General features: G+C 36.2%; 4 protein-coding genes and 6 non-coding genes across 11 annotated transcripts; 4 read left to right on the top strand and 6 right to left on the bottom strand.

Moving 5' to 3' along the window:
- Positions 1 to 29016: 29016 nt before the first annotated feature.
- On the bottom strand, positions 29017 to 29119 carry LOC149015557 (U6 spliceosomal RNA). Its single transcript, XR_016173818.1, has one exon. It is a non-coding gene; the product is annotated as a U6 spliceosomal RNA (small nuclear RNA).
- Positions 29120 to 34483: 5364 nt separating this feature from the next.
- Positions 34484 to 34586, bottom strand: LOC149015556 (U6 spliceosomal RNA). The gene has a single exon (XR_016173833.1). It is a non-coding gene; the product is annotated as a U6 spliceosomal RNA (small nuclear RNA).
- Positions 34587 to 40037: 5451 nt separating this feature from the next.
- LOC149015555 (U6 spliceosomal RNA) lies at positions 40038 to 40140 on the bottom strand. The gene has a single exon (XR_016173808.1). It is a non-coding gene; the product is annotated as a U6 spliceosomal RNA (small nuclear RNA).
- A 3991-nt stretch (positions 40141 to 44131) lies between these two features.
- LOC149015554 (U6 spliceosomal RNA) lies at positions 44132 to 44234 on the bottom strand. The gene has a single exon (XR_016173806.1). It is a non-coding gene; the product is annotated as a U6 spliceosomal RNA (small nuclear RNA).
- Positions 44235 to 57500: 13266 nt separating this feature from the next.
- On the bottom strand, positions 57501 to 57603 carry LOC149015553 (U6 spliceosomal RNA). Its single transcript, XR_016173838.1, has one exon. It is a non-coding gene; the product is annotated as a U6 spliceosomal RNA (small nuclear RNA).
- A 7979-nt stretch (positions 57604 to 65582) lies between these two features.
- LOC149015552 (U6 spliceosomal RNA) lies at positions 65583 to 65683 on the bottom strand. Its single transcript, XR_016173835.1, has one exon. It is a non-coding gene; the product is annotated as a U6 spliceosomal RNA (small nuclear RNA).
- An 8383-nt stretch (positions 65684 to 74066) lies between these two features.
- LOC149015551 (putative serine/threonine-protein kinase PBL21) lies at positions 74067 to 83967 on the top strand. The gene is made up of 5 exons (XM_089156899.1): positions 74067 to 74562; positions 74698 to 74882; positions 75092 to 75281; positions 81033 to 81424; positions 82797 to 83967. The coding sequence occupies exons 1-5, from the start codon at positions 74469 to 74471 to the stop codon at positions 83094 to 83096; spliced, it is 1161 nt and encodes a 386-aa protein (XP_089013025.1). The 5' UTR covers positions 74067 to 74468; the 3' UTR covers positions 83097 to 83967.
- Positions 83968 to 90927: 6960 nt separating this feature from the next.
- On the top strand, positions 90928 to 95627 carry LOC149015550 (putative serine/threonine-protein kinase PIX13). The gene is made up of 6 exons (XM_089156898.1): positions 90928 to 91280; positions 91557 to 91888; positions 93284 to 93419; positions 93551 to 93693; positions 93806 to 93929; positions 94290 to 95627. The coding sequence occupies exons 1-6, from the start codon at positions 91202 to 91204 to the stop codon at positions 94796 to 94798; spliced, it is 1323 nt and encodes a 440-aa protein (XP_089013024.1). The 5' UTR covers positions 90928 to 91201; the 3' UTR covers positions 94799 to 95627.
- Positions 95628 to 102336: 6709 nt separating this feature from the next.
- Positions 102337 to 123131, top strand: LOC149015549 (putative galacturonosyltransferase 3). Its single transcript, XM_089154817.1, has 9 exons — positions 102337 to 102636; positions 109297 to 109349; positions 109509 to 109569; positions 120014 to 120085; positions 120160 to 120297; positions 120433 to 120558; positions 120642 to 120979; positions 121068 to 122010; positions 122677 to 123131. Exons 1-9 carry the CDS (start codon positions 102571 to 102573, stop codon positions 122950 to 122952), a joined length of 2073 nt encoding a protein of 690 aa, XP_089010943.1. The 5' UTR covers positions 102337 to 102570; the 3' UTR covers positions 122953 to 123131.
- Positions 123132 to 123226: 95 nt separating this feature from the next.
- On the top strand, positions 123227 to 127542 carry LOC149015548 (Tetratricopeptide repeat (TPR)-like superfamily protein). 2 transcript variants are annotated; one of them, XM_089154816.1, is made up of 3 exons: positions 123227 to 126441; positions 126756 to 127252; positions 127440 to 127542. In XM_089154816.1, the coding sequence occupies exon 1, from the start codon at positions 123985 to 123987 to the stop codon at positions 126217 to 126219; it is 2235 nt and encodes a 744-aa protein (XP_089010942.1). In that variant the 5' UTR covers positions 123227 to 123984; the 3' UTR covers positions 126220 to 126441; positions 126756 to 127252; positions 127440 to 127542. The 2 variants fall into 2 exon arrangements, with proteins under 2 accessions (XP_089010942.1, XP_089010941.1); XM_089154815.1 differs by having other exon boundaries at positions 126756 to 127542.
- Positions 127543 to 144179: the final 16637 nt, after the last annotated feature.

Raw genomic sequence — 144179 nt, 5'->3', positions numbered from 1 at the left:
TAGCAAATATATCAAACACCTCCCCTCTGTTAACTTTCTCAGTTAAATTTAACTTTTACCGTTAAATATTTTTCTAAAACCTCAAACTACCCTTAACTAAAAATATTTTTTATTTTAAACCTAAATTACAGTAATCACCCTATCAGTTAAAATACTAAATTACCCTTAATTAAAATTATTATTAAAAACCAAAACATCATAGTTAAAACCCAATTATCATTAATTATTAAAAGTCCAACATACATTTTTTTTAAAAAGAAATTATCAAACAATTAAAAAAACCCAAAATAGTAGTACGTGTTTGATTTTATCAACGTACCTATTTTTTTTTTAATTGCATTTTTAATTTTACTTGATAGTAGTATGTGTTTTTTTAATTGTTTGATAAAATTTAAAAAAAAAAAAAGTATGTTGGGCATTTAATAATTAAAGATAATTCGGATTTTAACTATGGTGTTTAGGTTTTTAATAATTATTTTAATTGAGGGTAATTTAGTATTTTTACTGTTAGGATGATTACGATAATTTAAGGTTTAAAATAAAAAATATTTTTAACCAAGGGTAGTTTGGGATTTTAGAAAAATATTTAACGGTAAAAGTTAAATTTAACGGAAAAGTTAACAGAGGGGAGGTATTTGATATATTTGCTAGGTAAGAGAGGAGGTAAGTGATATTATCCAACTAAGAAGGAGTGTAAGTGCTATTTGTCTAGCTAAGAGGGGAGGTAAGTGATATTTACCCAAGAAAAATTCATGAAAGAATAAAATGACAAAAATATCTTTATATTAGAGCATTTAAAATGATTTTCACCATCTTCTTCCCATCCCACACCGGAAAATAGTAACCGCCCCTAAAAATCGTCCACTGCCGGCAACAATCAGATCCCTTCCCCGTCGGCTAGCACAGCCCGTCCCTACTTCTCTTATTGCGTGTTGAGTCGATTGATTCTTGGGAAATGATCTCAAGGATTAAATACTTGGGTACCATGCTATTTCTGCATAATTTTGAGAAAGCCGTTAAGTGGTTTTTAACGATCAGTCGAACTAATCAGCTTGAAGTCCAGTAGCAACATTGAAGGAAATTGAGTGTGATACAAGCACATCTACACATAACCATGTAGGTTAAGAAATTTGTTTCTAATTTTCCCTTTTCAATCAAATGGGACTCTCGAGAAATATTAGTGAAAGCTTTCTCTTACTCCATGGCTTTGCCACTCTGATTTTCTTCTCATCAATCTCCAATCTCCTGGACTCCAAATTGGTCTGACAGATGTGTCAGGAACACCCAGCTGGGTTGTCAAAATAGAGAAGGGTTTGTGTTTCCTTCTGTTTCGGAAATGAACCCTCACAACTTCTTTTTCCCCTTGCTTGCGCCCTTTGTTTCCTTCTCTCTCTTCCTTTTTAGATTCTGCTAATTTCTACTTGGAGTCGCCTGGTTGGAAAATAGGGTAAGATCGATGAGCTGGTGATGGATTAAGCTGGAAGGGTGTGGTAGCCGTTGCGGTACCGCCCTATCAAATCTCATTACTCTTCTTCACTATTACCCTTACTTCTTATTCACCCATATTTAGTTCTCCACCAACCGGGTGTTGGGAGCTTTTATGGGAATCCTTTTTGGTCTACTCTTCTTAATGGAACTCTCACACAACTATCCTCTCCTTAACCTTCAAAGCCTTTGTGTCCTGATGGCGGAAGTTCTGGGCACTTTGAACATCTGAAAATGCACTCTTCTCCTTCCTTTCTCTCTAGTCGGTCGTGTTGACAATAAAAACCGACTGCTGTTTCTGAAATCTTACTCGTGGCTGTTGCTGCCTATTGTTCTTATTTCTATATCCCTCTCTTTTCTCTTTTTTCACTGCTCTCCTTCTGCGGGTTCTCTATGGGTCGTCCTGGTTCCTCTTGCTCATAGCATGGTCTCTCTCAGCGTGTTTCATCCTCTGGCATCATGGGCAGTGCTCTGATGAAGGGAAGTTTACGTGGCATCACTGATGATGCAAGGAGGGGCGGACCCAGGATGAAATATTGGGGGGGGCCGAAGAACGAAAGCCAGATAACCTTCCCGTTAGGGAAACATTAATGCTTTTTTGTTACACATTATGTGGGCCCGTATAAGATTCATTTGAGGTCCCACCTCTAAATTATTTTATTATATTAAAGAATAGACCCACATATATTTTATGGGACCCACACATATTTGAAAAAAAAAGGTAAATTATTGATAATGATACTTTTTTTTGGACAAAATATAGGTAAAATTAAAGCAATAATATAGAAAAAATATATATACATGACTTGAACCCTAAAAAATTAAATGCAAGCCAATATGTTCTTTGGTAGGAGATGTAAACTAAATTTTTTTTAGGTAAGAGATGCAAACCAATGGCAATTAGTTACCTACTAACTATAGATATTTTATTCACAATTCAAAATCAAATAATAAAAATTGCAGAAGAAATAAAGAAACAAAGAATATAAAATCAAATAAAAAGAATAAAAAAAAAAGAGAAAAAGATAAACGATAAATAAATTGAGAAAGAGAAAGAGTACCTAATTGTGGAGTAGATTTTTTTTTTCAAATTTTCTTAAGCCACTCTTATAGAAAGCTAACAGAATAAATAGAAAGAAAGAAAAGGAAGAGAATAAATAAGAAGAAAAGAGGAGAGATGAGAGATGATATACAAGAGAATAAATAGGGATTGAAGAGTTACTTTCTAATTATGAATGACATTTTGATTTTTGAATGCGTAATAAGATGTTTTTTCAAAAATTTCCTTTAACTAGGTTTATAGAAACAGAAGAGAATAAATAGGAAGAAAAGATAAGAGAGAATAGTGGGGAGAATAAATAGGGATTTGAGGAATTAGTTTTTAATTAAGAATGACATATGTGCCCATTATTTTCAATATTGGGGGGCCAAATAACGACATTTCACATATAAGAAGAGAAAAAAGTGAAAAAAATAAGGGATTTAAGGGAATTTATATAAAAAATTTTAAAATCCGGGGGGGGCCATGGCCCCCCTTGGCCCCTACATAGGTCCGCCCCTGGATGCAAGGAAGGAAATCTCTGTAGCATTTTGGAGGTTCTCTAGACACGGAGTGACAACTAGTTTTATTTGGAAAGGTGTTGGGTTTCAAACCATTAACCGTCGTGGAGATGGTAGAAAGGTTGGCTCGACTCTGGAAAATGGTGGTGCTTCGTATATCTTTTGTTACTGCGGTTCACTACTTGCGGCAGAGTTTATTTCTGAAGAACATCGAACCGAACTCTGTCGTACGCACTCTGGTGGTCTGATGCCTATCTTGTGCATCTTGCTTTCTCCCCCTTTTCTGAAAGGTTCATCCAAGGAGATCTAACGCCTCCCCTCGCACTATGGTTTAAAATACACAAAATCCGTGAAGACTGTTACAAGGAGAATCTGGTGTCGGAAGCTGCATTGGTGTTTGGCAAAGTCGTTGAAGTACAACTCAATCTGAAAAGCTTTGGGTCTTTCCCATGACGTTGCGTGTCAAAGTGATGTTCGATATTAATAGTCCAGTGGAGCTGCAGGCGGTGATTTGCAACCCCAAAGTAGAAAAATTCCATGCCAATTGTATGTTTGAGCTTTAAATGCTCTGTACTCGGTGTGGAAGTGTCACTCATGGGGATGTTCCCCTCACGGGATTTTCCGTCAATGCCAAGACAAGACCAATACTTTCTGGCTCTTCGAAAATCCTTTCCACCAAGACCTTAGAGAAGCTGCTGGAGCTTAAAACCATAATGTTGTCAAACCTCAAAAATAAGGTTCGTAAGTTCCCAGTTGGTGATGTTGTGGCAGAGGAAGCTGCTCCAGTGGCCATGGAGTGTGTTGTTACTAGAGGTGATACCACACAAGTTGCTGAAAAAGGAAAAAGAAAATGATGTGCACTCCGAAGACTTCAACCTCCAGTCCTTGTTTACCGAAGAATCAAAAGCTGAGGCAACATACATACTAAAAGGGAAGGCTGTTCTAGAAAACAGAACTACACAAACTTGTGAACCCAAGTTGTGTGGTGCTTTTGTGGATAAAGAGATTGTAGAAGGGGCGCAGGCCGTCAGTATCTTCCATGTTTAGTGCTGCCATGAAATAGCCAAGGAAGGCTGTCATGTCAAGGGAAGCTCCGGGGATCCAGAGGATGAACCGTCAGAGACATGCGAGAACTGGAGGCCATAAATGGACACCGAACCTGCAAGAGGAAGCGTTCCCAGAGTAACGCAGTTCTGAACCTTGATCCAATGGAATCTTTCCAATCCTTTGTCAACACCCTTCTCTCTAACTCACTCAACCCTGATTCCCTGTTGAACTCCATAAAGGATGATTTTCTAATGAGAATTTATGATAGGGCAAATCAAAACGTGATGCACCCCTTCCGTGAAGTTTCCAGCACCGGCTCTGGATCAAACCCTGTTGGACAACCAGGTGACCCCTGTCTCATATTTCTTGTGAGTTCTTGATATTTTTGCTACATTTATTTTTCTGTGTTTCTCTCGTCTTTTCACTATATCCGCGAGGTTGTTAAGTCCATGTTTTAAGATCTTTGTCTTACAGTTCTCTAACCAATTTTAGTTCACTGTGTGTACCCTTCCAGGTCGTTACTGGTTGCATTCATGCGTTCTACTCTTGAATTTTTTAAATTAGTAGTTGGTTGTATCACTTTTTTGCTCTCTCTCTGCCTGCTGCTCTTGTGTGTTGGCCTTGGTCTCCTTTTGTGTGTTTGAGGAGAGAAAACAAGTCTAAAATGTTGTTCTTTAGTTGGAATGTCCGTGGCATTAATGGGAAGTTTACGCTTTTGAGATTGGAAAAACTCTATAGGAAACTCAAGCCTGATTTTCTCTTTTGTGTGAACCTAAGCGTAAAAACTTTGGAATCATTCACAAACGTTTCTCGAGTGCACTTAAAGGTTACGAACCAGTACATGAAGTACCCAGCATGGGAACTAGGGGATACCAAGGTGGCTACTGGATTCTTTCAACCTGTTGCCAATCAACCCAAATTTTATTTTCTTCTAATCATTTTACTGGCTTACTTATTGAATCTGCAAGTACTCAATTTGTGATTATCTTCATTTATGCACCCCCGCAATACCCTTCTAGAAAACAAGTATGGATTGATCTTCCAGTCACCTTTCAACAATTACAATACCTTTCATCATGTGTGGGGATATTAATGAGCTGATCTCGCCGGTTGATAAATGCGGGGGCACATTCAAACCTTCACCAGCCCTTCCTTTCTTATGCAATCTCATTTCTGATTTTCAACTCTCTGAAATTTCGGGTGATGGTCCTACATATACTTGGTCAAACCACAAACAACCCCCTCATCTCACAAAAGAAGTTTTAGACAAAGCATTTGCTTGCCCAAACTTCCTATCTTCCTTTCCTAATCTAAAACTTTCAAAACTACCCGCAATTGGATCGGACCATTCACCCATACTCATTAACACTAATGGTGGTTTTGTCTCAGGAAGAAAACTCTTTCATTATCAACTAGCATGGCAGGGGCACCCTGATTTCTCCTCAGATGTTGGTAAGGTTTGGAGTGAGATGGAAGAGGGTTTCCTTTCTTCCAAACTCGCCTCTCTTTCTAATTTCCTTAAAGGATGGAATGTTTCTAAGTTTGGTTCTGTGCATAACATTTGTGATAGAATGGAGATGGAACTATTTGCTATTAAAAACAGTCCTGACCCTGATTGGAGTTTGTATCATCAAAAGAGAGACTGGTTGAAGTGGGTATATGAGGCCCAAGAATCATTTTGGTTCCAAAAGTCTCGACTTCAATATGTTTCAGATGGAGACAAAAATACCCGCTTTTATCATAATGCTTCGAAATTCCATCTGAAGAAGAGAAAATTTAAATTTATTCTTCATGATAATCAGTACATCAATGACCCTACAGGTATTGCTAACTGTTTTGCTGTGTTTATGCAGGATCGGTATACATCTAGTAACCCTGTTATCCCCCCTCTTATTGATTCGCTTTTCTCTCCAATTAATGCGATTGTGAATAACTTTTCTTTAACTTGTTGCCCTAGCTTGGAGGAGATTCATTCTTTTGTGTTCTCTATTGGGGCTTTTAAGTCCCCAGGCTTTGATGGGTTCCAAGCTTGTTTTTTTCAACATTTCTGGGATTTAGTTCAAACTGATGTTGTACTTGCTTGTTGAGAATTTTTTTAATAATTGTTGGTTACCCCCTGGGATAAATCACACCTTGCTATGCTTTATCCCTAAAAGGGAGAATGCAAGCCGGGTATCGGACTTTAGACCCATTAGCTTATGTAATGTCTCTTACAAAATTATTGCTAAATTAATTGCTATGAGACTAAAACCTTTTCTCCATGAAATTATTTCCCCTTTGCAAAGTGCGTTTGTGCCTGGAAGGCAGATAACTGATAATATTATGATAGCCCAGGAAGTTTTTCATTTTATGAAAAAAACTCGGGCTAAACATGGTTTTGTGGCTTTGAAACTTGATATGTCAAAGGCATATGATAGAGTGGAGTGGAAGGTTCTACTCAAAGTGCTTAAATGCCTTGGGTTTGATTCTAAGTTTTGTGACATGATTGAATGCCTTATTTCATCTGCCTCTTTCTCTGTTAAGCTTAATGGTTCCCCCTACTCTCGGTTCTCTGCCTCTAGAGGATTAAGACAAGGATGCCCATTGAGTCCTTATCGTTTTCTTCTCATCATGGAAATTTTGTCTAGACTTCTTGGAGCTTTTAAGTCTGAACATGCCTTTCAAGGAATCAAAATTGCTAGATCTGCACCTGAGATTACACACCTGTTCTTTGCTGATGATACTTTTCTTTTATGTCGTGCTACTTTGAATGATGTGTGTGTTATCAAGTCTGTGTTGGATATATTTGGCGAAATCACTGGACAGGAGATTAATTTTGATAAGAGTGAAGCCTTCTTTAGCCAAAACACCAACCCTTCAACAAAGCAACAAATCTTGAACCTATTAGGCATTAAGGAGATGAGTAGTTCTTCTACTTATCTGGGTAGCCACCTGTTTCCTGGAAAGGCTAAATCTCTCTGTCTCTCACCCATCCTAAACAAAGTCAAGACCAAACTAGCTGGTTGGAAAGCCCACTCTCTTTCATTTGCAAGGAGAACTATATTGATTCAATCTGTGTTACAAGCTGTGCCTCTTTATCACATGCAATATGTTTTGTTTCCCAAACAAATCTGCAAAACTTTGGATTCGACATGTCAGAAGTTCTGGCTAGGAAAATCAGGCCAAGGTAAGTCTCTCACTCTCATTTCCTGGGATAGATGTTGTACACCTAAATATATGGGAGGTTTAGGGCTGAAAAATATGGAGACTATGAATAAAGCCCTTTTGCTTAAACAATGTTGGAGGCTCCTTACTGAAACAAATTCGATATGGGTCAAATGTTTTAAAGCCAAGTACTTCAACAATACCACCCTTTTTGATCCCAAGGTACAAGCAAAAGCTGGTTCCACTACCTGGAATAGCCTGAGATCTGTTTTACCTTTTCTAAAGAAATTGGTCTTTAGGGAGGTGGGAAGTGGGAATGAGACTTCCTTCTGGTTTGACCCATGGATTAAGGAACCACATGAGAATTCGGTTGGGGAGTTCAATATACATTTTGCTCCGAGAGGGGTAACTGTTGCTGAGATTATTAGGACTAGAAGGCAATTGGCTTCTGAAATTTCTCTAACTTTTTGTCCTAGAATTTCTACAGCTATTCATAATTTACATCTTTCATTGGATATGAATACTTGGAAATTGAATTTCTCTGATGCCCCAAAACTGACAACTAAGTTGGCTTATCAGCAGCTTACAGTTGCCAATAGAGGATCATTATTCCCTGATAAATGCTGGTGGTTATTTCTTTGGAAATTAAATATCCATCCTAAATTTAAACTCTTTTTTTGGCGCCTTCTAAATGCAGGAATTCCGGAATTCCAGTCAATGAGATTCTCGCCAAATGGAGCACAAATTTGGATAATTGTGGGCTTTGTGGTACAAGTAGTGAATCAAGTTGGCACCTCTTCTTCAATTGTGAATGGACAAGACGGGTTTGGGCAACAGGACCATTAGGCTTGAGAACAGAAAGGCTACCCTTCACTAATATTTTTGACTTCTGTTTGGATTTATTTTATAATTCACACATTGAAAAACCTGTGCTAAGATGGATGTTTGCTATCATAGCTATCACTTGTTTCAGTATATGGCATGTTCGAAATGAAATGAAATTCAGGAATGAACTACCACAGGCCATGAAAGTGTTAAAATTTATTAGTAACTGGTGTTGTGACCTCCATCTAGCACCACCGGGACCACTTGATAGGTTAAATCCCGACAATACACCAGTCTATGATCAAATTGATCATACACCGGACTTTACAACAATTCCTCTCCCTACTCTTACAATGCTTTTTTGTGCAGGTGATGTAAACCACAGGACAAAAAAAACAGGATGTTGTTGGGGAATCACTGTCAACAACCAAGTTGTACATTGCTGGAGTGGTGTGTTTGATGGGGACAATTTCAATTTGGCTATTGTTAAGGGGCTGAGAGAAGGAATGGAGAAAGCAAGACAATACAACATACAAGTTGAATCTATTTGGACTAATTGGGACCAAATCAATGACTTCATACCACGTCCTCAAAAGCCATGGCCAGTGGAGTTAGTTCAAGATCTATTGATACTAGGATCATCCCTAAAAGGGATATCGATCATCAAAATAAAGCCAATCTATTTGCTGGAGATGGCACAAGAACTTGCCCATGAAGCCATAGATAGACAAAGTGATAGGATCTGGATTGAAAGATCTATGAATAACTTTACTGCATTGTAATCTTTGCTTTCTTTGTATCAACAAAAAAAAAAAAAAAAAAAAAAATAAAAAAATTATATATTTTCTTTCATTTCTATAAAAAAAAAACCATGCGCCCCCCCGACCGCGCTTTTTCCTTCCCCCTTCCTAATTAAATGAAATAAAAAAAAAAAACAACAACCACTTTAACTTTTTTTTGAATTTATTTTTCCTCTTCCTACCTGATTTGGGAAACAAAAGGAGATCTAATTCCCCCCCCCCCGCCCCCCCCCCCCCTTAGAAAGGGGCGTTGGCCCCCCCCCCCCCCCCCAAGGGGTTAAGCCCAGATCAAAGTAACATGAGATCGATTCGTAAATTTGGAGAAACATGAATTTACTTGAATGAGATCTTGAGAACCAGGGGAATAGAATAAATCGGAATTTAGTTCGATGGTGGAGACGAAACTTCTCCATTACTTGGAGACACGATAAGCTGCCACCAGATCCAGTAGTGTCACCAAGTTTGCCGGTGAAAACTTCCTCAAGAAGCACACTGGACCTGACATCCTCTCCATGACCGTTGGACCCTAACACCAACATGCAAGAGAGGGGTAGAGGTAGAAGATGGGTGCAGAGAATCCCTTCACCCACCTATACTTTTATAAGGGTTTTTTGATAATTTTACATGTTCATTTAGATTTTTTTTCCTCATATTTTAGTAAAGATACTTTTGGAATTAAAGAAAAACAAACAATGGACTAACAGTTTCACTAACAGAGTGGACTAGTGTATTTAATGAATTGGGATGTTTGTGTTTTTTAAACATAAAGTGGGGTGTCAGTGCTTTAAAGCCTCCATTTTGGGGTGTCATTGCAATTTGCTCTTTAAGTTAATAGGCATTTGGGTCATTTCACAAAAAAGGGCACTAATGTGACATTTCAATTTTTTTATGAATTTCATCTTTTAAATTTAGGATCTTTTGGTATCAATTACATTTTCAATTATGAGAATTTTTTCATTATTTTAAATTGTTCGGAATCTATTATCAGTTTTATTTTTATTTAAAATAATAGAAAAACCTCCAAAATCCATAATAGACTTTTTGTCTATTATGGATTATGGTGAGAATTTCATTCTCTTCATTTATGTGCAAGTTTACTTAAAATTTTGTAGTTAAGATGCAAGTAAGATGCTCAATACACATTCTTTTATAAAAACCATATTTTTTTTCCTTCTTTTCTCACTTGGTCACTATTATTTTCTAACAATTTTTTATTTTGACACCAAACCTGCTTTTTCATTCCATAATTTATTTTCGACAGAGTTCACCAAACTATTTTTCATTCTTGACCAATAATGAATTCTTGTATTTATCATACTACTATATAAAAGGAAAACCTCCAATACTTGTGGCACGTATTTTCTTAGACCAAAATACCCCTCCTAAACAGACATGAACCTTCTCAAAAAACCCGGAATCAAACGACTGCACCCCTTAAAAGCAAGTCAGTGTGAATGCCTTTTATTGCAAAAGTTGTATCGATTGCTATTCAGACACCTCCTCAAGCCTCAAATCTAAAATCTCGCAAACTAAAGAATTCTTATAAACTAATAAACTAGAACATCTAAAATCTCACGAAGTGATATCTCACATCACGAACACAACAACACAAAATCCTAAGCTGCAGCTGTAGGAAATGGCAGGAAATATACCCATTCAAAAAACTCAAGGAGCTAGCAACCCCTCGCAGGCCGGACACCCAAAGGCCCAGAATGGTCAAACTTCAATCCTACCCACCTGCTGCCTACAAATAGTCGCGTCCTTACGCAACCAACCTAAAGCCCAAACGGCACCCTAAATAGAGGAGTGAAATGGATTTGAACTGAGAGAAGTGGGGCCGAAGCAGAAACAAATCACCTTGTCGTTTCCTGTAAAATGGTGATGGAGGAGGCAATGATTTTCGGCAACGGCACCCTAAATAGAGAAGTGAAATGGATTTGAACAAAGAGAAGCGGGGCCGAAGCAGAAACAAATCACCTTGTTGTTTCCTGTAAAATGGTGGAGGAGGCAATGATTTTCTACGAAGATTAAGGAGGCGAATGATCCATCGTTGCAGAAAGAATGATAAATGAGCATCTAAAAACCCAGTTCTACATCGTTGCTTATAAACGGCGACGAGAAAACGATCCCTTATGCGAAGCTGCAGTGATCGAGCCCTGTTCTTCCACAATTCTCCTCGATCAACCCAGGTCCCCCAACATGATGTGTGACTTTTGGATGTACCTGGATGCTCGACAGAGTTGCATTGAGTTTTGATTTGTTCTTCTTCTCATTTGAAAAGAGATTACGTGTTAAGTTTCTCAATATGGATTGGAGCTTGTGCTGTTGAACTCTATTCTTGAGTTGTTGTGTTTATTTGTGAAGAGGTACTAGAGAACTGCTTTAAAACTCCTGCAGTTGCACTATTTTCAGTTCTCAATAAGAGGATTTATGGATGATTCTCTGAATCTTGGTCTGGAGGTAAAACTCTCCATAATTATCAATGTATTCACTCTTTAAAATAAATTAAACGAAAAATTGGGATTTTAAATACATCAATGGAGAAGGAGACCACATCACAGTAATGTAACATTACATTTAATACAACCATTGCAACATCACCTCAATCGTATAATTTACAAATTGCAACCCAAAAAATAAGGCAATAAACCACATGCATATGGACGTGTTATTTCCTAGTAATATTAAAAAATTCAAAACAACCCTTAATCATGCGGTTCCTTTTGACGGTTCGGTCCAGCGCAAACCAGCCGTTCAAGTTGGACGGTTTGACTCAAATTGAGATGGATATGTTTTATATCTGATTCAAATATTTATATATGATTTCAAAAACCAGTGGTTTAAAACGATTTTCAAAATCTATTGAAAAACACAAAACATAACCTAAAAGAGACTGAACCTCAATTTTGTGATTTCAATTTCGATAGAAGCTCTAATGCATCTTGGAGAAGAAGAAGAAGCAGCAAGTTAAACAAGAATCCAACTCGTTCCAGCATATTTCTTTGCTACACTTGATTTCGGTCGAAACTCGCATCTTGGAGAAGAAGAAGAAAGAGCAGCTTGAACAAGAATCCAAATCGTTCCAGCGTTTTTCGTGTTACACCTGATTTTGCTTAAGTCCTGCATGTTGGAGAAGAAGCAACAGCAGGTTGAAGAAGAAAATGCCCTAGTTTCTTTTAAATAGCATAATAGAGAATGAGAATTGATATAAAAAAGAGATTAGACGAAAATTTAACTACATCAAATTTTATTTGGTAGAGCCAAAAATGTGTTTGTGGATTTCCTAGTGTCAGGTTGTTCTAGGTTGAAGTTGTCAAAGGTTTGGTGGGATGTGATATCACCGTTTATTCTTAATTCAGCTATTTGTAATGCTCAGCTGTTTAAGGCTTTAATTCCAGTTTAGACCCAAAAATACCCCAAATTTTGAATTTGTAAGTTTTGCTTTTCAAAATGGTATTCACTGGGTATAGGCTCATTTGAGTAATACATATAAAGAATTGAGTAAAAATAATATAGAATCCATTAAAGCTATATTGTGCTATATTGTATGATCATTTAGTGATTAAAGATGTCAACCTAAAAACTAAGAGTGATTAAGGTATGCAAAAGGTCTTACCGTAACCAGTTGCCGAGCCTACCCAATCCAAGCAAATTAAATTATTAATGGATGGAGGAATGATTCTTGACAAACACAAATAAACTGCCCTCTTTAAAACTTGGTTCATAACATAGGAGGACTCTCATATTGCTTCCAATTTGTTGTTTCCAGACTCTGTTTCAAGGGTCTAATAGAAAAGAGTTGCAGAGGTTCTTTTTTAATGATGATTTTGGGAGAATTTCCTCTTGAAATATATGATGATTTAGCAAGTAAATTGTGATTCACATGAATATGAAGCGTAACTGTCTCAAATTGTAACATGCATAAAAGATGTCTTAAAAAAAAAAAAAAAAAAAACATGCTTAGGTTGTAAACTTTTAAATAGTATGAAGCAAAACAGTTTATTCTCACTTAAGTTGGTGTTTAATGCACATACTTATAATGGACAGTAGAGATTTAATCTAAATATTAAAATTAAAATCCAACCGTTCACTGCTTGAAACAATGCCACGTGAACACTATTCCCAAGCAAAATCCCATATGTTTTGATATGCGGTAAGTATTTGACTTTTATGAAAGGGATTTCAAATTGGATCAACTTATTCTTACGATTTTCAAAAAATAAATAAAAAATATAACCATATGTGGATCTCCTAAAATAGACTTATCTGACCATATCGTAAAATGTTTTTCCCCCTCTCTGTGTAGAAAATCTAAGTCGGTTCCTCATGTCAAGTATTTCATAAACATGTGTATTGAATCCACAAAAACAAAAAAAGCTTCAAAAGACACGTAGCACTACAAGAAAAGGGATTTTGACTATGCTTTTTCCTGTAAATGTCGCCATATATTTATTTTCATGGAAAATGAGTATATGGCAACACATTTAAAATGCAAAGCAAAAAAAAAGGTTTTGGGAGACGCTTGTGGTAATGTGTTGCAGAAAACAGGTATATTCATCGATAGTTTTGTAAAAACCATCGTGGAAAATAAGTATATGGCGACACCTATAGAAGATGTGGGGAAAAAATATATTTTTGGCAACGCTTGAGAGGGAGTGTCGTGGAAAATACTGAAATTGACGACAGTTTTCTAAAAACTGTGGAGAAATATTTTTTGGCGACAATTTCTGAAAACCCATGGAGAAATATAATTTCGACGACGCTTTCCAGGAAAGCGTCGCAAAAATTCCAATTATTTCCCCCGCATTTTTTCATTCTCCCATTTTTTGTGAAAATAGCCAACCCAAACTGCGCGGTCTCTCTCTCTCTCTCGTGGTCTGGCTCGCAAGTCTCTCTCTCTCGCTCACGTTATCTCTCAAACGTTTGTCTCATTAATGTTTATCTTGGTTTTACTTTGGGTTCGTGACATTTGAGGTTCCCATCTCTGTATCCTTCTAAAATTTGTTTATGGGAGAGACATGAAATGGGATTTGAGGTGGCATTTGGTCCATGGTGCTTATGGAATTGTGTTTGTGCCGCTTTGACATTCTTGTGATTACCCATTGCCTTCAATGTCAAGATAATCACAACAACTAGTGGTTTGGTACTCAATTGCAGAGTTTCTTGTGCCTTTGTGAGGGAGGAAACAATATAACTTATCGTTAATGTATTAAATGCCTCTGTGAGTTTTGGTTCTAATTATTCTGAGATTGAATGAAAGGTCATGTTTAGTGAAATTGTTCAAGTTCCTATTTGTTGAATGCTTGGGTTGAAGGTACTGGAGATGTTCTGCCATATCTCAAGATTCTTTCCTTTTAAATTAAACAATGTGAACGTGTGACAGTGATCCTGGAGATGTTGTTGCTTCTCATTGATCTTTCAAATGGAGGGTTTCAAAAGTTACCATGTTACAGGCCTCAGTGTCTCACCGTACAGCTTTAAGAAATCAATTCAATCTATCCAATGAGGGTATTCATCTGATTTATCTCTTCAAATTCAACGTGAATAGAAATCTGATGAACAAAACAATGTTACTCCCCACCCTTCCAGCTCCTACAAAGAAACAATATAGGGTAAATGTTGCTATTAGTGGATTTTTGGTCTATGTGATCATATGCCCTGAGATTCTGATTTCATCACTACCACATCTTATTTTAAGACTTAAAATCAAGTATTGAGAGATCACTTTGTTATTCAGTAATCTGGATTGGCTGATATTTGAAAACCATAGGATAAAAGACACGATTAAAACATATAAAAATATTAAATAATATTAATTAAGTTTTAAACATATTTACAACAATGTTGGGCAAGCTTGTAGGTGAAACATATAAAAGAACTGACATCGACTTCTTGGATGCCAAAAGCAATGCTTACTATGATGATGGTTCTACAGCCTCAACCACAGTTCTGGTCGGTAACCATCTATATATAGCAAATGTAGGAGACTCACGGGCAGTAATATCAAAAGGAGGCAAAGGTACTCTGCTAATTTTAGATTTTGGTTAACCTGATAGCTTGTTATGTCTTGGTAGTAGCTAATTTAATAAAGAAGCAATGTCCATGTTTTACTGGATATATTTTTTGATGGCTTTATTTTCTAGATAAGGATTCTCCTTCAATTGAAGATTCATTAACTAAGCAATTGTGATTTGATAACTACAATGGACTTGTAAAGTGTGAACTTCTTCTCTGTCAAGTTGGAGAAATTTGATGTAGATCACAAGTCACAAAAACAAGCCCTGGAGCAGCTTAATGTAGTTGGAGGATTCAACTTCTGTAAGAAGTAGCCTGGTCTAATTGTGTGGCAAGTTTTCATTAGCTTGGATAGGGTCAATGGAGCATCACTTAATGCAGCCCTAACCCAAAAAGCTAGAACATGAAGAAGAGAAGAGAGAGAGGTAGACTTTCAAGGGGGAAAAGTGCTACTGTTATGGTCCTAGTTCATGGTAGTGGATTGGGCATGGGCCTATTTTAAAACTTGTATGATGCCAATATTGTATCAGACATTATCAAACATACAAGTATCCTTGAAATTGTCTAAACTGAATTTTCTGAACAACTTACCCATCGTACCTACCATGTACAGTATTAATCACTTGCAAAACTAGTATGTGATATGATGCCAATACATAGAACCATGATGATGCAGATTCATCACTGAAACAAGTCTCTTTTCCTAGAAATAGCCTACGACCATATAAGTGTTGGGCATTTGGTTTTACCTTGTAATGAGCCTTTCTCGTGGGCATGAAGGGTGAGGACTTCAATGCAGAAACAAGAGGGAGCTTCCATTACCCAGAATAACAAAAATAAAGAGAGAGGTTTCAAACCAATTAGTTCAATTGTGGATAATAGGGGGAATCCAATGTTTGATAAAGATATAATGGTTTAAGGAAAAAGAAATTGTTCCAAAACAGTTTGAAATAATTTGAAGAATATAGCGAAGTTCATTAAACAAAAGACCTTGAAATTGACAACATCATCTTAGTGTAAAAAAAGAAAGTTATGTTTATAATTAAACCCCCCACTATCAATTGACACCGTTCGAATGTAATTTTTACACGTGGCAAAATTAGGAGTGTCGGCTGCTGGAAACAACAGCTGCCGCAAATAAAAATCCCTATAATGGTGATATTTTCTTCTTCTTTTTTTTAATCAGCAAAAAGTAGATCTATATTATATGAGGGATAAATATCATCTAGCATAGAGTTCATTCCAATACAACTTATAACATATTGCATTCATTTTGCTTCCGGTTCTTGATACATTGATAGCTAGGGGAACCTTATTTTTGGGCTTGAATAGAGACCCCTATTTACAATGTCCAAAAATTAGATCACAAAACCATATAGGATTGGTTATTCAGGTACAGGTAAAAGGTCAAAGAAGGTAATACAGTTATTTCGAACACAAATTTTGTTGTAGTCTGCCATACTATCAGCCTCTATGCCAAAAAGATTCCTTTTGAAACTTGCTAGTAGTTGTGATACTTCATTGCAACTGCTAGACTTGGAGATCATTATAGATCCCTCGAAAAGTACACAAAAAGACCAACTAGTCAATTTGGCATTTGGAAATCCGTGCAATTCCAGATAATTGATATGTTAGAGAAAGTCCACTCAATTGATGGATCCACATCCTCTGTAATTCCTTTCCCTGTAATTCCTTGCAATTCCCTCATAGGATTGTTCCATGTGGCATTTAAGTAATCCAAAGGTTACCCAACAAACTAGAATTTAAATAAAATTCAAATTTATGGATAGGTTTAAATAAAATTTAAATATAGTTTAAATTGGATAACCATTGGATTGCTTAAATGCCACATGGCACAATCCTATGAGGGAATTGCAGGGAATTACAGGAGGAATTACATAGGATGTGAGTCCCTCAATTGATACCATGGACTCTAAATGATAGGGGTATTCATGTAGAAGCCCATACCCAATCCAATGATCTAGATAATTTAACAAATAATTCAAATAAACATAAAATTCAAGAATCTTGTGCAAATAAATTGAAGATAATCAAAAAACAAATAACAACAAACCACCACAAGAATAAAAGATAAAGAAAACCAACATACAAGATTTTTAAGTGATTCACTAACCCAAAATGTTCGAGATTAGCTACACATACGGGAAATAATACACTATTCTAATTTTCAAAATGGTACAAATTTGAAAATAATACACTAGTACCTCCCAAATAGGTCACACCACCTCTCAAAACTCTTCAACCCAAGCTTAAACTCCAATGGAACAACAATGGAGGAGAAAACCCAAGAAAAAAAAACTCTTTTCTTGCAAAAACACAAGAACAAGAAGACCTAAAGACTCAATATTGTTTTTGTTCAAAACCCTTTTTGGAACTCACTTGAAACTCTCTTTTTCTCACCCCCCCCCCCCCATTTACCTTGCCCAAGCCCTCTAAATCATATCAAACATTTAACCCATGTTTAACATTTAGCACTAAGTGGGATCCACTAAGTTCAAATTTGAACCCAAAATAAAAAAAGTGATTTTCATAACTAACCCAACCATTCAAACCCACTCGTGAGAAAAAAAAAATGATCATATAATTGAAGTACAGAGATACTGAAATCCGCCATACACAAGATAGAATTTGGTCGTAGAAATGAGTCATGCATCATTTTATTTCACACTACCAGATATAGTAACAGGTTATAACTATAACTGAGAAAAACCATATTTTATCTTGTCTCGTAAAACCAAAATTGATCAAGGCATGAATGCAGAATTGTTTGACAGAGTTAAATTGATTGTAATTAATGTGCAAACCCAAAGGGCCAAGTTGCTAGTTACGTATTGACCAACAAGTTAAAAAAGACATGTCATTCATATTCGAAAGATGAGTGACAGAAAGAACACACGTTCTATCATATTCGGGTGGTAGAAAAAAAAAAGGAGGAAGAAGATGGGTGAAGTTATTCCCACTTTACCCACTTCTATGGGATTTTAATTTGCAGCAGCCGGAGCCTACATAGTCATTCAGATCAGAAAACGTGTATGAAAATGCATCTAATGGTTGAAAAATAAAATATGAAGATTTAAGTGTAAATGTGAATTTTTTTGTTTTTCCAAATTTACAAAACGACTCCACATAATGTTTCCAAATTTACTTAAGGACTCCCTGGCAGCCATTCTACCCAACTTCCAGCTTCCTTCACCTCTACTACTGCCCAACTCTTCCGCAATTCAGTCATGATTTGGTCTCGGCATTCCAGTGGGTTCAGGAAACAAGGCATATTTAAATTAGAAAAGAATAGAAACTCTTGTTTCTTGAGACTGGATGATTCCCTAAGAATCAAATGATACTTAAGGGTTTCGTTTCTTCAATGTAGCAGCTGAACAGAAAAACATGAGCTCGGCAGATCTTTAAATTTTGAAAAAGGGGGAATCAAACGCCTGTGATGTTAAGGTTCAAGTTAACCCACAAACAGATTTGGGAAAATAAATTAGAAAATTTGTTATTCTTATCCTAAAACTTGAAATGTTAGGGGAGATTCACAAGGCCACTAGGGTATAGAAAACGATCGCCAAGATATTAAAAGCAATCAAACGAAACTTACTATAATGCTTTGATCTAGGGTGAGAAATCATTGCGGTCATCTAGGTCTTACCTCCGAACTAAGGCTCTTTTTGGTATCAATTCTCATTCTCTATTATGCCTATTTAAAATAAATAAGTACAAGAATTCATTTTTGGTCAATAATGAAAAATGGTTTGGTGAATTTTATCGAAAATAAATTGTGAAATGAAAAATAAGTTTGGTGTCAAGATAAAAGATTGTTAAAAATGATAGTAAACAAGTGAGAAAAGAAGGAAAAAGTATGGTTGTTATAAAAGAATGTGTATTGACTATTTTACCCTCATCTTACTTATAGAACTTTAAGTAAACTTACACAAATGAAGATAATGAAATTCTCACCATAATCCATAATGGACAAAAAGTTCATTATGGATTTTGGAGGTTTTTCTATTATTTTAAATAAAACTAAAATTCAGAATAGATGTCAAACAATTTAAAATAATGAAAATTTCTCATAATTGACAATGATAATTGATACCAAAAAGAGCCTAAGATACGGAAAATTGTTGCAGAATCAGGGGTTTCGAAATAGGAATTTTGGGACTAAAGTTGAATCAGAGTTCCGTTTAGTAAATTCGTAAAATGTAAAATCCTTGAATATAAAATAAAAAAATTGTATTTACAAAGACAACCCGTCATTTTAATCCAGACCATTTACCAATACACGTGGTTAAAATCCACTTTTATGTGCAGGATTTTTATTTGCGGCAGCCGCTAACTGCTGCCGACGCTCCTGATGGAGCCACATAAGCACAAGACAATCCAACGGTTCTTAATCATAGGGAGGGGGTATAGTTGGTAATGTTAATTTTTAGTTTTTACTTTTTAAGGTTTAAAGTATACGAATTTACAAAAGGAGGTCCGTCCTATACCCGACTCCCTCTCTCATTCTTCTAACCTTCTTTTTCTTCGGGTAACGTTGTGAAGCTGATGGTTCTTCTGGGCGAATTTCGTTGATGTTGCCCCTGGGCGTGGATGGTTCGTTGATGGTTTGTGAGGATGGTTCGTTGATGGTTTGTGAGAGAAGACGATTTTTTTAAACGAGCAAGATAACGGTACAACAGCACATACGCAGTCCTCCGCCCAATTTAATGGTTTGATCAGCCATCTTTAAATTATGTGGAAGATGCAAACAGCCCCACGAACTCAATATTGAGTTTGAACTGTCACACTAGTGATTTAATGGAGTAGATCATAGTTGTTCATATTGTAAATTATGGCAAGTGTATGGTTTTCTGCTTCTAAAATCTATGGATTCCCAATACTAGGAGTTCCCCCGATTCCCAATACTAGGAATCGAGGGAGGACTCGAAGAAGAGACAATAGAAGATCCCTTAATTATTCAATTAAATTTCTTACTTTTAGTGGGTTAGATTTTTACATGACTGTCAAATGAAATTTAGAGATAGAAATGTGGAAACACTGAAAGTCATGAAGATGAGAAGTCGAAAAAGGAGAAGTGAACTATTCCATTCTTGCGACTGAAGATCAAATAGCAGGAAATTTCTTCCAACCCAGTTGCTAAAAATATCTTTTCTTTCCATCTTTTAAGTTAACTTTCAGGTATATTCGATGTTACCAAAGATAGTCACAACAAAGTTATTTCAAATTCCAAATGTTGAAAGTAATTATATCAGGTATACAATTCCGGAGTACTGCTTAACTTTCAGGTATATAACTCCGGAGGACTGCGTGTGTGTTGTTGTACCGTTATCTTGCTTGTTTAAAAAATCGTCTGCTTTCACGAACCATCCACGCTCAGAGGCACCATCAACGAAATTCGCCCCAAGGAACCATTAACGAACTTCACAACGTTACCGGAAGAAAAAGAACCCTGAGAAGAATGAAAGAGGGAGTTCGGGTATAGGAGGGAACTCATTTCGTAAATTCATATATTTTAAACCTTAAAAACTAAAAATTAACATTTACAACTATACCCCTGCTATATGGTTAAGAACCGTTTGATTGCCTTGTGCTTATGTAGCTCCATCAGGAGCGAGCAGTTGCTGCCGTAAATAAAAATCCTGATGTGTATGATTCAACTTTAAAAATATGATTTTGGAATAATTACTATTGCCCCCTGTACTTTGATTTTATTACTATTATATCTTCTGTACTTTTCAAAATTACTAATCCAACCTTTAACTTTGTCTACAATTACTATTGCCCCCATACCGTTAAGTTCTGTTAGTTTACTGATGATGTGGCATCTTTATATTTTCTCAAAAACCCCAAAATACCCTTTTACTTAACTCTTTGCTAATTTACCATTTTGTCAAGTTACAGTAGTACCCTTAATTAACTGTTATAATCCGTTTTATTCTATAAAAAAACCACCAAATAAAGAAAGAATGATTGAATAAAACTAAAATAGAAATCAAAGAAGAAGGAAAATCGAATTCAATTCAAATTGGAAACTGAATATCACCTAAAATATTTTCAAAATAAATGAAATTTAGTGAATGTGGGAAACCAAATCGAATTTGGATTTTGCCCATTTCTTTAATTTGAAATAAACGAAGCTTAGTGAAGGCGGGAAACCAAATCGGATTTGGATTTTGCCCATTTCTTTAATTCAAAATAAATAAAGTTTAGTGAAGGTGGGAAACCAAATCGGATTTGGATTTTGCCTATTTCATTAATTCAAAGTAAATGAAGTTTAAGGTAAAATTGACATTTAATCTTTTTTTTTTATAAATGAAATAGCATTGTTTTTTGATTTTTTAATTTTAATAAAGGACAAATTAGACATTACATATTCAAACTTGACGGCTACTTAACACCGTTATAAGGAAGGGGGGCAACATAATTTCCGTAAAGAATAGGATTTTATTAGTAATAAAATCAAACTACAGGGGGCAACAATAATTATCCCTAAGATTTAAGTTAATAAGCACTTGGGTCATTTCACAAAGAAACGGCATTACTATTATAATGATATTTCAAAATTTTTATGAATTTCATCCTTTAAATTTAGACGAACTTCTTAATTCAGCTATGTTTTAATTCCAGTTTCAGACCCAAAAAATGCTCCCAATTTTTTATGGGTAAGTTTTGCTTTTCGAAATTTAGGCTAACTCATTTGAGGGATACATATAACGAATTAAGTAAAAATAATATAGAATCCATTAAAGCTATATTATGTTATATTTTATGATCATTTAGTGATTAAAGATGTCTATTTAGAAACAAAAAGTGATTAAGGAATATAAAAGGTCTTACCGTAAACAGTTACCGAGCTTACCCAATCCAAACATATTTGTTGTTCCATTGGCCTAAAATGAAGGTGTTGTCATTGTTGGCAACTTAAGTGGGTTTTGATATGGTACGGCAACACACAAAAAGGTTCCGAGAGAAAGAATCCAATTCAAATAAAGAAAACTCAAGAATCCTGTTTTTGAGGGTCTCTGTCCAGTTTTGATCAACCTCTTCATCGGATGGTCATCCAGTGTCCGATTGAGCCAATTTTTGGAGGAGAGCTTCACGACTTCTTGAACTTCAAATCCAACGGTGGGATTGTTCATTGGAGATCTCTAAGTTAGTCCAATTTGTACATCAAAACACTCATTGTTTAAGTCAGATAGGAACTCTGTGTTTGATTAAAACTCTGAGTTTAATTAATCTATAAAAGGAGAGCAAACTCCAGCAGAAGAGGAAGGACGTTTTGAGGAGCTTGGGAAGAGAGTGGAGGTCAAACCAGAAGACGTTGGTTGGCTTTGGAGATCTGAAGCTTGGGAATAAAAGTTGCTGTTGAAGGAAGTCATTTGTTTTTGCTGAACAAGAAAGAAAGTGAAAGAGAAGGAAAAAGAAGCAGAAGAAGAAAAGAAGGGAACATGGTTGTAGTTACTTGCTTTCAAGAAAGATAAAGGGCTGTTGTTAGCCTGTCTGAAAGTGCAGCAGAAGCGTGGTGGGCCCATAACCCAAGAGAAACAAGTATTGTTACCATGTATCTCACAGAAGTTGAGGTAACTCGTATTCACAAGTTATTGTCTATTATTTTCTAGGTTATGTTTAATGATGAAGAATCTAGCTCATGAATGTAATTTGGGGAACTTGAATTATTGGTTTACATTGTGACCTAGCAAGTTGGAGCTTGTCTAGGGGGTTGGGGTTGGTGCCCTTGTCTGAATTGCATTTTAGACTATAACAGGGATTGGTGTTCCTGGACTGTTGTAGCAGTCAAAATATCTAAGAGTGTATTGAGTAATATACGAAACCCTAGGTTGGGTATTATTCCGTGGATGTAGGCAATTTGGCCGAACCACGTAAACTCTGGTGCATTGCGTTTTTTTTTTGTTTATTTTTCTTTGTTGCACATATTGGAGTGCCTTGATTGCAGAGTGGTGGTACACTGTCTGGTAGACCCAGCCACATTGTGGTGAATTTTTGAAGACACTAATTCACCCCCCTCTCAGTGTCAATCTGGGAATAACAATTGGTATCAGAGCTAGGTTCCCGTTAAGAGAAGTGTAACCACTTCGGGATTTGATCAGAGAGTTTGTAAGAATGGCCACAAGTGAAGGCAGCTCCAAAGACTTTGGGAAAATTCCTGTTTTTGATGGTACAGGATATGTTTTTTGGAAAAGAAGAATACAAATATACATTGGATCTCTAGGGTATGATGTATGGCAGTCTGTGATTAATGACTATGAGGAATCAGTAGCTCCGCTTATAGACAATGAGGCAAAAAGGGCTTATGCACACAATCTCAGGGCAGTAGATGCTATCATGTCTGGGCTGAATGAAGAAGTCATGGCTAAAGTAATGGACTGTGATACGAGCTAAAGAAGTCCAGGGACAAAGTTGATAAGCATTTATGAAGGGGACATCAAAGTTAAGAAAGCCAAACTGCAAATCTTCAGAGCACAATTTGAAAGTCTTAAGATGACTGAAGAAGAAGACATAGATAGCTACATGGTCAAAGTAAATGAGGTTGTAAACTCCATCAGAGGAGTTGGAGAAAAAATTGAAAATTCTGTGATATGTCAGAAGATTCTCCGATCTGTGCTTCCCAAATATGACTCCAAAGTCTCGGCCATTGAAGAAACCAAAGACTTGGATACAATCACTCTTGATGAAGTACATGGAACACTTAAAACCTATGAGATGAGAACTGAAAGGGCAAGTTCACAGAGAAGGAAGCAGCATTCAAAGCAATGAAGAAGCTAAGGGTCAAAGAAGAAAAAGAATCTGAAGACTTTGATGATGAACTTATAGCTTACTTAGCTAGAAAGTTTAAGAAAGGAACAGGTAAACACAAGGAAAAAGCACCTTTTAAGTGCTTCAGTTGTGGGTGGAATAAGACACTTTGCCTCTAAATGTCCTAAGAGAGGAAACATAGATGAAGAGGAAGATGAAGAGGACGAGAGAAATGATAGGAAGGGAAAGAAAAAATTCTTACCAAAGAAAAAGAAAAGCCATTTCAAAAGGAGAAGTCTTTTGACTAAGAATGAATGCTACTCCTCTGAAGAAGAATCAGATGAAGACAATGACTCAACTGATGAGGTTTTATTTATGGCTATTGAAGATGATGAATCACCTCAAACTAAAGAAAAGTCTGATGATAATGAAGACACTGAAGGTGAAATTGATTATGTTGGTGAGTTGTACTCTGCCTTGCTTGATTTCAAAAAGGAAAGGAAGAAAAATAGAGAAATGAAGAATCAACTTGAAAATTCTGAGACAACAATCAAGGAGTTGACTGTCACAATTAGTGAATTGGAACATGTTATAAATGACTCATCATCTTACCTCTCTCTCAAGTGTGAAGAACTTGAGAAAGAAGTTGGAAGGTTAAGATCAGAACTTGAAGGAGAACAAAAGAGGAGTTATATAGAAGCTACCACATCATCCACTCCAGTTACATCGAACTTTAAGGACAAGACAGTTGAGAATCAAGTGACAGGGACTACTCACTTTACTTCTACTTGGGGAAGAGATAAGGTACTAGATGAGATCTTGAGTGTTCAGAGGTCACCTCATATTAAAACTGGTCTTGGATACTCAAAGGGGGAATGTTCAAATGTAAATAAGACCAATGAAAATAGAAATACAACAAATCCAATGAGTCTTGATGAGGAGCACCAAAAGAATCCATATATGGGGAAGACCAAGCCAAAGATAAGTAAAGAAGGCAATACTGGAGCTTATCATAAAACATTTAATGGTCAAGGCTTTAATGGGTATTGTTATGGATGCAATAACTTTGGACATAAAGTGGCAAATTGTAGAAGACAAAACAAGGTTGTGGCATTCAACAACATAAACAGATTTGCTCCATTGGATAAGGTTAAAATAGAATGCTTCAGGTGTTTCAAGTTGGGACATATTGCTAGGTATTGTTGGACTGCTCTTCATTCACAGAAGGAGATAAACCTTCCCCAAAAGCTAGCTCAAAGACATACACAAACAATTCAAAGAAAATCGAGGGAACCTATTGATGTATCAGATAAAGCAGTTTGGGTTGAGAAAGGACAAAAAGGAAAAATGATAAATTCCTTGGTAGTTCAAACAGCTTTCAAGGCTCATAGTAGCTAGACACCTTGGATTCTTGATAGTGGGTGTTCCACACATATGACAGGTGACAAGAATAGGTTCTCAAGTCTTGATGTAGTGAAAGGTGATTCAGTGAGATTTGGCAACAATGATGGGGCCAAGATTGAAGGTAGAGGCTCAGTTAAGCTAGATGAAGGAAAGTTAAAATCCAATAATGTTCTATATGTGAGTGGGCTCAAACACAATCTTCTTAGTGTGAGCCAAATCTGTGATGGTGGATATGAAGTTCTTTTCACTAAAGAAGGTTGTGAAATCAAGAAGCCAAAAAATGGCAAAGTAGTGGCTTTAGGAACCAGAACAACCGGAAACTTATATGTCTTATCAAACACTAGTGAAGACAGGGGCATGGTGAGTCAAGAGGACGAAAACATTATATGGTTTGAAACAAGCTCCAAGAGCTTGGTATTCACGACTTGACACTTACTTGCTACAATTAGGTTTTAGGAAAGGAACCGTGGACAGCAACCTCTATGTCATGGCTGAAGATTGTAGTAAATTGGTAGTTGTTGTGTATGTGGATGACATCATCTTTGGAGGTCACTGTGATGAAGTCTGTCAAGGTTTTGCAAGGAAGATGAGTACAGAATTTGAAATGTCCATGCTTGGAGAGTTATCCTAATTCTTGGGTTTACAATTAAATCAAATGTCAAGTGGCATATTCATATCTCAAATAAAGTATGTTAAGGAAATGTTAAAGAAATTCATAATGGAAGATTGCAAACCAGTGGGAACTCCTATGGTGGTTGGATGCAAGTTGAGCTCAAGTGATGAGTCCCCCTCAGTTGATTAAACTCACTATAGATCTATGATTGGGAGTCTCTTATATCTAACAGCATCAAGACCAGACATTTTACAAGCAGTGTGTCTTGTGTCAAGGTTTCAAGCAAACCCAAAGGAGACTCATCAACAAGCAGTGAAAAGGATTTTCATGTACTTAAAAGGGTCTATGGAATATGGGTTATGGTATCCTAAGTCTAAAGACTTCACACTTGCAGCCTTCTCAGATGCAGATTGGGCCGGAAGCATTGATGACAGAAAGAACACTAGTGGAGGTGCATTCTACTTGGGGAGAAGTTTGGTTGCTTGGCATAGTAAGAAGCAAGATTCTATATTTGAGAGATTAAGAGTAAAGCTTGGGGTTGTGGCTCAAAGGGGAATAAGTGAGAAAATACATAGAACATCATCTCTCCATAGGATAGAAAGGTGCGGTGGGCACTCCTATGGAAGAGTCTATGTAGGGGGAGCTCTATGGTAGGGGAGCACAAAGCACCCTTTGTACTTGTTGTCAAAGGGGGAGAGAAAAAGAGAAAAGGAGGTTGAGTTGCCAACAATCCCAAAGGGGGAGATTGTTGTTCCATTGGCCTAAAATGAAGGTGTTGTCATTGTTGGCAACTTAAGTGGGTTTTGATATGGTACAGCAACACACAAAAAGGTTCCGAGAGAAAGAATCCAATTCAAATAAAGAAAACTCAAGAATCCTGTTTTTGAGGGTCTCTGTCCAGTTTTGATCAACCTCTTCATCGGATGGTCATCTGGTGTCCGATTGAGCCGATTTTTGGAGGAGAGCTTCACGACTTCTTGAACTTCAAATCCAACGGTGGGATTGTTCATTGGAGATCTCTAAGTTAGTCCGATTTGTACGTCAAAACACTCCTTGTTTAAGTCAGATAGGAACTCTGAGTTTGATTAAAACTCTGAGTTTAATTAATCTATAAAAGGAGAGCAAACTCCAGAAGAAGAGGAAGGACGTTTTGAGGAGCTTGGGAAGAGAGTGGAGGTCGAACCAGAAGACGTTGGTTGGCTTTGGAGATCTGAAGCTTGGGAGTAAAAGTTGCTGTTGAAGGAAGTCATTTGTTTTTGCTGAACAAGAAAGAAAGTGAAAGAGAAGGAAGAAGAAGCAGCAGAAGAAAAGAAGGGAACATGATTGTAGTTACTTGCTTTCAAGAAAGATAAAGGGTTGTTGTTAGCCTGTCTGAAAGTGCAGCAAAAGCGTGGTGGGCCCATAACCCAAGAGAAACAAGTATTGTTACCATGTATCTCACAGAAGTTGAGGTAACTCGTATTCACAAGTTATTGTCTATTATTTTCTAGGTTATGTTTAATGATGAAGAATCTAGCTCATGAATTTAATTTGGGGAACTTGAATTATTGGTTTACATTGTGACCTAGCAAGTTGGAGCTTTTCTAGGGGGTTGGGGTTGGTGCCCTTGTCTGAATTGCATTTTAGACTATAGCAGGGATTGGTGTTCCTGGACTGTTGTAGCAGTCAAAATATCTAAGAGTGTATTGAGTAATATACGAAACCCTAGGTAGGGTATTATTCCGCGGATGTAGGCAATTTGGCCGAGCCACGTAAACTCTGGTGCATTGAGTTTTTTTTTTGTTTATTTTTCTTTGTTGCACATATTGGAGTGCCTTGATTGCAGAGTGGTGGTACACTGTCTGGTAGACCCAGCCACATTGTGGTGAATTTTTGAAGACACCCCCCCCCCTCCCGTTGTGTGGATGGTATATTTTTTTTTTATTTATTAATGGGGGGGGGGGGTGTTTTGTGTAAAAAAAAGTCGTTCCTTCTTCTTTTTTGTTTAGGAGGGGGGGGGGGTGTTTTGGGGGTTTTGTTTTTTTTTTTTTGTTTTTTTTTTTTTTTTTTGGGGTTGGGGTGGCGGGGTTTGGGGGGTTTTCTTTTATTGTTGGTTTTGGGTTTCGGGGGTGGGTTTTTGGTTTGCGTTGGCGGGTTTGGGGGTCTTTTTTTGTTTGCCCTCGAAATATATGATGATTTAGCAAGTAAATTGTGATTCACATGACTATGAAGCGTAACTACCTCAAATTGCAACATTCATAAAGGATGTTAATATAAAACTCCTAAATAGTTTGAGATGCATTTGTCATTTATTCCCATTAGGAGTGTAAACGGATCGGATTCCGATCGGATAATGGTAATACCATATCCGCATTCTATTATATTTGGACGGATTTGGATAATATCCAATCAATATTCGGACGGATTCAGTCGGATTCGTATGATAATCAAATATTTATTTTCTTAAGTAGATTTTTCTAAATCATAATGTATAGAGATTGAATATAGGTTTTCGACTACCTATTGACATCTTTACCATTTTATTTGTGTGGCTAGGTTTGAATTTTAAAATTTAACAATTTTGGTAGTTATTTTAGTAGAAAGTCTAGAAAAATAATCACATATCTTAAGTAAAAAATTATAAAATCAAGAAAATAAATCCAAATAAGTAACTTAATCGAATAATTTTATCGGATGGATAATAATCGGTAAAAAATTAATAAGCTATATCCGCATCCTATTAGTAATCAAATGGGTTCGAATACCGCTAAAATGATGCGGATGAGAATTCAAGAACGAATTTCAATTATCCATTTATACCCTTAATTCCCTTATACGATATAATAGGTTGCAAAGGTTCCTTCTTAATGATGTTGTTGGGAGAAATTTCCCCTTAAAATATATGATGATTTAGCAATTGTAAATAGTGATTCACATGAATATGAAACTTAACTACCTCAAATTGTAAAGCATATCAATATTGTCCACCAAAAAAAAAAAAAAAAGATGTCAATATGAAACTACAATAATAATACTAATAGGTGGTGACACATTTATAATTTATTCACATATAATAAAATGAATCAGCTCTAAATTTACCTGATAAATGCCAATGCCAATTCAATAGAATGCAAATCAACAAACTTGAAAAGACTAGTAAAATTTGAACACGAATGTCAATGCAAGATTGGTTGAGTAGTAAGATCCAAACTTTTTAATAGAGAGGTCAAAAAAAAGGTCAAACAAAAATGAAAACTCAAAGACTCATTTGTAATTTATATGGATTCAAAAATAAATCAAAGCTTTGGATATTACTGAAAACGAGCAATGAAGAACCCTAGATGGGGGAATTCAGGCGAAAAATAAGAAAAAAATTTGGACCATTTCTCGATTTGTGCGTGTCATCCTTGCGCAGGGGCCATGCTAATCTTCTCTGTATCGTTCCAATTTTATCGGATGTCTCCGAAGAGACAATAATCATGTATAATGTTTTTTTTATAAAGTGCAGAATCACCTATTAGTTTAGCAATATGGGACTATCTATTAGGCCAGAGAAGTAAAATCCACTTTGGGATATGTAGTTATGGGCCGTATATTCTTTGTTGGTGAGATATGGGCCCCAGTTGGGCTTTTAAGTTTGAAACTTCATGCATATGAATGAGTTCTTTCTGGTTCAGAAATGTGTCTGCATCTTTTAGATTAATGAATACAAAGTCCCCCCCCCCCCCCCCCCCAAAAAAAAAAAAAAGGATTTAAAGAAAAATTAGAAGACAAATCACTATATTCTTAATTTTCAATCATAACTCTCACCAATAAAATGGTAACAATGTCTCGTGGTAGTCAAAAACTTATATTCAATTTCTAAATCTGCCTAAATATGTCTTAATAGGATATTTTCCATCGAATATAACGGGATACAAACATGATATTACTACTATCCAACCCGTCAACTCCCCTGATAATAACTCAAGTGATGAGGGACTCAAAAAGTCTCTTAAACAACCCATGATTTAGTTATTTTAACGTATGGGCACTATTTGGTAACAATCTTTATTGAGTGTTCTTTCATGGTACTCTCCTGAAATGGTGGCTGAGGCACAATTTTGGATGATGCCTATAAAATAAATGGCACATTTGAATTCCATTTTCATGAACACCTTTAAATGACAACAATGTCATTACCACTTATATGCTCATTAAAGGAAATAAATAGTTTTCCACTTGGGGAGGCGTTGAAAATTTCCAATAATTTCTTTTATGTGTCTTCTCCCTAGCGACTTTGCTTGGGTCCTGCGCATTTATTGCGCAGGACCATCAAGCCATGCACTTTGGGCGGTGGGATCGGAATTTCAGTCGAAATTTTGATCTCGACCGTCAAAATTCAATGGTCGAGATTGAAATCTCGACTGAAATTTTGGATCCTACGGCCGAAATTTCGGCTTTTTGATCCTGAGCATTATATGAGCAGGATCCAAGCTTTTTCGTCTCCCTAGTCAATTTCAAAACTTTTTTAAGGTTCATTCTTCTTGGCATTCTGGCAAAGTCTATGGTTTTAAAGTTGAAAGATGCTGACAAAATCTGGATTTTTGTGGGGATTATAACCATAATTAATTGAATTACCAAGAAAAAAAAACATAATTAATTATTTTGTGAACAATTGAATAGAAAAGATTTGGTGAATTCGAATCACCATCATCTTGAAACATGTTCCAAGTGCTATACCAATTTGAGCTAAAGACCCATCACGTAGAGTCTAGAACTTGTAAGTAACAATTATACCTTTTCATCGACCTTAAATTCATGACTTAGCCCAATCATGTGAATATAGAACTTAGCATTTTTTTTTTTCAATTGCAAAACTCATTATCACATTTCTTTGCAAGGGAGAAGAGAAATGGACTTCAACAACAACAACAACAACAACAATAAGCCTTTTCCCAACTAAATGGGGTCGGCTACATGGATTCTTGCCCTCCAATCGGTTCTGTTCAAGGCCATGCTAGATACAAGGCCTAAGCTATACATATCCTTTCTCACCACTTCTCCTAAGGTTATCTTAGGTCTACCCTTAGCTCTTCTAGTTCCTTCAATATGGATTATATCACTTCTCCAAACAGGAGCATTTATAGGTCTCCGTTGAACGTGGCCGTGCCACCTCAAACGACTTTCTCTAAGCTTATCACTTATGCGAGCAACTCCCAGACCAACTCTAATATGATCGTTTCTTATCTTATCCATCCTAGTTTTGCCACTCATCCATCTTAGCATTCTCATTTCTGCTACACTAAGTTTATCTATATGATTCTTTTTAACAACCCAACACTCTGCACCGTACATCATAGCTGGTCGGACAACGGTCCTATAAAATTTTCCTTTAAGCTTTAATGGAATACGCCGATCACATAAGACCCCGGATGCACCTCTCCACTTCATCCACCCTATTTTAATTCTTTGGGAAACCTCATCTTCTAAATCACCTCTTTTACTTATGATTGAACCTAGGTATCTAAAACAATCACTCTGAGGAATCTCTTTATCGTCAAGTATCACCACTTCATCATCTGCCCGATCATGACTAAAGTTACAAACTAGATATTCTGTCTTCAATCTACTAAGTTTAAAGCCTTTTGATTCCAAAGCTACTCTCCATGATTCTAATTTAGTATTAATCCCCACTTGGGTCTCATCAATCAACACAATATCATCCGCAAAAAGCATACACCAGGGGACCTCATCTTGAATGTCTTTGGTTAATTCATCCATTACCAGTGCAAATAGAAATGGACTTCAAAGCTGAAAACTGTCCGCCAAATTCAGCAAGATCAATAATAAAGAATCAAATTTGATAATTGTTACTAAGCAAACAAAGCCAGTGCTTGGTCGATGGTTTTTTGTTTTTGGCTTCCTAGTTAGTTGTATCCAGCTTGATCACAGTTCTAAGGTTCAACACTGAATTTGGAGAATTATGAGAAATGCTGAAGTGAACTAGAATCTAGGGTTTAATTGATTGATGTAAGCCATACGTTCACCCTCAAAATCCTCTTTAAAGCTACGTTTGTTTGCTGGAATAAAGGTGGAGTAGGAAAATTCTTGAAAAATTCAAATTTTTCCTACTTTTTCTTTAAATCCTAAAAGTGTACATAATTTGGTTGCTTGAGGTGGAAAAATTAGAGACAAACTACCTATTTAAGGAAATTTGTCTGGTGAGGTAGCAACCATACTTTTCCACCCCAAATCTTTCCAATATCCCACAAAATGTATGGAATTTTGTGAAAATTTGTAGAAAAGTAAAATGTAAGACCCACAATTAACATTTTTCCACAAAATTCCTTCATTTTATTTTCTTCTCCCTCACCACACTCCACATGGAGCCCACGTTTTTTTTTCCGGAAAAAAAATCCTCTGCTGTGCACAGCAGTGCAGCACCACGATTTAACACGTGGCTATTCTTAATAAACGGCTCAGATTAGAAGGTTGGATTTTAAGTAGAATTAACCCATTTTATGACCTGTTTTAACAAAAAAATAACACATTTCTAGACCCGGTTCTAAATATTGTTGTTAAGGATTTTTCACCTATCGTGTTCTCACCTTTTCTTTTCAACTCCATCTTCTTCCCTCTACACTGCTGTTCTTCCATTCATCTTCTTTCCCTCTTAGTGCCGCCTGTCTTTCACTATAATGTTTAACAAGCTTCCACAACCCCAATAATCGTTGTGATAAAACTGTGCTGCCTGTATTTTACTATATGCCTTTTTTAATAATCTGATCAAAAAGCTCTCCACCAGGACAAAGTTCCATAACCAAATGCACAAAGAGAATCTTCATAAGCCCCTTTGATTCTCACCACATTAGGGTGAGCGGTGCATTATTTTTATCTCTCGATATACATCTTCATAATCCTCTCTGCAAAAAAAGCTTTCTCTTGGGTATAGATTACCAGTAGGCTTCTCTATGCAAAGATATGTGGTTCCAAACTGCCTTGCCCTAACTTCTGACCAAGCTTGTAGAGTTCCTGAAGTTCTGGGTCTTATACGGAAGAACTGAAATGGGTTCTGAAGTTGAAGGCAATGAATGTTTCTTCATGGGTGGAGCCGTGGTGATGATGCTCTGAATCTGAAGAAAAATTTCAATGATATTTCAAATTTTGTATGAATTTCATCTTTTAAATTTAGACAAACTTCTTAATTCAGCTATTTGTAATGCCTCGCCGTATAAGGCTTCAATTCCAGTTTCAGACCCAAAAAAATGCTCCAAATTTTCCGTTTGTAATTTTGCTTTCCGAAATTTAGGCTAACTCATTTGAGGGATACATATAAAGAATTAAGTAAAAATAATATAGAATCCATTAAATCTATATTGTGCTATATTTTATGATCATTTAGTGATTAAAGATGTCTACGTAGAAACAAAAAGTGATTAAAGGATACAAAAGGTCTTATCTTAAATAGTTGCCGAGCTTACCCAATCCAAGCAAATTAAATAATTAATCCATGGAGGCATGATTTGTGACAAACACAAATAAACGGCCCTCTTCAAACTTGGTTCATAACATTGGAGGACTTCTTTGCAAGGTATTATTGCCTTCAATTTGGTGTTTCCGGTCTGTTTCAAGGTTCTGATAGCCAAGAGTTGGAGAGGTTCTTTTTTAACGATGATTTTGGGAGAACTTCCTCTTGAAATATATGATGATTTAGCAAGTAAATTGTGATTCACATGAATATGAAGCGTAACTGCCTCAAATTGCAACATGCATAAATGATGTCAATATAAAATTCCTAAATGGTTTGAGATGCATTTGTCATTTATTCCCATTAGGGTCGTACACGGATCGGATTCCGATCGGATCATGGTAATATCATATCTGCATCCTATTATATTTGGACGGATTCGGATAATATAAAATCAATGTTCGGACGGATTCAGTCGAATTCGTATGATAATCAAATATTTATTTTCTTAAGTAGATTCTTCTAAATGGTAATGTATAGAGATTAAATACAGGTTTTCAACTACCTATTTACATCTTTACCTTTTTATTTGTGTGGCTAGGTTTGAAATTTAAAAATTTAGCAATTTTGGTAGTTATTTTAGTAGAAAGTCTATAAAAATAATCACATCTCAAGTAAAATAATTTATAAAATCAAGAAAATAAATCCAAATAAGTAACTTAATTGGATAATTTTATTGGATAGATAATAATCGGTAAGAAATGAATAGACTATATCCGCATCCTATTAGTAATCAAATGGATTCGAATACCGCTAAAAGGATGCGGATGCGAATGCGAATTCAGGAACGAATTTCAGTTATCCATTATACCCTTAATTCCCATATACGATATAATAGGTTGCGAAGGTTCCTTCTTAATGATGTTGTTGGGAGAAATTTCCTCTTAAAATATATGATGATTTAGCAATTGTAAATAGTGATTCACATGAATATGAAACTTAACTACTTCAAATTGTAAAGGATATCAATATTTTCTACCAAAAAAAAAAAGGATGTCAATATGAAACTTTCAATAATAATACTAATAGGTAGAGATACATTTATAATTTATTCCCATACATGAATTTGAATCAGTTCTAAATTTACTTGATAAATGCCAATGCCAATATAATGGAAGGCAAATCAACAAACTTGAAATGACTAGTAAAATTCGAACACGAATGTCAATGCAAGATTGGTTGAGTGGTAAGATCCATACTTCTTAATAGAGAGGTCAAACAAAAATGAAAACTCAAGACTCATTTGCAATCTATATGAATTCAAAAATAAATCAAAGCTTTGGATATTACTGTGGGGGAATTCAGGCAAAAGGCAGAAAATAAGAAAAAAATTTGGACCATTTCTCGATTTGTGCGTGTCATCCTTGTGCAGGGGCCATGCTAATCTTCTCTGTATCGTTCCAATTTTATCGGATGTCTCCGAAGAGACAATAATCATATATAATGCTTGTTTTTATAAAGTGTAGAATCACCTATTAGTTTAGCAATGTGGGACTATCTATTAGGCCAGAGAAGTGATATCCACTTTGGGATATGTAGTTATGGGCCGTATATCCTCTGTTGGTGAGATATGGGCCCAGTTAGGCTTCTAAGTTTGAAACTTCGTGCAGACGAATGAGTTCTTTCTGGTTCAGAATTGTGTCTGCGTCTTTCGGATTACTAGTAGGATTTAAATATCCTAATACTTGTTTTAACCGATTGTTATCTTGGATTCATTTTCTTATTAAAAAACCTTTAAGGTATGAATATATCTTTTATACATTCCCTATGAAAATGAATACAAAGCCCCCCCCCCCCCCCACAAAAAAAAAATATATTCAAAAGAAAATTATAAGACAAATCACTATATTCTTAATTTTCAATCATAACTCTCACCAATAAAATGGTAACAATGTCTAGTGGTAGTCGAAAACTGCATTCAATGTGAACTAAATCCGAATCTCGCTGAATATGTCTCAATAGGATATTTTCATCAAATATAACAGATGGCGAACATGATATTACCACCATCCAATCCGTCAACTCTCCTAGTATAATAACTCAAGTGATAAGGGACTCAGAAAAGCTCGTTAACAACCCATGATTTAGGGGGGGGAAATCCTCTGCTGTGCACAACAGTGCACTTTTATACCAAATCATAGGCTAAGATTTAAAGCTTGATTTCAAATTTGAAAAGTTCAAAAACCCTTATAATTTCTTTGTTTTCCCAGCCTATGATTTGGTATAAAAGTGCATTGTTGTGCACAACACTGAATGTGCACAGCAGATGATGTTTTCCCATGATTTAGTTCCTTTTAACATATGGGCACTATTTGGTAACAATATTTATTGAGAGTTTTTTCCTAGTGCTCTCCGGAAATGGTTGCTGCATTTGAAAATTCCATTTTCTTGAACACCTTTAAATGAAAACAATGTCATTAACTATTTTGTGAATAATTTCATAGAAAAGATCTTTGTGAATTTGAACCACCATCACCTTGAAACACGTTTCAAGTGCCCTACCAATTTTTGCTAAAGACCCATCAAGTAGAGTCTAGAACTTATAAGTAACTGTTGTGGATGACCCAAAGAGAACCGCTGGACCAGGACGGTTCTGCTAGACCGAACCAGCGATTCCAAGGCCAAAACAAATAGTGCTCGCCAGCTGGAACGAGAGACTTCTCGGATAACGGCAAGCGGTGCAGGCATAATTCGATGACAAGCCCAACTGCCCATCGGCTTTTCAGTAAAGCCAGCGGCCTTTAGGGGATTCGGAATATCTCCTCACTGGCGTTGTCTCCCAGCATTAATTTTAGCAATAAATGCCTCGGGGCCCATGCAATGACAAGAGACAGCTTGGATGCTCCACATTCGCTCTAGGACTACCATGGGTACCGCAACACCACTTTTTATCTCCTTAACCAAGGAGCGATGTCACATCATACCAATCCTTGAGTTGACTCTCTGGATCCACAAGAGGTACTCACAGCTGCCCTGGGAACTGCGGCTGCCAGAAGGCAACGTCACCATGGCACATAAGCCATCTCCACCATCGAGCTCCTCCATGAGGAATCAACTACCCATCGCAGGCGAGGAAGGGTCACAGGTTCGTTATAAATAGTGGCGGCACTCCTAGGTAAAAACAAGCTCTCCAGCCATTACTCCTTCATAACAACCTGAAGAATATTCTCTCCAGGAATCCTTTGCATTTATTCTTTGAACATTGATTTTCAGCTTCTTCTTTTAAGGACTAACTTAATCATTGGAGGTCGTTTCCCATCCCAAGAGGTGGCCCACTCTCACCTTTGTTCTGATTCCAGGAGGCTAAGGAGAACCAGGTCCGAGGAGAACCTGAACCGTTCGAGGAAGCTGATCTTACCCCCACAAGGAACAATTAATCCTTTTCATTGACCTTAAATTCATGACTTAGCCAAAGTAGCATTCCCTTGACTAAAAATAAAATGCATTACGGAAAGACAACAAATTTAGTAGAATCCTTCTTCTTCTCCCTCAACAACATAGCAAGAATAAGAATCTTGGGCTATTTGGAATTGTTTTAATCTTCCGGCATTCCTGCACTATGACATAAAAACTGAACTTACTATAAATGAAAATTGCCAATATGATAGACTAAAAACTCTTATAAGATAGGAAAATTTCTTCCCTATCAGAAGAGCCAATGATCTAAATTTGATCGTTTATCTCACTCTTATCTCTCTCCACCAAGAGTCGGTCAACTTTTGTACATGCTTCAAAAGCAATCACTCTTAGCCTACTTTTAAAGATCTCCATTTCGTCATCTAGACCTGCAGACGCTAAGCGAGGTTGTTTCTTTCTCTCTCACCCACCAAGTTGCGCTACTTTTCCCCCACCAGTTAATCCCGTGATTCGTACCAAAATGTCTTGTCCTTGCAGCGACACCTAACCGAATCATCATTATAAGTTATCAAATACAGGTTAGTATAAGAAAATCTTAATGACAATTGAATAACTGCTCGCTCTCCTAAACCATTGTGGAGCTATTGAGTTTATTGTTTTACAATGACTTTGATAACAAAGAACCGAGATAAGGAAAACATACCTAAGACAAAAAGAAAAGGACACTCTTTACAGTAAATTGCAATTGCTACATGGATTGATACATAAAAGCACTTACGAATTCTAGTAATCCAGTTGATGTCCCTAACACAGCTAAATGTAAGAAAGCAAGAGCCCAAAAAACAATTAACATGTAAAACAAGCCACAAACAGAAAAAACCAGTAGACAGGATGGATCATAATATGAAACACATGTATTGCTGGCAATAGTTAATATATAAAAAACGTGCTGATCACTAAGCATAGCCTCAAATTAGTAGAGCACCTAGAATATGGAGTCTTGATTCCACATATCCTAAGAAAATGAGATTAAAATTCACCTAAATCCTTTAGGGCCTGTTTGTTTACATGAATCTAGAGATTTCAAATCTTTGGATTCACAAATGAGAAATTTATACCCGTTTGATTGTGTGAATCCCTGGATTCATGAAATCTAGGGATTTACTTTTTACATTAAAAACGTGAATCTATACATTATGGGTATGAGGTGAAATCCGGAGATTTCACACCTACTAAAGTGCTAAATATTTGAACCATAACTCCATAGATGTTTTTTAAGGATGAATCTATAGATTTCATTCCAAAGATTCAGACTAACCAAACAGTTAATTTTATGAACCATGACTCCATAAATTTGAAAACTCTAGATTTTTTAAATCTTCAGACTCAAATAACCAAACAGACCCTTAACAAGCTTAGCCCAATCATGTGAATATAGAACTTGGCAGTTTATTTATTTATTTATTTTTTCAATTGCAAAACCCATTGTCACATTTCTTTGCAAGGGAGAAGAGAAATGGACTTCAAAGGCTGAAAATTGTCCTTGCCAAATACAGCAAGATCAATAATAAGGAATCAAAGTTGGTAATTGTTCCTAAGCAAACAAAGCCAGTGCTTGGTCGATGGTTCTCTGTTTTTGGCTTCCTAGTTAGGTGTCTCTAGCTTGATCACAGTTCTAACTTGAAAGGTTCAGCACTAAATTTGGAGAATTATGAGAATTGTCGATGTAATCCAGAATCTAGGGTTTAATTGATTGATGTAAGCCATACGTCTCGGTTCACCCTCTGAATCCTCTTTAAGTGAATCAGCAGCAATATAGGGCTTGTATTAAGCTATGGTTGGGGAAATTAGGCTGGATAGCAAGTTTTAGGGTTGGGAATAGAGTAGGGTTAGGTTTGGCTAGGGTTAAGAGAGTCAAGTCTGAAACTTTGCTGTAACATTAATTTTAGAACTAATCTACCTATACTTATAATATAAATTATTATATCTCGTCAAAGCTCAGAAATTACCTGAAAATGAGCAACCAAGAACCCTAGACATGAATTTGGGTGACTGGTTATAGAGATGCAAATTCAAAGGAGACCAAATCAACAAACAAGAAAAGAATTTAGGCATTTGGGTCATTCACAAAGAAAGGGCACTACAGTGATTTTTCAAATTTTTTATGAATTTCATCCTTTAAATTTAGACGAACCTTTAACTACATCAAATTTTATTTCGTAGAGCGGAAAATGTGTATGGATTTCCTAGCGTCAGGTTGTTCTAAGTTGAAGTTGTCAAAGGTTCATTTATTCTTAATTCAGCTATTTGTAATGCACGGCTATTTAAGGCTTTAATTCCAGCTTCAGACCCCAAAAAAAATGTCCCCAATTTTGGATTTGTAAGTTTTGCTTTTCAAAATGGTATTCACTAAGTTTAGGCTCATTTGAGGGATGCATATAAAGAATTAAGTAAAAATAATATAGAATCCCTGAAACTATGTTGTCTGATCATTTAGTGATTAAAGATGTCTACCTAAAAACAAAAATAACTAAGAGATGCAAAAGGTCTTACTGTAACCAGTTGCCGAGCCTACCCAATCCAAGCAAATTAAATAATTAATCCACGGAGGCATGATTTGTGATAGACACAAATAAAATGCCCTCTTCAAACTTGGTTCATAACATAGGAGGACTCTCCTATTGCTTTCAATTTGGTGTTTCCAGACACTGTTTCAAGGGTCTAATAGCGAAGAGTTGCAGAGGTTCTTTTTTAATAATGATTTTGGGAAGAATTTCCTCTCGAAATATATGATGATTTAGCAAGTAAATTGTGATTCACATGACTATGAAGCTTAACTACCTCAAATTGCAACATGCATAAAGGATGTCAATATAAAACTACCAAATAGGTTGAGACGCATTTGTATTATATTCCCATATATGATATAATAGGTTGCAGAGGTTCCTTCTTAATTAATGATGGTTTTGGGAGAAATTTCCTCCTGAAATATATGATGATTTAGCAATTGTAAATTGTGATTCACATGAATATGAAGCTTAACTACCTCAAATCACAACATGCATAAAGGATATCAATATTTTCTACCCACAAAAAAAAAAGGGATGTCAATATGAAACTTATAATAATAATACTAATAGGTAGAGACACATTTATAATATATTCCCATACATGAGAATGAATCAGAACTCAGATTTTACCTGAAAATGTATAGAGATGTCAATTCAATGGAAGGCAAATCAACAAACTTGAAAAAACTAGTAAAAGTCGAACACAAATGCCAATGTAGGGTTTGTTGGGTGGTAAGATCCATACTTTTTAGTGGAGAGGTCGTGGGTTTGACCCTTCTTGAAGGCCTTTCCAGTATTAAAAGAACACTAGTTCCCAAAAAAAAAGAGGTCAAACACGAATGAAAACTCAAAATTCATTTGCAATCTATATAAAATGAATCAAAGCTTTGGATATAACTGAAAATGTGCAATCAAGAACCCTAGATTGCAGAATTCAGGCCAAAAAATAGGAAAAAAATTTGGACCATTTCTCGATTTGTGCGTGTCATCCTTGCGCAGGGGCCATGCTAATCTTCTCTGTATCGTTCCAATTTTATCGGATGTCTCCGAAGAGACAATACTCATGTATAATGCATTTTTTATAAAGTGAAGAATCACCTATTAGTTTAGCAATGTGGGACTATCTATTAGGCCAGAGAAGTAAAATTCACTTTGGGATATGAAGTTATGGGCCGTATTTTATCCTCTGTTGGTGAGATATGGGTCGTAATGGGCTTTTAAGTTGGAAACTTCGTGTATATGGGTGAGTTCTTTTTTGTTCAGAAGGTGACTTAAGAGAGGAGAACCTCCAAGGACTAATTAAAGAACAAACATGCATCTTTGATGTTTTGATGAGTCCCAAGCCCGGAAGAGTCTATGGAAGGTGTTTGGATCATTCAGATTACTAGTAGGATTTAAATATCCTAATACTTGTTGTGACCGATTGTTATCTTGGATTCGTTTTCTTATAAAGAAACCTTAAGGCATGTGAATATTTTTCTAAATTCCCCATGAAAATGAATACAAATCCACCCTCCCCCTAAAATAAAATATAAAAGAAATTCAATGGAAAATTAGAAGACAAATCACCATATTCTTAAGTTTCTATCCTCTCACCAATAAAATGGTAACGATGTCTACTTATGTCTCAATAAGATATTTTCGTCCAAATATAATTGGATGCGAATAAAATATTGACACTATTCAATCCGTCAACTCCCCTGATAAATAACTCAAGTGATAAGGGACTCAAGAAAGCTCTTGAACAACCCATGATTAAGTTCCTTTTAACATATGGACACTATTTGGTAACGATCTTTTGTTGTAAAATATGTTTAAAACTTTATATAAATATTTGTTTTAATTGTGTTTTTTATCCATGGTTTTATTTAGTCCCACATCGGGTTGAGAGGATCTTATTATATGGTTTATATATAGTAAGGGCCCATGTATTATTAATTTGCCTGAACCCTATAGTGACCCTGCCATGATTATATATATATATGATTTGGGACTTGGGACTTGGGACTTGTGCTTTGATCCAGAAGGCCCATTTTGTCATGGGCCCTATTCTGGAAAGCCTACTGCTGGGTGATTACGTGGAAATGCAATTAGAGAGGCACTCTTCAGGTAGGGAGGTCACTGGACAGGTACCTTCTTGAAGGGAGCTAAGCTGAAAGGTACCCTCAAAAGAGAGGTGCCTCCTCCTCTTTCTCTCTCTCTCTCTCTCTCTCTCTCTCTCTCTCTCTCTCTCTCTCTCTCTCTCTCTCTCTCTCCCTGTTATTCTGTTGAACATAACCTGGGGTGCAACCTTAAAGGTTTGGGCTGACTGATCTTGGGGTGAAGATACTTTTAGAACCCGTATTACACAAATCGGGGTGTCTAAATACCTTAAAGAAAGTACTTCATGTACGTTTCAGCTCATTTGACAGTTTTGTGAGAACAAGTTTAAAGTATATTTGTAGATTCCTCGACACCGCTACAACATCTTTATTGAGAGTTCTTTCATGGTTCTCTCCTGAAATGGTGGCTGAGGCACAATTTTGGATGATGCCTATAAAAGTAAAATGGCATTTGGTAAATTCCATTTTCATGACCACCTTTAAATGACAACAATGTCATAATGTCATTCTTACTTGTATGGTCATTTTCAGGCTGCGTTTGTTTGCAAAGGTGGGGAAGGGAAAAAAGGGTAAGAAAAAGAAAAAAAAACACGTGAGCCCCATGTGTAGTGGGATGAGGGAGAAGAGAAGGAAAGGAAAGGAAAATGTAGAAAATTATTAATTGTAGGTCCATATTTTACTTTTCCATGCTTTTCCCCATAAAATCCCACACTTTCTGTAGAGTTTTGAAAAGAGTTGGCGTTGGAAAGTCGAGTTACCACATCACCAGACAAGCTCTCACTTTTCCACCCAAAACAACCAAACAATTTACACTTTTGGAATTTAAAGAAAAAGTAAGAAAATTTTGTTTTTGTAAGAATTTTCCCACCCTACCTTTATTCCAGCAAACAAACTAAACCATGGGTTCAAGGAAATAAATGATTTTTATTTTTTTATTTTTTATTGGGAGACAATTCCATATTTTATATTGCTCTATTTACCACCCTAAGATCATGCGTAAGAAAAAAAGATTTTCCACTTCCCTAAGATTCCAAAACAGAATCTAAATTAAATCACCCAATGATACAACTCAGAACCGAACGGTAGTTGTAGTTGACAGCTCTAGTGAAATTAAAAGTAAAATTATAATAACAACATACCAAGAATAAGAATCTTGGGCCATTTGGACCTGTTTTAATCTTCAGGCATTCTTGCCCCATTGTGGAGCTATTGAATTTATTGTTTTACAATGACTTGATAACACAGAACCGAGATAAGGAAAACATACCTAAGACAGAAAAGGACACTCTTTGCAGTAAAATGCAAATGCTACGATTGATACATAAAAGCATTCACAAATTCTAGTAATCCAGTTGATGTCCCTAAAACAACTAAAGTGTAAGAAAGAAAGAGCCCAAAAAACAATTAACATATAAAGCAAGCCACAAACAGAAAAAATAGTAGATAGGATGTATCATGATATGAAACACATGTACTGCTGGCAACAATTAATATCAGAAAAAAGTGCTGATCACTAAGCATAGCCCACCAAGAATATGGAGTCTTGATTTCACATATCCTAAGAAAATGAGATTAAAATTCACCTATGAATCTAGAGGTTTCAAATCTATATATTCACAAATGAGAAATTTATATCCGTTTGGTTGTGTGAATCTCTGGATTCATGAAATCTAGGAATTTACTTTTTTACATTAAAATGTGAATCTATAGATTTATGGGTATCTGGTGAAATCCAGAAATTTCACACCTAAAAAAGTGCTAAACATTTGAACCATGACTCCATTAGTTTCAATCTTGATTTCAATCTTAGTTATATTTAGGTGTTGGTCTTCTAACTATTTTGTTTTTTTTTTTTTTTTTATCCCCCGGTTTCCCCCCTTACCCATGACTCATAGATTCACGTTTTTAGGTAAGAAGGTGAATCTCTAGATTTCATGAATCTATAGATTTTTACAACCAAACGGGTATAATTCGCAGATTCATGAATCAAGAGATTTGAAATCTTTGGATTCATGAAACCAAACAGGCCCTTACAGATTTCATTCCAAAGATTTAGGCTAACCAAACAGTTAATTTTATGAACAATGACTCCATAAATTTGAAATTTCTAGATTTTTGAAATCTCCAAACTCAAGTAATCAAACAGACCCTTAACAAGCTTAGCCCAATTATGTGAATATAGAACTTGGCATTTTTTTATTTTTTTTTTTCAATTGCAAAACCCATTATAACATTTCTTTGCAAGGCAGTAGAGAAATGGACTTCAAAGGCTGAAAACTGTCCTTGCCAAATCCAGCAAGATCAAGTAATAAGGAATCAAACTTGATAATTGTTCCTAAGCAAACAAAGCCAGTGCTTGGTCGATGGTTCTCTATTTTTTGGCTTCCTAGTTAGGTGTCTCCAGCTTGATCACAGTTCTAGCTTCAAAGGTTCAGCACTGAATTTGGAGAATTATGAGAACTGTTGATGTAAACCAGAATCTAGGGTTTAATTGATTGATGTAACACACATGTCTAGGTTCAATCTCTGAATCCCCTTTAAGTGAATCAGCAACAATATAGGGCTTGTATTAAGCTATGGTTGGGGAAATTAGGCTGGATAGCAAGTTTTAGGGTTGGGAATAGGGTAGGGTTAAGAGAGTCAAGTCTGAAACTTTGTTGTAACATTAATTTCAGAACTAATCTACCTATACTTATAATATAAATTATAATATCTCATCAAAGCTCAGAAATTACCTGAAAATGAGCAATCAAGAACCCTAGATACGAATTTGGGCGACAGGTTATAGAGATGCAAATTCAAAGGAGACCAAATCAACAAACAAGAAAAAGACTATATTCAATTATAGTCTATTTCCATATAAAAAAAGAATGAAAGCTCTGAATTTACCTGAAAACGAGGAACAAAGAACTCTAGATGTGGGGTTTCAGTCGAAAAAATAGGAAAAAAATTTGGACCATTTCTCGATTTGTGCGTGTCATCCTTGCGCAGGGGCCATGCTAATCTTCTCTGTATCGTTCCAATTTTATCGGATGTCTCCGAAGAGACACTAGATTATCTTAAGCGTGCTATTATCAAGCGTTAATTGTTAATTAGATTAGCGATATGGGACTATCCCTCTATCCATACTGAGATCGACACTTTATAGGCCGTGTTGGGCTTAATAATGGGCTTTTAACCCGAGAGAAGGAAAAGGAATTTTTGATCTCACATTTTAGGCTTTGTTTGGTTGAAAGGAGATTAAATTGTGCAGAAGTGAAATATTTACAATCATTGCCCCTGTGGATGTATAACTCACTTAAATTTCATGTCGTATTTATACAGTTAGACAATTAAGCAAAAGTCGAACTCAGCTGTGTTAGACCAGACTCAGCCACTCAGGGCATAACCAGCTGAATCGATCTTTAATCGTGTTGCTTAGTTGTGTCAATGTGTGTGTGTTAATTAGGTCTAAATATATAGGAATATTTAAACTAAAAATAATGCTAACCAATATAAGTGATTTGATGTTTCAGGTGACCCTAAAGATTATTAAAGGAAAATCTGATAACTAACTGTGTCAATATGGTACCATTGCATTTAAGTCTGACCCTCTAGGTGAACATTAATTGGTGAACCTTTTAATCGATCTAGAACCTATTTACAAAATCAAACAATGAGAGCGGACTGACTATAATGGTTGGGTAGCTACCTCCAAAGTTGAAGTTAGACAATGAGTACAATACTAACCCCAATGAGTGGATGTCGAGGGCTCAGAACTAAAGAGTTGTCGAGCCAAAAGGAAAAATAATGAGCATACACCAATTGTTGTAAGTTTGTTACCTTGAACTTAGGTAAATAGGGGCTTTATATAGAGTAACCTGAGATAGGATGCGTGTTGGATTTTCCATGATGGTCTTGATCTTCTTTTAGCTTGACACATTGCATTTAGTTGGCAATTGGCATAGGTCTAGGCCTGATATTCAATTACTATAAGTGTACAACGCATTCATCTCATCCAGGGTCGATATAATCCTAGAATCTTGGTCTCTTCTGATAATGGCTCTAGGTATCTCCAAGTTGTTGTCCTTTTTGAACTTAGCCATCATGTTATCCCATGGACATGGGGTTGAACCCCTCGACTGACTTGGGGTTTCCCAGTAAGAAGGCATGAATGCAATTGGGCCATCAATTCGAAGTTGAGTTGGGTCTAGTATTTAGCCGGTATTGTTTCAGTATGATACCAGATAAATTTATCTCATCGCATTATTATAACGAATAATAAATGATATAAGTATCTCATATCATTATAGGATGATATTTATTCGGTACAAAATGATTCTATTATCGGTACAACAATCATGCAATGTAGTTCACTTGTATCATTTTATTCATATTATTATCATATCATTCATCAAACGATATAATTACGTCATATCGATACCAATTACATGATTTTAATTTTGGTAAATGATATACTGTATGAATTGACATCCTTCTTCAACTTGAACTTTATTGTTTTCCAACCTCGAAACTTGAAATATACCCATGGTAGAAAGTTTCAGCGAATTTCGGCAAAAAATTGGCAAAATTCGCCCTGTTCAACAATTACTGAACCGAAAGACCCTCTGAAAACGAGATTAACCAAATATCGCCGGCCAAAAAATTGTCGAACCTATGAAAAATCGCTAAATCATTTGATTCCTCCATAGATTTATCTACTTCTGCAATTTCTTCTTCTTTTCTCATCCATATATTCCTAGATGACTCTGTTTTTGTTTCTCTGTCTTAAACAACCAACTCAACATCGACAGCAAAAGAAAACTCAGATCTTGATGTCGACAGAAGCAGCGTTGGATTTCTTTGCCAAATCAGTGGTGTGAACAACATAAACAATTTGTAGTTTGCATAAATTTTCGTAGAAGTTTGGTGGAGATGCAAAGATGTCTTTGGAGATCATGCGATTAGTTTTGATAAAAACAACGACAGCTACTAATTGCAATACATCTTAAAACCCTAAAACTAATATTTTCTTATTTTCAAATTAATGATTGATCAAAATAGCAAGAGAAGAAACCAGTTAATCAAAAAGCAAAATTAAGAACCAACCAACAACAAAGCTCTTCACATTAAATCTTAATGAACTAAGAAGCTTTAAAGTTCTAATATGGGCATCTCGTAGTGAGACGGCGGAGAATGTTAGGGCTTGTGAGAAAAAGTTGAAAGCTTGGGATGAAAGAGGAATGGGCAGAGAAGCAAAGCAAATGATTCAATCTCTTTTCTTGTCATTTTAAACCAAGTTTGACACTTTGAATTATCTTTATCCAAATACGTCGAAACTGCCTCTGAAATGTCAGGAGAATATCGCCAACATTTAGGGGTTTTGTTGGTTTTGCCAGCTAGCGAAACCCCTTTTGTCGGCAACTTTTCATACCTTGAATATACCTTATGAGGGCGTTCAACTTCATCAAATCTAATCCCTCATTGCTGCAAAAAAAAATCCCCACATTTTGGTTGTTTGACATTTCAGAACGGTCCATGAACAATCACTAACAATCACAAGACCTGCCAAGGGAAAGAAGCAGCACTCCATTTGACTTTGTTCCTCGAAATGGACGATCGCCATGGCCTAACTACAGGAACATTAAGAAGTAAGAAAACGCGTTTTGGCTCATGTGGTTCTGTGAATTGCTTCCACTGTTCCACCTGTGATCAACTCACTCAGTTTGGAAGCTTTGACTTTTTTGTTTTGTTTTGTTAAACACTTAAACCATAAGATTGTTGAAAAAGGTTTCCTGACTGAACGGCACAGTTCCCATCAAAATACACAAAAGTCCACTTTGTTTGGTGGGCATCTGAGACTTTGAGACCTCAACGCCTCACTCACTGGCCACTGCCAATGTTGCCATGCCATAGCGTTCAGTGGAAGCCCAGCCACAAAGTCTAAATTACTAGTCTTAATTTGCATAGAATATAATAAGGCAAGAGAATAAAATAAAGCCCAAATCACATCTACATCCTTGGAGTTTACAAGTTATTATGTTTATATCCTAAAAAGTTGAAACTCTCTAGGTAACTATTATCTGAGGCATGTTCACCATGTGCAAATACATTTGGTCTAGTTCATAAAAAAATACCTCAACCACCCTATCACCCTTTAGGCCATATGATCCATTGTCATGGGGTGTTCAAACTCAAATGTAATTGCGACTGTAAATGAACAAACTTACCTTACTCAAATTGGGAGTTTATTGACAAATGTTCAGCTTTATACATTGAAATTAATGTGGTAAGTGTGGGGTTGTTGATTATTGCAAAGAAGGGGTTTGGTATAGTGAGACGAGAATCAAATTCACTAGAAACAATGACATGCCTTTTCACTGATCGAGTGTTAACTGATGGGCCTACTAAGTTAATTGATGAAACAAGAATATGTTAAATTCTAATGAGAAGAATTAGATCGATCACGTCTATAAAGACGTGAATGCTGTCGTCAATTAGACATAAAAGATGATTCTGATGTTAATGCGATCTTTAGTATTCTTTTGATCATTCTCCTTAGTTGGAGTAAATCCTCCAAACAAATTCCTTAGCTAATTTTGAGTAGTTTTTTTGTTTTATTTCAGTCCTTAACCCTTTCACATGCCTAAAAGAAGAAAAGAAAAAAAACAAAATTAAAGAATTAGCAATAAATTCGTATCAAATCCAACAAATACTTAGTGAATTATCTACCTAACTTTTTTAATGATTCAACACATCTATGATCTTTATCTTGTAATTTTGCGTTTTTCACATTTTTCATTTTATAACTTAATTAAGAAATGTAATGTTGTCAAAAAAAATAACAACAAACCACCACAAGAATAAAAGATAAAGAAAAACAACAAACAAGATTTTTAAGTGATTCATTAACCCAAAATGTTCGAGATTAGCTACACCAAGGGGAAGGAATTCACTATTTTAATTTTGAAAATAGTACAGATTTGAAAATAATACAATATTACCTCAAATAGGTCGCATCACCTCTCAAAACTCTTCATTCCAAGCTTAAACTCCAATGGAACAACAATGGAGAAGAAAATCCAAGAGAAAAAACCATTTTCTTGCAAAAACACAAAAAGAAGAAGACCTAGAAACTCAATCTTGTTTTTGTTCAAAATCTTTCTTGGGACTCACTTGGAACTCTCTCTTTTTTCACCTTCATTTACCTTGCCCTCGCCCTCTTAATGATACCAAACACTTAACCCATATTTAACACTAAATGGAAATTTGAACAAAAAAAGAGAAAAGTGATTTTCATCACTAACCCAACAATTCAAACCCATTGGTGAGGAAAACATGATCATATAATTGAAGTACAGAGAGGCAAAAATCCGCCATACACAAGATAGAATTTGGTCATAAAAAGGAGTCATGTATCATTTTATTTCAAAGTACCAGATATAGTAACAAGTTACAACTATAACTGAGAAAAACCATATTTTATCTTGTTTCGTAAGACCAAAGTTGATAAAGGCATGAACACAGAATTGTTTGACAGAGGTAAAACGATTGCAATCAATGTGCAAACTCCAAAGGGCCAACTTGCCAAGTACATATTGACCAACAACAAGCTACGAAAGACATGCCATTTGGATTTGACAGATGAGTGACAAAATGAACACACCTTCTATCATATTCGGATGATAGAAGAAAAAGAAGAAGAAGATGGGTGAAGTCATCCCCACTTTACCCATTTCTATGTGCATGATTCAACTTTAAAAGTAGGATTTAAGTTAATAGGCATTTGGGTCATTTCACAAAGAAAGAACACTACAGTGACATTTCAAATTTTTTTATAAATTTCATCCTTCAAATTTAGGATCTTTTGCTATCAATTATCATTCTCAATTATGAGAATTTTTCATGTTTTAAATTGTTTGGCATCTATATCAGTTTTATTTTTATTTAAAATAATAGAAAAACCTCCAAAATCCATAATAGATTTTTTGTTTATTATGAATTATGGTGAGAATTTCGTCTCTTCATTTATGTGCAAGTTTTCTTAAAATTTTGTAGTTAATATGTGGGTAAAATAGTCAATACACATTCTTTTATAAAAACCATATTTTTCCTTCTTTTCTCACTTGATCACTTGGTCACTATTATTTTCTAATAATTGTTTATTTTGACACCAAACTTACTTTTTCATTCTATAATTTATTTTCGACAAAATTCAACAAACTATTTTTTGCCAAGATCAGGGTCAGGATCAGAGCCAAGATCAGGGCCTGGGTCAGGGCCAAAATCAGGGCCTGGGTCAGGGCCAAAAATCAAGGACGGGCTGGGATGGGCTGGGCAGGCCAGAGAGTAATCCCAGGCCCGCCCTTGGCCCTAACCCGCCCTTAGGGCCAAAATTTTTAGCCCAAGCCCTATTGGGGCTCAAGGCGGGCGGGTCAAGGCCGCAAGGGCCAAACTTGCACCCCTAGTCTTAAGGTTTTAATTCCAGCTTCAGACCTAAAAATGCCCCAAATTTTGGATTTTTAAGTTTTGCTTTTCAAAATGGTATTCACTGGGTATAGGCTCATTTGAGTGATACATATAAAGAATTAAATATAAATAATATAAAATCCATTAAAGCTATATTGTGTTATATTGTATGATAATTTAGTGATTAAAGATGTCAACCTAAAAACTAAAAGTGATTAAGATATGCAAAAGGTCTTACTATAACCAGTTGCCGAGCCTACCCAATCCAAGCAAATTAAATAATTAATCCATGGAAGAATGATTTTTAACAAACACAAATAAACTGCCCTCTTCAAACTTGGTTCATAACATAAGAGGAGGACTCTCCTATTGCTTTCAATTTGGTGTTTCCAGAATCTGTTTCAAGGGTCTAATAGCAAAGAGTTGCAGAGGTTTTTTTTTAATGATGATTTTGGGAGAATTTCCTCTTGAAATATATGATGATTTAGCAAGTAAATTGTGATTCACATGAATATGAAGCGTCACTGCCTCAAATTGCAACATGCATAAAAGATGTCTTACCAAAAAAAAAAACAGTTTATTCTCAATTTTTTTTGGCAATAAGTTTGTTCTCACTTAAGTTGGTGTTTAATGCAGATGCATATAATGGACAATGGAGATTTAATCTAAATATCAAAATTAAAATCCAACCGTTCACTGCTTGAGACACATTTGTCTTATATTTCCATTAGGGGTGTAAACTTCTAAATAGTTTGAAGCAAAACAATTTATTCTCACTTAATTTGGTGTTTAATGCACATGCTTATAATGGACAGTGGAGATTTAATCTAAATATCAAAATTAAAATCCAACCGTTCACTGCTTGGAGCAGTGCCACATGGGCATTGTTCCCAAGCAAAATCCCATATGTTTTGATATGTGGTAAGTATTTGACTTTGATGAAAGGGATTTCAAATTGGATCAACTTATTCTTACGATTTTCAAAAAATAAATTAAAAACATAACCATATGTGGATCTCCTAAAATAGACTTATCTGACCATATCGTAAAACGCTTTTTCCTCTCTTTGTGTGGAAAATCTAAGTCGATTCCTCATGTCAAGTATTTCATAAACATGTGAATTGAATCCACAAAAACAAAAAAAACAAAAAAAAAAAAAAAAAAAAAAAAAGCTTCAAAAGACATGTAGCACTACAAGAAAAGAGATTTTTGGCTATGCTTTTTCCTGTAATTATCGCCATATATTTATTTTCATGGAAAATGAGTATATGGCAACACATTTAAAATGCGTGGCAAAAAAAACAGGTGTATTCGTCGATAGTTTTGTAAAAACCATTGTGGAAAATGAGTATATGGCGACACCTATAGAAGGCGTGGGGAAAAATATATTTTTTGCAACGCTTGAGAGATAGTGTAGTGAAAAATACTGAAATTGGCGACGGTTTTCTAAAAACTGTGGAGAAATATTTTTTGGCGACACTTTTTAGTTAAGTGTCGTGGAAAATACTTATATTTGTGACAATTTCTGAAAAAACCATAGAGAAATATAATTTCGACGACGCTTTTAAAATACTTATATTGGCGACAATTTCTGAAAAACCATGGAGAAATATAATTTCGACGACGCTTTTCAGGAAATCGTCGCAAAAAATCCAATTATTTCCCCCGCATCTTTCCTTCTCCCGTTTTTATGAAAATAGCCAATCCAAACTATGCGGTCTCTCTCTCTCTCACTTGCACTATCTCTCAGGTGGTCTGGCTCGCAAGTCTCTCTCTCTCGCTCACGGTATCTCTCAAACATTTGTCTCATTAATGTTTATCTTGATTTTACCCTAGGTTCGTGAGATTTGGGGTCCCCATCTCTATATCTTTCTAAAATTTGTTTATTGCGAGAGACATGAGAAGGGATTTGAGGTGGCATTTGGTCCATGGTGCTTATGGAATTGTGTTTGTGCCGCTTTGACATTCCTGTGATTACCCATTGCCTTCAATGTCAAAATAATCACAAGAACTAGTGGTTTGGTACTCAATTGCAGAGTTTCTTGTGCCTTTGTGAGGGGGGAAACAATATAACTTATCGTTAATGTATTAAATGCCTCTGTGAGTTTTGGTTCTAGTTATTCTGAACTTTATTGAATGAAAGGTCATGTTTAGTGAAATTGTTCAAGTTCCTACTTGTTGAATGCTTGGGTTGAAGGTACTGGAGATGTTCTGCCATATCTCAAGATTCTTTCCTTTTAAATTAAACAAAGTGGATGTGTGACAGTGATCCTGGAGATGTTGTTGCTTCTCATTGATCTTTCAATTCAAATTGAGGGTTTCAAAAGTTACCATGTTACAGTCCTCAGTGTCTCCCCTTAAAGCTTTAAGAAATCAATTCTATCTAATGAGGGTATTCATCTGATTTACCTCTTCAAATTCAACGTGAATAGAAATCTGATGAACAAAACAATGTAACTCCCCACCCTTCCAGCTCCTACAAAGAAACAATATGGGGTAAATGTTGCTATTAGTGGATCATTGAATAAATTTGTTTGATTTTTGGTATGTATGATCATATGCCCTGAGATTCTGATTTCATCACTACCACATCTTATTTTAAGACTTAAAATCAAGAATTGAGAGATCACTTTGTTATTGAGCAATCTGGATTGGCTGATACTTTGACTAGTTTATCAGGTGATTTTAGCTGAGCTCAAATTTGCTAAGGCCAATCCCCAAAAAAAAAAACATAGGATAAAAGACACGATTAAAACATATAAAAATATTAAATAATATTAAATAAGTTTTAAACATATTTTCAACAATGTTGGGCAAGCTTATAGGTGAAACATATAAAAGAACTGACATCGACTTCTTGGATGCCGAAAGCAATGCTTACTATGATGATGGTTCTACAGCCTCAACCACACTTCTGGTCGGTAACCATCTATATGTAGCAAATGTAGGAGACTCACGGGCAGTAATATCAAAAGGAGGCAAAGGTATTCTGTTAATTTTAGATTTTGGTTAACCTGATAGCTTGTTATGTCTTGGTAGTTGCTAATTTAATAAAGAAGCAATGTCCATGTTTTACTAGATATATTTTTTGATGGCTGTATTTTCTAGATAAGGATTCTCCTTCAATTGAAGATTCATTATGTGATTGTGATTTGATAACTACAATGGACTTGTGAACTACTTCTCTGTCAAGTTGGAGAAAATTGATGTAGATCACAAGTCACAAAAATAAGCCCTGGAGCAGCTTAATGTAGTTGTAGGATTCAACTTACCGTAAGAAGTAGCCTAGTCTAATTGTGTGGCAAGTTTTCATTAGCTTGGATAGGGTCAATGGAGCATCACGTAATGCAGCCGTAACCCAAAAAAAACATGATAATTGTGAATCTACTTCATATAAAGGCTCGAACACAAATTTTCTTGTAGTCTGCCAACCTTTTACCTGTACCTGAATAACCAAAAAGACTATAGACAAATACAGTTATTTCGAACACAAATTTTCTTGTAGTTTGCCATACTATCAGCCTCTATGCCAAAAAAATTCATTTTAAAACTTGTTAGTAGTTGTGATACTTCATTGCAACTGCTAGATTTGGAGAGCATTCCAGATCCCTTGACTGGTACACAAAAAGACCAACCTAGTCAGTTTGGCATTAGGAAATCCCTGCAATTCCAGATAGTTGGTATGTTAGAGAAAGTCCACTCAATTAAAACTATGGACTCTAAATGATAGGGGTATTCATGTAGAAGCCATACACAATCCAATGATCTAGGTAGTTTAACAATAATTCAAATAAACATAAAATTTAAGGATCTTGTGCAAATAAATTGAAGATAATCACAAAACAAATAACAACAAACTACCACATGAATAAAAGATAAATAAAAATAACAGACAAGATTTTTAAGTGGTTTACTAACCCAAAATGTTTCGAGATTAGCTACACATACGGGAAAGAATCCACTATTCTAATTTTCAAAATAGTACAAATTTGAAAATAATACAATATTACCTCAAATAGGTCACACCACTTCTCAAAACTCTTCAACCCAAGCTTAAATTCCAATGGAACAAGATGGGTGAAGTTAAAAACGGGCCAAGTTGCCAACTACGGATTGACCAACAACAAGCTAAAAAAGACATGTCATTCAGATTCGAAAGATGAGTAGCAGAAAGAACACACGTTCTATCATATTCGGGTGGTAGAAAAAAAAGGAGGAAGAAGATGGGTGAAGTTATTCCCACTTTACCCACTTCTATGGGATTTTAATTTGCGGCAGCCGGAGCCTACAATGAGTCATTCATATCAGAACACGTGTACGAAAATGCATCTAATGGTTGAAAAATAAAATATGAAGATTTAAGTGTAAATGCAAATTTTTTTGTTTTTCCAAATTTACAAAACTACTCCACCTAATGTTTCCAAATTTACTTAACGACTCCCTGGCAGCCATTCTACTCAACTTCCAGCTTCCTTCACCTCTACTACTGCCCAACTCTTCCGCAAGTCAGTCATGCTTTGGTCTCGGCATTCCATTGGGTTCAGGAAACAAGGCATATTTAAAAGAATAGAAACTCTTGTTTCTTGATACTGGATGATTTCTTAAGAATCAAATGATACTTAAGGGTTTCAAAGAAATTTCTTCAATGTAGCAGCTGAACAGAAAAACATGAGCTCTACATTGAAGAAACGAAAACGATCGCCAAGATATTAAAAGCAATCAGACGAAACTTACCATAATGCTTTGATTTAGGGTGAGTAAATCATTGCGGTCATCTAGGTTTTACCTTTGACTAAGATACGGAAAATTGTTGTAGAATCAGGGGTTTAGAAATACGGGCTTACGAATTTTGGGACTAAAGTTGAATCAAGGGTCCGGTTTCATAAATTCGTAAAATGTTAAACCCTTGAATATAAAATTAAAAAAATTGTATTTACAAAGAGAATCCGTCATTTTAATCCAGACCATTCGATTGCTACCAATACACGTAGTCAAAATCCCACCTTTGGCTTCAGGTTGCAGCCCAGCCAATAAAATTCGACTTCTATGTGCATGGTTCACCTTTAAAAATAAGATATAAGTTAATAGGCATTTGGGTCATTTTCACAAAGAAAAGCATTACCATCACAATGATATTTCAAATTTTTTATGAATTTCATCCTTTAAATTTAGAAGAACTTCTTAATTCAGCTATTTGTAATGTTTAGGCTTCAATTCCAGTTTCAAACCCAAAAAATTCTCCCAATTTTTGATTTGTAAGTTTTGCTTTTCAAAATTTAGGCTAACTCATTTGAGGGATACATATAAAGAATTAAGTAAAAAAAATATGGAATCCATTAAAGCTATATTGTGCTATATTTTATGATCATTTAGTGATTAAAGATGTCCACCTTGAAACAAAAAGTGATTAAGGGATACAAAAGGTCTTTCTCTAAACAGTTGCCGAGCCTACCCAATCCAAGCAAATTAAATAATTAATCCATGGAGGCATAATTTGTGACAAACACAAATAAACGGCCCTCTTCAAACTTGGTTCATAACATAGGAGGATTTCTTTGCAGGGTATTATTGCCTTCAATTTGGTGTTTCCAGTCTGTTTCAAGGTTTTAATAGCCAAGAGTTGGAGATGTTCTTTTTTACTTATGATTTTGGGAGATTTTCCTCTTGAAATATATGATGATTTAGCAAGTAAATTGTGATTCACATGAATATGAAGCGTAACTACCTCAAATTGCAACATGCATAAAGGATGTCAATATAAAACTCCTAAATAGTTTGAGATGCATTTGTTATTTATTTCCATTAGGGATGTAAACGAATCGGATTCCGATCGGATAAAGGTAATACCATATATGCATCCTATTATATTTTGACGGATTCCGATGATAACTAATCAGTATTCGGATGGATTTCAATCGGATTCGCATGATAATCAAATATTTATTTTCTTAAGTTGATTCTTCTAAATGGTAATGTATAGAGATTGAATATAGGTTTTCGACTACCTATTGACATCTTTACCATTTTATTTGTGTGACTAGGTTTGAAATTTAAAAATTTAACAATTTTGGTAGTTATTTAGTAGAAAATCTATAAAAATAATCACATATCTGAAGTAAAAAAATTATACAATCAAGAAAATATATCCAAATAAGTAACTTAATCGGATAATTTTATCGGATGGATAATAATCGATAAGAAAGGAATAGACTATATCCACATCCTATTAGTAATCAAATGGATTCGAATACCACTAAAAGGATGTGAATCCGCGGTGGTTGGAATAGAGACACATTTGGTGGTGAATTCCAATGTGGTGGATAAAATGATATATCCGCACGGCTCAATCAATAGTTCAAGTCACATACGATTCAGGAACGAATTTCAGTTATCCATTTATACCCTTAATTCCCTTAATTCCCATATACGATATAATAGGTTGCAAAGGTTCTTCTTAATGATGTTGGGAGAAATTTCCTCTTAAAATATATGATGAATTTTTTTTTGGTAGGATAAAATATATGATGATTTAGGAATGGGATAATTATTGTTGCCTCCTATAGTTTGATTTTATTACTAATAAAACCTTGTTATTATGAAATTATTGTTGCCCCCTTCCTTATAACGGTGTTAAGTAGCCGTTAAGTTTGAATATGTAATGTCTAATTTACCCTTCATTAAAATTAATAAATCAAAAGACGATGCTACCCCATTTATAAAAACCAGATTAAATGTCAATTTTACCCTAAACTTCATTTATTTTGAATTAATGAAATGGGCAAAATCCAAATTCGATTTGGTTTCCCACCATCATTAAACTTCATTTATTTTGAATTAAAGAAATTGGCAAAATCCAAATCCGATTTAGTTTCCCGCCTTCACTAAGCTTCATTTATTTTGAATTAAAGAAATAGGCAAAATCCAAATCCGATTTGGTTTCCCACCTTCACTAAACTTCATTTATTTTGAATTAAAGAAATGAGCAAAATCCAAATCCAATTTGGTTTCCCACATTCACTAAACTTCATTTATTTTGAAAATATTTTAGGTGATATTCAGTTTCCAATTTGAGTTGAATTCGATTTTCCTTCTTCTTCAGTTTCTATTTGAGTTTTATTCAATCATTCTTTCTTAATTTTGTGGTTCTTTTTTTTAGAATAAAACGGATTATAACAGTTAATTAAGGGTACTACTGTAACTTGACAAAAGGGTAAATAAGCAAAGAGATAAGTATAAGGGTATTTTGGGGTTTTTGAGAAAATATAAAGATGCCACATCATTAGTAAACTAACGGAACTTAACAGTTGGGGGGCAAAAGTAATTATAGACAAAGTTAAAGGTTGGATTAGTAATTTTGAAAAGTACGGGGGATACAATAATAATAAAATCAAAGTATAGGGAGGCAATAGTAATTATCCCTTTAGGAATTGTAAATAGTGATTCACATGAATATGAAACTTAACTACCTCAAATCGTAAAGGGTATCAATATTTTCTAGCAAAAAAATAAGATGTCAATATGAAACTTACAATAATAATACTAATAGGTAGAGACACATTTATAATTTATTCCCATACATGAAAATGAATCAACTCTAAATTTAGCTGATAAATGCCAATTCAATGGAAGGCAAATCAACAAACTTGAAAAGACTAGTAAAATTCGAACACGAATGTCAATGCATGATTGGTTGAAGATTGGTTGAGTGGTAAGATCCATACTTTTTAATAGAGAGGTCAAACAAGAATGAAAACTCAAGACTCATTTGCAATGTTGATGGATTCAAAATAAATCAAAGCTTTGGATATTACTGAAAACGAGCAATGAAGAACCCTAGATAGGGGAATTCATGCAAAAAAATAAGAAAATAATTTGGACCATTTCTCGATTTGTGCGTGTCATCCTTGCGCAGGGGCCATGCTAATCTTCTCTCTATCGTTCCAATTTTATTGGATGTCTCCAAAGAGACAATAATCATGTATAATGCTTTTTTTTTATAAAGTGCAGAATCACCTATTAGTTTAGCAATGTGGGACTATCTATTAGGTCAGAGAAGTAAAATCCACTTTGGGATATGTAGTTATGGGCCGTATATTCTCTGTTGGTGAGATATGGGCCCCAATTAGGATTTTAAGTTTGAAACTTCATGCATATGAATGAGTTCTTTCTGGTTCAGAAATGTGTCTGCATCTTTCGGATTAATGAATACAAAGTCCCACCCCACCCCCAAAAAAAAAAAAAAAAAAAAAGGAAAGGATTCAAAGGAAAATTAGAAGACAAATCACTATGTTCTTAATTTTCAATCATAACTCTCACCAATAAAATGGTAACGATGTCTTGTGGTAGTCAAAAACTTACATTCAATTTCTAAATCTGACTGAATATGTCTCAATAGGATATTTTCCATCGAGTATAACGGGATACAAACATGATATTACCACTATCCAACCCATCAATAACTCAAGTGATGAGGGACTCAGAAAGGCTCTTAAACAACCCATGATTTAGTTCTTTTAACGTATGGGCACTATTTGGTAACAATCTTTATTGAGTGTTCTTTCATGGTACTCTCCTGAAATGGTGGCTGAGGCACAATTTTGGACAATGCCTATAAAATAAAATGGCACCATTTGAATTCCATTTTCATGAATACCTTTAAATGACAACAATGTCATTACCACTTGTATGGTCATTAAAGGAAATAAATAGTTTTCTACTTGGGGAGGCGCTGAGATTTTCCAATAATTGCTTTTATGTGTCTATTTCCCTAGTGACCTTGTTTGGGTCCTGCGCATTTATTACGCAGAACCATCAAGCCATGCACTTTGGGCAGTGGGATCAAAATCTCGACTGAAATTTTGGATCTTATGGCTGAAATTTTGGCTTTATGATCCTGCGCATTAAATGAGCAGGATCAAACTTTTTCGTCTCCCTAGTCAAATTTCAAAACTTTTTTAAGGTTCCCTCTTCTTGGCATTCTAGCAAAGTCTATGGTCTAAATGTTGGAATATGCTGAAAAAAGCTGGACTTTTGTGGGGATTATAACCATAATTAATTGAATTACCAAGAAAGAAAAAAAAACATAATTAATTATTTTGTGAACAATTGAATAGAAAAGATTTGGTGAATTCGAACCACCATCACCTTGAAACACGTTCCAAGTACTATACCAATTTGAGCTAAAGACCCATCAAGTAGAGTTTAGAACTTGTAAGTAACAATTAAACCTTTTCATTGACCTTAAATTCATGACTTAGCCCAATCATTTGAATATAGAACTTGGCATTTTTTTTTTTCAATTGCAAAACCTGCATTTCTTTGCAAGGGATTGGAAGAGAAATGGACTTCAAAGCTGGAAAACTGTCCTTGCAAAATTCAGCAAGATCAAGTAATAAGGAATGAACCTCATATCCAAAGAAGCTCCATTGAGGATGTAATCGTGGTGTGCGCGTAAGCTGGCCCGGATGAACCTCATATCCAAAAAAAAAAAAATAAGGAATCAAAATTGATAATTGTTACTAAGCAAACAAAGCCCGTGTGATTGGTCGATGGTTCTCTGTTTTTGGCTTCCTAGTTAGTTGTCTCCAACTTGATCATAGTTCTAACTTCTAAGGTTCAACACTGAATTTGGAGAATTATGAGAACCATTGAAATGAACTAGAATCTAGAGTTTAATTGATTGATGTAAGCCATACGATTAGGTTCACCCTCTAAATCCTCTTTAAAACTACATTTGTTTGCTGGAATAAAGGTGGGGTGGGAAAAATCTTGAAAAATTCAAAATTTTCTTACATTTTCTTTAAATCCTAAAAGTGTACATAACTTGATTGCTTGAGGTGGAAAAATTAGAGACAAAATTAGAGACAAGCTACCTATTTAAGAAAACTTGTCTGGTGAGGTGGCAATCCTATTTTCCCACCCTAAGTATTTCCAATATCCCACAAAATATATTGAATTTTATGAAAAATTGTAGAAAAATTAATGTGGGATCCACAATTAACATTTTTCCACAAAATTCCTTCATTTTATTTTTTTTCTCCTTCACCCCACTCCACATGGAGCCCACATATTTTTTTTCCATTAAAAAATCCTTTGTTTTGCATAGCAGTGCAGCACCACGATTTAACACGTGGCTATTCTTAATAAACGGCTCAGATTATAAGGTTGGATTTTAAGTAGAATTAACCTATGTTATGACTTGTTTTAACAAAAAAAATAATTCATTTCTAGACCCGGTTCTAAATATGGTGATTAAGGGATACAAAAGGTCTTACCGTAAATAGTTGCCAAGCCTACCCAATCCAAGCAAATTAAATAATTATTCCATGGAGGCATGATTTGTGACAAACACAAATTAACGGCCCTCTTCAAACTTGGTTCCTAACATAGGAGGACTTCTTTGCAGGGTTTTATTGCCTTCAATTTGGTGTTTCCAGTCTATTTCAAGGTTCTGATAGCCAAGAGTTGGAGAGGTTTTTTTTAACGATGATTTTGGGAGAATTTCCTCTCGAAATATATGATGATTTAGCAAGTAAATTGTGATTCACATGAATATGGAGCGTAACTGCCTCAAATTGCAACATGCATAAAGGATGTCAATATAAAACTCCTAAATAGTTTGAGATGCATTTGTAATTTATTCCCATTAGGGGTGTATACGGGTCGGATTCCGATCGGATCATGGTAATATCATATCCTCATCCTATTATATTTGGACGGATTCGGATAATATAAAATCAATATTCGATGGATTCAATCGAATTCGTATGATAATCAAATATTTATTTTCTTAAGTAGATTTTTCTAAATGGTAATGTATAGAGATTGAATATAGGTTTTCAGACTATCTATTGACATCTTTACCATTTTATTTTTGTGGTTAGATTTGAAATTTAAAAATTTAGCAATTTTGGTAGTTATTTTAATAGAAATTTTATAAAAATAATCACATATCTCAAGTAAAAAATTATAAAATCAAGAAAATATATCCAAACAAGTAACTTAATCGGATAATTTTATTGGATGGATAATAATCGGTAAGAAAGGAATAGACTATATCCGCATCCTATTAGTAATCAAATGGATTCAAATACCGCTAAAAGGATGCGGATGCGGATGCGAATTCATGAACGAATTTCAGTTATCCATTTATACCCTTAATTACCATATACGATATAATAGGTTGCAAAGGTTCCTTCTTAATGATGCTGTTGGGAGAAATTTCCTCTTAAAATATATGATAATTTAGCAATTGTAAATATTGATTCACATGAATATGAAACTTAACTACCTCAAATTGTAAAGGATATAAATATTTTCTACCAAAAAAAAAAATGTCAATATGAAACTTTCAATAATAATTCTAATAGGTAAGATACATTTATAATTTATTCTCATACATGAAAATGAATCGACTCTAAATTTACCTGATAAATGCCAATTCAATGGAAGGCAAATCAACAAACTTGAAAAGACTAATAAAATTCAAACACGAATGTCAATGCAAGATTGGTTGAGTGGTAAGATCCATACTTTTTAATAGATAGGTCAAACAAAAATGAAAACTCAAGACTCATTTGCAATCTATATGGATTCAAAACTAAATCAAAGCTTTGGATATTACTAAAAACGAGCAATGAAGAACCCTAGATGGGGGAATTCGGGTGAAAAAATAAGAAAAAAATTTGGACCATTTCTCGATTTGTGGGTCATCTTTATCGGGGCCATGCTAACTCTCGAAGACGACCAATATATCGGATGTATAATGCTTTTTTTTATAAAGTGCAGAATCACCTATTAGTTTAACAAATGTGGGACTATCTATTACGCCATCCACTTTGGGATATGTAGTTATGGGCCGTATATCCTCTGTTGGTGAGATATGGGCCCCAGTTGGGCTTTTAAGTTTGAAACTTCGTGCATATGAATGAGTTCTTTTTTGTTCAGAAATGTGTCTGCATCTTTCGGATTACTAGTAGGATTTAAATATCCTAATACTTGTTTTAATCGATTGTTATCTTGGGTTCTTTTTCTTATAAAAAAACCTTTAAGGTATGTGAATATCTTTTCTACATTCCCTATGAAAATGAATACAAAGCCCCCCCACCCCCAAAAATAAAAAATAAAAAAGAAAGGATTCAAAGGAAAATTAGAAGATAAATCACTATATTCTTAATTTTCAATCATAACTCTCACCAATAAAATGGTAACGATGTCTAGTGGTAGTCGAAAAATTGCATTCAATGTGAACTAAATCTGTATCTGGCTGAATATGTCTCAATAGGATATTTTTTGTCAAATATAACAAAATGCGAACATGATATTACCACCATCCGATCCGTCAACCCTCCTAGTATAATAACTCAAGTGATAAGGGACTCAGAAAAGCTCGTTAACAACCCATGATTTAGGGGGAAAAATCCTCTGTTATGCACAGTTTTCAACTATACACAGCAGTGCACTTTTATACCAAATCATAGGCTAAGATTTAAAGCTTGATTTCAAATTTGAAAAGTTCAAAAAAAACCCTTATAATTTCTTTGTTTTCCCAGCCTATGATTTAGTATAAAAGTGTACTGTTGTGCACAACAGAGGATGTTTTCCCATGATTTAGTTCCTTTTAACATATGGGCACTATTTGGTAACAATCTTTATTGAGAGTTTTTTCCTGGTGCTCTCCTGAAATGGTGGTTGAGGCCCACCATTTTGAACGATGCCTATAAAATAAAATGGCATTTGAAAATTCCATTTTCATGAACACCTTTAAATGAAAACAATGTCATTAACTATTTTGTGAATAATTTCATAGAAAATATCTTTGTGAATTTGAACCACCATCACCTTGAAACACGTTTCAAGTGCCCTACCAATTTGTGCTAAAGACCCATCAACTAGAGTCTAGAACTTATAAGTAACTGTTGTGGATGACCCGAAGAGAACCACTGGACCAGGATGGTTCCTGCTAGACCGAACCAGCGATTCCAAGGCCCAGACAAATAGTGCTCGCCAGCTGGAACGAGAGACTTCTTGGATAACGGCAAGCGGTGTAGGCATAATTTGATGACAAGCCCAGCTACCCAAGGGCTTTTCAGTAAAGCCAGCGGTCTTTAGGGGATTCGGAATATCTCCTCGTGGCGTTGCCTCCCAAGCATTAATTTCAGCAATAAATGCCTCGGGGCCCTTGCAATGACAAGAGACAGCTTGGATGCTCCATATTCGCTCTAGGACTGCCATGGGTACCACGACGCCACTTTTTGTCCTTAACCAAGGAGCGATGTCACATCATACCAATCCTTGAGTTGACTCTCTGATCCGCAAGAGGTACTCACAGCTGCCCTAGGAACTGCGGCTGCCAGAAGGCAACGTCACCATGGCACAGAAGCCATCTCCACCGTCGAGCCCCTCCATGAGGAATCAGCTGGCCATCACAGGCGAGGAAGGGTCACAGGTTCGTTATAAATAGCGGAGGCACTCCTAGGTAAAAACAAGCTCTCCAACCATTACTCCTTCATAACTACATGAATAATATTCTCTCCATGAATCCTCTGCATTTATTCTTCGAACATTGATTCTCAGCTTCTTCTTTAAGGACTGACTTAATCATTGGAGGTGGTTTCCTGTCCCAAGAGGAGGCCCACTCTCACCTTTGTTTTGATTCCAGGAGGCTAAGGAGAACTAGGTCCGAGAAGAACCTGAACCGTTTGAGGAAGCTGATCTTACCCCCAACAGTAACAATTAAACCTTTTCATTGACCTTAAATTCATGACTTAGCCATAGTAGCATTCCCTTGACTAAAAATCAAATGTATTAGGGAAAGACAACAAATTTGGTAGAATCCTTCATCTTCTCCCCCAACAACATAGCAAGAATAAGAATCTTGGGCTATATTGGAATTGTTTTAATCTTCAGGCATTCCTGCACTATGACATAAATTGAACTTACTATAAGTGAAAATTGCCAATACGATAGACTAAAAACTCTTATAAGATAGGAAAATTTCTTACCTATCAAAAGAGCCAATGATCTAAATTTGATTGTTTATCTCACTCTTATCTCTCTCCACCAAGAGTTGGTCAATTTTTGTACATGCTTCAAAAGCAATCACTCTTAGCTTACTTTCAAAGATCTCCATTTCGTCATCTAGACCTGCACACGCTGAGCGAGGTTGTTTCTTTCCCTCTCGCCCACAAAGTTGCACTATTTTCCCCCCCCCACCAATTAATCCCGTGATTCGAACCAAAACGTCTTCGCCTCGCAGCAACGCCTAACCGAATCGTCATTATAAGTTACCAAATACAGGTTAATATAAGAAAATCTTAATGACAATTGAATAACTGCTCGCTCTCCTAAACCATTGTGGAGCTATTGAATTTATTGTTTTACAATGACTTTGATAACAAAGAACCTAGATAAGGAAAACATACCTAAGACAGAAAGAAAAGGACACCCTTTACAGTAAATTGCAATTGCTACATGGATTGATACATAAAAGCACTTACGAATTTTAGTAATCCAATTGATGTCCCTAACACAACTGAGTGTAAGAAAGCAAGAGCCCAAAAAACAATTAACATGTAAAACAAGCCACAAACAGAAAAAACACTAGTAGACAGGATGGATCATAATATGAAACAGATGTACTACTGGCAACAACTAATATATAAAAAAAGTGTTGATCACCAAGCATAGCCTCAAATTAGTAGAGCACCTAGAATATGGAGTCTTGATTCCACATATCCTAAGAAAATGAGATTAAAATTCACCTAAATCCTTTAGGGCCAGTTTGGTTACATGAATCTAGAGATTTCAAATCTTTGGATTCACAAATGAGAAATTTATACCCGTTTGATTGTGTGAATCCCTAGATCCATGAAATCTAGGGATTTACCTTTTTACATTAAAAACGTGAATCTGTAGATTATGGGTATGAGGTGAAATCCAGAGATTTCACACCTACTAAAGTGCTAAATATTTGAACCATAACTCCATAGATGGTTTTTAAGGATGAATCTATTTATTTAATTTTAAAGATTCAAGCTAACCAAACAGTTTATTTTATGAACCACGATTCCATAAATTTGAAATCTCTAGATTTTTTAAATCTTCAGACTCAAATAACCAAACAGACCCTTAACAAGCTTAGCCCAATCATGTGAATATAGAACTTGGCAGTTTTTTTTTTTTTTTTTCAATTGCAAAACCCATTGTCACATTTCTTTGCAAGGTAGAAGAGAAATGGAGAAGAGAAATGGACTTCAAAGGCTGAAAACTGTCTTTGCCAAATACAGCAAGATCAATAATAAGGAATCAAAGTTGGTAATTGTTCCTAAGCAAACAAAGCCAGTGCTTGGTCGATGGTTCTCTGTTTTTGGCTTCCTAGTTAGGTATCTCCAGCTTGATCACAGTTCTAACTTGAAAGGTTCAGCACTAAATTTGGAGAATTATGAGAATTGTCGATGCAATCCAGAATCTAGGGTTTAATTGATTGATGTAAACCATACGTCTCGGTTCACCCTCTGAATCCTCTTTAAGTGAATCAGCAGCAATATAGGGCTTGTATTTAAGCTATGGTTGGGGAAATTAGGCTGGATAGCAAGTTTTAGGGTTGGGAATAGAGTAGGGTTAGGTTTGGCTAGGGTTAAGAGAGTCAAGTCTAAAACTTTGCTGTAACATTAATTTTAGAACTAATCTACCTATACTTATAATATAAATTATTATATCTCGTCAAAGCTCAGAAATTACCTGAAAATGAGCAACCAAGAACCCTAGACATGAATTTGGGCGACAAGTTATAGAGATGCAAATTCAAAGGAGACCAAATCAACAAACAAGAAAATAATAGATTTGATCTATTTCCAAATAATAAAAAAAGAATGAAAGCTCTGAATTTACCTGAAAACGAGCAATAAAGAACCCTAGATGTGGGGTTTTAGGCAAAAAAATAGGAAAAAAAATTTGGACCATTTCTCGATTTGTGTGTCATCCTTGCGCAGGGGCCATGCTAATCTTCTCTGTATCGTTCCAATTTTATTGGATGTCTCCAAAGAGACACTAGAATATGTTTAGCATGCTATTAAGCGTTAATTGCTAATTAGATTAGTGATATGGGACTATCCCCTCGTCCATACTGAGATCGACACTTTATGGGCCGTGTTGGGCTTAATAATGGGCTTTTAACCCAAGAGAAGGAAAAAGAATTTTTGATCTCACACTTTAGGCTTTGGTTGGTTGAAAGAAAATTAAATTGTGCAGAAGTGAAATATTTACAATCATTGCCCCTGTGGATGTATATACTCACTTAAATTTCATGTCGTATTTATACAGTTAGACAATCAAGCAAAAGTCGAACTCAGCCGTGTCAGATCAAACTCAAGACATAGCCAGCTGAATCGATCTTTAATCGCATTGTGTCAGTGTGTGTGTGTTAGCTCTAAATATATAGGAATATTTAAACTAAAAATAATGCTAAAAATATAGGAACATTTAAACTAAAAATTGATCTTTTGATGATTGGGTAGCTAGCTACCTCCGATGTTAAAGTCTGATAATGAGTACAATGCAACCCCCAAGGAGTCAATGTTGAGGGCTCATAACTAAAGAGTTGTCAAGCCAAAAGGAAAAATAATGAGTGTACACTAGTTGTTGTAAGTTGATTTCAGTTACCTTTGACTTAGGTAAATAGAGGCTTTATATAGAGTAACCTGAGATAGGATGTCCATTGGATTTTCCATGATGGTCTTGATCTTCTTTTAGTTTGACACATTGGATTTCAGTTGGCATAGGTCTAGGCCTGATATTCAATTTCTATAAAGTGTATAATGCATTCATCTCATCCAGGGTAGATATAATGCTAGAATATTGGTCTCTTCTTATAATGGCTCTAGGTATCCCCAAGTTGTTGTCCTTTTCGAGCCTAGTCATCATGTTATCTCATGGACATGGGGTTTCACCCCTCGACTGACTTGGGGTTTCCTGGTAAGAAGGCATGAATGCAGTTGGGCCATCAGTTCGAAGTTGAGTTGAGTTTGGTATTTAGCCGGTATTGTTTTAGTATGATACCAAATAAATTTATCTCATAGCATTATCATAACGAATATAAGTATCTCATATCATTATAGAATGATATTTATTCGGTACAAAATGATTCTATTATTGGTACAACAATCATGCAATGTAGTTCACTTGTATCATTTTATTCATACTATTATCGTATCATTCATCAAACGATATAATTACGTCATATTGATACCAATTACATGATTTTAATTTTGGTAAATGATATACCGTATGAATTGACATCCTTCTTCAACTTGAACTTTATTGTTTTCCAACTTTGAAACCTGAAATATACCCATGGTAGGAAGTTTTGGCGAATTTCAATCGAAACTTGGAGAAATTTGCCTAGTTCGACAATCACCGAACCGAAGGACCCTCCAAAAACGAGATTAACCAAATATCGCCGAACAAAAAATCGCTAAAAATTGCCAAACCTACGAAAATTGCTAAATCATTTGATTCCTCCATAGATTTATCTACCTCTGCAATTTATTCTTCTTCTTTTCTCATCTATATATTCCTAGGTGATTCTATTTTTGTTTCTTTGTCTTGAACAACCAACTCAGCATCGACAGCAAAAGATAACTCAGATCTTGATGTCGACCGAAGCAACGTTGGATTTCTTTGCCAAATCAGTGGTGTGAACAACATAAACAATTTGTAGCTTGCATAGATTTTCGTAGAAGTTTGGTGGGGATGCAAAGATGCCTTTGGAGTTCATGCGATTAGTTTTGATAAAAACAACGACAACTACTAATTGCTACACATCTTAAAACCCTAAAACTAATATTTTCTTATTTCCAAATTAATGATTGATCAAAATAGTAAGAGAATAAACCAGCTAATCAAAAAGCAAAATTTAAGAACCAACCAACAACAAAGCTCTTCACATTAAATCTTTATGAACTAAGAAGCTTTAAAGTTCTAATCTAGGCATCTCGTAGTGAGACGGCGGAGAAGGTTAGGGCTTGCAAGAGAAAGTTGAAGGCTTGGGATGAAAGAGGAATGGGCAGAGAAGCAAAGCAAAGGATTCGATCTCCTTTCTTGTCATTTTAAACCAAGTTTGACACTTTGAACTATCTTTACCGAAATACGTCTGAAATGTTAGGAAAATATCGCCAACATTTAGGGGTTTTGTTGGTTTTGCCAGCTAGCGAAACCCCTTTTGTTGGCAACTTTTTGTACCTTGAATATACCTATGAGGGCGTTCAACCTCATCAAACCCAATCCCTCATTGCTGCAAAAAAAATCCCCACATTTTGGTTGTTTGACATTTCAGACCGGTCCGTGAACAATCACAAGACCTGCCAAGGGAACGATGCAGCACTCCATGGCGCCTCGAAATGGACGATACACCATAGCCTAAACTACATGCACATTAAGAAGTAAGAAAACGCGTTTTGGCTCATGTTGTTCTGTGAATTGCTTCCACTGTTCCACCTGTGATCAACTCACTCAGTTTGGAAACTTTGACTTTTTTGTTTTGTTAAACACTTAAACCATAAGATTGTTAAAAAAGGTTTCCTGACTGAACGGCACAGTTCCCATCAAAGTACACAAAAGTCCACTTTGTTTGGTTGGCATCTGAGACTTTGAGACCTCACTCACTGACCACTGCTGATCAGTGCTCATCTACCAATCTTGCCAATCTTGCCATGCCATTGCGTTCGGTGGAAGCCCCAGCCACAAAGTCTAAATTACTAGTCTTAATTTTCATAGAATATGGTAAGGCAAGAGAATCAAATAAAGCCCAAATCACATCTACATCCTTGGGACTTTACAGATTATCATGTTTCTATCCTTCAAATTTATCACATTACAAATGTTCTCTTATACTTTTTTAATTCCTGCTAAAAGGTTCATTTTATTAAATTAAAACTAAAAATTTGTTTTCTTATGCTTAACATCGTCGGTTTCAAAATAAAAAATAATATTTGATTTTTTGCTGAATCTTCTCATAAAATGAACAAGAAAAATACATCAGTAATAGTTACGATTCACCTTCCTCTCTTCTTTCTTTCTTCTTTTTCTTTCCTTTTCCTTTAAAGTCAAAATGGGTTTGAGGGTATGGTAGGTAGTTGATGAGGATAAAATAACATCAAATCGAGTTTAACTATGGTCGGGTCATGGACTCCGGTAGAGAACGGATTTAATCATGGTCGAGACCGATCTAAAATTTGAACCAATCAGTTACATAACGGAGAAGGTCTAGTGTGCAACAATAAGCATTCAACCAAAAACACCAACCATGATTTTCTCAAGTGTCCAATTATTCATAGTCTTCAATATCCATCTAGTCCCACCAAAAATTTAAAAAAAAATAAAAAACTATCTAGTGCCAAAAAGGGTTCGGATACATTTTCTTAGATAATGAGATGGTATTGCATTCAAATTATGTTAGCTTTTGGATGGACTACTGAAGAGAAGTTAGACGCTGCGGTAAATGCATTATTATTCAATTGAATGTTATGCATGGCAGCCTCATCAGACGCAAAATTGCATAATCATCATTCAAGATACATACTTCCAGCTTTAAATAGAAAAAAACCAATGAATCATTCATGCGATTATGTATCTAATATAGTCGTCATTTCTCATACATGAAAATTTGTCTAATCCATCTAGATGCCGATTAACTCAAAAACTACGGTGGATAGAATTAGGATCCTCTCCGTCTTCGGCATTACCTTCCCCATGTTTGTCAATGACCGTTGGATGGATAACACATGGATTAAGATTAATTCTAAAATTGTGTAGTGGTAGTTGTAGGGCAATAATGGGCTGGGGTGGCAATTAGCATATCAACCAGAAAACATGGTCAACGACTATCATGAAAGAAAGGAGAATCCAATGTGAGCATTGCATTCAATGAAACCTGGTCCACAACTCTCTCTCTCTCTCTCTCTCTCTCAATAATGATGAGTCATCATCTCCTCAACCACCCCAATTGCACACTTGAATCCGGATCATCTCCCCGTCGGGAGAGCACTCTGTGCTCACCGACAGCTTCCTGACCACAAAAACCAGTGGGTCCCACTGGTGGAAAAAAGTTTTATTTTTTATTTTTTCTAAAAAGTGTTTTTTACCGTAGGCCCCACTGATCTTTGTGGTTAGGAAACGTTGGGGAGCACTTTGTGCAAACCCGTGGGGGTCGCTGATCCAGACTCTGCACACTTCACACCTTAAAGGTACACATGCTCTGTCACTAGTTTACACATCGACTACATTCTTAAACTAATTTTTATATATAATTAAAATAAAAAATTTCAAACCCAAGATTAATTGATAAAAAGCATGATTATTCCTCCCAAAAAAAAAAAAAAACTAAATTGCCAATCACTCTCCCTTAAATTTACAAATTGACTAATGGTATATTTGTCATTTCATCTAAATTAGTGATTTTAATAAAAAGGAGGTATTAACAAAAAAGGGGTATATTTCTAGACTTTGGAGTAGAGTGAAGCTGCCAAGAAACGACTGCCTATCACCCGCTCCTCCCAACAGACAACCACCTCCTATCGGAAAAAAAGAGAGGAGTAAGAGTGTAATCATTTGGACATGGCTATCTACTATTGGAGCTTAAGTTACTACGGAAGCATAGTTCTACATTATATGCCTAATGGGAGTATTTTGGTGTATGAACACTACATTAGACCAACCTAGTATAGAATGGATTAAAAGACTTGACTTAACTTGTTCCATAAGTTTTAAGGTTTTTGACATATTGGGTCTAAGTACATTTTTTCGGTAAAGAAGTAAATTCATTAGAAATTAAAGCCACGGGAGATGGAACATTAAGAATTGTCTATGTAAATCAACCAATTAAGAAAAAAAGAGGGGTTGGGGGTTACTAAAATTAAAGATTTCTTGTCTCAGAGCATACGCCGCTAATGAATCTCCAACATTATTAGTTCTTTTTAATGAATCTGCAACATTATTGGTCTCTCTTAATGAACCTGCAACATTATTCGCCTTTCTTAATGAATCTACAACATTATTGGCCTCCAAGCAACCTTCCAAGCTGATAATGCCTTTCTTACCACAAGGTTCAGCAAAGTAGAAAAGTAATCTTCCTATATGATTTCTAAACAACTTTTCCAAGAGGCTGCTTCCTTTGTGATAATCTTGAGCTCCATATACATTTTTTTTGTATTGCCAAGGATGTTTTCACCTTTGTTGTACCATATTCCTCCATCAGAGTTTTATACATATGTTCTAAGCTATTTGAGGTGTTGTTTTGGTACTGTTTTCATGTGTTGTTGCTTTGTAATTGGTCCATAGAATTCATAGATAGTTTAGATATAACAATACCTTAACAGTATAATTTGTACTATCTCCATGTGTTGTTGTTGTGTAATTGGTCTATAGAATCCATAAGCTATATATATATAGTTCAAAGTAACTAATAGTGTGATTATTTTGCTCTCTGCAAAAGCTCATGGTTTTCTTTTCCTCCTATCTATATTATAATAGACTATAGGCTACCTAGGGCCAAAAAAATGACTTAGGTGAACTACATACTCATAGTACTTCCAAAATTACAAAAATTTAATAACAACCTATCATTGTATAAAACAAGCTGGATCATATGTTTATCCTAACTTGATTATCTTAAAAATGAAGCAATGTCTTGTCCAAGGTTGAAACTCTCTAAGTCACCATTATAAAAGGCATGAGGCATGTTCGCCATGTGCAAATACATTTGGTCTAGTTCATAAAAAAATACCCCAACTACCCTATCACCCTTAGGTGATATAGATCCACTGTCATTGTACACCTTTAAAGTAAAAATAGTCGTTCTCTAGTATGAACAAGAGGGACTAGAAATATAATTTATATCGGATAGTCACTCATTAGTTCTTTCCTAAATAACATTTATACATATAAAGATATTTAAAATATTATATTTGAATTTTTTTTTCAAATTTTCTTAATTAAAGGGGGTAAAATGTTGGCTTTCAAAAAAAGTTAAAAATAAATTATTATTATGTTATTTTTAAAAAATCATTGAAAGACCTGTGTGGCATACATGCTTTTCATCTTGGTGGAATGAAAAGAATCTCAATTCTATTCATATATATGAATAATCTAGGATAAATATCACTTACCTCCTCTCTTAGATGAACAAATAGCACTTAAACCCCCCTATTTGTTGGATAATGTCACTTACATCTCCTTTCATCTTGCAAATATATCAAACACCTCCCCCCTTTGTTAACTTTCTCGATTGAATTTAATTTTTACCGTTAAATATTTTTCTTAAACACAAACTACCATTGGCTAAAAACATTTTTTTAGTTTAAACACTAAATTACCGTAGTCACCCTAACAATTAAAATACTAAGTTACCCTCAATTAAAATAATTATTATAAATCAAAATACCATAATTAAAACCCAAAATATCTTTAATTATTAAAACCCCTACGTACTTTTTTTTTTTAATTTTATCAAACAACAAAAAAAAAAACATGTACTACTTGATATCAAATTGAGACATATTGGCCCCAAACACCCTCAATTGATGTTATTTTAATACCCAAAACACCCATAATTAACTTCGATTATTTAATTTAAACATTAAAAATTAAAAAATAAGAAAAAGGAGAAAGGGATTTGGTTTTAATAATTAAAGATAATTTGGATTTTAACCATCGTATTTTGGTTTTTAACAATTATTTTAATTGAAGGTAACTTAGTATTTTAATGTTAGGGTGATTAAGGTAATTTAAGAATAAACTAAAAAAATATTTTCACCCAAGGATAGTTTAGGGTTTTAAGAAAATATTTAATGGTAAAAGTTAAATTTAACCAAGAAAGTTAACAGAAAGGAGGTATTTGATATATTTACTAGATAAGAGGGGAGGTGAGTGATATTATCCAATTAAGAGAGGTCTAAGTGATTTTTACCCAATAATTTATCATCTTCAACTTCCATTTTCTATTAAATGGTTCACATGTAATTCATCCTAGTAAAGCGCTAGAGCTATCTCCTTACAAGCTATTCCAAAATCTTTCATTAATTTTTATTGATTTAATTTAAGATAAAATTCAATCAATTTTTTGCTAAAGTAAATCACTATTCAAGCCAAAGTTTGAACCATATATATTATAGTTTTCACATTCTAGTGTGAACGGTTTAATCTCGATTTGAATTTACCTTTAACCATACCTTTATATGAAAGAAGAGGAGACGATTCCATTTTTGTTTTATAGTTGTAGTAGGGGTGGGTGTTAAAACAGAAGAATAATGCATTGGCTTGGGCCTTTGTTGGTTTAGGTAACAATGAAGTGGATTCCTTCCTTGAATGAGGTGCTCAAATTCAAATGTAATTGCGATCGTAAATGAACAAACCTACCTTACTCAAATTGGAAGGGTTTTCATGACCATGCAAATGGGTTTAGAGGCACTTTTACGAAATTTATTGACAAATGTTCAGCTTTAGACATTGAAATTAATGCGGCAAGGGTGGGGTTGTTGCTTATTGTAGAGAACGGGTTTGGTCTAGTGAGGAGCTAGAATCAAATTTCCCAAAAACAGTAACGTACCTTTTCATTGATCGGATATTTAGATTGATCATGTCTATAGGCGTAAATGTTATCGTCGATTGGACATCAAAGATACCTTTGATGTTAATGTGATCTTTAGTATTCTTTGGATCCTTCTCCCCAACTGAAGGAAATCCTCTCAAGCAAATTTCTTAGTCTTTCAATTTTGGTATGTTAACCTTTCACATACCAGAAAGGAAAAAAAAAAAAAAAAATTAAAGAATTAGCAATAAATTCGTATCAAATCCAATAAATACTCATGAATTTTCTACCTAACTTTTTTAATGATTCAACAGATCTATGATGTGTGAGCATGTGTGTTTTCTCTTTCTCATGAAATTTTGCGATTTTCACATTTTTTTATTTTAAAATTTAATTAAAAAATGCAATATTGTCAAAAAAAAATCACCATTTAAGGTCCGATAAGGACAACTTCATCCGAAACTATTGGACATGGGGACTCCATATCGTATCGGACATCCGTGTTTTTCTCGGTCAAAATATCGGATATCCGTGTTAACGTTGTCATGATTCGGATTTGCATTGGCTTAGTAAGGTGTGCTAATTAATACTAATTTACTAAATATGGGACTAACGGCGGAACCGGAATTAAGTTTTCGAGATAAGTCTCGAGGAGATAAAGACAAATATGAGGGGTAAAAGGGTAATTTGAAATGACCAACCGAAATGTTTAAATGGTGAAAGAGAAAAAACGAAGGTGGAGAGAGAAAATAGTGCACAGGTGGAGAGCGACCCTGCAACAATCATTAATGTTAATTACGGAAAGAGGCCCACAGCGTAGAAAGATTAGATTTCTAGAGAGAGAAAATGGAGATCCAAATCCAAAAACATATAGATTGAGAGAGAGAGAGAAATTGCCGAAGAATGTGGCGTCAATGTAGCATGGAACCATGCATGCGAGAACTCCAAATCTAAATCCAGAAGAAACCGCAAGACACGGTTTTGACGCCATTTAGTTGTGATTTACTCTTCTTTTAGTTCTTCTTTTCTTCGTTGTCTCATTGTCTCATTGTCTGGTTATTTTTGATTAGTTTCAGTGGGCTTTGCTTTTTAGATCTCTGGTTCCAGTTAAGAACTGGAGATCTAAGCTCTTGTTATCGCCTTCTTCAATGCTTCTGCTTCTGGGTTTATCACAACTGTTGCTCTTGATGGGCGTTTAGCTTTCCATTTTTTCAGTCTCTTCTCCTCTTCGCATTTCTCTGTTTAAACAGATGAGGTGCTTTTCTTGTTTTAGACCTAGTAGAAAGGACATCAACAAAATTGAAGACAGTAACGGGCTTCGATCAAGCTCTCGATATCCTATTGGTTCTTCCCTTCTCTCTCCCTCTCTCTCTCGCTAGCTACTGCATTTATTTCTAAGAATTTGCTTTTGGGTATTTCTCTGAGCTTTTTACTTACAATGCTTACATTTTCCTGTTAAAATTGTGGTTGTATATGCAGAAGATAAGAGGGGAAGGGACATCCCGAGTGGTGAAGGCAACAATTCCGTCTCCTACAATTCAACTGCAGCTCGTAGTTTTACATTTCATGAACTCGCAATTGTGACACAAAACTTCAAGGCTACTAATTTGATAGGAGAAGGGGGCTTTGGAAGGGTTTATAAAGGACGGCTGGACACAGGCCAGGCAAGTTAAACGACTTCTTTACTGAAAAATAACTATCCTTGAATGGTTCATGCCCTATAATTTAAAGTTTTACATAAAAACCCCATTTTGGGTTTGATTTATTGATCCTAGAAGCATAAGAAATGACTCTGGTTGAATTGGACATTGGCATTTTGGAACTCTGTTTACAGTATGAGTATCTTATTTTAAATGTTGCATGTGATGAGCAGATTGTTGCAGTTAAAAGACTTGATCAAAATGGGCTTCAGGGGAACCAGGAATTTGTTGTGGAGGTTCTTATGCTGAGCCTTCTACACCATACTAATCTTGTCAATTTGATTGGTTATTGTGCTGATGGGGACCAAAGGCTCTTGGTTTACGAGTACATGCCGATGGGAAGTTTAGAGGATCATCTGTTTGGTAAGAAGAAACTTATTTCCAGGTTTAATAGTTCGTTCATTCTAGAAGTTCCTGGATTTGCAACTGATATATTTGTTGGGCAATCTTCATTCTCATATCTATTAAGAGTTCTTGTTTCCTTTGCTGCAATTGTACATAAACATGAGCTTACAGAGTACCAGATTCAACTCTAAAAGTATTGAAATTCTGTGTGAAGTATCCCGTTTAAGATTCTCTTCATTTATTTTCCCTCTGATGCTTTTTTATTTCAGTTACCGGTTTGTAGTGTGTGTGTTTTTTTTTTTTTTTTTTTTTTTTTGAGGGGTGGGGGAGGATATCCAGCTTCCCTTCAATCCCTGCCATACAAAAAAGTGGTTTGAAGTTGAGATCTGATTGCAACTCATTTGAAATGCTAAACTTGACCCAACTGTCATAAGATCTCTTTGGTAAATCAAATGTAGAGACTTTTAATAGAGCAGAAAATTCCCTGTTCTCTTCAAGTATATCATTACTTCTTATTAAGCAAGGTAAGAGTCAGTGCTTAACCCCCCCCCCCCCCCCCCCCCCCCCCCAAAAAAAAAAAAAAAAGAAGCTCTCTTCAACAACAAAGGTGAAAAGAAGCTCAATGCTTTTACTGTGACCTGTAGGATAATAAAGGACAATAGGTTGAAGATGCTGTCAAAAAGGTGGCTCGACCTCATTCTTAAAATCCTGTTGCATATCTCCTCTAAGCTGTCCAACAAATGGCAATGAAGAAAATGTTCTACCTGTTCACTCTCTCCTTTTAAAGCCATTAACTATCCATGCATTCACTATGAATCTGAAGCAGATGAATCATCTAAGACATTCCAACTCTTGGAAACAAGTAGACCACCACACACGAAGTGTACAATTGAGCAGCATTTTTTTTAATGTGAAAAATTGAGACATATATTGTTATTGGATTCTGAATTTCCTGTACATTGAAAACACATATTCAGCAATGCAATTTTGGGCAAAGTGAGTGTAAGCAGTCCAAAATGAGAATGACTCCTTGGAAGGGATATAAGAGCTCCAGATGAATATGAACAAAGTTCATCCTAACTGGATCCCCTATAATAGTATCTATGTTTACAAAGTGGTGAGAAAGGATATGCATGGATTAGGCCTTGTATCTAGTATGGCATCAGATAAAGAGGATTGGAAGGCAAGAACATGTAGCTGACCCCATTTAGTTGGTACAAGGCTTGTTGTTGTATATGAAGAATTCACTCACGTTCAAACATAGGCCCTTTCCATCACTTAGCCATTCCCTTTTGATTAGAAGCCCCTGCTCGGAAAAAGTTCTATGAAGTTGATCACTATTTAGTAGAAATAACAAAACACACTGGATGGACTACCATGATCTAGTTTCCTCTTCTTTTCACAAGTGCTGATGCACTTTTTTCTATGGTTTAACTCAGTGTCAGGCCTGTTTTGACTAGCCAGGGAACTGAGGTTTCCCAGGTGGAGGTTGGAACCTAGTCTTTCGTGGACAAAACTTGATGTGTCATAGGTTGGTCAAACTGGTCGAAACTATGAAAATTAGGCTGGTTGAAATCATTGAAATTTCCAAAAAAGCATCAAAGTTAGTTACCCGGTTTATACACTAGTGCAGTGTCTTGGAAAAATATTGGGAAACCAAGATGTCTCAGTCAAACTAGTGACTTAACTGAGATTTTGAACCATTTTTTTCTCACTGAAGCATGTTTCTGTTTTTTTCTTTCCATTACCTACAGTATATGGAATATATTTTTCTGGACAATACCTAAAAGCTGGATTCCAGATCCTACGTCATGGTAGCCGCATGTCTTCAAGGTGGGTCAAAGGCTTGAGTGTACCATTTCTGGTGGATTCCATAATGACTTAATACCGTCACATTTTTGTATCCAGACTATTGAATGTACCGATCTCGACAAAAGGGTCTGATATTCACTATTCATAGAAAACGGTGCCCAGTAGATAAGTAATATTCATGTCTGCTGTTGATATCATTGGACCACACAGCACATCTTGGAGTTAATGCATCGTTTATTGCTATAGTACTTACATGATAGTGGTTTTGGTTAGAACCAATGGGGACATCAAACCTTCAGATAGGAGCCTTATTTCTAACTCTGCATTTCTACCGTCATTTATACTCTTTTCCTCACTGAACTTTTAAGACCTACTGCGTCCTGACAATTGTTGTGATGCATTATGTGGTGCTTTAAGAAATGAAAAAATCAGCACAGACAAGCCACTACTGAAATGTCACATCTAAGTAACAGGGAAGTGGATCTTATAAGAAACCAGGTGCTGCAGGCTGTGGTTAATTGTGGCTCTATGCCTGTCGTTTGAATTTTAGGAGCTTAATTGGCCTCTTCATGTCATTTTTCATTAAGTTTTCTCCTTTAGTGCCCTTTAGTGCTTATCTATGATCCTGTTTATATAGGAGTTTCTGAAGCTGAGGTGTATCTGTACATAGGTCCTACTAATTGAATGTTTTGAAATGGTCTTTTTTCTGTTGTCTGGAAATCTTTTCTTCTGTTTTCTTAGTTTTAGTCTTCACTTCAGTTGATTGATGATCAATTGATAATTAGTAAATACATGAATCGTTTCAAATATTTGTGCAAAAATTGAATGTATGGGGATTGTATCAAATGGTGCATTTTGATTTAAAGAGGGACTCCTGCATTTCATGGGTTGGTCATACTTTATCATAAACCCTATGGGAGGGGTCCTTTGAGAAGATAAGGTGGGTAGTGCTAGCTGATAGGAGTGTGGAGAAAAATAAGGTTGCAACTTCCAATACGAGAGAGAGAGAGAGAGATACAAAGACCACATGCGCAAAGAGACTCTTCACTTTTCCATTTGTACAATGTTTCTGCTGTATCTTTCAATTTTATAGAGCATATGAGTACTAGAAAATAGATATCAAACTCTAATCTATTGGTTAAAATGGTTGCCAGACTTGTGAACTAGAATGGGTACAGGACACCGTCTTTGTTTTGGGGCTCTGATTCAACTGTATGGTCAACCTTTTATTGTATTTTGGTTTTCCCTTTTATTTTCAGTAGTCCAGGACTGTCCAAAAAGTCTGGTTTCATCACCATTTTGGTTTCTTGTGAACTAGAATGGGTACTGGACACCGTCTTTGTTTTGGTGTTTGGCTGAGTCAGATTGGGCTCAAACTAGGCAACCAAGTAGTGGAGAGCAGAACTTCTCTTGAGTCCCATTACCTGCCATAAAGTAGATATATCTGGACTCGCACCCTTCCACCTTAAATCTCTTATAGACGTGCCAATATTGTAGTCATAGCCTTACCAAATATAACCGACAATATCATGTATCACATTTTTTTCCTGCCTCTACATTAACTGTTGTTGTTACATGATGCAGTTCACTTAGACATTAATCTTCTATGGAAACTCGTATGCAAGCTTGTGAATAGGGCTGCAAAAGAGGTTAGGCAGAGATCTAATTTGGTTTGTTTTTGGGAAGAGAATCATTCAAATAAACATGGAAACATGACTAAAGATATGTATGATGGTGGTGTGACTAGTGTAGGAAGTCAGAGAGGGGGTCAAGGTAGTAAATTATTGTCATGGACGTCGAAAATGAGGTTCCTTGGTATATGCTTGTTGCTGATCATATTAGTGGATGAGACACGGGCAAGAATGAAAACCAAACTGGAGATATGGAGGCAAACTTTGGAAAATAAATGGTTTTAAGATCAGTAGAATGAAGATAGGATATAAAGTGTGCAACTTCAGCAACTAAAAGATAAAAAATGAGGGGGATAAAATTGGTAAGAGAAAAATCCCAAAAAGTGATTATTTGAAGTATCTTGGATCAATCATTAGTTAAGCAAAGGTGATGTAGAGTAATAGAGGATGATGTTTCAAAGAGAATTAAAGTAAGATGGTTGAAGTGGAGAGGTGCAGCACCAAAGCACCTTTGGTGCTGTCTGATTGATGGATTCCATTTAAGCTTAGAGGAAATTTTGCAAGGACTGTATACATCTAGCAATGATGTATGGTGCAAAATGCTGAGCACCTAGAAGCATCATATAGATAAGATAAGTGTAGTGGATATGAGAATGTTTAGATGATTGTGTGGAAAAATAGGAAGGATAAAATAAGGAATGACCGTATTAGATCTGATTTTGGAATATTTGCGATTCAAAATGAGCTACTAGAAAGTTGTCTAGGGTTGAGTAGCAATGTTCCATGGAGGTCGTTGGGCTAATCTGGTTTGGGGGACTGACTTGGTTGTTGTATTACTGGAAGACCTAGAGCTAGGGTTTGGATCTTGCTCTAAGTATGATCTCGAATGGAGCTGATTAGAGGGCTAGAGTCCATGTAGTTGACCCCATCTAGAGGGATAGGGTTGATGCCGTTGTGATATTCTTTTTTTTACTAATATTACTAGTATTTTGTCAATGCAAGGATCCATGTACCAGACCCATTTAGTTGGGATAAGGATGAATTATCATCATAGATTATTAGAGTGATTAGGTGTCCTTTTATGCACCAATGAAAAGTATTAGGTCTTTACATAAGGAATAGAACCACCATCAATTGGAGATGAATTGAATAAATTATGATTTTCCCTTCTTTTTTTTTTTAAAGAGCTTTGTTGGTGTTGAGCTGTGCATATGTGATTGGTAATCTATAATTGTTATCTCTTAGCTCCTCTCTTCTTCCTCCTAAGCAAATCAGTCTTTTCTCTTTTACTCCCCTTCCCTTCTATCTGATATCAATTTAACACAATTGCGCTTTGTTTTTCTTTCTTTTTCTTATCTAGATTTGGTTGCATATATAATCGTTTGGCCTGCTTTCATATGAGATCTATTATCTGGTTTTTTGGATTGCATCATCAGATCTTTTGTTATGGCCATTGGGCTGTTCATTTATAACATATGTGCATGCTATGCTGCATCCTACATATGGGTTCAATCTGTTGATTAAAAATAAAATCTACCTACAAAGAGAGAGTAATAGAGATCATAATTGGGGTTAGGTTGGAACTTTTGTTGCTGTTTCCAAGTGAAGAAACCCCCCCCCCCCCCGGTCTCAATGGATGGAAAGCTTTAATTCTTGTCGTCGATTTCACTTTACGTTTTGCAGAGTGCTAAAAATGCAACTATCTACAATGGAGAGGCTATGGATTATCAATGGATATCAATGTTGTGGCTTAGATATACTGTTCCCTTAACTTTCCTGTGGTCCCAAGGATATTATGTTTCATAAAAATTAGCAACTAATTTAGTTTTATTCTTTATGAGCTTCCCTGTGGCCAAATATTGTAGGCTTCCAGACTTCTACTGGTTTTACTTCAGGACTATATCATCTGCTTGATTCATGTACTAGTCCTCTATGAAGACCAATAACAATGGTTTCAACATTGATCAGACAAATATTACAAAGGATACTTTTTCTAATTTAGTTCCACTGGATGATGACTAACTGTGACCATAGGCTCCATCAACATGGAAAGTTCCCAAGTTGGCGAGCTGGACAAAGATGAAAAAGAACACCCAATATAATGCTCCACATTTCCTGATTTGTTTTGTAAACAGTGGTAGTTAGAATATTAAATGATGTGTTGAATGCTGATAGAACTGCATTGGAGAAACAAATTGTGGATTGTGTTAGAGTGTCACACTTTTATCGGAGAAGTATTTGTCTTCTAACATGCAATTGTGCGGCTTGTAAAAGTTGAAGCTATATCATAGGTTTTCATCAGGTACCTGTTTCTGCTTTCTGACAGACCTGAAACCTGACATGGAGCCTTTAGAATGGAATACACGGATGAAAATTGCTGTTGGTGCTGCTCGGGGCCTTGAGTATCTACACTCCAAGGCAAACCCACCAGTTATCTACCGTGATTTGAAATCTGCAAATATACTACTGGACAATGAATTTCACCCCAAACTCTCAGATTTTGGACTTGCTAAACTTGGTCCTGTTGGTGAGAACACTCACGTTTCAACAAGGGTGATGGGGACATATGGCTACTGTGCCCCAGAATATGCAATGAGTGGTAAGCTGACACTCAAGTCTGATGTATATGGCTTTGGTGTAGTAATGCTTGAATTGATCACAGGAAGAAAGGCAGTTGACCTTACTAAGGCACATGGAGAGCAGAATCTTGTTTCTTGGGTGAGTGTATTATCTGACTATGACATTTCTCATGAATCTATTATCAGGCCTAGATTATATTTGATCCTTGAACTGTTCTTTTTTCTCTTTTTGGAGTGAATACATGGAAGCCAGAACTCCCAAGCATGATGATGCAAGTGTTCATACTTTAATGCATAAAGTATGTAGTTTCTGGTTTGTTAAAGACCATAATCTGATTGGTGAGGTTAACACTTTCTCCCTGAAATGAAAATATTTTAGAGCTAGTCCACAAGTTGATTCCCTCACTTTGACACAGCATGGTCCATATGGTGCTAAGCAAATTATTATAATTTATCTGGCACTTAGACATAACATTTTCAAGTGAGCATTTATTTGTATGCTCTGAGCGATCTCTGAGGTTTTACCAAAGAGAGCGAGAGAGGAATCAAGAGAGATCCCTAAAGAAATCTGACAATATTCATGAAGTAGGGGGACGATCAAACCTGGAATGATCATGTCAAATTCATTCTCTATATCTTGCACATATCTTTTACATTTTGCATGAATCAATGTCTTTCGATGCTTGCCCTCCATATCTTTGAATATTTGTGGAAATCCTATATAATTAGAAATATATTGATTTGTACCGGTGGATATGTTTTTCAGTTTCTGAATAAAATGACTTGCCCTTCTGGGAATTCAACCTTTATTTTGTGACTTTATTTTGTATGATAAGCTTCAGTTAGGTAAGTTTCCACTTCCCATTTAAAAACTTGATCAGGATACAGAAATCTAGACAAGACTCAACTAGACAATCATTTTTCATTGTTGATCTTTTGGCTAGTAAGTTATAATCAGAATGTTCCTATTTCCCTAGGGACCATTTGTTTACTAGAGAAAAAGGGATAGGAAAGATATAAAGGTGGGACCCACTAATAGTGTGGTGGGGGAACAAGAAAGGAAGGAGGGAGAACTGCAGGAATTTCCACAAAGTCCCTCCCAAGATGGTGGGACTTGACTTAAGCATGGGATGGAAAAAGTGAAGTGACACATCAGCAGTCAGGTTCCTAGGTTCCTTAATTTAAGGAAGCTTGTCTACACATTTCCCACCTTGGTGAACCAAACAAAGTGAGATTTTGGAATTTCATTGGAGACGGCACATTTTTCACACCTCTTTTTCTCCACCCCATTTTATTCTAGTAAACAAACTCGTCAGTGATTCAACCTGAAATCTCGTCCATAATTTTCCAGGACCCTGTCAATCAACACTTCATGAAGTAAATAATAGTTGGCAAGTGCAAGAAACTAAGGAAAATCTGATGAAAAATAACAGAAAGTTTAGTACTGTTGTTAAATCTGATTTGACACTCTATTTTTGTACTAACTAGCTATCTATTTGTTTCCACTTCAGTGTCGTCCTTACTTCAAAGACAGGAGGAAATTTGTTCAGTTGGTTGATCCTCTGCTGGAAGGCCGTTACCCTGTACGCTGTTTGCACCATGCAGTTGCCATAACTGTGATGTGTCTTCAAGAACAGCCAAATTTTCGCCCTCTAATGGGGGATGTGGTTGTTGCTTTGGAATACTTGGCCTCTCAACCTTACAAACCAGAAACATACAGCAGTCGGCAATGCAGTCCATCACTGTCATCACCTTCAGAAGGAGATAGGAGCAAGATTTCTCGGGAGCCAAAATCTCGTACGTCTGTTTAAAGTTTGTGGACTAGAAAGTTAAACAAATAACTTATATTAGGCATTTTAGCTCTTGTTGGTTGCAGCAGGAGTTTCCCTACAAATAGAAGAAACAGAGAATGTAGCCTTGGTGTTGTTTGCAGGAGACTATAGGGTAAGAAGAGTTTCTGTTCTACCTGGTTGCACAAATGCGTTGTAAATTGTATAACATTGCAGGAGAGGTCCTTTTTGTTTTTTCCTTTGTGGGATGGGGAGAAGAGACAGGAAGACTGAAAGCAAAGCAAATGGGGAATAAACTGTAAAAAGTTGTTTATGAGGGTTCATTGTTTTCTTTTCATAGTACTGACAGGAAAATTTTAGGGTTAGTTTTAAAGGAACTTAGTGAGAGAAAATCAATAACAAGTATCATACAAGATTGCTAGAAAAAATTAAGGTGATTGTACAATTAGATAAGTTAGACAAGTAAAATGGTGATTAATACACCACTAAAGTAAACATTTTTCTAGTTTTATCATGTATTGAGTATGATGTGGCTTGTATTTGTTACACTACCTGAATTCATATGAGTTTCAAAAAATCTTGTCTTACCATACCATGAATTCCATCTGATGTCTAATATAACTCTCAACATACATTTTGAGCTCCTGATGATTCTTTCAATGTTACCATAGCTTTCCTGATGTGAGAGAATGCAAACAGGCCCATGAAATATTCCTGCAAGCCATAAATAAGTAGCATCAGTTATAGGCCATCTAATATTGGTGATGTTGTGAATATAAGCCGAATCTTGAATTGGAGACAAGATAAACAGGACTTAGCAGTTGCAATGATCTCCAAAGGGTTGATATGTTGTTCAAACAAGATCTCATTTCGTGCCTCCCAAATGTATTTACAAGTAACAATGAGCATAGAGAAAGACTGATTCTTAGATTTTTTTTTTTTTTTTTTTTTTTTTGTTCTTTTTTTCATCCGGGGGCATGCTTCCGATTCTTAGATGTTTGATCATGCTTAGAACCGTGACAAAGCTTCTAAGCAAAGATCAAAAGGGTTAGATGCACAAATCAGTTGTGTATATAAGAACCAAAGGACCACACTTCTAGATATGATCACACCATGAGTTATCTAAAGCAGAGATGCATTTCAGATTCTTGCTGAATTCCACAGCAAGAACAAAGGGGAGGGCAATGGGCTCATAAAGCTCTGACAGAGTTAACATATAGGCCATGGTTTATTGGAAATTCTATTAGATGGTAGTGTCTCCATCAAGCATCATGGTGACATGCAGCTACATGCATGTTGTAATTATGTGTGACTGAATTCTTGTACCTATTGAAATTACTAACGATATATTTTGGTGGATGACCTAAATGACATAATTTGTGAGATTTGATGGAAGCAGCAGGTTTGACCATCATTAATCTTATTTTCTGATGGGGGCGTGGGTTATCTACCCCACAATGCAGTGCAACCCAACCTGATGGCCTATTGAATTCTACGAATATGTACCTTATGTTCTCCTATGAAGTCTGTGTTCAACAAAAAAAAGTTCTTTTTCGAAGTCATTCGGAGATTTGTGATTTTCATTTAAAGAGTTTTCAGGTGAGAACTTTGTAACGGCACTTCGGCAATTGGTTGAAAGATCTCTATTATAATCTTCTTCCTACATAGTGAATTTTTTTCATTCATGCACATAGCACACCTATATTAGTGTATGAACCATGTATTTTTCGTTCATGGATATAGCACACCGTGTTGGTGTATGAACCACGTATTCCTCATTCATGAATACGTTAGTATGTGATCGGTTTGGGTGAGGTCCATTGTCGGTCCCACCCGCTGCAACATTGGCCTGTTGGGGAATGAACCATCGTATGTTGGCTTGCTGCCCATTTCTGTGTCGGGCCCTCGGTGGGCTGCGGCTGTTGCCTTCTCTCCCCCCGCCTCATCATTCATGAAGTGGGTGCCTCCCTAGTCCAATGGGTGGTAGATGTCCGCCGCCTCCCGTTAAATATCTATATTCTTTTATTTGTTTCCAATTTTATTCATGATTTCTTGATGTTCATTTTAACACGTAATCATTATTAGTTTTTATCGTAACCAACATACTTACACATAATAAAATATATAATGTGATGTTTACTCCAATAATAATAATAATAATAATAATAATAATAAAATATATAATGCGATTGAATTGCATTTTAAATCACCCTTGACCTACATTCTTACATTCAACCATAATCTTATCTCATACCTATCACATCTATACGACTATGTTTATCATCATACATAAAAAAATTATAGATTTTTATTAATTTATACATATGCATATGAATTGTATAAAAATACTCAAAGAATAAGTAATCTAAAGATTCTGTTCCCTTAAGATACATATGGGATCTTGAATAGAAAATCTGATCAATTGATGCCTATCACCTTGTGAGCTGTTCTAAGTTGACTTTGAACAAGAAATTTCACTGTTTATTGACCTTGACCATGGTTCAATTTTTCTGTTCTCTATGTGAGAAGTTCTGCCATTTTAGGTGACCTGAGGTTCTAGGATCCATCATCTTTGAAACAGCAAGAAATCTTACCTGAACTTTTGCCTGAGAAGTCGTATCATCAAGAAAACCTGAAAAGTTTCTACCCCACAGATTTATTGACTTAATAGTACAAATCCTTGCAACAACAGCCATGTAACCATGAAAAATGGATCTAATCTCTCTCCATCCATTCATGATGACGAAAGAGAGAGAGACCAACACTCCTCATCTATCGGACCTTATGATATATAGTTTGTAGGCCCCACTAGTGGGTCCACCTTTGAGTACTAACAAGGAATCTGGCTCCTGTACTTGACAAGGTAGAGGTCGGTATTCTTTGCACACTTCTCTACCATACATTAAGAGTGGAATCCACTTAGAACTCGCTGAGAATCTCACATCTCATTCATTTATCAAAATCGAAAGATAGATCCTCCTTCTAATATGTGGTGGAGAGGTATGAGAGGAGCATAGATCTCTGCCTGCTAGAGGATCGGTAGAGGATCTGTACTCTTGATAAGGCAGACCCCTTGCTAAATATGTGTTAGAAAAGTGTGAGGCGACCATAGTCCTCTACCCTCGTGGTGAAAGATCCCAACTTGCCGGACCTTACGTTCAGTCTTAAAACAAGCATTTAGCATTGTCATGAGCACCCTTGTAATGACAAACATTCTAACCTTAAAGAGCATATATGCTAGCAAAGTACTAAATGATAGCTTATGATATCTTGACAAGTGAATTTGAATTAATTACCCTTAGGAATTAGAGGGGATAGATTTGGATCATACATAGTTTGTCTGTCCAACCATTACCATTAGGGTGTAGGAACCTAACTTTTAATCTTCAAATTGTTGTTGTGGCATGCATCCTTGTGGTGACAAGATGAGATGTTTGCTGCAACCTACATGTTAAAAAAACACATTGATTGTGCTAGTAAACTAGTGTACAATAGATCAAGAAGGAAATTTTCCAACAATCCCATTGTTGGTTCTTATTATAAATATTCAAAATTGAACTTCATGATGACCATGCCTAAAATGTCAAAGATTCAAAATCAAATTTTTTGTAACAAATATTTGTAAAAATTAAACTTGGCGATGATTGACTATTTGTAAGAGTCAAATAATTGCTGTTTAATGTACGTCGATAAACAATATGCAGCTACTCTGAAAAAATGTCAATAATAAGACTCTAATGAATTCAGCTACTCTGAAAAATGTCAATAATAAGACTCTAATGAATTCATGTGAATAAAAATATCTCACCAAAATAATGTAAATACAAATAAGAATCTCACATTTCTTGCCCTTTTTTTTTTAATGCATTTGTTGACCACTGAATTGATAGATTAGGTATAGACATATTTTAGTCAAAAAATATGTCAAATAAATTTGGATAAGTTCTCAATTTTCAATAGTCATATTCAAAAACAAAGTTAGATGGGTTATTCAACTCAGAGTATATATATATATATATATAAATAAATATAAAATAAACAAAAGAAGAAAAAAAGAAAAAGAAGAAGTAGAAGAAAGAAAGAAGGAAGAGAATAGAAAAATTAGATAAAAGGGGAATTATGATTGCCGTAAGTTTAGGTCTTTATGGTGTCAACATCCCAGTTCTTATTTTCAAAACTAACCATTATATGCATGTGTTTCTACATGGTAGTGTTGAATGGTTCTAACTTCCAAAGTCAAAAGTGTTGTTGCAAAAATCCGTTCGGCAACGCAAGCAAACAACCTGCAAAAAAACGTGTTCGACCAGATTGGTCGAGGAACGTCTCCAACAATCTAGTTAGTAGAAACTCATAGCTTTACAAGGAAAAAATAACTTGTAGAGCTCTCAATGTCAAAGAGTAACCCAAGGGTGCGTACCTGATAATGATAAAGGTGTGGGCATTTATAGATCTTGGAGAGGTTACCTTAAACTGTGCAATAATAGAATTCGAATGGAACTCTATAATTGTTGCTAACTTCCTGGAAAAAAGTTAATATCCTCCAAGAGAGTATTACTTGAATTGTAGTCGTGGGAATCTGATCTAGACTTTCAGAGCAATTCAAAATACCTGACTTGATTGGAATTCTTATCCATATCTTTAAAGAGGTTGGATACGATTCATGCTTTATGCCTTCGTTTTATTCGTGGTCCGACCAAAGTTTGATCAATCCGGTTCTTCTTTGGTCGACCTAAGTATCTCTACTATAAATTGTCCATAACAAAAAGAAATGATTATTTAGTGGTGCATGAATCACCATCTCATATTTTGAGGTTAAGAATTTGATTTTTCTTCGGATAAAGGACGAGGCTCCATTATATTTAATTATTATTATTTTGTGGTGGTTTTAACAGGAGAATCAGATAGGATTGATTATGACTGATACAAATCTGGTTGGACATGAAACAAACCAAAATGCAAGATTTAAAACTACGTGGGGTTAGAAGAGGTGTTAATTAGTTGAAAACCAAGAACATAAAAAGTCATCGTGAAATAATAGGATTCAATGACAGCGACCTAATGGATCATAAGACAGCAAGTCCCTAACTACTACCTAATTTCCTTTAATATATACAAGAAAATGGAAGAAAAAATATTATTTTTTTATTATCATAAATTGTATTATTATTTCATAATTTTCATTTGGATTCTCCTTAAATTTGATCCAAATCATTTTTATTCCAAATGAAATAATTTTACATTTGTCTTCCATGTAAAAAATCAACTAAAAACACACCCGTTATCCCCCAAAACCATGCATGATCGCCACCACCACTATCAAAAAAAATTATGTATAAAAGTTATACAAAATTTTTATATAATTATTTTATGAAATCAATTCTGAAATAAATGATACCAAATTTGACTTAAAAATTCTTCAAGATCTGAATCTTGATCAGCCAATTCTCATTCGAATCGACCAAGTCAATCTGTATCAGAAGTCCATTCTCAAATGTCAAAACAAAGACTTAGGACCTATGGGTGGCCCCACTTATATTCCCCATCTGTGGTGGGTTGTCTAGAGCAATTTGAGCCTTGAAAATTAGGTCATTATTGCTGGACCCAATTGTAGTTTGTATTCTACTCTTTTATTTTTTTATTTTTTTATTTTTTTTATTTTTTTTTTTTTTTTTTTTTTTTTTTAAAACTAAATAAATAAATAAATGCATTAATTAAAGGAGTGAAGGGGAGGACCATAGAAGGAAAAAATACAATACTTAAACTAAGGATTGAGCCCAACTAAAGCCAACTAGGCACCAAGCAAAAAAATGTCGCCAAAAAAATAAGTAAGGAAGAAAGAAGATAGGAAAACTAGGCTAAAAGACCAACCGATCGAGGCCGAATTGTATTGAATCAAAACTTAGTCTTGTCCCTTATTTTTTTGCTTCTTTCTTTTTTTATATGAAAAATAAAATCTAGCATGAAGTCTCCATCTACATGATGACATCCCTTAATAATAAGGTTGGTTCTCCTATGAGTAGCACAATTGGAGATCCTACCATCATCCAAAGGAAAGACAAGAGTCTGAATCATGTCCTTCGTGACTCCAATTTTATGGGTTCATCATGCACAACCACCAAAGGAGAATCTAGAGAGGCCCCTTGATTCTCAAAAGTAATGGGGCAAATGATTAAAAGAACGGAATTTTTTTTCTTTCCTTTTTGGGTATATGAACTAGGTCAAAGACCCAAGTCAAAAAACCAAGCTAACTTAGCTTAAACAGGACTCTTGATTCCCCAGAAGGATTCATTCCACCCCTGCTGAAGGATCTAGAATGAACGCCCACATATCCACCAAGCAAACTTACACCCTAGGCATCCAATCAACGGCTTTGTTCGCCTCTTTGTCAACATGAACAACCATCAACTTGCCATTGCAATCAAAGAGGTTTATTATCTCCTCCATGTAACGCACATACTTCATTGCGCACGACAGCAGGCGTCTAAGAGCACGACAGCCTCCTTAGAATCTGATTCAACTTAAAATTGAGAGAAGAAGGGAACATATCTAAAGACATAATGAAGAGGGAAGGTATCTACTAGAAGGAGAGAATAGCTCTATATCAAAATTTTAAGATGGATATGCTTTAGATAGTGTGATATTGTAAAAACAACATACAATAATCAATAAAAAGTAAATGAGATACTTTTTCATGGGCGTGCTTTTAGTTCAATAGAGATTACATTTTATGTAGAAACAGTAAAACCAAGAGGGTCTTGGCCCCTTGGTAACCAAATGGAAGGAAGACTTATATCGTTATTACTTACTTAGTTGAGTTGACAAGCTTTAAGTTCAAATATAATAAACCTATTTATTAAGACTATAACAAACTTGGGTTGGACTTTTTAAAACCCTAATCATGAAGTTAAATGTTTTAGCTTGATGCTAAACTTAGCCCTGATCTAATAAGGCCAGGCCAAGCTAGATTTGGTCAAACATTAAATCTTGACTCAGACCTTGATACTAACCATAAAACAATAAGACAATCCTGAACTTTTCATACTGTTACTCTGCATTTATTAAAAACATCCATAAGATGGAAGGTTTGGGTTTAAGTATAATTAATCATGCAACCCTGATCTGCCTTTGTTCCAGTCATAATTTCAAACTGTTAGTTTAGAACTTAAAGACACATCAAGATAAATTTGAATTAATTAAGATCCTAACGCATAGAGTAGTGTTCTTTACACAAGTATCTCATTATCACTTGTTGATCCTACAAAAATATTTCAGACAGGAATCTGACTTTCAACCTTTCAAGTTCCAACAGAAAATCCATACTTCCATTCTTTAGTAGTTTCTGTTCAACTAAGAAATCAGAGATGCAAATGCGCCAGCTTTTACCAAACCACTAACCCATGCCATGATCCACGTGGCCAAGAAACCTTTCCTTGTTAAATTCGCTCTCTGTGATTCTGTCTCGTTAATGGCTGACAATGATTCTAGACGTTGGCGATGTTCTACAGATACCAAAACGTTTAAAGTTTCAAGTCTTTGTTCTTCAAAAGCCAAAAAATTCCTGTTCTTCACACTTCAGTGTTAGAACTAAGAAGTAAGAACAAGCATGCAGGGATCTTTCTTGCCTTTAGAGGTCCTTGTTTCTGTAGTAATGAAAACGACAAACACAAAAGAGACATCAGACACCTAAACGAAGAAAAATACCGAAGAAGGACATTTGAGATTTACAAACGGGGCGAGTTGACTGGTCTCTGTTGCACGGCGTTGACTTAGTTAAAAATGCAAAGTTTTCGTTAAGATTTTCAATTTTTTATTGTTATTGTTAGTCAAGAATGATTAAATATTTCCAAATGATGCAAACCAGAAGAAAGGATATGGAGCGAAGACTCAGAAATAAGAAGACAATCTGAGCTTTGTTTCCTCCCCCTTCCTCCCTTTCCTCCCCTTCTTCCTAGTCCCTTCTTCACTTCTGCTTCTCTCACCTTATCTCTCTCTCTCTCTCTCTCTCTCTCTTTCTCTCTCACACCCAGAAACAGTCACTGAATTGACAAGAAAGAAGAGAGGAGAAGAAACCCATTTCGATCTGTAAAGCAAATCAGCATCAGAAAAGAAACAGTTTGTATGTAGCTATGGGGAATTGCCTGGGTGCTCAAGCTAAAGCTCAAGTTAACAACCGTAGCCCAAGCACAACCAGACAGTCTACTCCAGGTCAGTGCAAATTTTTGCGATTTTTGAGATATTTATAAATTTTTGTCAGATGGGTTTTGTTTTCTTTTCCTTATTCATCCTCTGCAGATTTGCTTTCTATTTCTGGGCTTTCTATTTCTGAGCTTTCTGTTTCTGCTCCAATGAATTCCTCTTGACTAATCATAAATAACCCAAATGGGTTTTCATTAAATTTCAAGAAATTCCCCTTTTGGAGATTAGTTACCTTTCCAATTTGATGATCCTTTTTGTTGCCCTTGTTCTTTTTTGCTCAAACAGTTACATCCTACAAAGACAGCAGCAATGAAGTTGGGCTTTCAAGTAGCACAACAAGCCAGAGTCAAATTTCAGGGAGTGGAAGCCTTGATGAGGCGTTCCCAACTGGTCATATCTTGCCTACACCACACTTGAAGATCTTCAATTATTCAGACCTCAAATTGGCCACCAAAAACTTCAAACCTGATATGTTGCTTGGAGAGGGTGGTTTTGGAAAAGTCTACAAAGGTTGGGTTGATGAGAAGACCTTCTCTTCTTCAAAGATAGGTAGTGCAATGACTGTTGCAGTAAAAAAACTGAATCCAGAAAGTATGCAAGGATTGGAAGAATGGCAGGTAATCAATCAATCTCTGTAGATTTCTTGATTCATCCATTTCTTAATTCTTGCAACTCAATTAGATTTGCATATGCTTATGTAGGATGAGATCCCACCTCTATTAGGGTTTATTGTACAAAGTTGAACTCTGCCAGTGTTTGCTGTTGGTCCCAAGCCCGGGTAAAGGAGGGTTGGTGCGTGGGTCGGCAGCCGGCACCATAAAAGAAAAAAAAGCCAAACCCTTTTCACATGGATTCAACAACCTTACATGATAAATGCCATTGTACAAAGTTGACAACACTTCAACTGTTCACGAAGCTCTAATGCCATCAGAACCTATGTTAAGGGCTCTGCATTGACCCTTGATCATGGGTGAAGAAAAAGTGTCCTTTTTTCTTGTTAATGAGGCTGGCTTTCTAAATTTTGATTTTTTTTTGAGTTATGGATTACTACGTGATTAATTAACTGATTGATTAGACCCATTATTAATCCTGCTGTTTTACAAAGTTAGACAATAATTTCATTTGTTCCCTGAACCTTCCTTCACACCATCTGAACCTCAGTCAAGGGTTCTACATTGACCTTTGACCATGGATGAGAGGAAAACTCGGTCTAGTTTCTTGTTAAGAGGGATGAGCTTTTTAGATTTTGAAGTTCTTGATTTGAAAATTTTGCATTATGGTTTATTAATCAATTATTTCCATTATACTTCAGTGAATAGGAAATAATTTTATTTTTCAAATAACCTTTGATTAATGATATTTGACTGGTTATCTTCTCTCTCCATCCTTTTCATCATATCTTTTAGTTTGATTGCTTTGGCTTTCCCCAAACTTGAATATTGCTTTCTGTCACTTTTTCCGTGGATTCAAATCTCTGATTCTTTCTTTCATTTTTCTCATTTGTTTTAGTTCTCTAGGTTTATTTTGGACTTGAATGGATGTGATTTGGAGGTCCTCATAAGCTTTTACATCAAATCTTATTTGCCCCAAATGTAAGGTCACCTTGATAGGGATTGTTCCATACATTCAAAGCTCTGATTTTTGCTTAAATCATCAATGAGAATATCTATAACTCCTAAAGATGAAAGAACTTTAGTGTAGTCCCTTCTTGTTGGCTTCAGTAGGGCTCTGCCCTTTGCTCTCCCCTCAACCCCCCCCTCTTTTTTGGTTAATGAATTCTTTATTCATCCAAAATTTAAAAAAGAAAAAAGAAAAAAAAGATGAAAGAACTGTTCCTTATTAGATCTCTGATGCACCAAGTTTTTCTTGTGTTCCACACATAAGCAGACTGATTTGATAGGATGAGCCTGCTGTTTTCATTCTTTGGAATGTCAAAATCTTGCTGCATTTGATTCAGTTTGAGGGGTTGTAGTTGATGGTTAATTTGATATACTTTGATCAACTTTGTTCAGGCAGAGGTGAATTTCTTAGGGAGGCTTTCTCATCCCAACCTCGTAAAGCTTCTGGGTTACTGCATTGAGGAGAAAGAACTTTTACTTGTTTATGAGTTTATGCAGAAGGGAAGCCTGGAGAATCATCTTTTTAGAAGTAAGGATTCCTTTCTATTTCCAACTCTTCTGACACATAATTTTTTAGGGAGAGCTGTAGAATGTGGGCTTTCTTTTACTGAACATGTATAACTCATTAGAGAAACTAAATGCTACACTGTTTTGCTGCAGGGGGTTCGGCTGTCGACCCTCTTTCCTGGAGTATAAGGCTTAAGATAGTAATAGGAGCTGCTAGAGGCCTTGTTTTCTTACACACTTCAGAGAGGCAAGTCATTTACAGGGACTTCAAGGCCTCCAATATACTGCTTGATGGGGTATGGTCTTGTGATTCAAAAGCTAATCATTCAAAGTGGGCTAGATTTTCATTAATGGAAGTAATCTTATAAACTGTAATCTCATGTATTTTTTGATCTTTTCGGTTTTCAGAATTATAATGCCAAACTATCAGATTTTGGGTTGGCGAAATGTGGGCCTTTGGCTGGTGACTCACACGTAACAACACGAGTTATGGGCACATACGGCTATGCTGCACCTGAATATGTTGCTACAGGTAATGCAATCCTCTTTGTCGACTATGTCCTGCTTTTAATGTTCTAAATCATTCCATCTATAGAATGTGGTGTTCCCATGGAACAGATCAACCAGAAAACCCAATTCATAATGAAACAGGCTGAATGAACTAGATCAAGCCAATCCCTAAAGCTTAAAAATCTTTCAGGGTCTAGGGTTAGTTGCTTGTTAATTAGGTGTTCCATCTCTGTTATAGCATGTTTTGAGTCTCTTGAGTAGTAATGGAAAACTGGCACTCCACAAGATTGTTTTTGGAGAAACACCACTTTTTTCGATAGACAAGAAGAATTTCAAGCTTCATCAGTCCATATATGAATTTTGATTAATTTTTGTTGAACAGGGCATCTATATGTCAAAAGTGATGTCTACGGATTTGGAGTTCTGCTGCTTGAGATTCTAACTGGCCAACGAGCATTGGACACAAACCGCCCTAGTGGGCAACATAATTTGACAGATTGGGCAAAGCCATTTCTAAATGATAGAAGAAAGTTAAAAACCATAATGGATGCTAGATTGGAAAAGCAGTATCCCATGAAAGCTGCATTATTAGCTTCAAAGCTTGCTCTGAATTGTCTTGAAGCTGAACCTAAAAGTCGACCATCGATGCAGATAGTCTTACAGACTTTGGAACAAATAGAAGCCATCAAAGAGAATAGACCCAGCAGGGTTCAATCCAGACCCTCTTCTACTAGATATCCTCTTCCTGATCCTCATTCTGTTGGACATCACCACCCAAGCCAACTTCCTCAACCTCAACAGCCTCATCGCTTCCCCACGCCGCACCACACAAAGGTCCATGATGGCATTGGCAGAGGAGGAGGTCCTACGCATGCCATAATGATCAGATGAATGATCTCAAGCTACTCATTCAAGTGTGCATCTCAGAAATTGTTTCCTTCATTCCAAAAGGGCCCCAAATTCTTTTCCTGGTTGGAATTTGATTTCACCTCAAATGTGATTGTGACTTCATGGTGGTAGAGACTGTATTACATGGATGATTAATAGTATCACTTAAAAAGGGATTTATTTTTTGAACAATTCTTTCTTGAAGATAACTTCATGGAGATGCGTATGAGGACAGCATTCAAACTTCAAAAGGTAAAACTTCCAGAGAAAATTCTGATTCGTATCATGTTCTTAGACTTTTCTTGTTCTAAATGATGTCAAGGCCTTCAAAGTCAAATTAAGACAATATAGTTCTTCTTTCTCTTGCAAGTTGTAACCATTGTATCTAAAGTCAATTTTTTTTAAATTCCAGTGCCCCCCTTTCAAATCCCCCAACCCCCACTGAAAATAAAATAGGGCTATGAAATGATATACAGGGGGATGAACATCATACTTAGTTTTCTGGTGTTTAACCTTATGCAGTAAATCCACCATATCCACTTTCTGTGTGTGGAATAAAACTCTCCCTGCAATCCAAACCAGCCCTAAACGCTCGTTCCAACATTGTTTTCACTCAAAGCCAGAACATCTGCGAAGGCCAACTTGGATTGCAATTTGGCACTGTGATGGTGTTGGGAAGCTCTTATGGTTATCCTACCATTGACATATCCAAATTCATTTTTACCCAAAAAACACAAGGCATAGGACCAACACATTTCCACTGTTAATTTCCCACCAACACTTATGGCGAGCAAAGCCCTATGGACAAACCAAGTTGATGGTAGGAGATTATTTTCACCTTTTCTTCATATATATACAAGGGAAGGGAAGGGAGGGAAGGGAAGGTGAATCCGGAATCTCCCCGTCGCTCCCCCATGGCTTCCTGACCACAAAAACCAATGGGTGCCACTAGTGAAATTTTTTTTTCTTTTCCAAAAAGTGTTTTTCACCGTAGGCCCCACTGATCTTTGTGGTCACGAAGCGTCTCCCCGCGGGGTCACTGATCCGGACTCAGGGAAGGTTGGGGTGGGTTGGGGAGCGCAGTGGGCGGGTTGCAAGTGTCAGTAGCCCATATTTGACTTTAAGTTATTTTTTTTGACATTTTGCATTTTTGTCCAGTTCTATTAAAAGAAATCAACTAAGGAGTAAGGACAGACATTTTTTTTTATGAGTAAAATTTCTTTATATTTTTATTTTATTTTATTTTATTTTATTTCTTACTTACCCAAATATTGAACGGAGGTACCAACAATTTCAACTGAAGTAATCTTCTAATTTAATATGTTAATAGTTTTTTTTTTGTAATAATATGTTAATACTATAGCTTAATTATTAAAAGGACCTGCTCTTTATGAAATTCTTGTTGCTTCCCTCAATTTTAATAGTGTTAAGAGACCGTTTAATGTCTATTTTGTCCTTCTAAAATTAAGAATTCAAAACACAATAATATCCTCATTTAAAAAAACCATATCAAGTACCAATTTTAGAGTTGTATCCATATTATTTTGAATTAAAAAAAAATACCTAAATTATTTTTTTATGCTAAGAAAAGAAACTTCCTAAAATTGGTAACGCCAAATTGGATAGTAAATAAATGAAAATTTAATAGAAGTAAGAATTTCTTAAAACTAAAAAGTAACATCAAATTAAAAAGTAAATAAATAAAAAACTAAACAATAACACCAAATTAAAAGGTAAATATAAAAAAACTAAAAATAAGGAGCTACTAAATTAGGGTTAATTTTTTCTAACTAAGATAATAAAAATGAAGATTGACCAAAGAAGGTTCATTCCATACTGACCAATTGAACTTTGCTCAAGAAAATGCAGTCCTTATGATCATGGATAGAACCATTGATGCCTAGTGACTAGGGGGCTTATGTTAATGACCAAATATCTAAGTTGGATCGACCATGGTTTGGACCGACCACGGTTTGGTCCAACCAACGTCCAACCTGATAGACCGATCAACTCTAATTGACAAACGGTTCAACCACAACAGATAGGCTATGAAAATTGGCTATCTAAGAACGACCAGGTTTCTATTTCCGAATAGATAAGGACAAGGGGGGCTCTCCGGATAAGAGCTAGAGTTCAGAATGAGCTCATCATCCAAAGTTCGAACATGACTCAAGAGTCCGACCAGGACTCAATCATCAGCAAGAGTCCTAAGTAAGATTCAATCACCGAAGGACAGATACACATCTTAGAATCTATATAAAAAGATCTAAGAACGAGAGTAAGGTAAGCAATAGTGAATACTTCATTCATATTCATTCTTCTGAGTTGATTCCTTGCTAACTTGCTCGTTAGAGACATTCCTCGACCAACCCAGTCGAGCATGTTTATTTGTAGGTTGTTTGCTTGTACTGTCGAACATGATTCTACACAGGAGCGGACCCACTAAGGGGCCGGGGGACCATGGCCCCCCCTCTGATTTTTAAAATTTTTTATTATTTGTTTAGGTTTTTCATTTTTTATATTAATGTCATTCATTTTTCCAGCTTTTTTCTCTTCTCACATGTGAAATATCACTATTTGCCCCCCCCCCCCAATTTGAAAACAAATTTTAAAGGTAAAATAATGGGTATAAATGTCATCCCTATTTAAAAAATAAATCTTCAATCCCTATTTATTCTCTCCTCTCTTCTCTCTCACATCTTTTATTCCTATTTATTCTCCTTCTATAAACGTGGGTTAAGGGAAATTTTTGAAAAAAAAATTATTATTAAATATTCAAAATGCCATTTCTAATGAAAACTAACTCCTCAATTCCGATTAATTCTCCTCTCTCTTCTCTCTCACATCTTTTCTTCCTATATATTCTCCTTCTATAAACGTGGGTTAAGGAAAATTTTTGAAAAAAAATATATTATTAAATATTCAATATGTCATTTCTAATGGAAATTAATTCCTCAATCCCTATTTATTCTCTCATATCTCCTCTTTTCTTCCTATTTATTCTCTTCGGTTTCTTTCTTTTTATTTATTCTATAAGTGCGGATTAAGGAAAATTTGGAAAAAAATCTTCTGCCCAATTAGGTTCTCTTTCTCTTTTTCAATTTATTTATTTATTCTCTTTTACTTATTTTTTATGTTATTCTTTATTTGATTTTATATTCTTTGTTTTTGTATTTCTTTTGCAATTTTTATTATTTGATTTTATATTGTAAATAAAATGTCTATAATTGTAAGGTAACTAACTACCATTAGTTTGCATCTCTTACTTAATTTTTTTTTTTTGTTTGCAAATTTTTTAGGGTTAAAGTCACTTGTATTTTTTCTTTTAACTGATGCTTTAATTTACCTATATCTTGTTGAAAAAAAAATACCATTATTAATAATTTATCTATTTTTGTCAAATATATGTGGGCCCCACAAAATATATGTAGGTGTGCTTTCCCAATCTAACTTTTATTATTCGGCCCCCCACTATTGAATCCTGGTTCCGCCCTTGATTCTACAACAACCTTGGTTTTCGAAGTGCACGGTTTTAGGATAATTCCTCTAATTCCACACCCAAATTGCTTAGCTTTGGTTAAGCAAAATGGAAGCTAATATGTTTGTTTAAGTAATTCTATTTATGTTTGCATTGATTCCGATGCCAAACCTATGAAATCAAGGAATCCGGATCATCACCCCTTCAAGAGAGCACAGAGTGCTCCTTGACGGCTTTACCACCACAAATCATGTGGGATTCATAGATAAAAAATAATAAAATTAATAAATTAAAAAAAGAACCGATCACCCAACCCTTTGATCCCCTTGTATTTATGGTGGTAAAGCCTGTGCTCCCGAAGGGGTAATGATCCAGATTTTGATAGCTGATACATATCTATGTTGGATATGACCATATGGTAGCAAATCTGGACTCCTACTATCACAACCAAACGCTCTACAGGAATCATGAGTCTGTCAAGTAAAAATCATACAGTTATTTGTTTAGGCAATTCACATCTCAATTTTACTTGAAAATATAATCATCTAGATTTCAATATTTTAGGTAAATTTATGATCCCCCAATTAACCTTTCTTAAGGATGAACCAATTTATAGGATCAAGGTAACTGTTGACCAAAAAATACATCAAGGTATCTAAATAGTTAATTTTAATGAACAACAATTCTATTGACTTGATTTCAAGTCCAGATCAGCTACTCGTCGGGGGAGCACTCTGCTCCCCGACAACTTTACCACCATAAATACAAGGGGATCCAAGGGTTGGGTGATGGATTCTTTTTTAAATTTTAAAATTTTATTATTTTTTACTTGTGGGTCTCACAAGATTTGTGGTGGTAAAGCCTGTGCTCCCGAAGGGGTGATGATCCGGATTCTGATAGCTGATACATATCTATGTTGGATATGACCGATTAAGATGTCTCTCACTTTTTTTCTTAAGCACATATATAGAATTTTTATTTTTTTTAAAGAACATATATTAGACTTCAAATGGTGTTACAAGCAATTACACCTGCTGTTAATTCCCAAATGAATGAGAAATTATTGGTAATCCCTCAAGAGAATGAAGTGAAGGCTGCTCTATTTGGAATGGCCCCTTTGAAATCGCCAGGACCAGATGGGTATCCACCAGTGTTTTTTCAACAGAATTGGGAGTTGATAAAAGCCACATTATGTGCTTTTATACAAGAGATCTTCTATAAAGGTACTATGCCTCGGTCCATAAATAAAACTTTTGTTTGCCTCATACCAAAGACAGATAGACCAGAGAAAATTGAACAATATCGGCCTATCAGCTCTGTAATGTGGTTGTAAAAGTGGTTACAAAGATTCTGGCTACCCTACTTAAGACTCTTTTGGATATTTTAATTTCCCCTAGGCAGTCTGCATTTGTGCCTTCACGTCATATAGGGGATAATATCATGGTCGTTCAGGAGTTTTTTCATTATTTGCAACAGAGGAAAAAGGGAAAGAGGAAGATTATGGCTATGAAATTGGATGTTAGGAAAGCTTATGACAGTCTTGATTGGAATTATATTGAGCATATCCTTTTGAGAATGGGATTTGATAAGAAATGGGTGCAACTCATTATGGCTTGTGTATCTTCGATTTCTTATGAAGTGCTTGTGAATGGAGCTCCAAGAGGACATGTTGTACCATCACGGGGTATACGGCAAGGTGACCATCTTTCCCCTCCTTTATTTGTTTTGTGCTCTAAGGGTCTAAGTGCAGTACTTCATAGAGCTCAAGAGGATGGTGTTATTCAGGGGGTGAAAATTCGAGGTAAATCTCAGCCTATATCCCATCTTTTGTTCGCAGATGATAGTCTGATTCTTAGTGAGGTAAAGTTGCAAGAAATCCATAATTTGAAGCAATGCATTAATACTTTCTGTCAAGCAAGTGGATTGAGAATTAACAACTCAAAATCCAGTCTTATGTTTAGTCCAAATACAACTGAGAAGTTTAAGAGATGGTTCACTAGGATCTTAAAAATACCTTGTGGTGGTATACCTAAGAAGTATCTAGGCTTACCTCCTCATTTCAGTTCGGGCAAGAGGGAATGTTTAAGAGAGATCATGGAGAAGGTTAAGAAGAAGTTCTAAGGGTGGTCTTCTCATTTGCTGTCAAAGGCTGGTAAGGAAGTTATGATTAAATATGTTGCTTTAACTCTTAATTCCTTTGCAGCATCTCATTTCCTATTACCAAAGGCACATCATAAGGAACTAAGATCTACTGCTGCAAAGTTCTATTGGGGTGCTAATGACCAGAAGAAACATCTACAATGGATCTCATGGAAAAGGATGTGTAACTCAAAAGATAGAGGTGGATTGGGTTTTCGTGATCCGGAATTGCAAAATAGAGCTTTGTTAGGTTCTCTTGGAGGTTATGGAAAGAGGGAGATTCATTCTGGGCTACAATTTTTAAGCAAATCTATTTTCCAAGGACTAATTTTCTAAAGGCTGCAACTAGTTATTCTCTTAGTTGGGGATGGAAAAGTATCTTGGAGGGCAGATCGGTATTGATGAAGGGACTACTATGGATTGTTGGAATAGGGAATAATATTAAAATTCAGGAGGATGGCTGGATTCCTACAAATCCAAATTTTAAACTAATTCATTGTAATTCTAAACCATCTGCTCCTAAGTTAGTATGTGAACTGATTAATGAGCATTCAAGATGTTGGAAATTGGATATATTGCAGGAATTTTTCCATCTGGAGGATATCAAGGAGATAACAAAAATCAAGTTGGGGATACGAGCACATGAAGATTTGCAAGTTTGGGGCTACACAAAAAATGGTATTTACTCGGCCAAATCAGGGTACCATATGCTATGTAATGAGCGTGAGGCTCAGTTAAATGTCCCTATGAAGTATCAGTTATCTCAGAATATTTGGCGAATGATCTGGCGATGTCCTACTATGCCTAAAATAAAGGAATTTCTCTGGAGGTGTTGTGCTGGTGGTTTGCCAACAGCAGAGGCTTTAAAAAGGAGGGGAATAACCATTGAGACTACTTGTTGGAGATGTGGAATGGGAGTGGAAACTGTGGAGCATATTCTAATGGAATGCCCATTTGCAAAGGCCCCTTGGTTTGTTGCTGATTTATCATGTCTTGTCCCTGCTGTAGGTAATGGATTGGACCAGTTTATTGATGCTTGGTCCTTTGTACCTTATGTTTCTAAGGATTGGAGGATGGAGATTGCTAGTAAGTGTGTTGTTATATGTTGGACTTTATGGAAAGGCCGGAATGAGTTTTTGTTTAATGCTAGTGTATGAGATCCAGTGGCAACTTGGCTTCATGCAGAGAAGATCTTTAGAGAATTCTGGTTGTCTAATGTAAAGACTGATGACCAGAGGTGTAGACAGAGAGAGCATAAAGATAATAGGGAATGGCAGCCTCCTACTGGAACTATGTTGAAGGTCAATACAGATGCATCTCTTAAAAATAATAAAGGAGGAATTGGATTTGTAGTAAGATATGCAAATGGAAGGATTAAAGTAGTTGTTTCTGTTCCTATGGACTTCTCATCAGTAGCTCAAGGGGAGATACTAGCTGTCCGTGAGTGGTTATTACATTGTCTTCAGGAGCATTGGCAAGAAGTATGTTTTGAAACTGATTGTAAGGAAGTGGCTGATATACTTTGTTATAGGACCCCCTCCCCAATTGAGTTGTTTTCTATTACTCAGGATATAGAAATCTTGAGACAAGATCTCAATGTAACTTTTGGTTTTATTTCTAGGGATATGAACAGCCTTGCTGATTCCCTAGCCAGGAAAGCTCTTAACTGTACAGGCAGGGTAGAGTGGAATTCCTCTTCTTGGTTGTCTAATGTTTGTTCAGCAACTTTGAATGCTTCCTATTATAATGAATGATCTTTTCTTTACCAAAAAAATATATATTAGACTGTACAAAAATGTATTGATGAATACAATATAATATTAGATATTAAATGATATTAAATTTAAGTATACGATACTTAATACTTTAAACGTGACCACAGACGATACATTACAGTTTAGCGTTTACACTTTATACTGCAGCATTTTAGGCACGTTCCGAGTTTTCAGCGGGTGAGTCACTGGTGTGATATGAAGTTCCGTTTCCGAGTGCAGAAAAGAACGTGACGGCGAAATCCAACATCTTAATATTCATTTAGATCTATTTTCATTTTCCATTCCTGCTGAAATGAAAAACTGATTTACTTTTCGATGGCGATGCCGGAATCTCTCATCCTCAGTCTCAATTTCTCTTGATCACGATTACGGATTTACTCGTCATGGGAACCTGCTCAAGGACGCGGATCCGGAGTTATCTGGTTCCTCTAATTCTCTCTCTTTTACATGTAAGTGATCTATTTTTGTCTCAATTTATTGTTTTTGGTAGCTTAAGTTGATAATTTTCGCGAAAGAAGTTTGATTTTCTGAGTTTAACTTGAGTGATTTCTTCACTTTCTTGGATCTGCCAATGTTTACAAATTGGAGTGTGACTGTGGTTAAATTTCCATTTATAAAGTTTGAAATGCAGCTCTGCTGGTGATGTTGATCCATCCTTTCTACGTTGTTTTGACAATCAAATGTTTGTTTTACTTATTTAACAGTATTAAATTAATTATCTAGTAGGGTTTCTCAGCCCCCAAAAAGAATGTGTATACCCCTTTCGTTCTGTAACCACGGCTATAAAAATGTTTCTTTTTATATATATATCTGTCATATTTTCTGGATTCTTAGATTTCTGAGGTTTTCATCGTTTTGTGTGACTCCAAAATTTGATTCCTTTAGTTTGTAACGGAGCTTACACCCCCGCCAGCCCCATCATTTCTTTTGTTTAGTTAAATTTCTTTCGGCTAACTCATTTATCGGACATGTCAGCTACCAGCATTATGGTTTTAGTGAATTTTGCGTGACGTTGAATTCTTTGGTGCACTGCCTGACAGAGTGTGTACTTTTAACAAATGCAATCAATTTAAGCAGGAATTATTGTCCGCAAAAGGCATGCAGAAGTCCTGACTTGACTCCGAACATGTCAAGGATCCCAAACATCTGAATAGACTAAAGAAAACAAAGACTGACTCGTTGAGACATCCCTTGAAGGAAAGGAAGTAGATATTTTTGCCAAACATGCAAACTTCACACACTGCTAGAATTAGACTTGCACTCCCCATCTATTGGAGCTTGGAGGACCAAAAAATAACCTAATAAACAATGCCACTGGGAACCGGAAATGGAACCTGAAGAAGCAAATACAGTAGTATAAAAAGAATTAATAGCCTGATAATATAATCTAGATTGAAGGAACTAAAAGAGCTAGGGGTAGATCTAAAATGACCTTAAGAGAAGTGGGGAGAAAGGTAAGAGCCTTAGGCCTTATATTCAGTATGACCTCAAATAGCGCTGATTGGAGGGCGATGATCCATGTATCAAAACCTATTTAGTTGGGATAAGCCTAGGTTGTTTTATAGTGTAAGCCAACTTTCTCATGCCATTGACCCTTCTATATCTAAAGATCTCCGGACGACACAATAAGAAAGATCTTAAAAAAGATTGTCGTTGAATAATCTGACCCGTAGACAAGTATCTATACTAAGTAAAAAGCATTAGATGATAATAAATATGAAATGAGAAAAACAACACCATGACTGTAAACCTGAGGGGAAGAATCATCAGCAAGAATAACTCAGGGAGGATGATTAGTTTTTCGAAAGAAGAGAACCTGTCAGTCTTCATGATCATGTGATTGGATGCACCAGAGTTAATCACCCAATTGTTAGGAGAGGAGGAAGCATGATGCATAATAGTACCTGTGTGGATGGGTGTAGCAGCAGATAAAGAGGTGGAAGCATTGAGCTGCTATTGATTTTGCTCTTAACGTTATCTCAAGTCACAGAGCCTGAAGGACCAGCTCTATATTTAGAAGCAGCGGTTGATCATTAGGTGACACTGTATTAAAGCACCCACCAGTTACTGCTTAATTTTTTTTAACTATTGAATCCGCTTAGGCTTTCTATACTTTGTCCAATGCTTGTGAAATGATTGATTGGGTTTAACACATTTGGAGCACACACTGTAAAGGCTAATTTGACTAAAGTCCAGAACCACCAGCACCATTTCCTCTCCCTACTGAACCGTGCCCTTGACCAAGAAAATCTGAGTGCTATCCATGATCACTGCTGCCAGTAATAAATGCATAACTGTTTTTTGTCAAAGATGCAGAGTCGGACATGGAAAGGGAAGGAGAGAGAATGTTCTGGACAGTTCATTCACCACGATACCCATTCTCTACTGACTAGCTGACTTGTCATGGCCTGAAAATTGGATCAAAATGAGAAAGGAACTTGAATTTTTAAAATTCTGCTAGCTGAGACATTATCATTTCCAAGATTAGTAGATAGGGATTGGTTAACATTTAATTCTTTTAAGAGCGTTGTAGTATTCACTCCCTGGTTTCCCACTTTGCTGAAAGGGTAAATCTTTTCATATTCACAAACTTGAGTCAAATTTTTATCTTTAGCTGTGTTGTGGAACAGTACATTGGCAGCCACTGATGGTTCCATATTGTTCTGCAGTCTACAAGAAGTGTATCTTCATCATGCATCGAGAACTTGAGTGGAAATAAGCCTTGAGTTGGCTTTTTTGGGCCTAGGTTTTTGGTTTTGCGTTGAATAGGCCACTTTGATAGGGCTATAATATGGATAGGAGGTGTGCATATGCAGTTTACTTCTTTCTTTCAGTTAAAGTTTTTTCTCTTTCTTTCTTTCTTTCTTTTTTTTTTTTTTTTGGGGGGGGGGGGTTAGGGGGTTCAGTTTCTTAGTTCTCATTCAATTATGTTGTCTTATCAGTTTAAAGGTAGACAAGTTTGTTTTTGTCTTCCCTTTTCAAAGTTTTTTAAATAAGTTTGTAAGGTCCAACAGCCTTGCACAGAAATGTACTGCATAAATAATTGGCTTTTGCCTCTTACTTCCGTGAGATTCAGAAACTGTTATTTGAGGATTTAAATCCTCTTCAATTACCTGATCAACGTATACACTGCAATTCTGGGTGGAGAGGTCAGCACCTGACAAGTGTGACATCCAAAAATCCGTCGTCAATCGAGTTGTTTCTCCCCCCTTCTTTTTCTTTCTGCTCGAGCTGAACACCATCAAATGTTTTGCCTGCCAGGGGTCAAGCTCTCTACCCAAATTACACTGCAGTCATTGATTAATTCTTTTCCCCTGTTATTTGCTACTGTTCTGAAACTTTGTTTCTAAAATCCTACCTCCAGTCCCCACTGTGGTTAACCTATAACTTCAGGTCTATCCACCACATTTGAACAAGATTTCGGGAAACCATTCTCTCCATATAGAAGACCACAAGCAGCTTTTAGTGTGTGGGTTTTTTTTTTTTTTTTTTTTTTTTTTTTGGGGGGGGGGGGGGGGGTGTTATTGTAAATCTCAGAAATTATGATTAATAACCTATTAAATGGAATTGTGCTTTTATTGGGTTTCTGAACCCAGTAACCTTGGGCTTCAAGAAATCCATCAACTGACAAATGGCATCAGAGCTATGATCAACAGTGACTCAAGGAACCCTGAGATGGCTAGTATGGAAAAGATATTGCCTTGCTTGGGTCCAGGAAGCATCAGTACATTTTGAGATGTCTGTGCAACTACTAGGTAATAGAATTGGTACTCAAGTTTAGCTAGTTCAGCATAGTGTGGGCAAATTAGAAAGTAACTCCCATAGTAGGTTTGGTGAGCAAGTAGGTTGCCCTCCTAAGTTTCAGGCTGATCTCGAACTTTTACTGCCAAAGGAAGAGAAACAACAAAATGGAGCCCAGATTTGAGTACAGAATCAAAGAAGTTGAATGATGTGCAACAAAAACGAAGAAGCAATACTTGAAGACTTTTAAGACTGGTGATTGTTAACCAGAGGGTGCTAATGCAGGTTTGCATTGCAGAGTTCTGAGAAAGACCCGGTTAAAGTAGTACTAGATGAGGGTATGGTCAAGGAAGAGTACACTCTGTATGAAGCTATCAAAGCCTCAAATGTTTTCTTACGTTAGAGAATTTATTGAGTTCATTATCCCACCTAACTACTTCAAAGACAAAGCTCCCAGGGTTCCTTGGGTTATCTACAAGAGGCTTATGGGGTAAAAGGGAGAGTTTGGAGGAAACATCCTTATAGATGGCTTTCCAAATCTGATCCATGGATCTAGATTTGAGGGTCCCTTTGCGGAGGTTTCCCTCCATCCAAATATGGGAGATGCGAGTATCGTGCATAAGTCCCCATGGTGTCAGCGATCTTAGATCCCTTGAAGGTGCAGGCTATCCAACAGGTCTTAGTAGCAAAGGGCTAGAGATGTTTGGATCTAGGCCAGATGGCGGTAAGAGCAAGAAGCCAGATGGACTTAGGAAAGCGGCAAGCAAAGAAAAGAAGGGATATTCTTGGCTTTGGTACAAATTATGGAAGAGCATTGGATTGAATATTTCGATGGAGGAGCATGAATTGGGTGGAAGGAAAAGAGAGAAAGCTCTCTAGAACATGAAGGATTGGGGGTTTGGCCTTTAAAACCAGGTAAGTTTGGGCCAAGAAACTGATAAATGGGGCTTGTGGATATGATTCCAGGAGGAAGCAGTGGAGGACAAGTTTCTAGAGGGGAGCCAATGGAGTTGGTCCTTTGGTTTGGGGGCGGGGGGGGGGGTAGATAGACCCAAGCTAATAGGGGAAAGGGTGGTGCGGGGACTAGGTTTAGGAGTTGATGAAGCGGGATAGAGGACAGAGCTTTGGTATACCGAAAGTGTAGACTGCCCTGGCTCCAACCACGTGGTAAAGGATGTTGAAGGAATGTCGGGGATCAAGAAAAAAGTGATAGAGGAACCATCCACAATTTTGACGAACATGGTGGGTAAGGCCAAAGGGTGAAGCCATCTTTCGCCAAGCCCAGAAAGAGTTTGGGGGCATAAAAGCAATCCAAAGAGAGTTGGTCTTCAGGAATCGAAAGTGGACCTAGTTGACCCATATGGAGTTCTCTTTGGTGGAGATCCTCTAAATGAGTTTAAGAAGCCAAGCAATGTTGAAACCTCGTAGTCTATAGATTCCAAGACCACCCTCAAGTTTAGGTTTATAGGCACTAGACCTGCTAATTGGGTGGAGGTATCTAGTAAACTCTTGGCCTTTGCAGAGAAAGCTATAGAAGGGGGATTCTGTAGCATGGATTGTGGTTTTGGAATAGATGTAGGAGGATAGAAGAACCGATCTTATCCGTACGAGTTTACTTACATAGTGAGCAGTTTGGCTTTCTAGAGTTGGAGTTTTTTCCTAGATAAGGTCAAGTATGGGAGTGCAGTGATGAGTCTAATGACCTAGGAGGTGAGTAGGGATGAGAGGGAGGCCAAAATACTTAACTGGGAGGGAGCCGAGGGTGAACCCCATGAGCTGGAGGAGGCAAGAGAAGAGGGGAGAGGAGACTCCAAAAAACAAAGAGTTTGGATTTGACGAGGTTGGTACAGAGCCCGGAGAGGTTCAAAATGGTGAAAGGATGACATATTGGGTAGATGGAGGATGAATCATCTTTGCAGAAGATCATAAGATCATTTGGAAAAGACAAATGGGTTAGGTTGATTGACTTGCACTAAGGAAGCAGGGAGATCAGGTGGAGGTCAATTTTAGATTGGATGCTGTAGGAATGGACTTGATCAGAGATGTTTGATGTAGATAAATCACAAAGGTTGACTTATTTTGGTGGAATTAAGACTTTTGGTTGGTTTCTTTTCTTTTTTTTTTCATTGCAATATACTATCTAATAGGCCTAAAATATGGGTAGGAGATGGAAATACCAGATTTTATTCCATTGGTTTAGTTAGTCCTTATTTGGTTCAGTTTCCTTTATCATTTCAGTTTTATAATCAGTTTATGTTGCCATATCAGTTCAGGATTGGTTTTGGCCTTCCCTTTTCTGAATTTGAGTATGTTTTGAGTTTTTAAAACATGTTTGTAAGGTGCTACAACAGACGAATTTGATGAATATAGTCTTTTGCCACTTAATTCTGTGAGATCCAAAAACTGTTGTCAGAGGCAACATACTATTGGTAGGATGCCGATACTGGTTGGTGGGGTTCAAGTTCAGGGCTAGGTGGGTTATTTTCTTGTTCTTCTTCTATTCTCTGATCCTTTCATTAATTCCAAGTGAGTGGCATAACTTCCTTTTATTTTTATCTTATAGTTGCTAGATCCGTTACTGGTTATTTGTTAATGGTTTGAAATTACTGCTGTTTTTTAAATATCTATTTGTGTCCTGGATCTGATCTGTGCATAAAACCAAGTTTTTCCTCAAACTTTTGAATTATTATTCCAACAAGGATTTCCAATTTAACATTAATCTTTTGGTTTTTGTTGAAATCTATCCTGCATTTTCAGAATCTCAATAATGAACTTGTTTCTTAAAATCCTATTCAATTTTGATCTCACTCTTAACTTTTTTTTTTTTTTTTTGTTGATAAAGATCTCACTCTAACTTAGTTTCTAAATTGTGTTTTCAAGTTCTGGTTTCTGCTTAGTGCTCCAATGTCATTTACTGTTCATCTTTTAGTTCTGACCATTAAAGCTTCTATGTTAAGATCTTTAAACGTGCTGTTATTAATACTGTTGTGGAACTCTGTTTATAGAATCCTGCCTCCAGTAGGATTAACCTATAACTTCAGATCTCTTGATCACATTCGAACGATATTTTGGGAAACCTCCTCTTAAAAACAACCTCCAACCAGATTTTGGATCTAAACCTGCCATGGCATTTCTTGTTTAATTGTATTTCTGAACCTAGCAGCCTTAGGGTTCCAGGAACTCATCAGAAAAAACTTATTAATATAAATTATACATGTCTAAGTGCTTTCTTTTATAGCCTCTTATTCTCATCTTTAATCTTTCCACCATTTGTTGTTCTATAAGATATTGTGCTTCCCTTTTAAGGTGTAACCTTTACAATTTTTAATTGTGAAAATGTTAACTTTACTTCCAAATTCACCTTGTAGGTTGCATTCCTTGTGACTTTAGTTAGTGCAGATATTCCATATACACCATTGAGGTATGAGTCATTCAAAGTGCATTTATTAATGGATTCACATTCACCACATGTTTAGTGCCATTTATGCTTAATCTTCTGGTTCCTGGTTTATTGCAACAACTATTGATATTTTACATTCTAATTTTCTATTAACTATGAGCTGTTTTTCACTTACTTCAGTCGAAGGGAACGCAATGGTGACCAGTCACGACATGACTGTGAGCAGTTTAGAAACAGAAAGGTTTCAATACCTCTTTTTTCCCTTACTATTGAATAAATGGGATGCTGCTTCTTTAACTTCCAATCTGTGTGAACTTTTATTTCCTGTTGAATTTTTACCTTATCTTCTAATTCATATTCAATTGAATGATTTTCACCAGGGAGTGATTCAAACCCCTGAAGGAATCAACAATAGTTTGCTAATTTAGCCATACCTTGACCTATAGGGAAGCTGAAGTATTTTTCCAATTTCGACAAATTTCATTTGAAATTTTGAACTTTATTCACAATTCTAACAATTAGACAAGTAGACATGGTTTAGCTGGACAATATGTTGGAAAAGGGTTTTCTTGGTTCTATAATTTTATCCATGGCTTAGTTGACGGTGTGTGAAATATTTCTACCTCATGGCAAGTTTCAGCCAAGGATCTGCTGCCATGCAGATAAAATAATTTGTCTTCTAGGTAGCCTTGAAACACAGATTTGAACTTTGTCTGCCCAATAATCCAAAACATGATGTGGTATAGGACTGACAGAAATTTATCTTCTATGGCAAGCATTGGAAACCCCCCCCCCCCCCCCCCAAAAAAAAAAAAAAAAAAAAAAGAAAAGAAAGTATTTTAGTGCACTTTTCACTTGAAGCTTCCTTTAAGTTTATTCTACAACAACAACAATAAGCCTTGTCCCAACTGAATAGGGTTGGATACATGGATTCTTGCCATCCAATCAGTTCTGTTTGAGGTCATACTAGATACAAGGCCTAAACTATGCATATCATTTCTCACCACTTATCTTAAGTTTATATTAGGTCTACCCCTAGCTCTTTTAGTTCCTTCAATTTGTATTATATCACTTCTTTGTACATGGGCATTTATAGGTCTCCATTGAATGTTTTCGTGCCACTTCAAATGACTTTCTCGAAGCTTATCACCTATGGGAGCAACTCCCAAACCAACTCTAGTATGATCATTTTTTATGATCTTATCGTAGCCTTCCTAGTTTTTCCACTCATCCATCTTAGCATCCTCATTTCTGCTACACTGAGTTTATCTCTAAGATTCTTTTTAATAGTCCAACACTTTGCACCGTACATCATAGCTGGTTGAATGACAGTCTTATAGAATTTTCCTTTAAGCTTTAATGGAATACGTCGATCATACAAGACCCCGGACGCACCTCTCCACTTCATCCACCTTATTTTAATTCTTTGGGAAACATCATTCTCTATATCACCTCTTTTATTTATGATTGAACCTAGATGCCTAAAACAAACACTCTGAGGAATCTCCTTATTGTCAAGTTTCACCACCAACATCATCTACCCGATCATGACTAGAGTTACAAACTAGGCATTCTGTCTTCCTTCTACTTAGTCTAAAACATCTTGATTCCAAAGTTGTTCTCCATGATTCTAACTTGGTATTAATCCGTACTTAAGTCTCATCTGTTAACACAATATCATTAGCAAAAAGCATGCACCAAGGGACCTCATCTTGAATGTCTTTGGTTAATTCATCCATTACAAGTGCAAATAAATATGGGCTTAAAGTTGATCCCTTGATGTATCCCAACTGTAATTAGGAATTCATTACTTTTGTTCCCCCCCCCTGTTCTTACACTTGTCACTAAAAAATCATACATATCCTTAACTATGTCTACATATTTACTTGCAACACTTTTTTTCTCTAGTACTTGCCAAATTAAAGCTCTAGGAACTCTATTATAAGTTTTTCTAGGTCAATAAATACCATATGAAGGTCTATCCTACACTCTCTATACATTTCCATAAGTCTCCTAATTAGGTAAATAGCCTCCGTTGTAGATCTTCCTGGCATAATCCAACTTGGTTCTCTGAAATTGTGGTTAATTGTCTCAAATGGGTTTCAATTACTCTCTCCCATAATTTCATAGTATGGCTCATCAATTTAATGCCCCTAAAGTTATTACAACTTTGAATTTCTCCTTTATTTTTGTAAATTGGAACCACTATACTTCTCCATTCATCTAGCATTCTTAATCAACCAAACTAGATCGTGGGTTCCTAAGCTCTTCCATACTTCTATTGGGATTTCATTAGAACCTTGTGTCTTGCCTAGTTTCATCCTCTTTAGTGCTTCTTTTAGCTTCAGCCATCGAAATCTCTGTATATATATAAATTCAAAAATTAGTGCCTTGGTGAATGATGTAATCGTCTAAATCACTTAAAGTATGTTCATTTAGTTGACTAGAGAAATAGATTTTTCATCTTTTCTTAATGTCCTCATCACATATTGGTACTTTACGATCTTCATTTTTATACATCTAAAATGGTCAAGATCTCTACTCTTCCTATCCCTTATTTTGGCTATCTTATAAATAGATTTTTTCCCCCTTCCTTTGTGCCCAACTTATTGTTTAAGTCTTCATACTTCTTCTCCCTTGCTTTTCCCAAAATTTTGTTAGCTTCATTTCTAGCCAACCTATGCCTTTGAAGATCTTCAACATCTTTAGTTCCTTGCCATGTCTTAAAACGAGCTTTCTTATTCCTAATGTCAGCTTGAACCTCACTATCCCACCATCAAGTCTCTCTATAAGAATGGAACTTTCCTTTTGATTAACTTAAGACATCTTTAGCCACTTTCTTGTACACATTACCATCTCATTCCACATCGCATTTAGTGTCCCCCTCAAAATCCCACTTTCTTTGTTTGACTACTTCATTAGCAAAGGATTTCAAGCACTCTCCCTTCAAGATCCATCCTTCTGATCTTGGGATAGTTAACCTTACACCTTTTATGAGTTTCTTGGGTTAGACACATATCTAAGACCACAAGTCTATGTTGTGCAGTTAAATTTTCCCCTAGTATCACCTTTCTTGCACTACAATCTATCAGTCCTAGTTAGGAAGAAATCTATTTGGCTTCTATGATGTCCACTTTTGAAAGTAATTAAATGTTCATCTCTTTTTTCGAAGTAAGTATTGAAAATAGATAGATCAAAAGTAATATCAAAATCTAAAATTGAGATCCATTCCTCATTCCTCTCTCCAGAATCATGTCCTCCATGTACACTCTCATAGCATCTTTGATCTTTTTCAATATGTCTATTTAGATCACCTCTTATGATAATCTTTTCTCCTTGACGAATTCCTTGCATTAATCCATCCATATTTTCCGAAAATTCTAACTTTAGACTTTCATCAAATCCTACTTTAGGTGCATATGCACAAATTATATTTATAATCTCTTTCTCCATTACAAGTTTGATAGCAATAATCCTATCATCTACACTTTTAACATCCACCACATCATTCTTAAAATCTTTATCCACTATTATACCTACTCTATTTTTATTAGTTTTATCCCTAGAATACTAAAGTTTAAAGTTATCCAACTCTTTAGCATTTTCCCCCTTCCATCTAGTTTCTTGAATGCAAGCTATATTAATCCTTCTTTTCCTCATAACATCTATCAATTCTAAGCCCTTACCTGTTAAAGATCCTATGTTCAAAGATGCCAATCTAATCCTACATTTTTGGACTAGCTTTTATACTTGTTGGATTCTACTAGAAGTTTAATTAGAGTTTGTATAGGAGTTAAATTAGAGTTTGTATTCATGTAAAATTATATTCCTTATAATAGTGTACTTTTCCACTTAATTATAAATAGAGGGCTTGAGATCATTGATCCATAAGCCATTCTACCAATATCGTATTTCTCAACATGGTATCACAACCTAAGTTTGATTAGGGAAGAGAGAAAAAAATTTTGGCAGAGGAAAACCTACCTCCATTGTCAAGACGTCTCTTCAGAAACCACCCATCGTAATTCCCTATTTTTTTTCAAAAACCCATTGCCTTTTTTTTTTCTTTTTCTGGCAGTTCCGCCTTTTTTTCGGTTCTTCAGTTCCGCTGCACCCATTGCAACCCATCGGCTCCTTTTTTTTCTAGCAGTTCCGTCTTTTTTTCTTTTTTTTTCTTTTTTCCTATTCTTCAGTTTGCTGCACCCATTGCAACCTATCGGCTCTTTTTTCTGGCAGTTTGGTTTTTTTCTCTGTTCTTCAGTTCTGCTGCACTACAGTGGGTTCAATTAGGGAAGACTGAGAAGAAAAGGAAAGAAGAAGAGAAACACCACCGCCGCTGCTTGTCATTGCTTGCTACATCTAACGCCTCGATTCGAGAAGAACAGTAATAGAAAAAAAAGTAGAAGAGAAGCTGCTGCACAAAGCCACCATCGCAATTGCCTTCGCCTCTGCCATCGAAGCCTCCTCAGGTAACCCTTTGAAAGATGACGATGGCTGAACCAGGTAAACATTAAATCTTTTACTCTTTGGCCGAACGAACTATATTTTGGTTCTCTCCAAATTTAGACCAAACCAAATTTAAACCATATTTTGGTTCTCTCCAAATTTATACCAAACCAGACCATTGCATATTTGGCCGAACCATATTATTTTTTTTCTTTCTTCTAATCTACTATTCTGTTCGAGAGAGAGAGAGAGAGAGAGAGAGTGAGAGAGAGAGAGAGAGAGAGAGAGAGAGAGAGAGAGAGAGAGAGAGAGAGAGCAGAATTGGCTCATAGCATTGCTTAGACTTATCATTGCGACGATTTTGTTACTTCGAAAGGGTGAAGACTGAAGAACTGCAGACAATTTTGATGGTACTCCTACTACCACTAGCTCCGACCATTACCCCACTCTTCATCCTCTTTCAGTGAGATTTGATGGAACAAATTATTTGATCTGGTCTCGATCTGCTTACCTCACTATTGTTGGAAGAGGACTTGTTGGACACATTACGGACACCATTATCAAACCTACTCTCATAGGTGTTTTACAAGATAAATGGATCTCGAATGACTCTTATTATGTCATTTCTTTTGAATTCCATAAGTCCAAATATTGCCCGTGGATATCTATCACGTGATGCTGCAGCCCAAATCTGGAAGGCTACTACTGAAACATATGGATAGTTGGGGAATGATGCCCAGATTTATGAGCTCCGAAAAAAGCTTTATGAGATTACCCAAAAGGAACTGACTGTAGCCCACTATTATGCTGAGTTGCGATCTCTTTGGTAGGAGTTGGATTATTATGGGGATTATCACCCCCACTAATCCAGATGATGTGGCTCCTTATAGGAAGCACATTGATAAGATTCAAGTATATGACTTCTTGGCAAGTTTGAACGGGGAGTATGATCAAGTCAGAGTGCAAGTATTAAGTTGTTCTCCCTTTCCTACACTTGAACAGTCTTATGCCCTTGTTCACTGTGAGGAAAGCCATCGTTTAGCCATCGTTTAGCCATGCTTCATGCTCTTATTGTGGAGAAATCAGCCTTATAGTCTGTTAGCACAAAATTTGATTATTAAGGAGATTATCAAGTGTGAGCATTGTCACAAACCATATCATACCAAGGCAAATTGTTGGAAACTTCATGAGAAGCCTGCTGATTTTGAGCAAAAAATGAGCACAAAGAAAGGGAAAATCAAAGGCTAATCTTTCTGAGACAATTTCCACCACACCATCTGCAGACGTTGGTTTTTCACAGGAGGAGTTCGCTACTCTGCGATGTATTCTGCAGTCTTCTACTGCCGGTACAACCTCAACCACTGCTTCCTCTACTACCCATACCAACTCCTACCTTGCTACTTCAGGTAAAACTCTTACAGGCTTTCAAGTTTCTTCAGTTTCTACTCCTTGGATCATTGATACAGGAGCCACAGATCATATGATAGGTTTATCCTCCTCTTTCTTACAATATTCTCCAACTTCTAGAAAGGATAAAGTTCGAATTGCTGATGGCTCCTATTCTTCCATTGCTGGAAAAGAAACCATTCAGCATTCTCCATCACTTTCTTTTTCTAAAGTTTTACATGTTCCCTTTTTCTCTACTAACTTGCTCTCTATCAATAGTCTTACACATGACTTGAATTGTAAAGTGATTTTTTCCCCATCTTACTGTGTCTTCCAGGATATGGTCACAAAGAAGGAGATTAGACATGGTAAACTAGACAATGGACTTTATTTGCTCGAGCCAATTTGAGGATCTACTTCTGCTTTGACTACATCTTCTAATCCGGTCCATTTGGTAATATCAAACCTTCATCAGTGGCACCGTAGGTTAGGTCACCCCCCTCTAGGAACTCTTAAGAAATCCTGATTTGGTTTCTTCTTGTAATGAGGATAATTTTTTTGTGAAGCCTGTATTTTTGCGAAGCAGACTCGTTCTACTTATTTACCTTCTCTTCATAATAGAAAAACTATTTCTTTTATGCTAATTCATACTGATGTGTGGGGTCCCCGCTGACGTGTGTCTATTATTGGCCATAGGTACTTTGTTACTTTTATTGATTGTCACTCTTGTTCTACATAGATTTATCTTTTAAAACAAAAAAAATGAGGTTTTTCGATGTTTTTGTGATTTTCATAATATGATTAAAACTCAGTTCAATGCCACTGTGAAGATCCTTCACAGTGACAATGGCACAGAGTATATTGATGGTGAATTTCAGAGATATCTCTCTGACTCTGACATAATACACCAGACCAATTGCGTTGATACGACTGCCCAAAATGAGGTTGCCGAAAGGAAGAATCGGCATCTCTTAGAGATAGCCCGTTCCATTATGATTGCTATGAATGTACTTGACCAATACTGGAGTGATACTATACTCACTGCTTCTTACCTTATGAATAGGATGCCCAGTAGGATACTTGGTTTTAAATGTCCTAATGAGATTCTTCAGGGAGCCTTTTCTTTTGTTATTCCCCCAAAGGTTTTTGGATGCGTGTGTTATGCCAGAATCACAGCCCACCAGAGTAAGCTGGCTCCTCGTTGCCTACGCTGCATATTTTTGGGGTATTCTGCTACTCAGAAAGGGTACAAATGTTATCATCCTCCTTCCAAGAAAACCATTGTATCCATGGATGTAATTTTTCATGAGTCTTGCCTTTACTATACACCTCTTCAGGGGGAGAGTCCTAGAAGAGATGTGTTCTTTCCGACTCTAGATCTTTCTATCACACACCAACACAACTTAAGAGTCCCAGAAGAGTTTCTTGACCAGGGGGAGACTTCGGCCAGTATACCTGAGGACTCTAATCCTCCCCCTTCGTTTTCTGAACCATGTGAAGAACCTAGCCAGGGGGAGACCACTCCTGTGAGACTCACTGTTGGGGTCTTTCAAAACCAGATTGACCAGAATAAAGAGGTGCAAACTTATCAGAGGAAGAATTACAACCGACTAAAGCAAGTGGAGAAAGGTGATATGTTACCATTTTAGTCTCCTGCTCCAAGAATCGATTCTACTGTTCCCCTTAAGATATTTTCTTCTAATCTTCCTATTGCTGTTAGAAAAGGGGTCAGATCTTGTAGTCAACATCTCATAGCTAAATATGTTTCTTATAACTTTTTGTCTGACTCCTACCATGCTTTTATATCCTCTCTGTCATCTGTATCTATTCCTAAAAGTTGGCAAGAAGCCTATGCTAATAAGAGATGGAAGGCAACTATGGTAGAGGAAATGCAGGCAACGAAGAAAAATGACACTTTGGGAGTTGGTTACACTTCCTCCATGAAAAAAACCAATGGGTTGCAAATGGGTATTTGTGGTTAAACAAAATATGGATGGATCAGTCAACAAGTTGAGAGCTAGACTAGTTGCAAAGGGGTTTACCCAGACCTTTGGGATTGATTATCAAGAGACCTTTGACCCTGTTGCGAAATTAAACACTGTCAGAGTTTTGTTGTCTGTAGCTATGAACAAAGACTGAACTTGCACCAACTAGACGTAAAGAATGTCTTCTTATATGGGGAGTTAGCAAAAGAAGTCTATATGGAAATCCACGTGGTTTCTCTGATGACAATACTGCAGGGAAAGTTTGTCGGTTGAAGAGGTCAATTTATGGGTTAAAACAGTCTCCTAGATGCTGGTTTGGACGCCTCCTGAAGGCAATGACTTCTATTGGGTACAAGCAAAGCAATGTTGATCATATACTATTTGTCAAGAAGTCAGGTACTAACATCACACTTCTCATTGTCTATGTAGACGATATTGTCATCACAGGGAATGATGGTGAAGAAATTCAAAAGTTGAAGGTCTTTCTTGGCAGAGAGTTTGAAATTAAAGATCTAGGAAAGTTACAATATTTCTTAGGGATTGAGGTTGCTCGATCAAAGAAATGTATATTACTATCCCAAAGAAAGTATGTCCTAGATCTATTATCAGAAGTGGGAATGTTGGGGTGTAAAGCAGTTGATACCCCTATTGAAGCTAGACTTAAACTTAAAGAAAAAGAGGGAGAACCAGTGGACAAAGGAAGATACCAAAGGTTGGTAAGGAAGCTTATTTACTTGTCCCACACTAGGCCAGACATCGCTTATGCTATAGGGATAGTGAGCCAATTCATGCATGATCCATATTTAGCTTATATGAAGGCTGTTACAATAATACTATAATATTTGATGGGAACTCCTGAAAAGGAATACTTTTGTCACCCACTGATAATCTAAAAGTAGAAGCATACACTGATGTAGACTGGGCTGGATCTCCAAATAGGAAGTCAATTTCAGGTTATTGTACCTTTGTTGGAGGTAATCTAGTTAGTTGGAGAAGTAAGAAACAGAATGTGATAGCTTTATCTAGTACCGAAGCTGAATATAGAGCTATGGTTCATGGAGTTTGTGAGCTACTATGGTTGAAAGGCTTGCTGCAAGATATTGGAGTCCAAGTTCCAAACCATATGATGTTATATTGTGACAACAAGGCTGCTATTAGTATTGCTAATAATCCGGTGCAACATGATCGAACTAAGCACATCGAAATTGACAGATTTTTTGTCAAAGGAAAGTTGGAACAAGGGCTTATCTGCATGCCTTTTGTAAGACCTAGAGATCAAGTATTAGATGTTTTCACTAAGGGTTTGAAAGAAAGAGATTTCCTTCCTATTGTAGGCAAGTTGGGCATGACTAATATCTATGTCTCAACTTGAAGGGGAGTGTTGGATTCTACTAGGAGTTCAATTAGAGTTTGTATAAGAGTTAAATTAGAGTTTGTATTCATGTAAAATTCTATTCCTTGTAATAGTGTACTTTCCACTTAATTATAAATAGAGGGTTTGAGATCATTGATCCATAAGCCATTCTAACAATATCGTATTTTTCAACAATACTCACACTCGTCCACGATGCGGGAGTCCTTGCCTACTTATCACTACATCTGGGTGCCAATGCGACGGGTCGCTTACAAGGAATGCCCTAGCTAACCATTGCCCACTTGTCACTACACTCGGGCCATAGTGTAGCACGTTGCTTCTTTTGTTGGAGGACACCTTAACATAGCGTTTATCATCTAAGGTCGAATCCATGAAAAGGGTTTGGCTATATTTTTTCCGGTGTCGGCTGCCAACCTGATGCACCAACCCTCCTCCTTTACCCGGGCTTGGGACCGGCAGTCTATTCCTTTGAGTTTATTCTCTTGTCCAATTTTGACTGATAAGAACTTGTAGTGAGAGCTAAACACCTAGGGTTGGGGAACGTTGTTGTTGACTGCTAAATCCTAGGGCTCAATGAGCCTGCTGAGAGGGCTAAATCCATCTATTCTTCTCTTCTTATCTTATTTGAACCAAACCTGTGTCGAAGCTTTATCACTGCTGCTCCTATTGGAAGAAGGCCATTGAGTTGCTTGTTTCTTGCTACAGACTGCAGTTGGACGGGAAGAAAGCCTTCAAACTGAGATCACCTCTTCATCAAGTTGCTGTGTTTAACTGTCACTTGAACTTCTCACTAGAATCAGGTGTGACAAAATTTTGTAAATTGAATCCTCTTTTCCCCTCTCCGTTTCCTTGGCTCTCCTTTCCGCCTCACACCTTCCTTTGTTCCATCATTCCATCCATTCATCACTCTGTTCTACCATTAAAACATAAACATTCTATTTTCAGTTCACCTCCATATCAGAGGATCCAGTCATTCACGTGTCTCAAATTTACTGCTTAGTGTCCTTATACTTAGGACTTTATTCTATCCAAGATTGAGAGTTATCTGCTGGTTAGTTTGGGCTACAGCCCAAAAGTTTTTATTTTGAAGATAGTCTATATCGCTGACTATCCTCATATATCTTCCAATTTGACCATTGGAATTGATTGAATAATACTTTAATACGGTACTGCCGATTGATATTTATGAATGAAATAAATTTGAAAATGATAATCCATTCCCTGCATTTGCACATCAGTTCTCTTACATGAAATCTCATGTGGACGAGTCTTGGTATATTCTTTCTCAGTTTTGCTTATAAATTTGTTTTGTCCATATTTGGAAAACTATGTAGAGATACTAGATAAAGATGTAAGTGAAAGACCAAGTGAATTTCTTTGAGTGCAATGCCATTTAAGGCTTTGAATGACAGAATTTTGTATTTGTTTTAAGGAATGTAATATCCATCACATGTGTATTTGTTTCATGACATTTTGCCTTTTGCTTGGATCAGATGGCCAAGCAGGAAGCAATGTACAAAAGATACACTTCTTCTGATCAAGTTGACAACAACCATCAGGAAGAGGTAATGGTAAACACTTTCCCCTTGTCTCAGGATTGACCCAGTTATCATGCCTTTTGTCACTTACTGTTGTGCAGGACATTGAAATAATTGTAACATACAGTGATGCTTCTGGTGCTATTCAAACTAGAGCTGTCAAATCCAAGGATTTATCTGCTTCATGGGTCTGGGAGAACCCACATGAAAAAAATCACAATGAACTGAAGATCTACCAGGTACTCCGGGTTGAAAAGATAAATGCCGAGTCCTATTTACTCTGGAATTCTGAAAGTCGTTAGGAGCTCTGTTTGGTCGACACAAGTATTCAATAGTATTATGTTTACTGATCTTTCTCTTCTGTTTTTTCTCAGGCAAACGAAGATATGACTGAGCATGAGATGAATGGGTCAGAAGGCGTCACTGAACGTCAATTTGGGGGAGTAAATTCCCAAAATCAGCAAGAATCTCCAATCAACCCTATTAAACTAAAACGCCAGGTAAAAAGAAACTCTTCTATTTATATTCTTCAGATATGTCATCAGTGGCGGGTTTGGTTTTGTGATACCTTTGAGTCTTCCAGAAAATGCGACAGGAAAGACTAAAACTCCGAACTGCAGAACTACTCAACCATAATAAAGAAGCAGAACAACAGATTCAAGCAGCAACTATTGAACAGTCAAAACAGTTTGATACCTCTATGGTCTCAGAGAAGTACAGTATATGGAGAAAAGAATATGAAACTCCGCACTCTAACTCCTTGTTGAACCTTATGCTGGATCAGAACATAATGGCTAAAGCATATGCAACGATTGCTCGGTCCAACAACTCTCTGGATCTCTTTGAAACCCTGATTAAACAAATTAAAGAAAGCCAGCATGCTATTGGAGAAGCCAATTCTGATGTTGAGTTACATCCAAGGTAGTTTGTGCACCCTTGGTCCTGGTTTCCAGTTCTAAGTTTAAGTCTAATGATATTTATCAATGATGGTGTATTTTCCCTGATTCAGTGCACCTGATCAAGCTAAAGCAATGGGTCGTGTTTTATCTTTGGCAAAGAAGCAATTATATGACTCTGCTGTTTTAGTGAGGAAATTAAGAGCCATTCTGCAGTCTGCCGACTGGAACATAAATGAGATGAAAAGGAAAAGTGCATTCTTGATCCAGCTTGCTGCAAAGACAGTTCCCAAGCCACTGCATTGTCTTCCATTACGTCTACTAACTGATTATTTCTTGGTGGATCGTGGAACTAAGGAAGTAAACAAAGACAAGCTTGAAGATCCTTCTCTCTACCATTATGCCATTTTCTCTGATAATGTACTTGCAACATCTGTAGTAGTTAATTCTTCAGTGTTACATGCAAAGGAACCAGAGAAGCATGTGTTCCATATAGTCACTGATAAGCTGAACTTTGCTGCCATGAAGATGTGGTTCCTTGTCAATTCTCCTGCAGTTGCAACAGTCCAAGTTGAGAATGTTGATGATTTCAAGTGGCTCAATTCCTCTTATTGTCCAGTTCTACGTCAGCTTGAATCTGCAAGAATAAAAGAATTTTATTTCAAGGCTAATCACCCTTCCTCCCTTTCTGCTGGTGCTGATAATCTCAAATATAGAAATCCCAAATACTTGTCAATGCTGAACCATTTAAGGTTCTACCTTCCTGAAGTTTACCCAAAACTAGACAAGATCCTCTTTCTCGATGATGATATTGTGGTTCAGAAAGATTTGACTCCTCTTTGGTCTATTGACTTGCAAGGAATGGTGAATGGAGCAGTGGAGACTTGTAAAGATAGCTTCCATCGGTTTGACAAGTATCTCAACTTCTCTAACCCGAAGATCTCTCAAAATTTTGATCCAAATGCATGTGGCTGGGCATTTGGAATGAATATTTTCGACTTGAAGGAGTGGAGAAAACGAGATATCACTGGAATATATCACCATTGGCAAGATATGGTAAGGAGGCTGTCATTCTTCATTTTTGGCCTTTACTCCACTGTTTGTTTTCTTCCTACTCAGATGACACTTTTTATCCAAACTGCACTAATATCATTTGCACAAGCTGCCTTTTGTCCACTTGTCTTCTTTAGCCTTTTCTGTTTTGGGAACATTACCCAGAGTCATGCTTGGATGTTCCTAGTATTGCCAGCAATGGTAAGCTCTATATGAGGAAGAAGGATGTCTCAAACAACTCTTGTATGCATTCCTATTCATAGGTAGGATGTTTTGTGGAATTAGGAATTTTCTTTGCAGGAATTGGAAGCATTTAGCTGTGGAGAACTATTCCTTACTTCAAAGTAACGAGAAAGAAAGAAAACTCCATTCCCCTGCCTCCCAAGGGAAAACCTTTCCATCTTTGAAATAATTACTAACAGATTGATGAGGCTTTGTAGAAGGTAGTTGTTGACAGATATTTGTTTAGATGTAATGAAGGATGCATTTCATGGTATAATTTAAATATTCCCATTGATTGGTCATTTCACTCTGAATAAGCTCTTTGTAGTGCTTCCACATTGATGATCACTGATTCGTTGCACTTTTTTGCTTCCATTCTTGTGACTCTTCATTCAACTTCTTAATACTCATGCTGCTTGCTGATAGAGTTCATCTAATTCTATGCAGAATGAAGACCGGACACTTTGGAAGCTCGGTTCATTGCCACCCGGATTGATTACATTCTACAATTTGACACATCCTCTAGATCGGAGCTGGCATGTGTTGGGGCTTGGATATGATACAACACTCAACCAGACAGAGATGGTGAATGCTGCTGTCATTCATTACAATGGGAACTACAAGCCATGGCTCCCCTTGGCAATCGGCAAATACAAGTCCTACTGGTCCAGATATGTCCAATTTAACAACACTTACCTCCAATTGTGCAACATTAGTGAATAACCATTTTTTCTTTCTCCAAGTGAATAGTGAATAGCCATTATTTCTTTCTTATATTGTGTATATCTGCTATTTTGCTCTCTGTGACTTTGTATAGTTTGATGTGCCTGGTAAGTTCAGAAATATCATATTCTTTCCTGTTGCTGTCTTTGAATTTTCTCATCAACCCGTTGTCACATTCACATTCTTGTTGTGCTCTTTGAGGGAGCAATAAAGATGGAGCAACCTGCAAAACCAAGCAATTCATCGGTTGATATGATATGATATACAACAAATCATTCATGGAACTACTAACAGTTTCATATGGATACTTTGAGTGACACTTTAAATTTAAATAGGAAAAGAAATATATTTACCTTTTTTTATCTTCTTACAAGTGAGAAAAAGAATTAAAAAATATTTTAAAATCATTATTGTTTTTCACCCTTTCTTTTTTCTAGAAATTTGAAGATAAAACAGGGTAATATATGAATTTTGAAATTACAGCGGACATTTGAGTCATCATTTTATTCTATTATTTTAAAAATAAGCATGCTGCATGCTGTTTTTATATATTCCAAAACATAATGGAATAAGATTCAGGGATGTATATGTAATTGGTTTATCTTTTTTAAATCTAAGAAATCGTCCTTCAATTCCGGTTCAATTCTGTTTTTGAAGATGATGGGTTAGACAGGTTCAAGTCAGTCTCCAACGACCTTTCTGAAAGAAAAAAATACGAAAGGAGTCATATAAACAAAAAGAAAAAAGAAAAAAGAAGGAGAAGTTGTATAAACCAATGAAGCCGATTTCACCCAACGGCCTTACGGATCATTTCGTGAAAAGGATCAGTCACAACGGTTTAAAACTGTTTTTTGGAATTCTTTCCGCCTTTGTTACGAACTCGTTAAGTGGTATCGATGCTCGGATCCAGAGTTTGCGCAACCGAGCTTGTGTTCTCCATGAATTTCATACTGGAGAGATTCGTGTTGGAATTTGAGGTGGCCTTGTCTTCTGAAATCAACTTGGTTAATTTGCAAACCTTCAATTTCCAGGATGCGTATACCCTCCAATATTTATGCTGTCAAGTTCGCTAACTGGATTGAGAGCATTAAGGAAGCATCGTCTAAAGGGAAATGGCAAGAAGTACTTTATAATTGTCATGAAATGAGTGAAGCAGGAACTTTAGTAGTCCCTTCTGTGTTCCCTCCCGTTCTCAAAGCGTGCACCAACCTTGGGTACTGGAAGCAAGGATATTCTATTCATGGGCATCTTATCAAGCAGGGATTAGGATCATATCCTTCAATTGGCAATTCCACTTTGGATTTTTACATGAAGAGCGAGGATATGGATTCTGCCTTGGGTGTTTTTGGTTCAATGAGAAAGGATTCAGTTTCGTGGAATATAGTCATCAATGGGTGCTTTGATCAAGGTGCTTCTGAGGATGGGTTGTGGTTGTTTAGACAAGCCAGGGTTGCAGGATTTGAACCCAACATCTCCACTTTGGTCCTTGTACTACAGGCTTGCCGACTCCTAAGAGCTCTCCATGAAGCTCTCGTCATTCACGGTTTCATAATTCGAAGTGGGTTTTCAGATATTGTTTCAGTTCAGAATTCTCTATTGAGTTTGTATGTAGACTTCTCTAATATAGAATCTGCACTTTGGCTGTTCGACGGAATGCCTGTTAGAGATGTCATATCATGGAGTGCAATTATTGGGGGGTTTGTGCAGTGTGGGGAAGCTGACGTTGCAATTGAATTGTTCCAAGAGATGATTTCTGTAGCCAATGTTCAACTAGATGGCCTTACTGTAGTGAACGTTCTCAAAGCCTGCACTAACCTTGAGGACATTGATCTTGGAAGAATGCTCCATGTTTTTGTAATATGTAGGGGTTTTGGTTCTGATTTATTTATTGGAAACTCGTTGATTTGTATGTATTCTAAGTGTAATGATCCCGATTCCATGTTTAAAATTTTTTGTGAAGTTCCGTGGAGGAATATTATTTCATGGAATTCCATTTTATCTGGATTTGTCCATAACAAGCTGAATTCAGAAGCTTTAACATTTTTCATTTCAATGGGTGAGGCTGGAATTGAGGCTGATGAAGTCACCATGGTTACTCTTCTTCAAGCAATCAAGAACTTCATTCACCCGCTGCACTGCAAATCTGTTCATTGCACGGTACTCAGAAGGGGTTATGAGTTGAACAAACTGGTCGTGAATTCTTTAATTGACACCTATGCCAAGTGTGATATGGTTGATCTTGCTTGGAAGCTGTTCAAAAGAATGACAAGGAGAGATATGATTTCATGGAGCACAATGATTGCTGGTTTCGCCCATTGCGGCAAGCCAGATGAAGCAATTAATGTCTTTCAGGAGATGATTCAGTTGCAGGAGAAGCCAAATGCGGTTACCATGTTGAGTATTTTGGAGGCTTGTGCAATTTCAGCTGACCTAAGAAGGTCAAAATGGGCCCATGCTATTGCAATTAGAAGACGATTGTCAGTGGAGGTGGAAGTTGGAACTGCAATCCTGAATGTGTATTCCATCTGTGGGGAGATAGATTTTTCAAGGAAAGTTTTTGACCACATGCTTGAGAGAAACGTGATATCATGGAGTGCTATGATTGCAGCCTATGGAATGAATGGTCATCCATATGATGCAATTACTTTGCTTGCTGAGATGGAATCGCAAGGTATTAAGCCAAATGCTGTAACAATACTTTCAGTATTGTCAGCATGTAGCCATGGGGGACTAGTAGAGCAGGGACTTATGTGTTTTGACAGGATGATTCAAAATCGTGGCTTTGAGCCTGGTTTAGAGCATTACTCTTGTGTTGTTGATATGTTGGGTCGGGCTGGGAAGCTCAAAAGTGCAATGTACATGATCGAGAATATGCCTGAAGGGATCAAGGCAGGAGCCAGTGCCTGGGGTGCTCTGTTGAGTGCTTGTAGAAATTATGGAAACAATGAACTTGGGGGAGGAGCTGCAATGCATGTCCTTGAGTTGGAGCCCTCAAAGTCAGCTGGTTATCTGCTGGCATCAAACATGTATGCTGCAGGTGGATTCTGGGGCAAAGTGGCAAAGATGAGAGGTTTAGTGAAGGAAAAGGACATTAAGGTTGTGGCTGGTTACAGCTTAGTGCACCTGGAAAACAGATCGCATAGGTTTGTAGCTGGAGAGATGACTCACCCACAATCTGATGAGATACATGCAGTAGTGGAGCATTTGCATGGTTGTATGAAGATGGATGGCAGAAATGAGACACTCAATGATTTCTTTCTGTGCTGAAGCTTGATTTCAGGTGTGGAAGTAAGCACAGTGGCTACCAAATTTAATGCCTCTCATGCCCTTGCCAGCCTGGAGCAAATTACTAAGAAAAACAGACTGATCAACCTGCCGTGTGGGTACTGCAACCTGGCTAACTGCCTCTGGATGAACATTGGGCATATTTGGATGGCAGTCTAATCTGAACTGAGTTTTGCCACCTGATCTTATAGTTCTATAATCAAGGTGGGTACTGCTACCTGGTTTACTTCCTCAGGGTGAACATTGGTCATATTTGGACTGCAGTCTAATCAGAACATGATTTTACCACCTGATCTAATAGTTCTATAATCAAGGTCTCTCTCTCCCTCTCTCCCCTCCCCCCCCCCTTCCTCTTTCTCTCTCTCATGCACACTTGCACACAGCTACATTTAAGGGTAGTTTTCCAGTAAGTTAATCTTTGTATTGATTTTACCCGAGGATTTTCCTTTACATGGGCTTTGCTTTTGTAAAACCAGAGCAGTAATTCCTTTTAACATTTTCATTTTTGTTCTATGCAGGTAGTTGGATTATTTTGAATAAATAACATATTGTTGCAGCAAAATATCTAAGTGGAACAAGTGCTTTTGAATTATCCCGAACATCTACAATAAAAGGGTCATATCATTAACAATTTGCATTTTACAACTGCCCATTGGGAATATTAAGATAATCTTTCATGCTCTCAATTGTTCATCTGGCAAGTTGTGGTTTTCCTATTGAAAGATTAAGCCCTGGTGGTCTTCATCAATGATCTGGTTATCTTCTTACCCTACGGAAGGAAGATTCAAGTGAATCAGGTTTGGTTTTGCAGGCCTAGTACTCCAAGATGGTGCATGTCAAAAGCAATATAAACTACTAGTACTGAAACCAATCTATAACATGTCTCTGAGACAGATGAGTGAGGATGAACCATCCCTGATCTAGTAAACTGGCTCACTGACAGTTATTTTAAAGCTGAAACTGAGGAAGAAAAAGCAGATAGGGAATCACCGAGTTTTTCTTGGGAACAGTGCTGGTATGAGAGCTTTCCCTTTCCTCTGTTTCATGCAAGTGAAGCTTCTTGATGATTTTGTCCTCTCTGCTTTCTATTGGCGTTCCTTTTTCCTCTAACACAAACCTTTCTACTTCACTCTCTCTATCCATAGTCTTTTGTGTCTTTTTTTTTGGGTTTTCTCATGTCTTAATTTTGTTTTCCATATCAGAGCTGCTACCATCTTAAGCCTTTATGCGGTTGCTATTGTTATTTTCACACGAGGTTCTTCATGTTGCCTCAAGGTTCTGTGGTTTGTGCTACATCAAATAAGAGTTTCCTTCTACAGGTGTTGAAGCCCTTAGTTGTTGCTCTGAGTCTCAGTTGCTTACTGAGTTGCATTCTTCCTCCCATCAGCAACATGATGGGTTGGGTTCTGGTCCTCCTCACTCTGCTATGAATGTTGGTGGTGGTGTGAATGCTCTTTAAACTTCCAATTATTGAAGCTTCAATGATAGTGGGTCGCATCATAGGCAATGGAACCCTGAAATCACTAATCCACAATTCAGTTTCTTTTGATTGAAGGCAATCTATGTCAATGCACTAGCCTTGAGGTTTGACATCAAGTGGTTTGGAGGTGCATAGGGCCTCTGTCATGGGGTTCAGCAGCCTATTTTTCATCTACAGGTCATTTCGTGAATGACCTTCTTGGTAGGTGCTCACTATGTGTGAAGGAAGCATAATATTTGTTGTTTCAATGTAGGGTGTAACCCCCCCCCCCCCCCCCAACTCACAAAGACCTTTAAAGATTTTTGTCTAATTTTGTGGACTAATAAGGCTGCTTTGAGTGTTGCTCATAATGCTAGAAGAGTGTTCATAGTGGGATCTGCTGCTACCGTTGAATGAGATGCAGTGGTGTTGTCACCCCTTGGTGGTAGACGAAACTCCTGTTACATTTAGTTCCTATTAGATGCTTTTTTTGGCCCCAACTCTGGTGTGGCATTTTTGCCCATTTGGGTTTAGTAGATGGATATCCCAACCTCTTGTTTCTCATCTGATGCTATTTTCTTGGCAGCTGAATCAATAAGTTGCCCATTAATCATGCTTACTTACTAGTAGTCTTGGAGTTAAACAACAAATTTTTGCTCAGGTTAAGGTGACACATGCAAAACCAAAACTGATCCATAGGACGATCTATGATGGAAAATGCTAGAATCGAATCCTGGGAGCAATCACACAAAGAAAGAAAAGAAGAAAAAATTGAACACAGAGACACACAGGATTTTTACATGAAAGCCCTCAAGGAGAAGAAAACCTGTGACCGTTCAATTTTTCTTCTTTTCTTTCAATGTGTGATTGCTCCCAGGATTCAGTCCTAACAAGAAAGGTGATGTTTTCTTGCTTGCTGTTAATATTGACTTGAGTGTCATTTGTGAAGTTTGCGGCAAGATGTATGATTGTATGGTTCCTCTTTCTTTTGATTTAGCAGACTTCTTGACACAATAACAATCTTTGGGTGTTCTTATTGCAGCTTGATTTCAGTTCTTCACGACAGAATAGAAGTGGTGTTGTTGTAATATGGCTGCTGATGGATTTTTATGCTAGTTGTTTCTGCAGCCAATTCTATTAGCCCTTTTATAACAATTTGCGAGTGTGGTGGCGATAATTTATCTCATGTTAAGAAGCCCTATATTCTCTATTGTTTGCGCTGAGGTGTATAAAATAAGCTCAAAGTTGGTTGATCCTGCTGTTGCTCACATTATCTCTGCAGTTGATCCTCTTGAACAGAAGCACTGAAGGCAGTTGATCCTCTTGAACAGAGGCACTGAAGGGAGAGCTACTATTGATCCTCCATCAGTTAGAGCTTAGGAATGGATCCATTCCAGCAAAAGAACAACAAATTACCACTGATACGGGTAAATTCAGTCAAACCAAATTACCCAGAAATCGACCAGGATTAAAAGCGGTCTGACCACTCCTTGGTCGGACCACGAGTGAGCCAGAGTTTCATTGAAGATCTTTTCAAAGTCTTAACCGTTTTCCTTGTATTTGGAGATAGGAAATCAAGATTGAATCAAACTGGTCAAAGTAGAATCCTGATCAAATTCAACGGTTGCAATATTAGATAAACTGCAACTGTACATATTAGACTCAAGGAAGGAGTTTAAATCAAACTCAATGCCTCTAACGCCCAGGTAACTCTGACTATAAATACTCATGCCATCACCCCTGTTAAGGTAAGCTTTTTCTTGAGAATCACTCCAACTAGTGGTTAAGCAAAACAAAGGCACACAACATAAGAAATAAGCAAACATTTATAAACCAAAATCAATACACAACTAAGTTTTAATACGTTGTCTTCATAGTAATAAGACTATAAGTTATTAACCAAACCCATGCCGGCAACATGCTCTTTGAAAAAGATTAGGTGGTGGAGCTTGTGTTAGAGGATCAGCTAACATAGCCTTTGTACTAACATGTTGTATGACAATGTTATCATCTTTGATTTGTCAATCTACTTAGATGCACCACTTGATTTGTTGTTCTTAGAGAACAAAACAACAGCCTCATTTTCACAGAATAAAATAAGTGGTCTCGAAATGTTGTCTATCACTCAAAAGTCCTGGTATGAGAGTTTTTCACCATACAGCTTGAGCAACAGCCTCATAACATGCTACGAATTCTGCTTGCATTGTGGAAGATGCTCTTATCGACTATTTGGCATTCTTCCATGAAATCGGTCCCCCTACAAGCATAAAGATTTAACTCATTGTGGATTTCTTACTATCCATATCCCCAGAGACGGTAGAGTCAGAATAACCAATGACCTCAAGATTGTCTAACTTCTTGTAAATAAGTATATAATCTTTTTCCCTTGCAAATAGTGTAAGAGTTTCTTGGCAGCTTTCTTATGATCCATTCCTAGATCTACTTGATATTGACCAAGCATACCAACTACAAACTTGAGCATACGTGACACTCCCTACTACTGAGGCACAGAGAATGAATGAGCTTCTCATTTGAGCACATTCTAATTCATTCTGAGGAAACTGAAACTTGCTGAATTTGTCACCCTTGACAATAGGAGCAACACTTGGGGAGCAATTGTGTATGTTGTACCTTTTTAAGTATTTTATCAATACATGCGTTTAGGGGACAAACATAAGATCCCAAGAGACTTGTCTCGATGGATTTCAATGCCTATTACATAAAAGGCTTCACCAAGATCCTTCATTTCAAATTTATTTGCTAAAAATTGTTTGGTCTCATAGAACATGTCTAAATCACTACAAATCGCTATTGCCTATTAGAATATCATTCACGTATAAAACGAGAATAATAAACTTACCCCCACTAACCTTACGGTATATGCATTGATCCATTACATTTTCTTTAAAACAAAACTTGATTATCACATCATCAAATTTAAGATACCATTGTCTCAAAGCTTGTTTTAACGTATATATGGATTTGTCTAATCCACGTCACATGTGTTCCTTTCTTTTTACCACAAAACCTTTTGGTTGTATCATAAATGGTTCTTCATGCAAGTCACCATTTAGAAACAAGATTTGTATATCCATTTGATGTAGTTCCGAGGGTCAAAAAAAATTCTTGATCCGTCTTTCTTTAAAGACGGAGGAAGATAGTTGTTAAAATGCACACCTTCCTTTTGAGTAAAGCCTTTATCGACAAGTCTGGTCTTATATCTTTCAATATCGCCTTTGGGGTTGGTCTCGGTCTTATATACCCATTTACAACCTCTACGCTTAACTCCAATAGACAATTTAACAAGGTCCCAAACTTCATTAATTTTCATAGAACTCATCTCATCTTTCATGGTGTCTAACCATTTAAATGACTTATTGCTCATAATAGCCTCTTTGAAGGAGGTAAGATGTTCTTCATTACCTATATCGCATCCTTCGGTTCATAGTGCGTCATTAGGTATGGCTAAGTCTTTTCTCCCTTTGAGATCTACTCAAGGGTTCTTTAGGTAGCTCAGGAGGTTCATTAATGTGGGGCTCTTCATTAAGTTGTGCATTAGGAATGTCCACCACATCTAAGAGAGATGTATCTGTAGTAACCTCTCGAATTATCACAATTGGAACATAAGTTTAACTTTCCTTTAAGTTCGCTTTTTAAATCCATTATTCCCACTGAAGTTGCCCATTTTCTAGGAATAAAGCATGTCTTATTTCAACACCATTTAGTGGTATGTGATGCACAATAAAAGCAAGATAACCAAAAGTAACAACTAATGGTTTTAGAATCAAGTTTCTTGACCCAAGTCATTGTGTCTACTATAATACTCACCTACTCTATCTGATCTCACTACTTTAATTCTAAGGTTGAGTTGATTTTCAACTTCAGCCTCAAAATTTTGAATTTATGTAGTGATTCAGATTTTTTATGAATCGGGTAGACATAAGCATAGCGAGAATAGTCATTAATGAAAGTAATGAATGATCTACACCCATTAAGACTTGGAGTAGGAAAACGTCCACATATGTTAGGGTGGATGATTTCCAATCGTCCCTCACTTGGAACGGCCCCTTTACTTCCCTCAACATGTTAGGTCAGATAGGTTCGATCCTTATGTAAAACTAGATGAAAACACAAAGAGGAGGCAAGAAAATTTGTTCATGAGATCCGGCATTTCGCCTACATCCTCGGGGCTCAAGTTTGATGCCCAATACACTAAGAGAGAGAGAGAGAGAGTAGCAATTACAGATCTTATAGAACATCAACAAAGGTAGAACTCATCTTGAAGATGCAAAACCCTATGGAATCCACTATGAAAGAGTCCCATCTCACCAGAATCATGCCTTCACCCTAGGAGAAGAAGAAGAACCTTGAAGAACACCCATCGCAAGAAACCTCTGTGAATGAAACCTTCAAATGACCCAAACAATCGTCACCTTTAAACCAAACCCAATAAAACTAATACCCTGGTTCAGCTTATAAAGCCGGCCGATTCAACAATACCAAACCAAGAACAAACATAAACCATGGTTCAAAGCATAACAAAAAAAAATAACAAATGAAATTACAGATTAACCCATCTAACGATTCTCCCCACTAATCTGTAAATCTGTGATTGATAAGCCAATCTCTCCATAATAGAATCGAGCACCATGACATCATTGTCCATGTACCTGGAAAGATGCAAAACAAAAAACAATAGTACCAAAGATAATAATTAAACAAATCCATGCACTTAAAAAAAATATGCATGAACATACAACCTAGCAAGTATACATACAAATGAAATGAAGCAATAAAATCAATTGAACAATGCATAAATCTGAACCAAATAAACATGGATGGTGAAACATGGACAATCTGCTATGCAGTAATACATAGTAAAACCTAGACCATGCCAAAAGAAAACATAATATGCAGGTACATAATGCAAACTCTTGCAAAAGTAAAAGCTCCTTAAAACACAACTTTCCAAAACAAACATGAATAGCAAACCATGTACAAACTAGGCATACATCTAATAAACTATAAATAAAACATGAACAAGAGCTATAAAAAATTGAATAGCATCTCCCCTAAAAATGCAACATATGGAAAAACCTGATAATGTAATCAAAGATACTTGAAAATCACAACAACCAATAATAAAATAGAGCAAAGAATACACACCCACAAGATGTACTGAATGACATCAAATAGAGTAGAAAATTGGATAGCATCTCCCCTAAAAATACAACATATGGAAAAATCTAATAATGCAATCAAAGATACCTAGAAATCACCAGAACCAATAATAAAAAAGAGCAAAGAATAACGACATCAAATATACTTACCCATTTCTGACAGAAACATAACAATGTAAGAATGTAAAATTAAGCAAGACTTTAGCACGCACAAAAAAAAATTGTAATCTTCAAAGACAAAATCATGGATGACACCTTAAACACAACCAGGTCAACAGAGCCTACCAACCATTATAAATAATCACTTGAGACCAAACCAATAATCCTTGCCAAAATAGGTCATGAATCTATACAAATGCTCACAATATAAACTATGTCAGGTCTAATACATATCATAGGATATATAAAATAACCAAACAACTAGAGAATAAATTTAAAAAATTCAATTTTTAGAATTAAACTATGACAATGACCATTGAAAATCTCACAAATGAATAGCTAAAAAAACTTTAATTATAAGCACAACATGTTAAACTTCCAATGATCTTTGTCAAAATAAAACTCTGACAAATAATAATAGATCTCCCCTCAACCAAGTAGATCATAATCATAAGAAATTCCTAAAATGTCCAAGTACTTTTATTTTAAAATTTTGATTTAAAGATTTCAAAAAACATGATATGCAACCAATATATAATTCACATAACAACAAATGCAATGCACATAATAAGAAATAATAAACTAGAGACAACTGTCAAACTCACACATGCAAAATACAATGCTAAACACCTAGATATCAAGTCTTATATACCAATGGCAAAAGAATATGCAAGAAACCACAAGAAGATTCATTTAGAAGAAACCATATTTCCAAAATCAATTGTTAAAATGCCAAAAAAAGTTGCAAATAAACTCTCTCTTCTAAATTATTATGAAGAAAAACAATAAATATTCGATTGCCCAAAAACATGATGGAAGGAGCAACCCAAGATAGCAAGCATTCTTATAGTCTTACATTTAACAACAATGTGAAAATATTAAAAAACAATCAAAAAATCATTCAAGACAAACCTAAAAGCAACCACTCTCCTGGTTAAAGTTAATAAAATTGACGTTCATAACTTACTAAATGTAGAACATCAGCAGGGAAATTCTAGTTGCTGCATCATCAAAGAACAAAAAAAAATAGAGAAATCGAGTATTGCAAGTTCATGGTTAATTGGTTAGAACGCATGGCTTAACTCTTCACTTGAACTATACTAGGCCAGCCAAACCAAAATGAAAACAAAAGAGAAGGTTATGCAAAATTACCATTTTGTTACTCATTAGTTGATTAAAAAAAAATTCTAATCAATCAATCAAATAAGTAGAATCTAAAGTAAGCATGGTGTCAATCAGAAACCTAAAGTCAATATGATCAAATCAAACGGTCTAAGTGCTTTATTATGACGAAATCAAAACTATCAAATGAACTTTCAGATCCACTCAAACACATATTCACATTATATTATATGACTTCTGTTTTTGCTTCATGGAATCCTCAACATAGGTTTCCGACATACAAACTAGTTATAAGGAATGAAAAGTTGATGTGATGTTTTCTTATTTTTTCCTCTAAGTTAGTTTAAGTATTATATTAAGTTTCTTCTAACCACTGAAACTATTCATTTGGCTCACAACAGAAAATTAGAAAATGTAAGTTGTTTCAAATTTTATTTTGTCATAAATATACACATTTAAAAAATTGATGTGATGTTCCATCTTGGGAGTTGGAACCAAAAGACCAATCCATCAAATGAATAGAAAAATAGGAGGCCATTAAAATAACTCAAGAATTCAATATATTTACAGAGAATGACACGTTGATTTAATTTATATAAATCATCTAACTCATATTCTATATGAATTTATACTGCTCTGATACCAAAAGTAAGAATTGTGTGCTCAAAACACAGTCCCAATAATCCATAAACTCATATAAAATAACATATATGGTAAGTTATATGTTTGATGTGATGCGGAAACACTAAGGGGTCGTTTGGTTCCGCGTTTCCCTGGAATAATGAAATTAGAAAAAAAATCGTGTTTGGTTCAAAGTTGAGTCGGAACCTAGGTTCAGCTGGAATCCACTTTTAACACTAAAAATTGGAATCACTTAGAAACCACCTCAAGAGATGGTTTCCAAATAGACCCACCATTTGGAACCCACATATAAATACAGGTTGGGAATCACATTTTCTCGTTCTCGCGAAGTGTCTTTCGTCGCCAAGGTGCTAGGATTCTCGCTAGTCTCTTCCGTCGCCGATCGTTTAGCTCCTGCTACTACCACATCGCAAGGTAGCTTCACTTTCTTCTTCAAAATCAACATCTCGGTATCGCTCTCCTTTCCCCCTTTCTTCTCTGCTTCCTTTTCTTCTCTCTAGTCTCTCGTCATGTCTCTCGTCCGTCTCGAAGCCTAACCAAGAGTAAGAGGTCGATGCAACAAGCTTTCTGTAATCGGTCTGTCTATTTGGAAGCATATCTGCAACCGTCTGTTTGGAGGCAGCAAGCTTTCTTCAACGCCCTCTTGTGCAAGCGAAGCCCTATCTCTGCAACAAATCTCTCTTCAACCGAAGTCGTGTGTTTGCAACGCACTTCTTCATTTCGTTAAATTGCTTCTGATTCGAGGTATTTTCCTTTCCACTTGCTTATACATATTTTGGGTAGTTGCTGGTTTTGTTAGTCCTACGTTCAGAGGCTATTGGGGATTTTCTTCAGATTTTTTATCATTGAAAATGAGTTGTTTACAAATCATTCGTCTCCTAAACTCATGCCTAAAATGAAGAACCTTTGAGAAAATGAACTGCATGAAACAGTAGTAGTATCAAGCATATCTTATCCTATTAATGACCTATTTTCCTTTCTGAATAATCTCATTACTTGTTTGTATATGAAGATCTTCCGAAGCAAATCGAACTTCAAGAGGGAAAACGAAAAAACCCACTAGAAGTACTAATGGCTAACCATGGTAGAAAATTGAAAAAAACCATTCATTTCACATATGGAAAATATAATGGGACCATAAGATAGCCCTGTTTGGTCAAATTACACAAAAGCAAATGCCTATGTGTTCTTCTCACATGCAACCCAATCACTAGTAACCTATATATATATATATATATATGCTCTTCATGTAATCTTCTCGATGATGATGATGATCAGGGGAGCCTGCTAGTAGGGCAACTCCAAATGAATGAATAATAAAAAAGAAAAAAGAAAAAGAAAAAAAAGCTATCTCCTAAACTCAACTCTTCCTATTTTATCATTGGAGTTTTCAGTTTTCCTGTTTGGAACATTGTTTGTCATTCACTATTACTTGTTTCCCACCAATTAATGAACTAGCATTTTTTTTCTTTCCCTTACTCTACTTCCTCAATTTTTAGGTTGAATTAGTGTAATTAGAAGTGAATATTCTGCTTACGAAATAAAGAAATAAATTATTTAGGTATTTGTATCTTTTTTCTTTTTTTTGGGATGAATGTATCTTTGTGATAGATGATATCTAATTGAAGTTTTGGAAAATACTATCTACTCAGTTTGAAAATTAGAGTTGGCACTCCTAATTGTTGTCTTGTGGAACATATGTTATGTTTATCTCATTTCTTATATCATAAAAATCTAATGAGGAACACATTCATTGCTAATTAAACTTAAGGATTGTTGAAAGTCTATGCCATTATCTAAACAACTATAGTGCTAGTGCAATTACACTGCTAGGGGCATCTCTAGCTACTACTAATTTTGTTGTGTGTAGATAATAAACAAAAACATCTCTTCTCTTCTATGGTTTTTTCTTTTCTTTTTTTGACCTTACTTGGATTTTTTTAATCAATGTTTTTCATTATTCAATAAAGTAGAGAGGTTCATGTTGTGTCTGTCAGTGACTCTCTGAAATTCAGGCACATGTTAACCACCCAATGCACCATGCTTAAATGAAAAAGTACACAATAATAAAACTACTAGGAACTATAATTATGACTATTACTAGTTGCTTATGTTATCATCTTCATTTTTATCTGATTGAATTAGGTGCATCTACCTCTTGTTCTTGAATTTTTTCTTGACGGCATGCTTTTGTTGTTTTTTCCCTTTGCTAACTCAGTCAAAGAAAAAAGATGGGTGGTATTCAGAGTAGAGCAAATGCAGCAAACCTCTTCTTAGTTTGAAACTGAATTTGATTGAAGGTTTCCAAAATTAGTTGTGTTCTACTTGGGACTTCATCCTTGTTTTAATGAGTTGTGGAATATATACAAAGAGAGATTATATGATGTTGGAATGCATTGTCATCTTAGGTTTCCATGCCAAAAACAGCATTTTAAGCTTTTGAATAATCTAATTTTAATGGATGGTTAGGTTAACATCAACTTGACCTTCTTCCAAAACCATGAATGAAGATGGACCATGGAAACCCCCCCCCCCTTGAACCAGGTAGTGGACCAATCACTGTATTAATATAATTGAATATTTCTATGTAAGTTGTTCAATCAGTGGATGACATAGAGTGACACATCAGTCGCTATTGAAAATTGCATGGCAATGCTTTGTGCATTGTATCTTCTTATCTCTAATTTCTTTCCTCTTTGTTCATGGACTGAAATAGACATTATTATCTGTACCTTTCCTATGACTTCTTATTCTTATGAATCAAACTCCAATTTCTTCACAAAATACCAAACTGTTCTTGGAACTTGAATTCTGAAACACAACATGGCATAGATTTTTATTGGTATCATTTGCGAGATTTTAGGGGGAGAGGTCGAGGGCCAAGGTCAAGATCAAACTATAACCTTTGTTCCCATCACTTTACACTATGACACATTTTTTTGATGATTAATCGCTTTGTTTTTAGCAATCCATATAACAAAATCCAATGCACTATGAATCTTTAATGTTATAAAAGCATTAGCTAGAATGCTTTTATAGGAAAGAAGACAAAAACAAAAGAAATGCAGATATTATTTTCTCATTCCATTGGATTAGACTATTAATATGTTCTTGTTGGTGGGTCATTTATTGCAGTTTCATTTAGTATACATTTTCTATATGATCACATTTCAGGACCTAAATTTAGAGAATGCATAGTCACGTTGTTCAACATGAATGACGAAGAGTTGGTAGTTGCTCTGATGGTGGCAGCAGCTTGTCAACGTAGTTGAATACATTAGAAGAACATATGTTGGGAGGCAACCATATCGAGTAGATGTCCGGTGTGGGTTTTTTGAAACCCAACATTTTATTGGTGGCACCGAGCGTACATGCCGTTAGGAAACAAGAATGAGACAAAGATCCTTTTACAGCTTGGTTAATTTATTGCGTACGAGGGGGCTATTAGAAGACAACAAATTGGTGTTAGTTGAAGAACAAGTAACAATGTTTCTACATTGTGTTGGACACAACATTAAGAATTCGACATTAAAGAACCGTTTTGGCCATTCTGAGGGGACGGTGAGTTGACCCTTTAATAGAGTGTTAAATGCAATGATGAAACTACACCCATTGCTTTTGAAACCCCCTAATCTCACCACACATCGGAAGATAGCAGATAACCATTAGAGCTTCTACCCATTCTTCAAAGATTGTGTTGGAGCCATTGATGGATCTCATATACCAGCATGGGTACGTGTTGAACAACATAAGAAGTTTCGAGATAGAAAGGGTCTTATTACACAAAACATTTTAACTACATGTGACAATGACAAAAAACTCACATATATACTTGTTGGTTGGGAAGGGTCTGCATCTGACTCCCGCATTTTGGATGATGCTCTCCATAGAGATAGAGATGGAAGATTAGTGGTTCCAAATGGTAAATTATATCTTGTTGATGCTGGTTTTGCCAACCAAAGAGGTTTTTTTAGGCCATATCAAAATGTTAGGTACCATCTAAAGAAATGGAAGAGGGGAAATCAAAGACCCAAAAATGAAAATGAGTTGTTTAACTTGAAGCATGCAAGGTTACGCAACGTCATTGAAGGTGCTTTTAGTTTGTTGAAGAGTCGCTTTAAGATATTGGCAACTTGAGCGGAGTTTCCTTTCAAAACTCAAGTTAAGATTGTGATAGCATGTGTACTGCTTCACAACCACATTTTAAATCACAACTCTTTGGAAGAAGAGGAGGAATGGCTTGCCCAGGAGTCAAGGGAGGGGTCAGGGCCAACAACAGCTTCCTTTTCCGCACCACACTTGGGGGAAGATGAGGAAAGTAGTGATTATGATGAAGATGAAGCGAACCATGCAGAGTCATTTGATGCAGAAGCATTCCGGAATGACTTGGCAATACAAATGTGGAATGCATATGCAACAACAAATGTTGATGATGAAGACATGGGATCAGAGACTGAGTCAAAATGAAATGATTAAATTTGAAAATGTACTTCAATTTGAATCTACTTGTTTTAGTTTGTGTATGGAGTGTACCTTATTTTTTTACTATGTCTCAAACTTTATGGTATTATTTCACTTTGTCTCAAACTTTGTTGTATTATTTCATGTCAAAACTCAAGTTATGATTGCTTCAAATGTTGGAAGTATGATTTAGCCGGATGTATTTACTTTTATGACTCAATTTTGATTTTAGCAGATGGACTCTCAAAATGCTTCACATTCAAGAGGAAGAGACATAGCCTCATGGCCTACCGAGTTGTCTCTTTCTCTACTAGAGTCTTTCCTACATTTCCACTCTAGTGGGAGGGTGGGAGATAATGTACAAAGAAGGGAGCATTGGTTGGGAATTAGCAAAGAAATCTACGAAAATTTTGGGTCCAATTATGATTGGGAGCAATGCCACAATCATTTTAGGATTTGGAAAAGTAGGTTGCGTGCGCTTTCCGACTTGCAAAAACAAAGTGGACTTGGATGGAATCCAAGTGAAAATAGGTTTGATGCTGCCCCCCATTTCTGGGTTGAAGTAAAGGTAACAACTAATCTTCACCAAACCATCATTGTATAGGTTAAAGCACTTTCCTCGCCGCTGCACATTAGCAAGAAAAGTGAGTGAATAGGCAGCCCCTATAGTTGATAAAAAGTTTACATGTTTATATTTTGAATTTGCAGAAGAAGGAACAGAAATATTGGAAGGACCATTTGGTGCATCCCATTCACCTAGAGGTTGCTGCAGCCCTAGGTAATGAGATTGCAACTGGTGGTCAAGTTGGAACTGCTGCAGATTTCTTGAATGAGTCACAACTGAAGTCACTTGTAGCCAATGAGTTCAACATCCAATTGGATGAGAATGAGATTGGCAACTCTAGTGTTCAACCTGAGACTAATACAGTTGACATGTCGTCTACCCATCCATCTCCAATGAAAGTAGTCGATCTCAAAGTAGGCAAAGAGGTGATGAGCGGTCTGAAAATTCCAACAAAAAGAAGAAAGGAGTTGAGAAAATAGTGGGTCCCTTGGAGAATATCTCTGTTGCTTTGATAGACATGGTGAAGATTGCTGCAGAGAGGGTGTCTATTGAGAAGGCAGCTGCAGAGAAGGCTGCAGCTGACAAGGCTGAAGGCAACATCGGGGATCTTCTATGTGATGCCATTAATGCAGTCATGGAGATTGACATAGGGACTCGGATGCGTGCAAAAGACTTCTTTTTAAGTCACATCCACCTTGCGGGTGCACTACTTTTGGAGAAAAAGGAGGATAGGGCAACCGTCATCAAGTTCTTCTTAGAAAAATATGGCTGATTACCTAGGGTTGTTGAATGATCACAATATTTTGGGCTACAGTCATGTATTTGCAATTATGTTGATACACTCATGTATTTGGAGGGGTACTTATGTCTAATTTTATTGAGATGTTTAAAACTTCTTATGTTAACTGGTATATGGCACAATCCTTTTTTAATTGTGTCATTCATTAATGATAAGCTCTTATCTTCCCTTCATGGTGTGAAGAAATCTTTTGTGCTTGATTAAGAAAACCCTTGAGTTTTTTATACAAGTTCCTGCTCTGCCTACACTTCACATGTTACATGCTTTGTAGTTAGATGCCTCATTCAAACGAAATCTGAAAAGTAGGAAATGTGGATGTGCTTTCTTAATTGCAGCTATTGTTCATATTTAATTTGCAAGTTATGTGATAGTTTCTGACATGGCCTATTGTGTCTGTTAAATAGTATCCCAAGCCTCCTAACTTGACATAACTAATGTGTCAATGAGGTCAGATGCTATGGCTTTATGTTGTGAATATCATGTTACTTTCATGTCAAGAGGTCATGGTGATGCAAATATCATGTCTGTTCCATGTCAATATATCTTGTTAGGTCACCAAAAGACAAAATATGTGGACTTACACTCTGAGACATATGCCTAGAGATGCTAAGGTGATGTAAACCCCAGATCTAGGGTTTACCTTTAGGATCTTATTCAAATGAACCAGCAATAAAGTTAGGGTTTTAAAACCCTGTGGTTATGGGATTAAGGCTTAATATGATGGTTCTACAGTTGGGAATAGAGTAAACTAGGTTTGGCTAGGGTTTGGAGCTAGGGTGATTGAATTCAATTCTGAACCTTGCTATAATTTTAAATTCAGAACTGGAACTAAAAGTTTGGAGTTTAGGCAGATTAGGGTTTGATAGAAATCAGGGTTCCAGGGGGTGGCTTGTTAATTCTTCTTCAGTAGTTTCTCTTAAGACTTGGCTTTCTGTATCTAACGCTCTTGTAGTGTTGTCTGAGAATTCAGTTGTAATATCTTCATGTCATGGCTCTAATAGGCCTTCAATAGTTGTTAATGAAAGTATCAACCCCATATTGGACTGCTTGGTCATGCGCTTGCTTATGAGCTCAAATTGGGCTTTCCAGCTGAGCTCTGTTTACATTTATGGGCCTTATGAGTTGACCCCATTGAAGAAGGCTGAGAAATTATAAGTTCCTAGCAAAAGGGAAAGGGAAAGGGAGAAGGGGGGAAATTATGGAAAAGAAGCCTTGAGTTGAGGTTGAGGTTGAGGGGCTTAACAACAATGCATTACCAGTTAGGTAGTAGGTAGTAGGTAAGCACCATAAACACATCATCATAAATTGCACAACTCTTAGGTAGCCAAAAAGGTTTGACTAGATGATGTTAATGGTCTCCCTCTCTATTGATTTGTTTCTTTTCTAGGTAGTCATTGTATGAAATCTTTCACATTTTTGTGATGCTTACGTTCTAATGGGCTTAAAGTTGCGAATCTAAGGAACCAAAATTACAATGGGCTTCTCCGTCCATCGGATTTCAATTTGGGGGCTATATGTTGTATTAATGTTTAGAGCTAGCCACTTAAGTTTAATAAGTATTAATGTTTTTTCTTGAATAAACTGAATGTGGAAATTGAATCCCATGCAGGTGAACTTAAGCCTAATTTTCAGATATAGGTGGGTAAATATTGGTTTAGTGTATTAATATGTTCTTGTTGGTGGGTCATCTGTTTCAAGTTTACTTTCATAAGGCTGTGCTTGGAATGGAACAACAGCCTCCATTGTGCTATTGCAGGCAAGGAAGGATGATCCTAATGACTTCCAGAACAAGAAAAAATCCAGGTTGAAGATTTTATAGGTGCCCAAATGGTAGTAGCCATCAAAATTCTTTTATTTGGGTAGATAAGATGTGGGAGAGTCAAACAATTGAGGAGGGTTCTACAGCTTCAGCATCATATGACAGCATCAACAAGAAAATTTTGGGTGTTGGATGGCAAGCCCCAAGTGAACACATGCACACTCAAATTTATGATGGACCGAATCACAATGTTGGTTATTGGATTCTTGTTCTTATGTGTGTGTGTGTGTGTTTTGTTACTTTCTTGTTATATATTTTTTTATGCAACAAATATGTAAAAACATTTCTCTTAAGAATGGAATGTAGCTCCAGGTGGTCTTTTTAAGAGCGATGGGTCTTGTGGGAAATTGAAGACCTAATTGAATTCTCAATTCTGTTATTTTGGCTTCGTTGTGCTGTTTTATCATGATATTTGGGACAAGATGGTATTTAGTTTGAAATAAACTCTTATAGGTAGTGATTGAATCATACAACATACCTTTTGGCCAACTTGATGAAGCTTTTCTACTTCTTGCTTTCTACACAGACAAAGACTAGACATTAGTTTCCATGCTTGAATTTTGGTCTAAAAATGCAATGGACTGAAAATATCCCAACCACCACTTCTAGAAGGAAGGAGTAGTGCAGGGTTCTTTGAAGAACATTAATTGTGGGAACTCTGAGATTATTGTGACTTTCAACTCTATGATCCTATTTATTTCTTCTAGAGTTATTCTCTCACTCAACTTGACCGTTGGAGTGAGACTAGTAACAATAGAAGGCACTAGAGATTGCACAAAGAATTGAAGGTCGAATAGGGTAGAATTTTGAAAAATGAGCCCTGAGCCAAAGCTGCAAAAGCTAGATGGGGCCTTCACTTTGGTGCAAATAAGATTTTACGGCTTCATTACATCCTCTATACAAAACCTAGAGGACAGATGTAGCCATATCAATGGATCTTTCATTAGCTAGAGCATTGGCAAGTCTCAAATAGGCCCTTGTGACTTTGCTTGTGAGAGTACAAATAAGGGACCTACAAATCCAGACTAAAAGGAAGGCAACAAACTTTGATTGAGCAATAGGATCAGAGGCTTTCTTGTATTTGAGGCACTACAAGTCAAAGCCTATTGAGGCACCACTAAACTCTTCGACGTGTAGTGCCCCCATGTCTAAGAGAGTAGGGATTTAACATCTCAAATCTAAAGTGGAAGATATTGGTCAAATTTAACCAAAAACGCAAAGTAGCAACAAGGGTTTAAAAAGCTTATAGGATGAACTCGTTAACAACTGTATTGAGTTGGAAGTTGGAACATATAACTGGGTGAAAATAGGTTTAATGTTTGATTACTGATATTTAATCTTGACCAATAAATGGGTTTCAATAATTTCATGGTTGATATATTGAATTTTGTAAATTATTGTTATGCTCTTTGGTTAATCAAATAAAATAACAAAGCATAATTCACTTCCAGAATCAAGGTAACCAAATAGGATTTCAAACATATTCACTTTCAGAATCAAGGTAACCAAACACAATTTTTTTTAGAAATATGACTTTTAGAATCAGGGTAACCAAACACGATTTTTTTTAGGAATATGACTCTACAAAACCTAATTCCAAAGAACCTAATTCCTCAAACTCATGATTCCCTAGAAACCAAGCGCCACCAAAGAGATTAAGTGTCAATCTGACAATTTTCTCTTCTGTTCTTACGAAAAGAACAAACAATTGTTAAAGCTAAAAAAAATATATATGG

This window comes from Hakea prostrata, chromosome 5 (genome assembly GCF_041222555.1).
Source record: "Hakea prostrata isolate BN-2017 chromosome 5, UWA_Hpros_2, whole genome shotgun sequence".
Taxonomy (NCBI): domain Eukaryota; kingdom Viridiplantae; phylum Streptophyta; class Magnoliopsida; order Proteales; family Proteaceae; genus Hakea; species Hakea prostrata.
Note: the sequence above shows the minus strand (reverse complement) of the source record. Positions and strands in the feature narration are given on the sequence as shown.

Coding starts and splice junctions, on each gene's coding strand:
- LOC149015551 (XM_089156899.1), top strand. CDS start 74,469: ATGAGGTGCTTTTCTTGTTTTAGACCTAGTAGAAAGGACATCAACAAA. Junction 75,282..81,032: donor TTTAGAGGATCATCTGTTTG/GTAAGAAGAAAC, acceptor GCTTTCTGACAG/ACCTGAAACCTGACATGGAG. Junction 81,425..82,796: donor AGCAGAATCTTGTTTCTTGG/GTGAGTGTATTA, acceptor TTTCCACTTCAG/TGTCGTCCTTACTTCAAAGA.
- LOC149015549 (XM_089154817.1), top strand. CDS start 102,571: ATGGGAACCTGCTCAAGGACGCGGATCCGGAGTTATCTGGTTCCTCTA. Junction 120,086..120,159: donor ACAACAACCATCAGGAAGAG/GTAATGGTAAAC, acceptor ACTGTTGTGCAG/GACATTGAAATAATTGTAAC. Junction 122,011..122,676: donor ATCACCATTGGCAAGATATG/GTAAGGAGGCTG, acceptor AATTCTATGCAG/AATGAAGACCGGACACTTTG.
- LOC149015548 (XM_089154816.1), top strand. CDS start 123,985: ATGCGTATACCCTCCAATATTTATGCTGTCAAGTTCGCTAACTGGATT.
- LOC149015550 (XM_089156898.1), top strand. CDS start 91,202: ATGGGGAATTGCCTGGGTGCTCAAGCTAAAGCTCAAGTTAACAACCGT. Junction 93,694..93,805: donor CCAATATACTGCTTGATGGG/GTATGGTCTTGT, acceptor TTCGGTTTTCAG/AATTATAATGCCAAACTATC. Junction 93,930..94,289: donor ACCTGAATATGTTGCTACAG/GTAATGCAATCC, acceptor TTTGTTGAACAG/GGCATCTATATGTCAAAAGT.